We start from the raw sequence: 144,179 nt of genomic DNA on the forward strand, positions 1-144,179 counted from the left end.
ACTTGGGCACTTAACAGACTAAGCCACCGAGGCACCCCAGTATGAATATTCTTGTAATACTTTTTTTGTACTCATATACACTCATTTCTCCCGTAGCTAGGGGTATGGTGGCTGGATCATAGGGCAAGTGTACATTGAGCTTTGACCAGCACCGTCAATTTTCCAAAGTGGCTGTACCGGTTTATACTGCTATCTGAATTATATGAAAACGACAGTGCTGCACGTGCTCATCAAACTGTGGTATCATCAGTCTCTTGTTTTCACCATGTTGGTGGCTATAGAGTGCTCTTTGTGGTTTTAATTAGCATTTCCAACATGCAGAGTAATGTTGAGCATGTTTTCATTTGCTTATGGGCATTTCAGATCCCTTCTTTTGTGAAATAAATACCCTTTCAAGTCTTTTACCCAGTTTAAAATTAGTTCGTCTTTTATTATTATTATTATTATTATTATTATTATTATTGATTTGGTAGATTTTTATTTAAAAAATTTTTTTTTAACGTTTATTTATTTTTGAGACAGAGAGAGACAGAGCATGAACGGGGGAGGGTCAGAGAGAGGGAGACACAGAATCTGAAACAGGCTCCGGGTTCTGAGCTGTCAGCACAGAGCCCGACGCGGGGCTCGAACTCACGGACCGTGAGATCATGACCTGAGCCAAAGTCGGCCGCTTAACCGACTGAGCCACCCAGGCACCCCGATTTGGTAGATTTTTAATGTATATTTTGTATTTGACTCCTTCAATGGATCTATATGTTGCAAACATCTTCTCTTAGTCTGAGACTGGTCCTTTCACTCTCTTAATAGTATCCTTTGATGAACAGATACTCTTCCTTCTTGGTCTGGCTTATTAATATTCTCTGCTGTATTTAGTGCTTTTGTCTTCCATTTAAAAACCCTTTGCCTGACCCAGTTCGTGAAGATATTCTCCTGTGTGTTCGTTGAGTTTTATCATTACCTTTCACATGTAAGTCCTGTTGCCTCTCAACCAATTGCCGAGTCAAGTGTGAAGGAGTGGCCAGCAGCTTATTAAAATTTTCTCTTTGTGTGCCATTTTTAAACCACCATTGTGAAATGTCTGGAGCAGGAGTTCCTGACAGCATGACCTTATAGGTCCATCTTTACTGAAAGTTCACTGTAGTGTTTTGAGGAACAGTTTGGTATCCCATTAAAGATAGCACGCTCTCTAATTAGTTTTTAAAGCAGCCAGCGTCACCCTTAGCCTCAGGCAAGAGGAGTCCCTGCTCTGGGACCCATAGTATGTAGAGTCTCTCCTGTCATAAACACGCAAAAGCAGAGTGGGGGAGGGGACTCTCTGTCTCTAGTCACTTGCTCTGAGCCCTTAGACCGGGCCACTGTGTAAACCTAGACATTCATCCTTTCATCTAACCTAACCATCTCAAACCCTAAGGAGACTCACTTCCCTGCCTTTCTTGTCCCAGATCCTCAAGCAGAAGGCGCCTGCGTCACAATACTGAGAAATCTTCTGTGTGAGAGAGACACAGTGTGGAAATGCAAGTAGGATCTGAGTGGCAGAAATGCTTAGGTAAGAGGAAAGACAAATTAACTTGTCAAAGCCGCCTTCTTAGTGTGAATGCAAAAGGCTCTTGCATACAAAGTATTGTTTCCCAGAGTGCCAAGCGGCCCTTGTCTTCCTTCCCTTTGTCCTCCAGTTCATGCTTCTGAAGATCCTCATCACTTAGCACGGTGTTCCCTCACGCTGCGGTGTCTGAGGAACATTTGGTAATATTACACAAGTTTTTACCCTCATATGGGTACGGGGTAAACATTACGTATGGGAAGCATGGCAAGTTTTTTCTTTGGCAAATAGGTGAACATTCGATGCGTACACTGTGAACAGTTTTATAACATTATTTAAGACTTCGCTGAACTTTCTAAAAAGCCAATAAAACCTGTAGCTTATTTTCATACCTTTGACTAGAAATTTGATAGCGATTATAACTTCATCTTGCCTTTTAGCTTTGGTAGGTCATTTTGAATATTTTAGAAGATAGCATTTTTTTTAAGTGAAAAATAATTTAAAAATATTTTTTTACGTGTATTGTCATTCACATTTTTGAGAGAAAATACATTCAAAATTTGTACACTTTAATTTTTTTTAATGTTTACTTATTTTTGAGAGGGGGGCTGGGGAGGGGCAGAGAAGAGGGGGATAGAGGATCTGAAGGGGGGTCTGAGCCAACAGCAGCGAGCCTGATGCGGGGTTCAAACTCACGAACCGTGAGATCATGACCTGAGCCAAAGTTGGCCGCTCAACCAACTGAGCCACCCAGGCGCCCCCAAATTTGTGCACTTTAAATACAATTACATTTTGACTTATGTACATGTATTACTTTGAATTAAAAATTAAATGAAAAAAGACAAAGAAAAAAAAGAAAGTCCATAAAAAATAAAAATAACTTTTTCTGGCAAATGGTGAGTATTCAGTAAACATTAGGGGTTCCCTCTTGCCACCCCATCTTCCTTCTCTTGCTTTTAACTTGACATCAGATTAAAAATCATTTTGCTTTCTCTTTTTCCCCCCTCTATCCTCCAAATACAAACATACATATCCTGTTAGGAATTCAGTTCCTTCATGGAAATAGGTCTAGAATTTGAGAGACAGCAGAATTGACAGGCAACATTGGAATCTAGCTGTGGCCCAAAGAGAAAAATTAGATAAAATTCAATCATTTACGATGGCCAATACTTTTTAGTAGAATTCTGACATATAGCCTATGTCAGGCATATCTTGGCCTAACGAGAAGTCGGGGACATCTCAGAAATGTGGGTGTGGTTAAAGGGAATGTAACTGGCTCTTTTATTTATTTTTTTTTTTATTTAAAAAAAAATTTTTTTTTCAACGTTTATTTATTTTTGGGACAGAGAGAGACAGAGCATGAACGGGGGAGGGGCAGAGAGAGAGAGGGAGACACAGAATCGGAAACAGGCTCCAGGCTCTGAGTCATCAGCCCAGAGCCCGACGCGGGGCTCGAACTCACGGACCGCGAGATCGTGACCTGGCTGAAGTCGGACGCTTAACCGACTGCGCCACCCAGGCGCCCCTAACTGGCTCTTTTAAAAAAAAATTTTTTTAATGTTTGTTTATTTTCGACACAGGGACAGAGCGTGAGCAGGGGAGGGGCAGAGAGAGGGGGAGACACAGAATCAGAAGCAGGCTCCAGGCTCCGAGCGGTCAGCCAGAGCCCGACGTGGGGCTCGAACTCACGGACCTCGAGATCATGACCTAAGCCAAAGTCGGACGCTCAACTGACTGAGCCACCCAGGCGCCCCTCTTGCCAGCAGTTTGACTTACAGGTTAGGCTGCCAGCCCTTGGCAAAACCAAATGGAAGTTTCAGAAAGTTCACACTACTGGCCACATCAGCATATCTTCAGACACACACCTGGGATGATTTTAACAGCTGGAATCCAATTTCTAAGGCAATTCGAGAAACTAAAATTTGTAGCATTGAATAATAAAATAAGAATAGCTAACCGTTTGGGGGTACTTACTATATCTTAGGCGCTGTGTGAAGGGCTTTTTACTTATCCTTACCTGGATGTTCTCATCCTCACCAGGATGTTCAAGTTATTAATTATCTCCATTGTAGGGATGAGGAACTTGAGCCTCAGAGAAGCTAAATAATTTGTACCCGAGTCTCTCCGGCTCTTAACAGGTAACTTTCAGCCAGTAACAAGTGTGGCTGCCATTTATGGAGAACTAAAGGCCTAAACAAGTGTTATAACTAACTTTATCTTTATAACAACTCTCATGGGGAGCACTTAGGAGTCCTGCTTATAGATGAAGGACCTTCCGCTGCAGCACCTAGAAATTACGTGTAATAGACATAGTAACTGTAATGGCTGCAGGCCTTGTCCCCCACCTCCTGATCTGAAAGCAGAAAGGAAAGTAGGCTTTCTTCTGTCAGCCTGTTGAGAATCCTGTGTCCTGTGCACAAGAGGTATTTTTCATTCTAGAGCAGCACTATTCAGTAGAACTTTCTGTGGTAATGAAAATGTGCTACCCCCGCACAGTCCAATATGGTAGCTATTGACCATGTGTGACTGTCGACATATGAAACATGGCTGGTGAGACTGATGAAGTTTTCACTTGATTAACTGATGAAATTTTAATTTTATTTCATTTTAACTAGTTTATTTCTTTTATCTTAAGTAGGCTCGACACCCAATGTGGGGCTTGAACATTGACCCCAAGATTAGGCATCCCATGTTCTACTGACTGAGCCAGCCAGGTGCCCCTTAACTAGTTTAAATTTAAACAGCACCATGGGTGGGCCTGGGTGGCTCAGTCAGGTAAGTGTCTGACTTTTGATTTTGGCTCAGGTCATGATCTCATGGTTTGTGGGATCGAGCCCCACAAACCTGCTCTAATAGCACAGGGCCTACTTGGGATTCTCTCTCTCCCTCTCTCTCCACCCCTCCCTCACTTCTGTGCTCTTTCTCAAAATAAATACATAAATTAAAAAAAAAAAAAAGTTAAACAGCACACATGGCTAGTGGCTACCATATTGGCCAGCACAGGGTCAGACTGTTTGGTGACCAGGTTCCCAGCAGCAGAGTCTAAGAGCTTCTGATATTATATTCTCCTTTCTCTTGGTCCTACTCTTGGCCAGCTTCTGTGGAATGTATCTATAGACTAAGGCACAACTAAGAAAGAGAGAAAATATCCAGGATCTTTTTTTACTCCCTTTATCAAAAACTGAATATTTAAGTGCTCAAATACTTATTTCATTTGTTCATTTCTTTAACAAATATTTATGGAACTCTTGTTGCATGGCAGACCTATCTACTAAACGTCTATGCTTTGGCTCTGGGGCTAAAATGGTAAGCAAGACAGAAATGGAGAGACAGACATGAATTAAATGATCACACAGAGACATCGTTAGAAACTTGAAGAAAGGAAAAGCATAAGGAGTTGGGAAGGTGTTTGCAAGGAGGAGGATTCATGCGAGGTCTCTGGAAACACCTTTTTTTTTTTTTAATTTTTTTTTTCAACGTTTATTTATTTTTGGGACAGAGAGAGACAGAGCATGAACGGGGGAGGGGCAGAGAGAGAGGGAGACACAGAATCAGAAACAGGCTCCAGGCTCTGAACCATCAGCCCAGAGCCCGACGCGGGGCTCGAACTCACGGACCGCGAGATCGTGACCTGGCTGAAGTCGGATGCTTAGCCGACTGCGCCACCCAGGCGCCCCTGGAAACACCTTTCTGATCATTCTCAAGTTCAGCTTGTAGAAGTGATGTTTCAGCTGAGAAATGAAGAATGAGCTAAATTAGTGCCAGCAGAGGGAAAAGCATTCCAGCTTGAGGGAATAGCATGTACAGGCCTGAGGTGGGCAGAGCATGGACACGTTTGAGGAACTTTAAAGAAAAGGAAAGTGGAGAGCGAGAGGTGAGGCTGAAAATCAGGCTCTAAAGAGCCTCATCTGCCGTATCAGGGCTTTTGACCTTTATCCTAGAAGCAGTGACCAGCTACTAAAAGATTTTAAGCAGAGGAGTGACATGATTGGAAAATAAACTTAAAAACCAAAACCAAACAGCAACAAAAAACTTGGCTTTTAACAAGGGCTTCATTGTTCCCCGTTCCTTCCTTCCTTCCTTCCTTCTGCAGCAGTCAGGCAGGTGACTTCCCCAGATACAGGGCTGCAGCTGGCTCTAGAAGCAAATCCTCAGAACAGACTGGAAGTGCTTGGTCCGGGGCCCAGAGGATGAATGGAGCTAAGCTGTGTTCTCTCCTCTAATGCTCTGTGTGTTCTCTCTGTGTGTTTCTACCATTAAATAAATACTGGGGTATTTATAAAAACTTCAGCAAACCACCCACTCCATTTTCTCTGCCACAGGCCCAGAAGCCCTCAACTGTAACAAGCTGTCCCAGAATGTCTGTGATATCCAAAGAGACAGCTCCTCAAGGACCAGTAAATATAGCTCTCTTCCACACAGGCTGGTGCCTGCTGCCTCAACTTTTACAATAATGGTTGTGGAACATCTAGGAAACGAATTTGACAGGGTTAAGCCGAACAAGGGCAGGCCCCTAGAGAGCTTGGCTTTCAGTATTTTCTAGTCTGGCCATCTTTCTGTTGAGCCACATGGAATCGTTTGACCTTCAGTTGGGAGAATGACAAACCAAAGAATTCACTCCGGTGGGAAGAAGGCAAGAAAGGAAGAGTGAATATGAGACAAAAGACTTGTGAATGTATTTGAACTTCAGAAGTTTCAAACCGGAATCCAACTCCTTAAGCAACGTGAATCACTGAATGTCTCCTTCTTCCAAAATGAACTGACTTTACCTCTGCCCCTGGCATGATAGAAACATCACCCATTTTGCTGGTCAACACTCTTGAACTTGATTGTCAACTCTGTCACTTACCTCAAGCAAGTTAACTCACCTTCCAGAGCTTGGGGTTTTTGTTTGTAAAATAGGTTAATAGTGTCTGCAGCATTGTATGGATGTAAGAAAATGTGGATGAAATACTTAGAAATAGTCCCTGCGCTGGGGTGCCTGGGTGGCTCAGCTGGGTAAACATCTGGGTCTTGATTTCAGCTCAGCTCATGTTCTCACAGTTCATGAGTTTGAACTCCGTGTCAGGCTGCACACCGACAGTGCGGAGCCTGCTTGGGTTTCTCTCTCTCCCTCTTTCTCTGATCCTCTCCTGTTCTCTCTCTCTCCCTGTCTCTCTGTCCCTCCCCCACTCACCCTTCCTCCCCTCTCTCTCAAAAATAAACTTAAAAAAAAGAACAGAAATAGTTCCCTCACTGACGTTGCTGTTATCCATTACTGCATCTGTGTGTCTACCCTCATTACACTGAACTCCTTAAGCACAGACACCTGCCGTTGGCCTTTATGCAGATCTAGTGCCTATTCCTGTAGGTGTTCAGTAGATAAAATGAATAATCGCTACAGCCGTCTTATAATAAAGGGATTCTCCTCCCGTGTGGTCAGACTTCCCAACATAATCTATCTTCTATTTTCCCATAACCTCTACTGTTTGTCTGTTTTAGACATGAGTTTGGAAAATAAAATTATGGGCTACATTTGCAGAAAGACATTTTGCTAGAGTGTTTTTACTTCCACCCACATATTATTTTATTAGTAAACTTATATTTGAGCATTTGGGGGATTACAGAAAACCTGAGCAGAAAGTAGATTTCCCATATGCACCTCACTCCCTTCCCTCCATATTGTTAACATCTTGCATTAGGGTGATACATCTGTTATAATTGGTGAGCCAATATTGATGCATTATTATGAACGAAACCCATTGTTTACATTAAAATTCATTCTTTGCATTGTACGCTCTATAAGTTTTGACAAATGTATAATAACTTGTATCCACCATTACAATATCACTCGGAATAGTTTTACTGCTCTAAAAATCTCTTGTGCTCCATCCATTCATCCCTCTCTCCTCCCAGCTCCTTGATCCTTTTATTATCTCCATCATTTTGCCTTTTCTAGAATGTCATGTAGCTAGAGTCATAGGATAGGTAGCCTTTTCACATCTGCTTCTTCCACTTAGTCATATGCTCTGGGGATTTGTCTAGGTCTTTTCTTTGCCTGATAGATCATTTCTCTCCATCACTGAATACTATTCCACTGCATGGATGTACCACAGTTTATTTATCCATTCACCACTGAAGGACATCTTGGTGGCTTTCAAGTTTTGGCAATTATGAAGGCTGCTGGAAGCATTCATGTGCAGGTTTTTTTTTTGTTTGTTTTTGTGTATGTAAAGTTTCAACTCATTTGAGTAAATACCTAGGAGTGTAACTGCTAGATCGTACAGTAAATATATTTTTAGTTTTATAAGAAACTGCAAAACTGTCTTCCAAAGTGACTGTACTGTTTTAAATTCCCACCAGCAAGAAATGAGAGTTCCTGCTACTCTACACCATCTCCCCTCTCTCGCTTGCTCTCCCTCTCGCTCTCCCTCTCTCTCTTTGATAGAAGAGAGGTCTATCAGTGTTTGGATTTCAGCCATTCTAATAGGTGTGTACTGACAGCTCATTGTTTCCATTTGTAATTCTCTAATGACACACAGGTATTAAACACCATTTCCTATGCTTATTTGCCATTTGTGTATTTTCTTTGGTGAAGGATCCGTTCAGATCTTATGCCCATTTTTAAATCCAGTTGTTTCATTTTTTTATTGTGGAGTTTCGAGAGTTCTTTGCATATTTTGAATACCAGTCATTTGTCAAATATGTGTTTTACAAGTATTTTCTCCCAAATTGTGGTTTGTCTTCCCATTCTGGTAGTGTATTTTGCAGATCACTTGTTAATTTCAGTGACGTTCAACTTATCAATTTTTCTTGCATGGATTGAGGTTTTCATATCTAAAAAGTCATCGCCAAACCCAACGTTACTAGATTTTCTCCTATGTTATTTTTTGGGATTTTATACCTTTCTGCTTTAAATTGAGGTGTCTGAACCACTTTGAGTTAATTTCGTGTAAAGTGTTAGATCTGTGTCTCAATTTTTTTTGTTTAGTTTTGTGTTTGAGGATGTCCAGATGTTCCAGCACCATTTGTTGAAAAGATTACCCTTTCTCCATTGAATCGCCTTTGCTCCTTCATTAAAGATCAGTTGGCTATTTTGTGCAGGTTTATTTCTGGGCTCCCCATTCTGTTCCGTTGATCTCTTTGTCTATTCTTTCACCAATACCACGCGGCCTTGATTAGTGTAGCTTTAGAGTAAGTCTTGATGTTGGGTAGGGTCAGTTCTCCAGCTTTGTTCTATCCTGTGTTGGCTATTTATGTGTTTAAAAGTAGTTTTGTTGTTTTCAGAAAAATTATGCATGTTTATTAAGAAAAATTTAAACCACATAGAAAAGTAATGTATATATTAAAAGTTTACTATTACAGAAGATTGATTTTTAATCAGTCAGTGAGAAAAATATTAATAATGCAAGAGGGGAGAAAGTATCTGAATCATTAGTTTCAAAGAAAAAGTTTAGGGCCCTACAAATATGTATAAAAACATCAACCTTTCTCTTAATTTAAAATGAAAAGAAATATTAGTAAGGTCCCATTTTGGGGGGCGCTTGGGTGGCTCATCGGTTAAGCCACAGACTCTTGATTTCAGCTCAGCTCATGATCTTGTTGTTCATGAGTTCAAGCCCTGTGTCTGGCTCTGTGCTGACAGTGCAGGACCTGTTTGGGATTCTCAGTCTCCCTCTCTCTCTGCCTTTCCCCTGCTTGTGCTGTCTCTATCTCTCTAAAAACAAACAAACAAACAAACAAACAAACAAATAAATACACATTAAAAAAAACTCCAATTTTTCTCTTTTGTGCCCATTCTTAATCAGAATAGAGGAAATAAAACTCAGAAAAATGGTACAAATTGGTATAAAATGTGTAGATGGCTATTTGGCAATATTTGGAATATACGTTCCTTGTAGGAAGAAATTTGTTTTCCTCATATGGTATCCCCAGGCTAAAAATAGTGCCTGACACATAGTATATCTTCAATAAAGGGTTGTTACATAAATTTGGAAAATTCAAAATGTACTTAGTCACTAATAGAGGAATGCTACTACCTGGAATTTACCAAACGAGTATATGTCCAGGATTTTTTTGGTGCAGCATTGTTTGCAAAGGCAAGTGTTATTACCAGACTCAGTGTTCATCAATACAGAAAACATTAAATCCCTTTTTGTACAATCATAGAATAGAATATTATGTAGCTATTAAAAAAGAATAAGGTAGATCTATATGAACTGATATGGAACAGGGTCAACAATATTACTGCTAAGTGAAAAAGCCAAGTATAGAACAGTAGATCTATAATACGAGAATATAAAACATACAACCAACTTGTTTTCTGACCCATACTGGAAGCATTCATGCTGTCCAGGGAGTCTCTCTTTGGTTGATGGATCAAGGAAGGAAGAAAAGAACACTTTGACTTGAGAATCCACTTACTAGCTTACATTTTACACTGTAATAAGAAGCAAGTTCAAGCTTTATAATTGCTTTTCTTTTAAATACATTTTTTAAAAGATTTTATTTTTAAGTTATCTCTACACCCAATGTGGGGCTTCAACTCACAACCTTGAGATCAAGAGTCATATATTCTACCAACTAAGTCAGCCAGGAGCCCCAAATTTATTTACTTGTTTGTTTGTTTATTGTTTAAGTATGATTTATTTTTTTAATAAAAATGTATGAAGTTTTTACGTAAAAATATAAAAAGGGAAGATTTATTTATTTGAAAGTACCATAATTATTTAGGGAAAATGATATATGTTCATTTAAAAATTTATATAAAATCATGGGGTGCCTGAGTGGCTAAGTCGATTAAGTGGCCAACTTTGGCTCAGGTCATGATCTCATGGCTTGTGGGTTCGAGTCCCGCATTGGGCTCTGTGCTGACAGCTCAGAGCCTGGAGCCTGCTTTGGGTTCTGGTCTCCCTCTCTCTGTGCCCTTCCTCTGCTCTCTCTCTCTCAAAAAATAAACACTAAAAAATAAAAATAAAAATAAATAAAAATCTATATAAATTGACAAAAATAAAAAAGTAAAAATCTCTTCCAAAGATAACACTAATATCAGTTTGGTAAACATCTTTCTAGCTATTTCTTTATGCATCTGTACAATTTTACAAAAATGAGCTCACCCTACTTATGCTGCTATGTAGTCTCCTTTTAATCAAACGATATTCACTGGACTTTTTCTAAATAAATCAGTTTGTTTGTATAAGCTTTATAGTATGCCACTGTATTGACAAGTCATTTAGCAAACTAATCACCTATTTTTAAGCACTATAAACAATGCTGCCTCATTCATTTTTAAAAGAATGAATAAGCACACATATAAAAAATAAAATAAAATAATAAATAGGCATAAAGTAACATTTTAAGCGTGTATGTAAAATAAAATAGCAATACTATGAAGAATAATCACCTAGTCAGACTTTCTGTGGTTTGAACATTCAACAAGCACCAACACGTGCAGCAAGACTGTAAATGTGCTCATACTCATTGCAGGTTTGCTCATTATAGCAAAAATAGTTACATTATTATAGGTAATAGTTAAATAATGTTACATTTTTACATTTATCATAGAACATAATACAGCAGTTAAAAAGAATAGGGCAAGTTGGTGGGGGCTCCTGACTGGCTCAGTTGGTAGAGCATGTGACTCTTGATATCTGGGTCATGAGTTCAAGTCCCATGCTGGGCACGGAGCCCACTTTAAAAAAAGAAAAAGAAAAAGGAAATCATAAAACAAACAGGGTAAGTTGATAGCTACCAACTTGAAAAGTCCCCATCCCATACTAGGTAGTGAAAGAAAGCATTTACAGAATAATTTTGTGGTTATGTTACTCAGTTATTTCTAAAAATACAGGAAACTTGATTTAATGGAACCTACAAGTGTATTCCCATATAAAAATTCATCATGCTGTACATTTAGAATTTGTGCCATTGATAATATGTAAATTAAAGCTAAACTTAAAAAATAGGTTGTGTAGGGGCACCTGCGTGGCTCATTTTGTTAAGCATCAGACTCTCAGCTTCAGCTCAGGTCATGATCTCACAGTCCACGAGTTCAGGCCCCACATCAGGCTCTGCACTGATAGTGTGGAGCCTGCTTGGGATTCTCTCTCTCTTTCTCCCTCTCTCTCTCTCTCTCTCGTGCTCTCTCTCTCTCCCCCCCTCTTTGTCCCTCTTCTGTTCACACTGTCTCTCTCTCTCTCAAAAGTAAATAAATAAATGTTTCTTTTTTTTTTTAATGTTTTTTTTAACCTTTATTTATTTTTGAGACAGAGAGAGACAGAGCATGAATGGGGGAGGGGCAGAGAGAGAGGGAGACACAGAATCGGAAGCAGGCTCCAGGCTCTGAGCCATCAGCCCAGAGCCTGACGTGGGGCTCGAACTCACGGACCGCGAGATCGTGACCTGAGCTGAAGTCGGACGCTTAACCGACTGAGCCACCCAGGCGCCCCTCAAAAGTAAATAAATAGAGGGGCGCCTGGGTGGCTCAGTCAGTTGAGCATCTGACTTCAGCTCAGGTCATGATCTCAGTTTGTGAGTTCAAGCCCCATGTCGGGCTCTCTGCTGACCCCTTGGAGCCTGGAACCTGCTTTGGATTCTGTGTCTCCCTCTCTCTCTGCCCCTCCTCTGCTCATGTGCTGTTTCTGTCTCTCAGTAAGAAATAAACATTAAAAAAAATAATAAAAATAAACAAATAAAGAATCTTAGTTCATGTCCCACTTAGAATTGGTTTAAAAAAAAAAAAAGTAAATAAATAGACCTAAAATTTTTTAAAAAAATAGGTTGTGTCCACCCCACACTGGGGGTAGAGTTTACTTAAAAAAATAGGTTGTGGGGTGCCTTGGTAGCTCAGTCAGTTAAGCATCAGACCCTTGATCCTGGCTCAGGTCATGATCTCACAGTTTGCGAAGGCTGCTTGGGATTCTCTCTCTCCCTCTCTCTGCCCCTGCCCTGCTCACACACTCTCTCTCTCTCTTTCTCAAAATAAGTGACTAGACATTAAGAAAATAGGTTGTGTCTATATTTATATGTATATATGTAAACACATAGAAACTGTCTGGAACAACATACACCTGATTTTTGGCAATGGTTACCTTTAGAAAAGTAGACCTCTGCTTTTCCTCTATATACTTCTGTATGGTTTGAATATATTAAAAAGGAGAATGCATTAATTGGGTATCCAATCTATCAATAAATATAAATACAACATGTTTATATTTAAGTTAATAAAATAACATAAATGAAATAATCACTTAATAGATAAAATTAACAGACCACAAATAGATTTTGGAAGAAAACAAGCTGCTGAGAACCTACGTAGAAATACACCCATCTTCTTCCTTGGGAAGTATTTTAGGACAATGTTTTCTCTATCTTAGCCTCTCTGGAAAGAAGTTCACATTAAGTCACCAGCTAACTTGTTCAAGTACCCTAATCCCCGCCTGACCTGATGTGGAGGTGAGATGGGAATACTGCAGCCACCCTGCAAGGTGCCTGACCCTACCCCAGGGAGCAAGAGCCTATAGGAGACTCGCTACTTGCTTAAGAAACACACCTCACTCCTTTCCACACTTGTGGTGGTGGGGGGATGATACAACTGATGGAAATGAACACGTAGGACTGGCATGCATGGTATGAATTAAAAAAGTAATTGAATAGGGGCACCTGGGTGGCTCAGTAGGTTAAGCATCTAACTTTGGCTCAGATCATGATCTTGTGGTTCATGAGTTTGAGCCCCGCATCAAGCTCTCTGCTGTCACCACAGAGTCCGCCTGAGATCCTCTGCCCCTCCCCTGCTTCTCTCTCTCTCTCTCCCTCAAAAATAAAAAAAAATTTTTTAATTAAAATATTTTTTTAAAAAGTAGTTGAATAATAAGAAATTCAGATTAAAACAATCAAATGCCCTGTCCTACCAAACTGGCGAGGATTTAATGGCGCTACCCCATATTGGCATGGGATGAGGCAATGATGAGAGGGAAGCTAGATAAATTAGCAGAGGTCAAAGGAAGGAAGGAGAGCATTGTCAAACACATTAAGTTTATCCCAGGAATCAGGACAAGCCAGTAACAAGCCTTAGACAGTTGGATCGCCTGCTCTGAGGAGAATACATTGAGAAGCAACCAGACTGGACGTGGGTAGAGCACCTAAGAGGCCAGTGAAGTAATCCCGGCAAAATATTTTTGTATCCTAGAACAGTGGGAAAGGAAACAAGTGGATGAGTAGAGGGATATATTGAAGAGAGAGGTCTGACAGATCTTGGTGATTGATTGCATCCATCCATCCAGAAAGAGAGAACAGGGTGCTGGTGGTGGTAATGGCAGAGGTATCTATAGCATCTAGGGTTCAATCAGTAAAAGCTGAACCCTAGGACTCATGGAATAAGAAAATCATTGCTGAAATTAGACCTTGCACAGTCTGTGGAAGCAACTGAACATCTGGGAAGGGGCGTTAAATCCCTAACCAGGCAAGCTGAGAAGCTAAAAATGTCCAGCCACTGAAGTAGGACCTCAAAGAGGAGACTGATGGAGAAGTCTTGAAGAAGCATTTGCCTTTGGAGATCTAAAGGCAGTCAGATGCTGGTGGATCTGGGGCTGCTGTTGGCCAACAAGGCCTACAGTCCAGAGGAAGAGCTGGAGTAAGAGCAAGGACAAGCTGGAACCTGTCGGGCACCTCTGCTTGCACAGGTCATCTCATTGAACTATGATGGCGTTCACAAGTGGTGCCTCCAAATTCCTTTCTTGGCCCACTCTAACCTGGAACTGCACAGGGAAAGGGACTCTGCAAAAACAGTTGCCAGCTTCACCAAGTTACTGGTGGGAGATTCTGGAGGAAATGCATTGAGTTCCGTTTTAGACACGTTAACGATCAGTTGATTGTAATACGTCCCCACGGAGATGCCCCGTAAGCTCCTGTCTTGTCCAAATTTCATCACTACGCAAACATATTGCTCTAGTTCTCATCCATCCTGGGGTGAGAGAGTGGAATGCAGCTTTGGATTATGAACCTAGGAATGAAAGATATTGGTCAGGAGTGAAGACAGTCTCAGGAAACAAAAAGACGGTTCAAACAAGTCTATAACTTTCAGGCAGTGACTTGGGGCAGCGAGATGGAGTGTGCAGACCCTACAGGGCAGGTGGGAGGTGGTGTCCTGGAGAGATGGCCTGAGAAACCTTACCTCTGACTGAGGAGAGAATTGGTCTATACATTAGGGATAGCCTCTCAAATCAGAATTTTGAAAGTCTCATGACTTGTAAGACAAAAACTTACTTGACAGTTACTCCTCTTATTTTTTAATCCTCTTATGGAGGCACAAGACAGTATGTTTAATGAATGATTCTTCTTTTCAGAAACTTCAAAGACAAGTTTGTTAATACAGTTTGTGACCCTCCTGCTTCAAAGTCCTTCAGCATCATAAAGAGAGTTCTGACTGAGGTTCCAGGTGATGTAATAAACATTCCACACAGAGAGGTGTAGTATCACATCCGTGGAACCCCCACCACTGCCCCCACACCACCACCATTGCTGCCACCACCTCAACCACCTCCACTATTGCTGTCAACATCATTATCCAAACTGGAGGCACAGAGGCTGGGGAAAGGCAGTAAAGAGAGAGCAAAGGGAGGTAACAATTCCAAATAAGTATGGAAATTAATAGCGCTTTCAGGTAAATCTTTTTCATTTCTAGTGGACAACAAATGTAGTCAACTAACATTTTTTTAAAAATTCCAGTGTAATTAACGTACAGTGTGATATTCGTTTTAGGTGTACAAGATAGTGATTCAATAATTCTACATATTACTCAGTGTTCATCATGATAAATGTACTTTTTTTAAAATATGAAATTTATTGTCAAATTGGTTTCCATACAACACCCAGTGCTCATCCCAACAGGTGCCCTCCTCAATACTCCTCACCCACCCTCCCCACCCTCCCACTCCCCATCAACCCTCAGTTTGTTCTCAGTTTTTAAGAGTCTCTTATGTTTTGGCTCCCTCCCTCTCTAACCTTTTTTTTTTTCCTTCCCTCCCCCCCCCCCACCATGGTCTTCTGTTAAGTCTCTCAGGATCCACATAAGAGGGAAAACATATGGTATCTGTCTAAGCTTCTGCACTGCAAAGGAAACAATCAACAAAACTAAAAGGCAACCAACAGAATGTGAAAAGATATTTGCAAATGACCTATCAGACAAAGGGCTAGTATCCAAAATCTATAAAGAACTCACCAAACTCCACACCCGAAAAAACAAATAATCCAGTGAAGAAATGGGCAGAAAACATGAATAGACACTTCTCTAAAGAAGACAGGCAGATGGCCAACAGGCACATGAAAAGATGGCCAATGTTGCTCCTCATCAGGGAAATACAAATCAAAACCACACTCAGATAAATGTACTCTTAATCTCCTTCACCTGTTTCACCCATCCCTCCACTCACCTCCTCTTGAGTAACCATCAGTTTATTCTCTATAGTTAAGAGTCTGTTTTTTGGTTTGTCTTTTTTTTCCTTTGTTAGTTTTTTTTTTTTTTTAAGTAGTCTTTACACCCAGTGCATAGCCCAACGTGGGGCTTGTACTCATGACCCTGCAATCAAGACCTAAGTTGAGGTCAAGAGTCGGACGCTCAACTGACTGAAACATCCAGGTGCCTCTCATTTGTTTCATTTCTTAAATTCCATATGAGTGAAATCATATGGTATTTGTCTTTCTCTGACTGACTTGATTTAGCATAATACCCTTTAGATTCCATCGATGTTGATGCAAATGGCAAGATTTCATTCATTTTTTTTTATGGCTGAATAATATCATCTCTTTTTTATCCACTCATCTATTGATGGGTATTGGGCTGCTTTCATAATTTGGCTATTGTAAATAATGCTGCAAAAACCATAGGGGCGCATGTATCCCTTTGAATTAGTGTTTTTGTATTCTTTGGGTAAAATACCCAGTAGTATGATTACTGGACCATAGGGTAGTTCTAATTTTTTGAGGAAGCTCCACACTGTTTTCCACTGAGGCCGCACCAGTTTGCATTCCCACCAACAGTGCACAAGAGTTCCTATTTCTCCACATCCTCACCAACACTTGTTTCTTGTTCTGTTGATTTTAGACATTCTGACAGCTGTGAGGTGGTATCTCACTGTGGTTTTGATTTGCATTTCCATGATGAGTGATGTTGAGCATCTTTTCATGTGTCTGTTGGCCATCTGTAAGTCAATGAACAGTTTTATCTGCAGTATTCTTTTTCCTCCACTCTCTTAGTTATCAAATGAAATCTTGGCGTCCTGTTAGACTATGTACAGGGGCAAATGATATATTATTCTGACTACCTTTTACAAAGGAGGGCTTCAATCCCTCTCTATGCTCTTATTCTGCTGTATTTTTCATGTTAGTACTTACCCCTATCTGGGAATATATGTTTACATGCTTCCTTTATTTATTGTCTGCCTTTGTGTCAGTATAAGCTTCATCACAGACCATGCCTGTTTTCTTCACTGCTGTATTCCAGCAAATAAAACAGTACTTAGCATATTTCAGACACTCAAGTATTTGTTGAAAACTGAATGACACATTACATTCTAAGAATGACTCCAAGTGAGAGGTGAGAGAGAACTGTATTACGGCTAGTGCCTATATACAGAAAAATAAACTTCTGGTGTAAAGGGTTGACTCTATGTCAAATCACAGTCATAGGGTGCCTTATATATTGTCCCAACAATTCATTAAGCCTCAGAAAAACTATACCCTTTACATGAACATTACCAAATAATAGCAATTAAAAATCTTGGCTCTACATTTTGGCCAGAAGAGCTTAATAGCTTTGCCAGTACAGTATAACCTTGGATTGTGAATGACTTGTTCTGCAAGTGTTCCACAAGAGGAGCAAACATTTCTACCCAATTTTAACTTGATAAACGAACGATGTCTTGCAATATGAGTGGGACTTGACGCCGAATGTCACATGATCACAACTGAGCCAAAGGTTCTTGAAATTTGCTTTGATATACACGTGCTTTGGATTACCTGCATGTTTCTGGAATGAATTATGCTCTCAAACCAATGTTTTCTTGTACTCATTTTCTCCACCTACTTCTTTGCTTTTGCATCCTATTTCCTTTGGTGGGTCCTCTTCCTCCTTCCTGCTAACTGGTCATTCCCTTGGATTTGCCTTGGACCTTGGACCTTGGACCTTGTTCATATCTCTCACCTGTGAGTTTTTCTAGGTCAGCTTCTCAGATGTCATGATGCCATTCCTAGCCAGATGAGGGGTTAGGTCCCTGGTTGGGTACTGTCCTGGGCTTCATCTGACCTGTTTAATTCTTTGTATGAAGGTATGAGTGGCACTGTGAACTCCTCCCCTGGAAGCTTCAAGCCTTTTTTGTCTGTGCATCTTCAGCACCATGCACACTAGTTGGCCTGTTGTAGGTATTGAAGAAGTGATTGGATGCTGACCAAATTTGTTGATGAGATTAAAGTATTTACCAGTGAAATTTATATAATTTTGGGATTTGCTCTAAAATATTCTAATAGACGGGTGCCTGGGTGGCTCATTGGTTAAGCTTCCGACTTTGGCTCAGGTCAAGATGTCGCGGTGCATGGGTTTGAGCCCTGCATTGGACTCGGTGCTGACAGCTCAGAGCCTGGAGCCTGCTTCAGATTCTGTATCTCCCTCTCTCTCTGACCCTCCCCCCACTTGTGCTCTGTCTCTCTCTCTCTCTTAAAAATAAATAGACACTGGGGCATGTGAGTGGCTCAGTCGGTGAAGCATCTGACCCTTGATTTCAGCTCAGGTCATGATCTCACAGTTCTTGAGTTCAAGCCCCGCATCTGGCTCTGTGCTGTCAGATTCTCTCTCTGTGCTTGGGATTCTCTCTCTGCCCCTCCCCCACTTGCTCTCTATCTTTTGGTCAAAATAAATAAAAATAAACTTAAAAAAAAATATATATATATATAATAAATAAATAAACATTAAAAAGATAAAATATTCCAATAGAAATACATAAAATGAAACTAAAAAATAAAATGGTTGAAGACAAAGATGAAACAAGAATGCAAAAGTGTTGGTAATGGTTGAAGCTGGCGATGGTTATATGGGGGCTCATTATACTCTTCTATTTTTGTGTATTTTCAAATTTTTTTGTTAATAAATAAAACACAAAAATTTGTTGTTGAGGCAAAGCTAGGAAGGTCTACTAATATGCTAAGAGTTCTAGAAACATTTATGAAGGGCAAATTTGTAAATAAAATTTTACTATACAGTTGTGCCCTTCAGGGAATTAAATACAAATAAGGAAAGCAGCAAAACATTTCAAACTTTTCAGAGCTCTGCTTGTTTCTTTAATTTTTCATATTACCATGTGCAAACCATATATGAAAGTTACTAAAACCCCTTGCCTATCACATAGTACACCATCTTATTTATCATTTATCACAGAAAATTTTCCTTCCTAGAAATAAGATTTTTGCATAGCATATAGAATAAAAATTCTAATGGGAAGAATCTTAAAGATATTTGCCTATTTTCTAGAGCTATCGTATTACTTTATTTATGCATTCATTTCTCATTTACATACATTTCTCAAAATTAGGCTCTATTTTTTTTTATGTTTTTATTTATTTAAGTAATCCCCACACCCAACATGGGGCTTGAACTCATGACCCCAAGATCAAGAGTCAAATACTCCCCCAATTTAGCCAGCCAGGTGCCCATAAATTGTGTTCTATCTTGTAAGTCCAGTTTATTTTTATTATTATTTGTTAAACTAACATAATTGTAGCCAAGCAATGATATATACGACTTACCACAACATATTGATAAATACACATCAAGGAATTCTGAAACATTCAGATTCAGTTTCTGCTATTAACAACATCCTCTCCCTGGGTGCCTGTTTGGCTCAGTCAGTACAGCATGTGACTGTTCATCTCGAGGTTGTAAGTTCAAGTGTCATATTGGGTATAAAGATTACTTAAAAAAAAATCCTCTCCCATTGAGTTACTAATTTTTTCCCTTAAATTAGTTTTATATAGAATACATTTCCCCCTAAGCATTGCAATTTCACGTCTTTATGTCATATGTTTTCATTTGGTATGGTTCTCAGTGTCCTTTTTGCTTAGGGTAGAAGGAGCAGGCACTTTCTGAGTGTCCCCTGTTGCCAATTGCTTCTCCATTGATCTCATTTGATGCTAAAAATAATCCTGTTCATTTACAGAAAGAAAGCAGATGGTCAGAGAAGCTCAATAACTTGACTAAGGCCATATAGTTTGTAAGTGAAGACAGATTTTCTCTTTTTTTTTAAAATTTTTTTTTAATGTTTATTTATTTTTGAGACAGAGAGAGACAGAGCATGAACGGGGGAGGGTCAGAGAGAGAGGGAGACACAGAACCTGAAGCAGGCTCCAGGCTCCGAGCTGTCAGCACAGAGCCCGACGCGGGGCTTGAACTCACGGACCGTGAGATCATGACCTGAGCCAAAGTCGGACACTTAACCGACTGAGCCACCCAGGCGCCCCAAGACAGATTTCCTTTTAATCCAGAGTCTACATTGTTTACAGTAGATTGTTTTGTCTCTCCATATTCAAACTTTCAATATGAGGCCATGACTTAGTATTGAGTGATAATGGCAGATTCTAGGACGGCATGCAAAATGTGACCCTACTTACATTTCAGAAAAGATGACATATTTATATTATATATGTAAATATATTTATGGAATTAATGTAACATTAATATATCATATCATTATATATTTAATGATATACACACACACATGCATACACACATATTTGGAAAGATAGATAACAGGCGGTTAACTGAGTCTGGGATTTGGGAGTTAGGGGTGGGGCTGGGGAGACAAGCAGAACACGCTTTCATTTCTAGTTTGTATCTTTCTGTCATGAACTTAAAAATGATTATGCATTGTTTTTATGTAAAACATATTATTATTTTGTCATTAGTACTAAATGGGCTCATTTCTTATTTTGACAACTGTCAGCATTCTTGAATACCTGTTACTATGCATATTATTGTAGGTGCATCTACTATATTAAATGTACTCACATCACATACAATTATATGAGTTGAGTTGAAGTTAACGGGATGTCGCATGTCATAAACATTTAAAGCTACTAACTTTGATTTTTCAGGTTTTAAAATATTCTTTAACTAAAGCAGTTTTTTCAGATCTCCAACATTTCCCTGGGCCTCATGAATTGTGCTTATGTGGATAAAATTTGCCCTATGTGCTGAGTACTGTTCTAGATGCTTCTGGGAAGTAGTATAAGAAAGGATGCCTGCCGTCCAGATATTCATTGTTCAGCTCCACAGCTTTTCTTTCCTTTCCTCAGCCTACACCCCTTTCCCACGTAGTCCTAAAAAATTCTGTCCTATAGTTCTTTTTATTAGTCTGCTTGGTTTGGGCATGTCCTATGCATTTTGTTGCAAATTCTTCAAATAGAACAAAACAAGATTTTCAGCAAGATAAAATGGAGTACAAAAATATTCATGCTCGTGGCACCTGGGTGGCTCAGCCAGTTAAGGTCTGACTCTTGATTTCAGCTCAGGTCATGATCTCACGGTTCGTGAGATGGAGACCCCAGTCGGGCTCTCTGCTGACAGCATGTAGCCTGCTTGGATTCTCTCTCTCTCCCTGTCTCTCTGCCCCTCCCCCATGCTCTCTCTCTCTCAAAGTAAATAAATCAACTTAAAAAAAAATAATCATGCCCAATTTTAAATCAAAAACCTAGGTCTCAGCATATACCTTCAAATGGCTGGGATACAATCTTGTGTTGATTTCTCGGAGTATTTGTTCTTAGATTCCTAGTTGACTCTGTAGAGACTTTGCCTAATTTTATTCAGGCACACACAGTTCAGTCACCAATTTTTTGAGTCCCACTTTTGTGGTCTTTTGGGAACGACAGAAAGATGCATCAGAATATTCAGTGGTAGGCCCACACAAAACTGGGAGGAACTAAAGCAAATCGCAAAGATCAAGGTCTGCCTGACAAGACTTTCTCTGTCATTCCTAGCGCGTAAATATCTTTTATCCTGTTTGCAGAGTGTTTTGGAAATCAAGGGAATGGAAGGTGAGAAAGTCGACATTTAATTCAGACCAGGAAATACCACTTTCATTGAGAAGAAGGTATTTTAAGAGGAAGAAAAAGGGCAGACCATCCAGAGACTCTGAAGAGTATGATAAGCAACAGGTCGGTGATCACATGATAACATTTCCCTGTTCCATATGCAAGCACGAAATTGACGTACGTGAAATTTTCCTCCATAAAAAGCAACATGTGGCTTGGGCCACCCTGGGGTTTCAGTGGATGCGTGGAAAGAAACCAGGGCCCTCAGTGATTGCCATTCAGAGACAGCTCATAATCGCCAAACTATTGTCATCTTCTAGATTCACTGAAAAAATCCTACAGAGCATTAACAATGCTTTTGAGCTACTTTGGAAGAAACAAATACCAGCATACTATAAGATTGTTGACAGCATTCATAGGAGTTCCACACATCCTCAAACTATCTGTCATCTATTGATTAAAGGTGTCGCCATTTGTGAAGATAGAAATTCTACATGGAGAGCTGACATGAATGATAAATTCACTGTAGTGAACAATTTTGGCAATAAACACAATGTGTGTTTCTTTGGTTTGTTTGATGGACATCATGGTGTCTCAGCAGCAGAGCTGACATCAGTTGAACTCCCAGTTTTACTTCTCCATCAACTTTCCAGATTCGATCCTTCCTACCAAATGACCCCTGAAGAGCAAAACATAATCGAATCCTTTCACACAGTGTTTAGAGAAGAATACATAGCTATAGAAGAACTTTTCTCCTCCATAACGAAAAAGACAAAAACATTGAAATGTGAGTATGAGAACATACACAAAGCCTTTGCAAAAGCATTTTGGAGAATGGACAGGCTTTTACGTCTTGGAAGGAAAGAAGTATCCAGGGTTCGATGGAGTGGCTGTTCTGCAGTTACTTGTATACTGGAAGGCAACATTAAAAATCCCTATGCTGAGAAGAGAATCCATAAGCGTGTCAGTGTGGCCGAGAGTTTCCCTTCCCAGATGATGCCACAGATAATTTCTGGAGTATTGCATATTGCAAACACTGGTATGTACATTGAGTTGTGCACACTATACCTTACATTTATTTTTTATTCCTGGCAGCAAAACTTCTCTTGCTTCCAGAAATACTTAGTGACCTATAACGTAGTGACTTATTAATGCCTAGAAATTCCATTGGCTAATTTAAGAAAAGATCAATAACCACAGATTAAATGCAGATTGCAGGCACAAAAACAGTTGTAATTTTGGAGGAACATATACATAATGATGTGACCAAAATGTTAAATTTCCTAAATGGGGTAGCAATACAGCTGTTGATAAAGGAAAAGCACATTTGCTTAGATCTGAATGAAACAAAAAAACATTTCCCATACTTCCCTTTTCCAGGAGAATGGAAAGTTCTTTGGGGATTGTTACAGTCTGAACTGGTTATTCCGATAACACAATTGCAATAGGTCATGTGTGCTTATCGGTCAACTAGCATCAATTTGATTTTAGAGAAATAATACTTTATGCCTCAATTTTATAGGCATATGTTCTCTTCTCCAAAAGAGAATTTTATTTCAAGAAACAATTCTTTTCACTTTAAGTGTTAAAGTTCTAGCTTAGGAGCTTGCCAAAATGGAAAGCACATAGGTTAAACAGTTTTAGAAAAGTTAAGCTGAGTTCCATGAGATGCTTAATTAGGTTTCCACTACCCCTTTCATGAACAGAGTTATTTGTTGTTGTTATTGTTTTTTTAAGTAAACCCTACCCTCAGTGCAGGGCTCGAACTCATGACTCCGAGATCAAGAATCGCATGGGCTACCAACTGAGCCAGTCAGGTGCCCCTGGATAGAGTTATTATTATTATTTTTAATATGAGATTTATTGTCAAATTGGTTTCCATACAACACCCAGTGCTCATCCCAACAGGTGCCCTCCTCAAGGCCCATCACCCACTTTCCCCTCCCTCCCACCCCCCATCAACCCTCAGTTTGTTCTCAGTTTTTAAGAGTTGGATAGAGTTATTATTAATAATTGCATTCACTTATTGAATATTGAAGATAGCCTAATTTCTCATTTAGTTTTACAAGAACCCTGATATCTAAAGATATATTCTAAGTATTATTTTTTTAAATGTATTTGACATATGACCTTGTGCAAGTTTAAAGTATGTTAATATGATACATTTATATATTATAATATGATTGCTGTTCAGGTGACAATTAGCACCTCTATCATGTTACATAATTACCATTTCTTTTTAGTGGTTGAAACAATTAAGTTCTAGTCTTAGCAACTTTGATGACTATCATACAGTATTGTTCTTTTTTTTTTTTTTTTTTTTAATTTTTTTTAACATTTATTTATTTTTGAGACAGGGAGAGACAGAGCATGAACAGGGGAGGGTCAGAGAGAGGGAGACACAGAATCTGAAACAGGCTCCAGGCTCTGAGCTGTCAGCACAGAGCCCGACGCGGGGCTCGAACTCACAGAGTGCAAGATCGTGACCTGAGCCGAAGTCGGCCGCTTAACCGACTGAGCCACCCAGGCGCCCCCATACAGTATTGTTCTTGATATTCCCTATATTGTGCATTAGATCTCTGGGACTTATTACTTGCTGCAAGTTTGGACCCTTAAACTATCCATACCCCTGCCCTAGTATCTGTTGTTACCTCAATTTTCTATTTTTTTTAACGTTTATTTTATTTTTGAGAGAGAGAAAGAGCACGAGTGGGAGAGGGGCAGAGAGAGGGAGATACAGAATCCGAAGTAGGCTCCAGGCTCTGAGCTGTCAGCACAGAGCCTGATGCAGGCTCGAACTCATAAACCATGAAATCATGACCTGAGCTGAAGTTGGATGCTTAACCGACTGAGCCACCCAGGTGCCCCTACCCCAGTTTTCTAGATGAGAAAACAGAAACTGGGAGAGGTGAGATAATTTGTTCAAGGTCTCAGCGGTAATAGGAATTGGAGCTGGAAATTAACCCCGCTATGTCATACTGCATCTGAAGGCGATTGCTTCCAAAGCTTGAGGAGGCTGGCCCTCAGAGAGTGGGACATTGTGATCAAGATGGCTCTGAACAAAAACCAGACAATCACGAAGACCACTATAATGTCAAGGTCCCTGGAAGTCAGCCTGTTTCTGCTCTAGCTCTGGTTCTGAGCCCAAGATGAGTAAATCCCATTAAGCAATGCCAAGTGCAATGCCAGTTAGTTCCCTCAGAATTTTCATCATTTCTCAGGCTTTATGCTGAGGTTCCAGATGGCTTCAGAGCAGGTCTACTTCATACACAGACAGTTTTCAGATTTCAGATCAATCTGGGAACTGACCCATATTCTTGGACTTGGGACCTCCATTAGAAAATGTCATTACACATTAAGGTTCTTGTAAAATTAAAGGAAGAATTATGAGATAGTGAATAACTAGACACTATCATTAAATGTCTAATTTACTATGATTCACTACTTCCAGAATCACTGCCGTTTGGCTGGTTCTAATCTCCAGGTCAGACTTTTGTTGGATCTAATCTCCAGGCTACATAATTACGTTAAACTGTTTTCATTTAGGCATCCTTCATTTTAATAAAAACAAATAGGTAGGGGAAAAAATCCAGCTTGTGAAAAGGAGGTTGTGATTAATGACAAAAGAGTGCTCCTGGAAGAAAGCAATTTAAATGGGTTACAAAAAAATGTTCACAGAAATTCACCAAGAGCATGTTTTGTATTTTATGATACAAGACCTCTAATTATAGCAAGGGTATTTTTTTTTCTTATTTGAAGTTTGTAAAATACCAGTGCCATCACAACTCTGAAATTAAACAAAAGAAAAACAAAAAACTTGCTTTATAATGAAACATGAGTGCAATAATGAAGCCACTGAATAAATGTTGAATGTGTGCATGTGGAAACAGACACTTCCAAACCAACATTCTTGAGTTTTTATTCTTAGCACATCTCATTTAGAGTGCATTTTATAATTTCTCTTGGTGCTCTCGTATTTTACTTCAATTAGTCCTCACAGAATTAAAACACTAACAAATGTATTTACACAGAATACATAATTACACATTTTCCCTAACATCAAATAAACCACAAGTTTTACATTTCTAATTAACCACACTAGTTCCTTATAAACAGAATGGATTCTTATTTGAGCCTTAATTTTCCCCAGTGCTTTTATTTTTAATAGCTTTATTGAGATGTAATTCACAAAGCATACAATTCACCCGTGTACAGTTCTGTGGTTTTTAGTACATTCCATTTACAGATACGTGCAACCATCACCATATTCAATTTTTGAAAATTTTTGTCTTCTTACAAAGAAGCTCAGTACGCTTTAGCAATCAGCTCCCTAACCTGACATTTCTCCAGGTCCAAAAAGCCACTGATCTACATTCTGTCTCCATACAGTTCCCTCTTATGGGTACTTCATAGAAACGTAATCATATGACTTGTGTTCTTTTGTGACTACCTACTTTCACTTTGCACGTTTTGAAGGTTCACCCAATGTTGTAACCTGCATCGGCACTTCTTTCCTTTCGGTTGCTGCATAATATTTCACCGTATAGTTGTGCCACATGTTGTTTATCCATTTATCAGTTGAAAAACATTTGCGTTGTTTCCAATTTTTGGCCGTTACGAATAATGTGGGCATGAACCTTGTGGATAAGTCTATGTGTGGACATGTTTTCAGTTGCTTGGGTACATACCAGGAGTGGAATTGCTGGGTTGTAAGATAAGTCGACAGTTAACCATTAGAGGAACTGCCACACCATTTTCCAGAGTGGCCACACCATTTCACTATCCTGCCATGGAAGTCTGAGGGCTCTAATATTTACACATTTTCCCAGTGCTGTCTTTCTGATTCTAGCCATCTTAGTGGGCATGAAGTGGTACTGATTTGCACTTTTCTTTGTTGACTATGTTGACTATTGACTACCTCTTTATGTGATTATTAATCATTTCACTATCTTCCTCTGAGAAATGTCTACTCAAATCTTTTGTCCATTTTTTTTTAATTGGGTTGTCTATTGAGTTGCAAGGTTTTTTAGTATTCTGTACACAGAATCAGATATATGATTAGGAAATATTTTAATTACATGGGTTTCTTCTCTTTCTTGTTGTGTTCTGGAGCAAAAACACCTGAATTTTGATAAAATCCAATTTATCAACTTTGTTGTTTGGATGCTTGTACTTTTGGTGTCAAATCTGAGACCATTGCCTAATTCAAGGCTGCAGGAACTTACACCAGTGTTTTGTTCTAAGAGATTTATAGTTTTATCTCTTACATTCACATCTATGATCCATTTTGATCATGATGAGGGGTCCAACTTCCCTCCTTTCTGTGTGGATATACAGTTGTATATTGTTATCTCTTTTACTACTTTCCTTTGAATTGATTTCTTTATCCTATCTATCTCCTTTGTTGGGTAGTTAGCTATAACTCTTTGTTATTTTAGAAGTTTACAGTATACATCTTTAGTTTCTCACAGTCTACCTTCAAATATTATATCATTTTACATATGGAATAAGATTCTTACAACAGCATACTTTTATTTCTTCCTTCCCAGACTATATATATATATATATATCATATATAAGGTGTAAGAATCTTATTCCCTATGTATATGATATATATATGTGATATATATGATATATATGATATATATGGTATATATGTGATATATATGTTATAAAATGGTATATATATATATGACATACATATGATATATATATATATATATGACATATATATGAGTTTGTTTATATGTATAAAATATCTATTTTTTAAACTTGTCTATTTTTATACAAGCATATCTAGGAGGTATTTTGGGTTTGGTTCCAGACCACCACATAAAGAAAATATTGTGACAAAGCGAGAGAAAAGAATTTTTGTTTGTTTCCCAGTGTCCATATGTGATGATCACACTATACTGTAGTCTACTAAGTGTACAATAGTGTTATGGCTAAAAAGCCACAGTGCATATCTTAATTAAAAATACTTCATTGCTAAAAAATAGTATCATCTGAGGTCTTAATAATGTAATCTTTTTGCTGGTGGTGGGTGTTGCCTCCTTGTTGAAGGCTGATCAGGGTGGTGGTTGCTAAAGGCTGGGGAGATTGTGACAATTTCTTAAAATAAGACAACAATAAAGTTTGCCACATCGATTGACTCTTCCTTTCATGAACTATTTCTCTGTAGTTTGTAATGCTGTTTGATAGTATATTACTAACAGAAGAACTTCTTGCAAAATTGAAGTCAATCATCTCAAACCTTTCTGCTGCTTTATCAACTTGAGTGCATGTGATATTCTAAATTCTTTGTTGTCATTTCAATGATCTGCACCGTATCTTCTTTGCCAGGAGTAGATTCCATTTCAGGAAACCACTTTCTTTGCTCATCCCTAAGAAGCAAGTCCTCATCCGTTGGTTTTATCATGAGATTGCAGCCATTCAGTCACAGCTTCAGGCTCCACTTGTCATTCTAGTTCTCTTGAATTTCTGCCACATCTACACTGACTTCCTCCACTGGTCTTGAACCCCTCAAAGTCATCCATAAGTGCTGGAATCTGCTTCTAAACTCCTGTTGATGACAATATGTTGACCTCTTCCCATGAATCATGAATGTTCAGAAGATTTCAATTTTCTTTGCCCAGATCTATCAGAGGAATAATTATCTATGCTGGCTATAACTTCATAAAACTCTTTCTGAAGTTACAACTTGAAAGTCAAAATGACTCCTTGATCCATGGGCTGCAGAATGGATGTTGTGTTAGCAGGCATGAAAACAACATTACTCTTTTTGCACATCACCAGAGCTCTTGGGTGACTTGATCAGCTGCATTGTCAATGAACAGTAATATTTGGATCTTTTTTTTCCTGAGCAGTAGGTCTTAAGAGTAGGCTTAAAATACTCAGTAAATCGTATTATAAATAGTTGCACTGTCATCTAGGCTTTGTTGTTCCATTTACAGAGCACAGGCAGAGTATATTTCTCAAGACCATACTTAAGGGCCCTAGGATTTCTGGAATGGTAAATGGGCATTGGTAAAGTAGTGACTTAGTGTATCGATTCCAATATCTTTATGTCTAGATTATAAATATTTGTTCTTAAAATTCCTTTTAATGAGGCCCCAGAAACTACTTTTGTACTAGTGATGCAACCTTAATATAACTGGTGAGGTTCATTCTTCTTACGTATTAATATGTGATTACCCTTACCTCAAGAGGCTGTGAGGATTAAAGGAATCACTTGGTAACCTTGAGAAGGAAAGGACTGGGGCTTGAGGTGTCCCAACAATTAAGGAATTGTGAATAAAAGGAAAGTATTTGGTAAAGCTATGATTGGTCTCTGGATCTACAATGAACTCATGGGACAGAAAACTGGGTCACTTAGGAAACAAAAGTAGTTTCTGGTAATTATTTCCAGCCCTATCCTTTTTCTGTAAAACCTAATTCAATTTCAGAATCACCTTATTTTACGCAGGGAAGAAACCATATTCTTAAATAACACTGACCTTTTACGTGCCTCTTCCTCCCTCTCCCTTTCTTGGGGTATGTTGGTGGTGATACAAACCTGATTCTGAAAATAGATTCAACAAATACTTGACAGAGAGTTGAGGCTGACGTGTAAAGTGTTGTTAGGCTCCAGATGTACAACGGTGAACATGAGTTTCATGCTCATACATCCTACATAACGAACAAAGGGATCTTTTGAATAACCAATGAAAACTAGCTCCACATCAGCAAGACTCTCATGCTAATCGTCAGTTGGAAGATGTAAACCTAGTGTTCACGCATACAAACAAATTCAGCCTTTTCTGCAAAATGAAAGTCCTGTAGACAAACTGGATATAGATTGTTTCCCTAACCTCATTTACATGCATTTCTGTTATGATTCCATTTTAGGTATACCTCACTCATGTTTCAATTTCACATTTGTTCATGCTCCTTTTCAATTGCTTTTTCTTTCTCCACTAACTTTCTCAAATAATTCATTTCCCAAGCTCCAAGTTACTGCTCCTTACTTCCTTAAGCCTATAAATCTACTTCATAAGAATTTTCTTAAAACTTTTTTCCCCCCCAGGGGCACCTGAGTGGCTCATTTGGTTAAGTGCCTGATTCTTGATTTTGGCTCAGGTCATGATCTCACCCTTCGTGGGTTTAAGCCCACGTTGGGCTCTGTGCTGGCAGTGCACAGCCTGCTTGGGATTCTTTCTTGCTCTGCCTCTCTGCCCCTCCTCCACCCGCTCTACCTCTCTCTCAAAATAAACTTGAGAGAGAGCAGGGAAGATCATGTGAAATCATGACCCGAGCCTAAACCAAGAGTCGGACACTTAACCGATTGAGCCACCTAGGCGTCCCAAATTTTCTTGAAAGTTTTTTATAAGTGGGTCTGAAATGAAACCTTTATAGTTTTGTCTGTATCTTTTTTAAATTTTTTTTTTTTAACGTTTATTTATTTTTGAGACAGAGAGAGACAGAGCATGAACAGGGGAGGGGCAGAGAGAGAGGGAGACACAGAATCTGAAACAGGCTCCAGGCTCTGAGCTGTCAGCACAGAGCCCGACGCGGGGCTCGAACTCACGGACCTTGAGATCATGACCTGAGCCGAAGTCGGCCGCTTAACCAACCAAGCCACCCAGGCGCCCCTGTCTCTATCTTTTGTGGATAGCCTCTCTTCTGGTTTCCCCTTCTTGGAACACAAAGGAAAACCACCTTTATCAAGTTTCTACTTATTGAATTACTTTCTTAAATCTCCACAATAACCTTGACAAAAAATAACATTGCAGGTGGAAAACTGTAACTCAGGGAAATAAAGTGGCTAAATGAAGATCAAACACAAAGTTGGAATTTATTAAAGCCCAAGTGTGTCAGATTCCCAAGTGTTCTGTTTCTTCCAAACCAAGGCAACATTTTTTTTTTCCTGGGCACTCCTGCACCCTAAGTATGTTTCCTTTCCTTCCACCATATACAATTTCTCTTCCTTTTCCCTCCAGTTCTAAAACTTTCCTGTTCTCTTCAATAGTAAGTGGCTTTATCTGAAAAAATATCCTGATCTTGCTCATTCACATCTAGAATTCCCTGTTTGGGATTCTAAGGTCACTCTGATGTTTACAGGGATACTCTTCATTTTCATAAGTTGGAGATAACCCAGCAATTGCAGGAGGCAGCTACACCATTGCTCCCTGCATAAGGGAACGCTTTGCCTGACTATATACGTGCCATCTTGAAAAAGCTTGAGTATCATCTCAAAGCACTTTTTCTAATCCCCATATAATTAATGTCCTCTTCCAGTAACCCTGTTCCACTTTTTTTTTCTAAATCAGATTGCATTTGTTGTTGTTGTTCCACTTTTTTTCTGATAACATTTTCTGAACAGCACAATCTCTCCAAACTACTGAAGTAACTTTGCCTAGGAATTTGAATTATTTATGCCCAGATTCACAGAAACTTTTGTGGGTTTTCAAATCAGTCCACTGCCTAGTTATTCTCATCCCCTCCAAATAGATGTTCCAAGAACCTTTCTTTAAAGCCAATCTGTCCTCCCTTTTAAAGTGTCATAATCTGTTCCTCTTTCAGTTCTCCACACACTTGGACATACAGTATTATTAAAAAATTTTTTTTAACGTTTATTTATTATTGAGAGACAGAGCGTGAACAGGGAAGGGGCAGAGAGAGAGGGAGACACAGAATCGGAAGCAAGCTCCAGGCTCTGAGCTGTCAGCACAGAACCCAACTCGGGGCTCAAACTCACAAACCGCAAGATAATGACCTGAGCTGAAGTCGGACGCTTAACCGGCTGAGCCACCCAGGCGCCCCAATACAGTATTATTTAAATCTTCTAATTTCCCATCTTCCTGGGGCCTTTTTGTTCACTAGTCTATCCTAGCTTTCAGCTTAATGTAGCCAAACTGCTTATAACAACCTCATTTACAGCTGACAGCACATGCAACCTATGCAAAGGATATAAATGAACTCTGCACATAAAATTTTTCTTATTTCCTCCAACGGTACTCTTCTAGGGCCTGAATCTTATGTATCCTCTACTTCCTGGGTAATGTATGAATAGCTGAGATACAGTGGGTATCCCCCCCCCTTCACTTTTTCCTTCATGAACCATTCACATACGTAAGGATACAAGTTATTCAGAAGGCACTATTTCCCTTTTTATCAGGGTGAGCAAACTATCAGCTAACTCAAAGTCAGACAGCAAGTAAGTTGTAGAGCAAAAAGTGCAGCCAGAACTTAATATACCTTCTTCTAGAAAGTTCTATTATGTTGACCCAGAGGGATGTTCACAATAGTAAAATAAACACAGCAACTGGGGGTGGGGGTGGGGGAAGGCAAATAGTTTAAGGCTATGCTTACCAACCTCTGCAAAGGCAACTTACATAAAAATACCAGTTTACCACCTTTCCGTTGTAGCAACATAATTACTGTATTAAGTTCTTTTCAAATCATGCAACAGAGAAAAGTATTTTTTCTTGTTGCTAAAAGGGCTTTGGCCTGCCACATGCAAATTATCATTTAGGAAGTCAGTGGATTTGACCATTCTGAGCCAAATGATGTCCCCTGTGTTTTCAGAGCATGTATATGTACACACATAAAGAAATTTCCTAATTTAAAAGAGGTATTGAATCCTGTCTTCTGAATACAACAATTCAGTTTACCCAGGTGACGTGTTCACTATTATTCCATGCTTTGCTGGTACAGAAACAATTTACAGTTTAGCAAAAGTCAAGGATTATTTTACTGATTCACCTTCTGTAGAGTGTTTAGAATGACTAGCAAAAAAGACAAGTCAATGCAAAGTATTAATAACCAAACCAGAGATGTAAAAGAGGTAATGTAGTTTTTGTCACTATTCTCTGGTTTTAAAAACATTTTCCACATACATCATCTTTAGAATTCCCATTACACAAATGAGCCAATAGGGCTCAGCCTATCACTGACTAATGCTTCATCACCAACTTAGGCCCTTTCTGTCCAACCATACTAGTTGTATAGACTTTAGTCTTCTGAAATCTCAATTTCTTTGCCTCAAAACCCGAGGTGGGGAGGTTAGAATTGAACCCCTGTAGCAGCAAAATTCAGATTTCAGGTATAGCATTATGCTTGAAACCAGAATATCCTAATGTAAATTCTGCATGATCTCAGGAATTTTAATTCTCAAAGGTACTATAATATTCAAACATCATTGGGCCGCCTGGGTGGCTCAGTCGGTTGAGCGTCTGACTTCGGCTCAGGTCATGATCTCCCGGTTTGAGTTTAAGCCCCAGGTTGGGCTCGTTGCTGACAGCTCAGAGCCTGGAGCCCACTTCAGATTCTGTGTCTCTCTCTTTGCCCCTCCCCCACTCACACTCTGTCTTCAAAAATAAACATTAAAAAAAAAATCCAAACATTAACCCCATCTCAGATTAGTATAACCTTTTATAAATGATAAATGATTCCATATCAAGAAAAACTATTGCCTATGTTAGAATATATAATCCTATTCCTAAAAATTTGGGAAAATAATGTTTCTAAGAAATTAAAACAAATTTTGTATATCTTTTTAATAAACCAAAGAAAGTTTTGGTAATACGACCGTCCCTTAATCTGTTCAGAGCATTGTTTAGATTTTAAGATTTCAATGAAGCACACATCACAGGTTCATCTGAACCATGAACAAACTATGATCTACTTTTAAGATGTCAGTTTTCAATCGAAGAGTTTAATTTAATGTTGACTATTATCAATGTAATACATTAACAATACATATTATTTTTGCTTTACTAGGGCTAATTGACTTAAATTTCTTTTTAACTACACAACATGTAACTAGTAATATCAACATTAACAGTGGTATTCTGTTTACATCACCCAAACCTACAATATGTTCAAGATCGAACTCCACTCTTAAAAAAAAAACCCAAAACAAACAAAAAAATACCTGTTTTTAATTAGGAAGGCATTTATCTGAACATGTAAAAAATGTCTGCTCTGTGGAATATATATTGGTTATAAAAAATTTCAACTGTTGGCTCTTTAAAATAAATATTCAGAAGCTGGTTCATAAAAAACTTGGTTATTTTTATTGTCTGTAGCTTTAGTTATTTTAGTATTAAGTGCAGTATTTTAAACACTAGGTTGCTTAAAAATGAGGGATAAACTGGCCTTCCAGTTTCAGATCTTAATGGCCATAAATCGTTCAGTCATATCATTACTTCACACATGTAAAAAATATTTTTAAATTTCTTGCTTTCTGTTTATGCACTGAAACATAGAATTAATAAAGTCAACAGCATACTTTGATACGATTAGTTTAGGATCAATTTTTCAAATAATCTTCTAGGTAATGTACACGCAGTCTTATGCAGAAATGGAAAAGGCTTCTGCATAACCAAAGAACACACCACGCGAAACATAACCGAAAGAAGAAGGTTACTTCAGAATGGAGCGATGATTAGTTCAAATGAACCACATGGGCTCCTAGAAGGGCAAATAAAAACCACACGAGGACTTGGGTTTCATGGAAATCTCAAACTGAAAAAATCCATTATTCCAGCACCTCATACTATCTCTGTCCCTATAGATGACTTATGCCAATTCCTTATTTTAGCTACTCATGGACTCTGGGAAGTTCTGGATACAAAGGAAGTCACTGCACTGGCAATGACCATGTTTCAAGTGTATAAAGAAACCTACTGTTTTGTCAAGCAAAACAAATCTTTACCATCCAAAGAGCCTCTGCTTTTCCCAATCAACGAACCAAGTAATACTAAATCAGAAAGTAGTATCCATATGCTATTTCAGTATAAACCTGAATCTACAAAATGTGTGTCAACTACAAATTCAAAAGAAAATGTATCTGATTCAAAATGTTCTAATTCTAAAAATGCACAAACATTTCCACCAGAAAAGACTAATCACGATCTTTGCAGTGAGAAAGAAACCAAAGGACCAACCAGTGTAAATGATGTGCCCAAAGATTCAAGTGAAAAAGAAAAAGAATCATGCACTAAAAATTTCTATGAAGGTGCAGCCAAGTATATTAGCCATGAACTTGTGAACGCTGCTTTAGTGGCTGGCTCCAGAGACAACATTACAGTCACGGTAATACTTCTCAATGGAAGTGAGTATCAGTTTTTGACATAACAGTTGAAGTTCCGATTATCCAGAATATAAAAACGTAAAGACAATTCTTCAAGACCCAGATATTAGAATCATACATCAATACCATGCAAATCATTTTTACAAATGTATTAAAGAAACTATAAAAGCATATTTTAGGTTACATCGTACCATTTATATATGTTCACTGTTCCATGTCAAAAAAAGAGAAAAACCAGTACTTGCTTTTTATACCACTTTATTCCAACCTGAGCACCTCAATATAAAACTAAACACTGGTGAACTGTTTTCCTTACTAATTCTGAATTACTGTAAATGTACAAGTTCTGCTAGCAGTTCAACACTTAAATAGATTAAATCATCTCTGACACATGGTAGATTTCATATAATGAAAATACCTAAAACAATTAGTGCAATATACTGAACTGATCAAAATAAAATGAACTTTGGAAAACAAGGCTGCAAGATTGTTACTAACATACGGCAATATTTATGTTACAAATTACTGGTACATTGTTTATTATGGTTCTAGCCATGTAGGAACAACTGGAGCCCCTTCCTTTCAAAGGGAGAGAAAAGGTAAAATTAGCTGTTTTAGTAACTGTACATTTTGTATACTTTTAAGCAACTCTTAAATATTACAGAAAAAGTAATAAACATATATGGAGACTACAGTGCAGTACCCTATTTACAGTACAGCTGAGGATCAAATTTAAAATAATCAAGTTTGAATGTACATAATTGTTAGTGCATTGACTATATTACGTCCAAAGGGAACGAAAGCCCCCTCCCTGCCCCCAAACAACAAAACCTATGTAATGGCCAGCAGTGATTGAACAGAAATCACAGACACCTGGTTTGTTTCATTTCTGTTGAAGAGCTCACATGTTTGAAGGGAACACTATCCATTAAGATCAGTTTTCATATTCCTAAAACAAGAGATTATATTTGACTTTTTTTTACCCCACTAAAAATACCAGGACAGCTATAATTTAGATGCCACTCATGTTCATTTTTTTCACCCTTTCACTAAAGATGTGGCACTGTTTTCTTGTGGTTAATTTGTTAAAACGTGGAATGTACATTTTAAATATGCATACTAAGAGAAATTACCAGTTGCCTGAACACCATAGCTAAGCATAAATATCCTTAGAATCTCCTTCTAAAAAAAGAATGTTTTCTGAAAAGCCCAAATTAATAAGTTCCAAATTTTTTTCATAGAAGTGGCTGGTTAACTGTGGGTTTTCGTCATCATTTGTCTCTATCCCTGGTGATGAGAAATGATTCCCCCTAACCGTCCAAGGAAACAAGCATACACACACAGCTCTCATTCCCCCTTTCTACTTCTGAAACGTTAGTCAGAGGGTCACATGCATGTTATTAAAAATTAAGTTCAAAACACTTAAAATAATTCTGTATTAGAAACTTGACTCTATCATAAGTCTCTTCTTTTTGGAAGTCATACTGGGCTGGTTAAATGCTCCAATTCCACTGTCATTAACATCGAGGAAGCAGAAGAGTATTCCAGCAAGTTCAAACTGGAGGTTTAGTTACTACAACACTGACTCCTGGTTGGCTGCGTGGGTTCAGTAAGGTCTACTCCTCTTCCTCTGGCAGAATTTGCTCCTGGATTCTGTGGTTCATTCTTTGGCAACTTTTTAGCTGAGAGACAAATTGTCAAAATACACACAATTAGAACATTCATATTAGAATTACTTTCATCTACTTAAAATCTTTTTTTTTTTTTCCAGCTAGGTTAACCCAAAGAATCACACAGCAGTATGTTCATTCTTTTCAAATGTTTACTGAGTACCTACCAAATACTATGGACTGGTCAGTCCTTAGGTCAGTGGAGTTACACACATAAAATTAAAACTTAATTTACTAGAGCTATATTTAATCCTTTATATATTTTCAGTTAATAATACCAGAAAAGTTATACTTTATTTGATAATCATTAATACTTCTATTGTTTAAGAAAATCTAAGTTAATAATGATGGCCAGCCAGTAAGTTTATAAAGAATCTTAGCTTTTACCAATATTCTCTAGACTGCCATAAATACTTTTCTGGAACAATTTGGGATTATAAACAAGTACCATCACCATCATCCCGTAAGAACCTGTCCTCTTACTGTGCTACCTAATTATCATCCCAAATTCTGGCAGGTCACATCTCCTATTTTCTTCCTGGTTACACAGACTTTACCCTTCAAACATCTACCGCTTTCCTCTTTTATGTCTGATCAAGAACCCTAATCCGATTCACCAGTAGCTCTGCCTAGTTATGAGTTGCCTTGATTCTGAAGGCTCTATCTCAAAAAGCTGTTTCCCAATTTTGAGTCAGGTGATCTTGGCTTGCCACATTTGGATGAAGCCCTCAACCAGCAATCAGGGTTTTAGTTCTGCTAAACTCCATACAGCTAATGGCTGTTCTCTGGAGCCTGGATCTCTCTGATTTAAAAATTCACCTGTTACATACACTCTGCTTAGATCCCAAAGATCCTTGATGTGGGTTCACTAAATATTAACTAACTCTAAGAGTATGGATTATAAAGGTGACTAGATACATTGGTCTCTATCAACCTTGGAGAGGGACGACTATGGCTGAGTTCTAGCTTTACCTTAGCCTTGGCTCAGGTTAAACAAAAGTTAAACATGTTCTACTTCAGTATCTGAATGCCATGAGCATTAATCATCTTTAGAATCCCCAACAATTTAGAATCCCATTCCACCTCAATGGAAGTGAGAACCAGGAACACTGAAGTTTGGGAAGAAAAGCCTTCACCTTGGTCCACTTCTCTAGAAATGGCTCTATGGATCGTAGGGTAAATGGTAATAAAATGGCAAATTTCCAGTCAAATGTATTTTCAAACAAAGCCTTGTAGGGACAAAGAGTAGGCTAGCATTTATAAACTTTATTGTAATACTAAGTTAGGTTTTGGACTGAGTGATCATTTCTTCCCTTTAGTATACTCCATGGGCTTTCTGTAATTAGATCTGAATAAAATTAGGAGGTTGCAGGAAATAAATTGGAATGAGGAATTTTGGCTTCTATCGGTTTACTGTGCAAAGATTAAACACAACTCTGAGAAGCAGTCTCCTGTCTCCTATCGTATTAAGCATTACCAAAGTGAAGCTGATACTATTTGTTTGGTATATGGATAATTGGAGTTTACCAATTTGCCCCTGAATTAGGATTGTTAACAGGCTAAAATCCTGGATCAAGCTAATGAAGATGTGCAACGAAGAAGCTATGCAATCATGATCTTATCAAATTGAAAGAGGATGACAAGTTTATTGTAGATTTTCTCCCACTAAGTAACTATTCCCTAAGTCAGTAAGAGTGAAAATATGAGTGCACTGCGTGATCTAAGTTACTAACCTGGTAAGAGAAATAGGCCACAAATCAGTTTATGCTTGGTATTTCTTTCAAGGGAAGGAACACTGCAATTTCAGGAAAAAAACTGGCAATTCTAATATGTAGGCTACTCTCTGACTGGAAAAAAACATTATTATTAGCACATCTGAATAAAAGGTACAAATTAAATAAAGCCCATTTGGGGGCAACTGGCTGGCTCAGTCCGTAGAGCATGTGACTCTTGATCTTAGGGTTGTGAGTTCAAGCCCCACAGCGGGCACAGAGATTTCCTTGATTTGTCACTAGCTTTTTAGATATGGTTCTGGGTATAATCTATTCTATTAATAAAAAGAGCGTATTATTGCCCAATCCTTCACAACTATGTCCCTAATAAACTTCAAACCTGAGTTTTGCAGTAAATTATTTTATACAACAGTAAGGTTTTTTCCTAATGAGCCACCATTAAACTCTCTTGCCTAGTGAAAGATATTCTGACAGTACTTGCAGCATTTACTCGTTCTTTAGCCTCTGAATCAGCTGTTAATTGGTTAATTTGTATGACTTCAATAAAAAAAGAATATTTCTTATTTGGGGATAAGTTTATGGGCACCCCAGTTAAAAATCATTGCCATATAATAAAAATGTTTGGGAATGAGAAGGGCTTGGTGCACGAATAGTGCAGAGAGAATGAAATGCGAGAGCCACCAAAGTAGACCATTCTCACAGAATCTACATCTTAAAGTTACTGGAAGGAGGTTGGGGGGCCTGGGCAGCTCAGTCAGTCAGGAATCCAACTTCTGCTCAGGTCATGATCTCTTGTGCTCTGTGCTGACAGCTCAGAGCCTGGAGCCTGCTTCGGATTCTGTGTCTCCCTCTCTCTGCCCCTTCCCCTGATTGTGCTCTCTCTCTCAAAGAATAAATAAACATTAAAAAAAAAAAAATTACTGGAAGGAGGTTAAGGTCAATAGAAATACTTATATTTTTGTTACAGAAAATAGAAAGCATCCTTATTAGTACGCTAACTTCATTGCTTTATAATCAACAAATGTGGAATCACAATCATTACCAGTTAAAATTACCTTAAAGGAAAAAGTAAGAGCACTAGGTAGGTCAAATGACCACCGAGCTACTATAAAGCATGTTATTTATATATTTAAAAAAAATTTTTTTTAATGTTAATTTTTGGAGAGAGACATAGCGTGAGCAGGGGAGAGGCAGAGTGAGAGGGAGACAGAGAATCTGAAGCTGGTTCCAGACTCTGAGCTGCCAGCACAGAGCCCAACGCAGGGCTCGACCCCATGTATTGTGAGATCATAACTTGAGCCAAAGTCGGATGGATGCTTAACCAACTGGCCCACCCAGGAGCCCCAAGTGTGTTGTTTATATTGTTCAGAGCACCTCTGTGCCTCAGTGCTTTGAAACTTTCTCCATTAAAATATTTGATTACAATAATTTGCATACTTACATAACATGTGCATACTTGAGTTATATTTGTCAATCAGTGCTTTGAAAAGAACGTGAGAAAGAAAAATAGCCCTTGTTCAGGGCAAAGTGCACATGAAAACAGTCAATCATCAGTGAGAAAGAAATCTCTTTATGCCCATATTTTGCCCTGATAAATATTTAAAATTTTTTTTTTAAGTTTGTTTATTTTTGCAGAGAGAGAGAGAGACAAAGAGAGGATGAGTGGGAGAGGGGCAGAGAGAGAGGGAGACACAGAATCCGAAACAGGCTCCAGGCTCTGAGCCGTCAGCACAGAGCCCGACGCGGGGCTTGAACTCACGGACAGCGAGATCATGACCTGAGCTGAAGTCGGACACTCAACCGACTGAGCCACCCAGGTGCCCCTGCCCTGATAAATATTGCTCTGAGCTTATTTTCCTTTTCTATAAAAAGTATAATCTAATAGAAAAACATACTTATCCAAACTTCTCATTGAAATCTTTAGACATATATCTGCTTGAACTATTAGCTCAAAGTCCGGGCTTTCAACTCACCTAGAAGAAATTTAACTAAACTGAAAAGTACTACAACCTAATAAATAGATAATAGTCTTTCAAATTTAACAATATTACTAACAAAATAATTCTTGGAATGGATCTAGAAGAGAAGAATCATTTAAAAAAAAAAATCAAGAATTTTTAAAAAGATTGGGCACCTGGGTGGCTCAGTCAGTTAAGTGTCTGGCTCTTGCTTTAAGCTCAGGTCATGGTCTCATGGTTTATGGGATCAAGCCCCACTTCTGGCTCTGCACTAACAGCGTGGAGCCAGCTTGGGATTCTCTATCTCCCTCTCGGCCCCTTGCCTGCTTGTGCTTGCATGCTTAGTGCTCTCTCAAAACAAATAAATAAATAAATTTTAAAAAGACAAACCAAATATGCCCCAGTGTAATTTGTTTTGCCTACATTTACTGTTTGAAAACTTACCTATTGCCATGAATATTTCATTTACATTCATTGATGTTTTAGCTGATGTCTCCATGAATAATAAACTGTTGTCATCTGCATAGGACTGTGCTTCCTGTTTATAGAACAAAAAAATGAGATAAATACTTTGCACATACTATACCTGCCTTATTTTTGTTATAGAAAAAGAGGCTTATTACTACTCCAACTTGACTACCTATAATCAGCAACTGGGTAATAAGCAATTACTACTAAAGGTAATAGGGAGATAACAGCACTCTTGTAGGATACCTTTTCAAATTTCTTTTTGCCTTAACTTCTTGCACTATTCCATTCTGATTCATGTGATCTGACATTAAAATTTGATTTCAAATAGTGAGTTCCAGAGGGTGGAAAATTCTCCTATTCTAAATATAAAAGTCTCTTAGATCTCTATAGCAAATTTTATTTATGCTCATTACTCACAATGAAGACAAAGGGAATCCTAGTATCTAATACTGGCTTCAAACACTAAATGGCTAACAATATTTTGAGTATGTCATGAACCATTCCTTTAAAAATTACTATATTTTTGTCATGCTTTACATTTTACATATATTATTGCCTTTAAGCCTCACAGTTGTGAAGAGCAACCAATTATCTTTCCAACTTAAAGGAAAAAAAATGAGGTTCCTTTGAATTGTGTGAGAGGGCCACTTTTGACTATAACTTAACTGCTCTATCTCCCACACTCTATGCTGGGGACGAACCATCTCAGGGTAATAGATATTATACCTCATAGGACTGTAACCAGAATTAAATAAAATCACAATTGCAATGGTAGCAATATGCTCAGCTTACTACCTAATGGTGCAAGAAATAGTAGTTCCCTTTCAGTCCATGTACTCCACCAACAGCCATCATCAAAGACAATTATGCCACCACTGATACTATATGTATATAGTACACACTATATATATATATAGTATATACACATACACACACTATATATATACAGTATAGTATGCAGTGTACAGTTTCTACTATATACCATATATAGTAGAGAAACTAAAGAGGGAGAGAAGAGGGAAAGTTTAAAAATGTCTAACTAGGGACATTTGTTTTAAATAATTTTACTTTAGGGGTGCATGGGTGGCTCATTGGTTGGGTGTATGACTTTGGCTCAGGTCATGATCTCATGATCTGTGAGTTTAAGCCCCACATTGGACTCGCTGCTGTCAGAGCAGAATGCACTTGAGATTCTCCGTCCCCTTCTCTCTCTGTCCCTTCCCTACTCATGCTCTTTCTCAAAAATAAACACAGGTAAGTAAATAAATAATTGTGCTTTATTTTGCAGAAGGGAACATTCTTAGTTAGCTAGAATAAATAACCTATAAGTGGATTTTTGAGCCTTCATTTTTGAAGGCCTTTTAAGAACCACGTAGTATAAGCTGTATGTGTATATATGTATGTATGCTAATATAAACATTGGCAGATAAATAAAAAAGGTTAGGAAGGATACTAAAGTATGTGTGGGGGTGGAGGGATTAGGGTAGGAGGCAGTCAGTAATCTTTTGCTTTATAGATTTCTGCACTATTTGTGAAAAATCACTTCTTTTGTAATTGTTTAGATCAACAAAATCTTTGAGAGTATTTATATATTACAATTATGTGAAGATATTTAAAAATTCAGATTTGTCATGAGAAGCATTTTATTACATACAGTAGATCAACATTTCCTTAAAAAACTGATATTTTCTATTATTTGCATGGCTTTAAAATAACTAATTCAAGTGTAGATACAGAAGGAAAATTTACAATACATATGTGCCTTCAAACATACCTGGAAATCGACAGCTCTTTTATTTGCAAGGTCAGCCTTGTTTCCTGATAAAGCTATTACAATGTTAGGACTGGCTTGCCTCTGAAGTTCTTTAACCCAGTTTTTGGCTCTGGCAAAGGACTCCTGGGAAACAAAGAAACAGCTATTTGGCACAGGGTCAAAAAATGGTTAGGGAGAGTCTCTGTAAGTAAGACAAAGCTACAAACTCTTCAATGTAACTCGGAAAGAAGTGCTTAGGATTATTGTATTATTTGAGACAATTTCATCTTTTTTTTTTTTAATCAGTTCTTCCATCTCATGAAAGCTTTGGCAGAAATGTCATGGTTGGGTATCGAAAAAAAAAAGTTAAAAAAAAACTTTTCTCTAATTGAAATTCTGAATACAAGAAATGTATAGTCAAAGTAGTTTCAGTGTAGAATACATTTCTACTTACCTCATTTGTGATATCATATACAACTATGGCTGCTTGTGCTCCTCTGTAGTACATTGGTGCTAGGCTATGGTATCGTTCTTGACCAGCTGTATCCCATATTTCAAACTTTACTGTTGTGTCATCAAGACACACAGTTTGGGTTAGGAAAGCAGCTGAAAGAAGAAAATGTCTGCAATAAGTTTAGCATCATTTCCCCCCTAATATTTTCACAGTATAGAAACCACCTGGACATAGGATACACTGTACATGCACAGTTAATAGTGGCTTTAGACACCTGAGAGGTCTGTGCTTCAAAGCTTGATATACATACATGCTTGTTAGACCTTCATAGTAAAATCAGATTCAAAGATTTTTCTATATTCTTAAAAAGTTTATTGTAACACTAAATAGGTTTAGTAATATTTCTTAAATCGCTCTACACATTACAAATTTAAGAATTTTTTAATTTTAAAACAGTTCAAGAAATATACACTGATATTCTTGAAAAATTGCAAGGGGCGGGGAGCTGATAGAGAGGACGGGCATACCTATTACTACACCACCTACATTGTCAACCCCACGCCCCCTGCCCCATTCTCCTGGTATTTATTGGCATAGTCTGGTGATTTAGTTCCAGTCCTTTATGACTAAGTATTTTTTGTTATGATGTTTTTCCTTCAAAACATGATAAAACTTTAATTTTCATAATCGTTATGAACTCAACCTAAACTTAATTTGTTAAATTCAGATTCAATATTAACTCCTGTTTCAGTCCTTGCCATAAGGACTTTTTGCATATGTGCTCTTTCATCAGTTCTTTTCTTAGATTTTAACAAGAAAGTATCCTTTTTTTAAAAAAGTAATTTCTACACCAAACATCAGGCTCAAACTCATGACCAAGAGTTGCAAGCTCTACTGACTGAGCCAAGTAAAGTATTATTTTATGGAGATATTTTTGCTTTTAAGGTTAAGAAGTTCGCTGTCCAATCTTGCAAATTACATATCATTTATTTTCTGAACTGCTTCTTGAGAATAGGAAGTAAAATTTCCATCATAATCCTCTTAGCTCTAGAAATAAACATCAGGAAAAACACTGTAATGGATACTTTAAAAAAATGAAAAGAAATTGATTCATAAAAGGTAGTTTATAATCAAGTGAATTGAACTTTAAAATATCAGTTGTTAGGGGGTGCCTGGGTGGCTCAGTTGGCTAAGCATCCAACTCCTGATTCCAGCTCAGGTCATGATCTTATGGTTCCTGAGAGAGAGCCCTGCATTGGGCTCTGTGCTGACAGTGCAGAGCCTGCTTGGAATTCTCTCTTCCTCTCTGCCCTTCCCCCACTCATTCTTTCTCTCACTCTCAAAATAAACTAAAAATTGTTAGAGTAAGTTTCTAAGTGTAGCTAGCTGCACTAAAATAAAGATACTTAGAACCAGACCTACACTTAGCCATTTTTTAGCAGCATGCTGACATCTTACAGTTGTTTTCCTTCATTAACTTTGGTAATTAATCCTCTGCTACTCTATCATTCATTATAAATTAGTATGCCCTCCCCTTTTACTTTCAGCTCAAGGGGTGATTATTCAACTTTCTCCCAAACTAGCACAGAATTAAGTTATAAAATTTTCTAAAACTCTGGGGTGCCTGGGTGGCTCAGTCCATTGAATGTCAGACTTTGGTTCAGGTCATGATCTCACAGTTCATGAGTTCAAGCCCCGCCATCAGGCTCTGTGATGACAGCTTGGAGCCTGGAGCCTGGAGCCTGCTTCACATTCTGTGACTCCCTCTCTCTCTGCTCTTCCCCTGTTCACACACTGTCTCTCTCTCAAATATAAATAAAGGTTAAAAAATTTTTTTTTCTAAAACCCTGTCCTATCATGCAAGAGAATTATGATCCATTTCTGTAAACTGTAGTTTATCTAGTGATGTCAATTTTTCATAAGTGATTCACTAGTTAATATCACATGTGCTGAATAAGCCAAGTCTAATTAGATATTTTATTTTACCTTAAATATAGTATTTATTTTTCACTGTATTTTTTATAAGGTCAACTGGTTGCTGGCTTTATATTAGCAACTATAACCTTCTCAGTTTTATAAATGTCATAATTGGAAATATCTTTATCTTAAGCAGATTCTAATGAATAGTTCTGTGAATTCTCAGAAGTAGCTAATCATAATTAAAATATGTTCTAATTCATTGACCTTAACATACAAAATTAGCAAAAATATTCCATTTACTTAAATCCTGTATATATGGTAAAGGACACCAAAAAAAGCACCATGTCACTTTTTCAGTCATGAAAAGTTCTTCTGTAGAATAAAAAAATATTTTTAAACACTTAAGCCTCAAAAACAATACTCCTTTTTTTCATAAAATGAAAAAAGGAAAAAGATGCATCACAAACTATAGGCTATTTCTCAAACTATACTGTTTGATGCAACTTGGAAAAAAAAACTGGATAATTTGCATTCAGACTGTTTTCTCTTTTCTATGTTCACAAATACACTGGGAGTAAAAACATTCATTTACACTTCCATAAATCAACTCTAGGCTCAGAGACATAATTAATAGTTATGCTGCCTTAAAGGAAATATAATCTGAATCTCAAACCAGTTAAAGATATTACAAAAGGCTACCAATCTTTTTTTAATAAATGCATGTACAAAAATGACAAATAAAATACAGGCAAGGAAATTTCAACAAATACATTAAAACAACAATAACCCATAACTGTAGATTCACAATCACAAAGCACTCACACCAGCAGGCTAAAAAAGAAAAACCATGTATTTAAATAAATGACAAAAGGGCATTTGAGGCAATATCCATTCCTAATATACATGTAGGAATCTTCCTTAAAGTTTATCAAGTGTCTATTGTAAGCCTGAAATTAGCATTTTGCTTAATAGGAAAGCACTTAAACAGTCTCTCTAAATCTAGAAACCAAACAAGAATGTCCACCATCACCATTATTTATTAACATTTCAAATATCCTTATAATAAAATAGATTATTGTGGGGTGCCTGGGTGGTTCAGTTGGTTAAGCGTCCGACTTCAGCTCAAGGACTCAGGTCATGATCTCGCAGTTCTCGTGGGTTCGAGCCCCGCATCGGGCTCTGTGCTGACAGCTCAGAGCCTGGAGCCTGCTTCAGATTGTGTCTCCCTCTCTCTCTCTGCCCCTCCCCCACTTGTGCTCTGTCTCTGTCTCTCAAAAATAAATAAATGTAAAAATAAAAAAATTAAAAAAGATTATTGAAAAGAGATTATTTTTAAGAGGCATGACTGACAAGGAAATCCAAAGGCATTAACTAAAAAAGAACAGATAAAATAATGAGTTCTTTAAATGGGCCAGAACAGATCAAAGTCAACAGCCTTACAACACACTGGCAATAACCAGGGTTTTAGTTGTTATGCTTGGAGGAAAATGGATCCCAATTATATTAACAAAGAACAAGAACAATCAATTCACTTAACTCCTCTTAGCATCCTTCATCACACCCTATTTAATAGCCCCCAACTCTGTGCCATGAACATTTTCACATTTTTTATAAACACTGATTTATGTAATCTTTTTCTTCTAGACTAGGAGTCTCTTGGGAAATTACTGTTAGCTATTATTCTCCATACCCAATAATAAAAATCCCAGTTCATATAAATATTCAAAATGTTTGCTAAAAGAAGTTCATAAAAGATATGTCTATTTTGGGGGTATCTTTGATAACATCTGAATAGACAAATAGTTCCCAAATGGGGAAAAAAAATAGACATTTCAAAAGGCCTCTCTTTACCCAAGTTATTATATAACTAACACAGTATCAAACAAAATACCATCAAGATCTCTTTAACTTGGTTAACACCATACTGTTATTCATGTGCTATGATAGAGCATAATGATGGGGGTGGAAAAAAAGTAACAGTATTAAGAGGCCAGGGGGATGGGGTTTTAGGGTACATCAAAACCACATTAAAACAATTAAAAGTGCTGTAGTGCCACAAGAACAGAAATATTATGTTATGGGACAATTCAGCGTTATTGAAACATTACATATTGCAAGGCCATCATGATTCCCTAATGTTCGCAAATTTTCAAATACCTCCCCCATAAAACTTAACTTCCCCCATAAAACTCAGTGAAGTACAGCTGACATCTTCAAATCCTTAATGCTTCTAAAATCACATTGCTAATCATTTATAAAGTTATAAAAATAAATTCTGACACTCAAAATATACACTACTACATCGATACTGTAGCAACATTAACCACCACCAACTTACCTTAATCTGCACAACCACTTTAATTTATCCAAAACGTCTATTTTCTGGCTAAGAACCATCACTTTCTTAGACCTCTTCATTTTCTCTTCACTTCATCACCAGCACTAGCAGTTGGTTTTCTTTTCGGGCCCATATTTCACAAAGAAACAGCTTTTATCACTTCGAGAGTTACTGTGTACGCGACGACAAGTAGAGAAAAACAAAGCTGTGTTGAGATGTGGGTGCTGGCCTGTCTAAAAGGCTCCCTCTTTGAGCTACAAGATCAGTTCCTATTGGTAAGCCTGGCAGCAAGCAAGTAACATTTCAGTTTCAGCAACACTACAAATTAGCAAATCACAGACCTTGCAGTCAGCTGAGATAGCTGAAACTGTAAATGTTAAATCTGCAAATACCAAAGGCCTATAATGTGCAAGACCTTCATAAATAATAAGCAAGGAAGAGACACTGCAATACAATGAGCCAGGGGAAAAATATCCAAAGCATTATCCGGATAATAGCATTATCCAAAGGTTAATAAATCAGAGTTTAATCTAACAACTAAAATGATTCTACATGAATTGAACAGAAGGGCATAATAGAGAAAAACCAAGGAACCAATACCACCCCAACCCTCAACTTTGTATCAAATCTGATAGAAAAGGATTATGTTATTAGAATTGACCAAAAATCCTATATGACTATCAGTTTGATTACATAAAAAAATGAGATTTTATCTGCCAACATGTATCATACACCCATAACACAGGGATGAACACATTTTTGGAAAATTTCTACAGTGAATATTAAAGGATTAAATTTTAATATGTAGATAGCTCATATAAATCTTCAGCAAAACTCCCAAAGCATCAAGGATAAATGTGTAAAGAAAATTCACAAAAGGAATATAACCTAAGGAAAAAAAAGTCAACATCACTAGTAACAAAATCATCCTTACAGCAAAAAGTCAAAAGAAAAGTTATTTTACTTCCTTATGAAAAAAAAACCTTGAAAAAGTGTGGCAAAAACTCACATTGCTGGTGATATAACTGTTTTGAAAATAATTTTGCCAACATGTAGCAAAATAATGAAAATGCTGACACTTGTTAATCTAGTACCTCATGGAATCTCCAAAAGATGGTATGGGGAGCAGGAGAATAGGAAGAAGAAACCTTTAGAAAGAAAGAATTTTGTACTTAACAATTAGAAACAACCGAAATGTATAAATGCAAAGGTACTGGTGACTTCGTAGGTATTAAATAGCAATTACATTAAAAATGGTTATAAAATAACCTTTAATTGCCAAAAAGTAAAAAAAATATATATATATATATATAAATTCCTGGTAGGTATATGGTACATCTATGTAGGAACATGACCAGAAGTGCACAGAAAAAATTAAAATAACAGTAGTCTCCTCACAGTAGAATCATGACTGAATGTTCTCCCTTATACGTAGTGGATTTGAGGCCTTTCAAAACTGAAAGGTAAGGAATAGAATTGCTAGAGAGAAGGGTCTTGGTTGAGGTTCTCAGAAGCAGATCATAAAATCCAAGTTAGAGACTGTTTGGGAGTGATTTGCAGAAGCAAAGTTTTTTAGAGGCAAGGAATTTAATAAATGAGTTCAATGGATCTGAATCAAACTCCAAGATGAATATCCAATCAGGGAGAAGGATGGCAGGAATTGACCAAGCAGCATCAAGATTTTAATATGTAGATTAAAGCAGGTACCAAAATTATCAGGGTAGAAACTGGCTTGTTGGGAAGAGTATCAATAGCAGTAATTGAGTATAATGGATTTTCTCAGATAAGCACTGACTTCAGATAATAAAATTGTACACAGAGAAGAATATACGGAAGTCTAAAGCTAACAGCAGGCAAAATAAAAAAACTAAGCCTATTATTATTTCCCATTAAAATCATATGTGCATTGTGAAGAGTACCCAGTGGATTATGACAGCAAAAACCACGTATTCAGGAAAGAGTTACATTTCAGTTAATGTAAGAAACAGAAGGAGGATAAAAAAAGACTAGGGCAGACAGGAAACATACAGTAACTAAACCCAAAAAGAAAATACTCCAAAAGCCTGGCAACAAGGTAAAAAAAAAAAAAAAAATTTTTTTAATGTTTATTTATTTTTGAGAGAGAGACACAGCATGAATAGGGGAGGGGTCAGAGAGAGAGGGAAACACAGAATCTAAAGCAGGCTCCAGGCTCTGAGCTGTCAGCACAGAGCCCAACATGGGGCTTGAACTCACAAACTATGAGATCATGACCTGAGCTGAAGTCAGACGTTTAACTGACTTAACTTTACCTAGGTGCCCCAAGCTAAAAAAAATTTTTACTAGACGGGTACTATGTAAAAAGATGGCAATATTTCTAAAAGCAAATCCATCTTACGAGATGATCTATAAATCACTAATCACATAAGATTCATTCTTAATCAATGAGCATCTAATAAGAGATTGATATTCAGAATACATAAAGAAATCCTACAATTCAACAACACAAAACCCCAAACATCTAATTAAGAATTGGGCAAAGAAATACACATTTGTCCAAAGAAGATATGCAAATGACCAAGAAGCTAATGAAAATGCTTAACATCACTAGTAGGAAAATGAAAATCAATACCACAATGAGACACTAGTTCACACCCATTAGGACAGCTATGATCAAAACAACAGAAATCAAAGAGCTGGCAAGGATATGGAAAAATTAGAACTCTTGTGCACTGATGGGAATATAAAATGGGGCACTACTGTGGAAAATGACAGATTCTTCAAAAATATTAAGCAGAATCACCAGATGATCCAGCAATTCCACTTGAGTATACACCCAAAAGATGTGAAAGCAAGGACTTCAACAGATACTTGTATACCAATGTTCACAGCAGTATTTATTCACAATACCCAGAAGGTGGAAGAAAACCCAAAATCCACAATGAAGGATCAATGGAAGATAAGCAGAATGTGGTCTTTATTATACATATGGTGGAACATTATTCCGTTGTAAAAAGGAAATTCTGACACATGAGAATATGGATGAACCTTAATGACATCTTAAGTGAAATAAGCCAATGACAAAAAGACAAATATTGTATAATTCCCCTTATATGAGATTCCTACACAGTGAAATTCTTAGAGGGAAAATAGAATGGTTATTTGCTACGGATAAAGGTGGGGGAGAATGGGAAGTTATTGCCTAATAAACAGAGTGTCAGTTGGGGAAGATGAAAAAGTTCTGAAGATGTTCAGTCCTGATGGCTGCACGTTAATGTACTGAATGTTCCAGAACTGTTACTTACTTTTGTTACTTTCATTATTATTAACGCTTATTCATTTTTGAGAGAGAGAGAGAGAGAGAGAGAAAGAGTGTGTGTGTGTGTGTGTGTGTGTGAGCGGGGGAAGGGCAGAGAGAGACAGGGAGACACAGAATCTGAAGCAGGCTCCAGGCTCTGAGTGGTCAGCATGGAGCCTGATGCGGGGCTCAAACTCACAGACGGAGAGATCATGATCTGAGCCGAAGATGGATGCTTAACCGACTGAGCCACCTAGGTGCTCCTATTTTTATTTTTTTTAAATGTTTAAACTATAAACTTTATGTCATGCATATTTTACAACAAAAAACATCCAACAACACCTAAAGGCAACTGCTGCTAAATGAATTGCAATCTTGGAAAATATTTAAGGATACCTAACTCTCTTAAAGGAATCTACTAATCAGGACATAAGCTAGTCACATGTTACCTGCTGAACATTACCACGGTAGTATTTCTGATACCAAACTATGAATATTGTTTTTAAATTAGTCTTAAGAATTTGAGTTTGGTTAGTATTAAGTTAGGGCCCCAAACCTGAACACTCTATGATGGGACTGATAAAATCAGTAAATGAACCTTCAAGGCTAAGAATCTGTGCTTATCCCACCACAAGTCCAAAACTTATAAAGTCTTTTCTCACCAGATTGGATTTATATAACAAGGATGTATCAAATAATAAACTGGGAAGCAGAATGAACACATTACAAAGAGGAAAGGTGAAGAAAGGGGAGAGGTTGTGAGAAGTTACTAACTAGTTTTCAGACAAATGTTCTCCAAGGAACATCAATACAGAAAAAGTTAATGAAATTAACTTAGCTTTAAGGGATGTGTGTCTTTGAAAGACATTTTATCTGTGGACAATAGGTACTGTATTAAATGGTTTAAACAGTACTTTATTAAATTCCCGTAATATGCAAGGAAAAGACACTTCTGGCTTCCAGGTCTGCATGTATGGTGCTTAGAAGTAGCCACACCATCCTAACAAGTAAAAAGATGAACTGAAAAATTGTCAACTCTTCTTTGATCTGTAAGAAAATTGAGGGGAGAAGGCAATATGCTACTCCCAAAATTGTACAGAAAGGTGGATATGGTAAGGATAACCTCAGAGCAGAAGGATGAGCAAACCAGCTCAGGTAGAAAAACCTAAGCTGTAATTGACAAATTGCTAGAAATTAAGTGTGGCCAAGTCAGAGTTAAAAACTCCAGAGGCAAAAATAAACAATCCAGACTACATCAAACTAAAAAGCTTTTGTACTTTATTTTTTTTTAGTATTTTTTTAATGTTTGTTTATTTTTGAGACAGAGGGAGACAGAGCGCCAGTGGGGGAGCGGCAGAGAAAGAGGGAGACACAGAATCTGAAACAGGCTCTAGGCTCTGAGCTGTCAGCACAGAGCCCCATTCGGGGCTCAAACCCACGAACCCTGAGATCATTACCTGAGCCGAAGTCGGATGCCTAACCGACTGAGCCACCCAGGTGCCCCAAAGCTTTTGTACTTTAAAGGAAATCATCAACGAAGTGAAAAGGTAACCTGCTGAACAGGAGAAAATATTTGCAAATGATGTATCCAATAAGGGGTTAATATGCAAAATACGTAACAAACTCCTACAACTCAAAACACCCAAGTCTGATTAAAAAATGGGCAGAGGACCTAAATACTTTTTTCCAAAGACATACAGATGGCCAACAGACATACGAAAAGATGCTCAACGTCACTAATCATCAGGGAAATGTAATTCAAAACCACAGTGAAATATCACCTCCCATCAGTCAGAGTGACCAGTTAAAAAAAAACAGAAATAACAAGTGCTGACAAGGATGTGGGGAAAAGGCAACCCTAGTGCACTGTTGGTGGGAATGTAAACTGATAAAGACACTATGGAAAACATTAAACATTAAAAAATATTAAAAATAGTAATACACAATCCAGGATTCTCACCTCTAGGTATTTACCTAAAAGGATATGAAAATGCTTATTTGGAAAGGGGGAAGCTTCTTTTTTTCCCCCTTCTCTTTAGTGATACACCTTCTGCATTGGGTTTAAGAACCTAGCACTTAATGCTTCCCCAACCTCAAGGGAACCTCTCAGATCATTAAAGTATTACTGTCTTGAAGTGACTCTTTAATGCTTAGCAATAAACCTATCCACTAAGGAAGCTTAAAAGTTCTAATATTTGTGAATTTTACAACACAGGAATGGAAAAGGACAACTTAAAGAAGGGAGAAAAGACAAGGAAGATTTTAACTCCCAGAGTTAACACTTACAAGAAACTTGTAATCTTAAAACATATTTAAGTTGAGCAATGACAAAAAAAAAAAAAAAACAACTGGAAGTATCTCCAAGGGAGGAAAAAATTGATGAAAAGACTGGAATCCTTTTGATCCCATAATCATTAGATAAAATTATTTTTGGTTCAGTAACTACATCTAGAACTCTATCTTACAGAATTAACTCCAGAGAGAAAAAAAATATTCCAAGAAAATGTCCACAATTAGAGGATTACTTAAAACAGCAATCAAAAATACAAATATTAAATGTCCAACAATAAGAATATGGTAAAAAAATGTGATATTACCAGTTACTAAAATAAATATGAATAAAACAGAGATACTGAGAAATTAACATTAATAAATGAAATAAAATAGAATAGCATCTATTAAAAATGAATTCACATAAAAATATCATGAAGTTATAGTTAACAGAAACACAATGGGCTCTAAAAATATGAAAAGATTCTTGATCTTCCTCATAATATGGCAAAATGGCAAAATCTACAAGTCTCTTTTGAGTTAATATACAGTAACAGGCACATTCTGTACATTGTTGTTGAAGGGCTGTCAGAAAATTATATCAGAACTACAAATGTATGTAACCTTTTATATAGGCAATCAACTTCTAGGAATTTATACCATAGAGATACTTGGGATACATCTGAAAGTACTATGAATTATTTACTGCAATACTACATTATATTAAATTAAATTATATTAACAGCCAAAAATCTAAAACAATGTGCAAATTCAAAACTAGAGAAGTGACTTAAATATACATTGATATGATCCATGCAATGGAATACTGTTCCACCTAAGAAAAATGACGATGCTCTTCATAAAATGATATGGATAGATCTTTGACAGAATGTGTTCTCCAAGATGGCCTCAACAAGATCTCCCACGCCACATTCTTCTTACATGATGCTGACATCCCTCCTTTGAATCTGTGAGTCTGTAACTAGAACATGATTGATGCTATCTATGTAACTTCTGGGGCAAGGTCATGAAAGGCCACCCAGCTTCACCTGGTACTTTTTGGGACACTCATTCTTGAACCAACCCATCAAGCTGTGAGGAAACTCAAGACAGGTGTTCTGGCTGAGGCTCCAACCAATAGCTAGCAGCAGTTGAGATTGAGGGCTCCAACCAATAGCTAGCAGCAGTTGAGATTGAGTCTATCTAGCCCCAGCACTGATAGCAACCCATGAATGATCAGAAAACCATCTACAAAGCCCACTCGATTCCCAGAACCATGAGAGGATGAAATGATTTTGCTCTAAATCATCAAGTTTTGTGGTTGTTTCTAAGAAAAAAAAAAAAGTCACGTGACTATTAAAGTGAAAAATATAAGCTACATTATAGTAGCCCTGATATGTTTCAAATTGTATTAAATGGGGAAGAGACTATATAGATTAAAAGTAATAGTAACTTCCCAAGGGCATATAACAAATTTACATTGTCTTGGGTGGGGGACGGAGAGAACCCAGTGGGTTAGGAGAATATAGGAAAGAGAATTTTTAGTGTAACCTCATATAACCGTAGTAAGGTCCTAGTAAAATGCTGAGAAATGCTAAAGGTACCCAATAATTAATATAGTGACTTGAGTCCCATATCATCAGATTATCCTCTTCTTTTTGAGTCCAAAAGCACTTGCTATCCTCAAGGATAGAAACCATGAATAACTGGCTCCTCATCCTGCTTCTACTTTCCACATCTGTATTACCTTGAAAAGAGGGTGAATGCTGTTTATCAACTTATTTCAAATATTGTTTTATAAAACTTGTAAAGCACTAAGGATATTCATTTCCAAAATCCAATATGTAGCTTCAGTAACACTTTCATCCTGAGAAATTTAATAATTTGCTAGCTAGTTCGTATTTATATCAAGCTAGCCAATGATCAAACTCCCAAAACCTCTTGAAATTATTTCCTATTGCTTTTCTCATTCTTACACATTCTTATTCTCTCCACCAAGAGGTCTGTAATAAAAGCTCTCAATGATGACTCCAAATTAGCTTATCCTATGTTAAATTCAGTACGCATCACAAGATTGTATATAAGTAACAGCTGATTATTATAGTGTAAGATGCAAAAGGAGAAAAGAAACATTTTTCAAAAACAATGTTTTCTCTATTTTTATCAAGTCAGAATTCTTATTCTATTAACGAAGTTCTTAAAAAGCTGCCCATTCTCTCTCTCCCTCCCCTGCTTTCACCCTCTCTCCCAAAATAAATAAACCTTAAGTAAAAATAAATAAATAAAAATAAAGTTTCCCAACCCACCACATCAAATCACTCAAACCAAGTATCTTATGTGCCTCTGCTGTCTACCGAAGGTCAATTATCCACAAACCTTAAATGTTCAGAACAGAGTCAACAACAGAAAGGTAGCAACAATAGTCCGAATGCAGCCAAAATAGATGTCATGAAGTCCAAGCACCAAAGTTTACGCAAATTTACATATTTCTTCAGTATGTAACTGAGAATATACTTCCTTTATATATATGTATGTATCCTTTTTTGGGATATATATATATATATATATATATATATATATATATATATATATATATATATCTAATAAATAAAAAAGATCAGTCAGAAATTTAGGCCTAATTTAAATAGTGGTATGTAATACCACTTTTCATACCTTATGTGTACTCAATCTGTCTCCCATCCTAAACTGTAAGATTTGATTTCTAGTATTTAGCACAATGTTAGGAGCTTGGTAAATTTGTTGAATAAATGAATTTTAAAGAAGTCTGACAATCTTACTTCCCAGTCTGTAAGAGAATAAAAGCAGCAAATTAATCAACAGAGGCTGTTCGCTATAGTTAGAGCTAACTGGCAAAAATCATTCTACCAAATAGCTTTGAACACTTAAGCAGCACCAGAGGGCAATCAATGAATCAAGTAAGACAGGACAAAAACTGATGTTCAAAAACTGAAATTATGAAATAAATTTTAAGAGGAGGAAAAGATTAAAATGTACTGATTATACTGTTTAATGTGGAAAGTACACACTAAAAAAAAAAGCCTGCTCTAGAAGAATTCTTACTTACAATCCTCTCATTTTACAAATGTTCGAACAGGGCTCACAAAGTGTCCATAAAAGGTTGCCAAGACTAAAAACAAGATTACAGACTCCTAAGTGGCAGCAACGTTTAAATACTCCTGTATAACATTCTGAAGTAGGATACTAGAAAAAAAATTAGTTAATTCTATTAAAAAATCATTTTTTAGGACAAAACTCGTATAAACTGATATAAAGTAGCCAATCTCTACCAACTTCTCTCAGTAATACAACCTATCTCAGATACTGAATACATACTTTCTAGAAGGAAATAGTACCATGCATAAAGATAATATTCTTTCACTTGAAACCAATGATTAACTTCCACAAATTTTAATTCTCACTGTATTAGAAAGAACAATGAACATTTCAAACACCATTTTTCTAATGAGTCAAAAACCATATGCTTATGGTCTGTCTCTATCTAGGTCTTCCATCCTTTCTCAAAAGTACTTTTAATTGAGAGCAATGTGATGAAAAAAGATAAAGGTAATAAATGTAAGGGTTACAATTACAGACCTTTCTCAAGTCACAATGGGGTTAATACTGATAAACCCATCACGTTGAGAATTTGGTAAAAATGAAAAATTAATTTAATACACCTAACCTACCTTTGCTCAAATGTACTCAGAACACTTATGCTAACCTTCAACTGGGCAAAATCATCTAACACAAAACCCATTTTATAATGAACGGTTGAATATCTCATGTAATTTTTTTTTTTAATTTTTTTTTCAACGTTTTTATTTATTTTTGGGACAGAGAGAGACAGAGCATGAACGGGGGAGGGGCAGAGAGAGAGGGAGACACAGAATCGGAAACAGGCTCCAGGCTCTGAGCCATCAGCCCAGAGCCCGACGCGGGGCTCGAACTCGCGGACCGCGAGATCGTGACCTGGCTGAAGTCGGACGCTTAACCGACTGCGCCACCCAGGCGCCCCTCATGTAATTTTTTGAATACTGTACTAAACATGAAAAATGGAATGGCTGTTACCGGTACAGAATGGTTGTGACTGTATCGGTTATTTGCCCTTGTGATCACGTGGCTGACTGGGAGCTAGAACTCACTGCCATTTCCAAGCATCACAAGAGTATTGTACCAAATACTGCCGGCTTGGAAGAAAATCAAAATTCAAAGTATGGTTTCTACTGTCTGTATTGCTTTTACACCATCATGAAGTTGAACTAAGTAGAACCACTGTAAACTGGGGATCATTTGTATACAAATCAGTCTTTCTGAAGGCTAACAAGTGAAGGGCAACAGTAGAAAGTTTACTACTACAGGAAGAACGTAAGTTATTCAGATTTAAATTTTCTGGCTGGCTTTTCTTTCTCAGTTTAGGAGACAAGTTTAATATCTGAATACATTTAGTATTCTATTTAACAGTGTAATTTTCCCCTGTGAGAAAACTTCCACAAATAGCTTAGTTCATGTGGGTGGCATGCATTTAATGTAATATACACGACTAACTAGTTTTGTGAAAACCAATAAATGGAGAGGGAAAAATTAGTAAGAATTTACCAAGCAGAATTTTAAGAAACTTAGTTGTACATGCTTATACTATCCACTTGAATGAATCTGCAAAAACTTCATTTTTAGGATGGCTCAAATTTAGTTAAGTACTTGCTTTTATAAAGTTTTTAAAGTCTTATTTGTTCCTATAAATTTTATCTTCCAGGGGTGCCTAGGTGGCTCAGTCAGTTAAGCATCCAACTTTGGCTCAGGTCATGATCTCACAGCTCATGAGTTAGAACCCAGCATCAGGCTTTGTGCTGACAGCTCAAGAACCTGGAGCCTGTTTAAGATTCTGTGTCTCTCTCTTTCTCTGCCCCTCCCCCACTCGCGCTGTCTCCTTCTCTCCCTCTCGAAAATAAACATTAAAAATTAAAAAAAAAGTTTCATCTTCCAACAAAGAAAATCTAACCATAAAAAACTTATTACTGTCATATCCTAAATCAAATGCCATGCACTATATGGAATAGTCATAATTCCAAAGTAATGTCATGCTGTAGCAATATAACAATGATAAAAATGACTCAGCAAAAAGTAATGGTGATGGTAGTGGTAACAGCTAACATTTAATAAGCATTTTACTCTGTATTACGCACTGTGCCAAGAAATTTATATGTACTTTCATTTCACCCTTACTAAAAACTTTTCTAGTTAGATACATTATTTCCATTTCATGTGAGAGCTGAGTCTGACTTACCTATGATCAAGCAGCTAATATGTGCCATGTGCTGGAACTACAATTTAAAAAGGCACTTGTTTCTTTAATTAACTTAGTGTATAATCAGTCCTTGATTACTTTTGGCAATAAAGGAGAACAGCACTGGTACAGATAACTGAAAACTATACAAAGTCCCTTAGTAAAGAGAGACAAAGCAGAGCAACCCTGATGGGACAGAGAAGGGGCCATACTCTCTTAAAGGGCCTACCAGGTTAACAGAGTTGAGGGAAGGGGTTCCCATACAAAGAGATACAAGTCATGTGTGATGTTACCAGGACACAATACTTGTAATCCTCAAACTGGAGTAGCTGAACAAACAACATGTTTTCAAAAACCCTACTCAAACCGCAGTTTAACAAAAAGCAATTATTCCAAAAACTTTAGTGTAAATGTAATACTCAGAACACAAAAAGCAGTGGTTCTCAAACTTCAGTATGCAACAGAATCACCTGGGAGACTTGTTAACATTTAAGATTACTGGTCCCACTTCAGTGTTTTGGTTCAATATAGGACACAGGAATTTGCATTTTTAACAAGTTCCCAGGTAATGCAGATGCTTCTGGATTACGGAACATTCTGAGAACCAGTGCGCTAAACCAAACCTCAAAAATAACAGTTACCTGCAGGAGGAATGTTAATATTCTCCCGTACAGTTCTGTAACCTAAACTTGTCTGACATTCCTTTGATGATCAGTGCATTCAAAATTAAACTCTGGTATCAAACATTTACCTTTCAAAAGAAAAGGAGTTGAATGACTGCATCTTATTTCATTGCATATTAAAAAAAAAAAAAGGTTTATTTACTTATTTTGGGAGTGGGCAGAGGGCGAGAGAGAATCCCAAGCATTCCCTGCAATGTCAGTGCAGAGCCTGACACAGGACTCAATCTCACAACCCTGGGATCACGATCTGAGCTGAAATCAAGAGGTGGACGCTGAACCCACTGAGCCACACAGATGCCCCTTCACTGCATATTTTAACCTTGCTCTGACTTACGTTGAAGATCCACTTGTTTATAAATAGCATTTAAATGTATTTAAACAATATTTTTTTTGACAGGAGTAACTCACTTGAAACCTTTAAAGTCTTACAGTACTCAAGGTGTTAAGTGAAAGATGAACAGCCCTATCCAACAGATATTTACTGAGGAGATACTGAGGAACACAACCATATGAACCAAATGCTCCTTGCTAACCTTCTGGGCTCTTTTTTTTTCTTTTTAGAGAAAGAGAGGGAGAGACAGTGTGTGTGTGTGAGGGTGGGGGAAAGGGCAGTGGGAGCCTGACGCGGGGCTTGATTCCACGACTCTGGGATCGTGACCTGAGCTGAAATCAAGAGTTGGATGTTCAACCAACAGAGCCACCCAGGCGCCCCTGGGTTCGTCTTAAACAATAAGAACATAAATGTCCTGCAGACTTTAAATCCCTACAAATAAGCTAGAACTCCCCGAAGTATTAAACCCAACACCTAACTACTTAACTTTATTATGAGTGCTATAGGGCAAAGGGGCAATTGTATAGGATGCAGTGAGACAACATTGATTCTTAAATCGAGCTATCATGTTTAGAACTGCATAAACTACCCTGATATTCTTGATGAAGGTAAGGCCCTAGAATACACAAACTCAAGAGAATAGCATATGATTTCAAACATGAAAATTTTAAGTTAGCTCTTCAGACCATACCTAATGTTAGTAGGTATAAACCATCAAAAAATAAAATGCAAACATTTGGCTAAGTTCATTTGTTAGGTAAGTCTTACCACACATCAGCCAAAACAAAAATATATATTACTTACAAGTTATGGACTTGGGGTGTTGATAATTAAATAGCTCAAACCATGAAATCCTTACAACAGAATACTAGTATTGTCCCTAAGGGCGAAGAGCTGTTATCAAAGAGCATAAAACAGCACTATTAAAACATATCTAATCAATGTCTTAAACCTTAAGCTTACACTATGTCAACTATGTCTCAAAACAAAAACAAAAACCCAGTGCTCACAGCTATAATCATAATGGCACTGTCAGACTTCCTAAAAATTGGTCATCTATAACATAAACTGTCCAACAACCGTTAACAGAGAAATTTGGATATAAATCCCTTCTAAAGTTGGTTTTAAAAGTCAATTTGCACAAGTAGAAAATATTAAGGAAGCTTTAGATATAGGAACAAAACACTTGAAAAATCCATAAATGTAGATCACCTGATTTGTGTTAAATGGAAATGCAGATTACATATACGCATACAGCATTTATCAGATCTGTATATTTACAACTCACTGACAGGGTTCAATTTTTCTTACAAATGTCCTTCTTTAAATATCATTAGGACAAAGTACATTTGGATGACCATAATATCCAAAACAAAAACAAAGATTCTAGTCTTACCCTCCTGAGGCTCTTGCAGTTCCCCAGGAATTAAGTTCTTTACTATATAGTGCTTCAGTGTTGTTAATGGACTATGCACTGTGAAGAGGGGGAGGGTGGCACAGAGCCAGTCCCAAACCTATCTGGCCCAGGTATTTAGCCTAGAATGCATATGAACTTTGGGAAATGCTGCCACTGACAATTACTTGACAAGCGATACTACCTTGAGAGATATTTCATTCCTAAACCAAATGTGTGTGTGTGTGTAAATGTTCTAACAAAAAAATCACAAAGAATGTATGTTGTTCATTACATTTTTAACTCAAAAGCTCAATGATGTGGACTACATTTTTGAAGGTCACCCATTATAAAAAACATAAAACACTGAAACAATATAACACTGTGTAACTTGATAAATACACAAATGAAAGCAGATGACAAACACATTGCTACATCTATTAAAGTGGAAATACCACCTATGTACTGTATTTTCTGTACGCAGGGAAGTCAGGAGGTAGTACAGTTTCACAAACTATTTCATTAGAAAGGTCTGAACTATGAATAAAATTATCAAGTGTACCTGAGAACATACACTAAATGCACAACATAAAGTTATATTCCTAAAACACAGATCTAAAGTTGCTACATATTAGCTGGGTCACATATTTCAGAAGTTTGACTTTTCAAAATCTATTTACGTATACCTTTAAAAATATAGTACTGCTTAATTACACACACCTTGCAAAATATTGTGAATCTTAGAGCTGTGTGGTTCCTCTGATATTACCTAATTCAAAAGCTTCATTTGACAGATGAAACTGAGGCACTGAAAAAAGTTTTGCTCCAATGCTATATAGCTGTGAATCTGATTAATTCAATCACCAATCTCCTGTCTTTATCCACAACACTGCACTATTAGTTGTCTCCTTTGTCCTGCCTCTTACCTTCCCCTCATCCCCTCTCAACCCTACCAAAACCACTGTATCCATGGCTTACTCTACCTCTTCCTCATCTTTGATCTCTCTCTCCAGGTCCCATTTCCCTTTCATGTCCCTTTCCATTGACCACTGACTTTTTCTCTTCAAGTTTAATAAAATTTAATTAATTTTACTAATCAGTGTTAATATACAAATAGTCTAGTTATTTAGAATTAGGATTTTAAGGTTAATCTTCACTATTTATTATTTTCATTATTCATTCTAAAGCCAATATTATTCAGCACAAACGTATTAATTCGAAGAAGCTTCTAATCATTATCAAGAAACAGGTATCGGATCAAATTTAATTACTTGGGACACTGACTCTGTTCATGCTTGTATCTGTAGTCCAGCTTTTACACAATCATCTTGGGGATAACCAGGAAATCAAAACGTAGAAAGATACTACCTAAACAAAAATCAAGATAAGTTTTAAAGCTTGAGGTCTGCTGAATGGTTTTCTTCACTGTGTGACCTATTTAGGTATTCATCATCACACAACTGGAACTGCAAAATCTTTTTTGCCAATGTATGATTCAATTAAATGAAGGGAAAAAAGAAAATCTCACCCCCTATGGTACTCTCTTGAAATTCATGAAACTGGCCCTTCACAAAACGAAGCACTAGGCTTGATTTGCCAACAGCAGACTCTCCCAGAAGTACTAGTTTGAACTGGCATATTTTATTTCCAGTATTTGGCCCGTTGGGTCTTGTTGCTCCTCGATTAGCCATGTCCAAATTTGAAAGAAGTCCCTAATTTCAGTCTTTTAAATGAACTTCCAGGATGCAAGGTGTCAAATTTTTTTCTTTCTGGATGTAGAGAAACCTGTAAAGAAACAAATATTGTATTATTAAACACACAAATCAGTAAACAAATCTAATGTTAATCACTTCAGTAATTTTGCCTATCACATATGATAATTGTAACCTCTACAGGACACCGATTCCCATGTATTTAAATTCACCACCTTTGTACTGAAATAATGTAAAAGTATGAGACTTAAGCCTAAAATCCTGCTATAATTTTCAGATCAAAAAAAGATTTAAAGCTAATCTTTATTTAAGACTCAACTTTGTACCACGTAGTTAAGTACTTAACATACTCATTCAACAATCCTAGACTGTTACAATCCTTAAAAATGAGGAAACAGGCACAGAGAGGTTAAGTAACTTGACTGAGGTCACATAGTTACTGTGACAGAGCCATGACAGAGTCACAACATAGCTGTGTTTCAAACCCAGTCAACCTGAGAGGTGACTTAAGAGTTCAGGTTTTGGAGCCAGACTAGATGGGTTAAAACAGTTTTGGGGAAAATTCAGTTCATAAATGGGAAGTTCTTACAACAGATCCTAGAACATAGTAAGAACTCAATAAATGTTGGCTATTATTATTTGAAGGCCCCTATTAAATTGTACAGTTTTTGATTAATGGTAATGTCAAAGTAACAAATATTTTGTTTGTGTGTCTAGTAGCTAAAAGACTTAAAACTGTTTCCTCATGTGCTCAAATACATCATACATGGAAGTGTTAACAGTGGTTTTCTATGTGGTTAGCTTATTGGTGTCTTATTTACTTACACTCTTCTGTAGTTTCGGGGCTAATAATTAAGTCGTTATTTTCCATTTAACACATTTAGAAAAAACTGGCCTAAATGGCAACTTCTGTCTCTTTTCTTAATAACTACTGCTAATTTTCAATCTGAAAGGAATAAGGGAACATTAAAAAGGACTCTCTTCCGGGGCGCCTGGGTGGCGCAGTCGGTTAAGCGTCCGACTTCAGCCAGGTCACGATCTCGCGGTCCGTGAGTTCGAGCCCCGCGTCAGGCTCTGGGCTGATGGCTCAGAGCCTGGAGCCTGTTTCCGATTCTGTGTCTCCCTCTCTCTCTGCCCCTCCCCCGTTCATGCTCTGTCTCTCTCTGTCCCAAAAATAAATAAACGTTGAAAAAAAAAAAAATTAAAAAAAAAAAAAAAAGGACTCTCTTCCAATCTACTCAAAAATCACAGTTTTCTTATCTTTAGTCAAAATCTGATTATGTGCTTACTAGTAATACTAAACCTGATGATTCCTCCCCCTAAAAAATCACTGTTATATTTGGGTACCTCATATAAGAAATTTGCTTTCCCCATGAAATGAGGTTATATAAAACTCCCTCTCGACAATGGATTAATAAATACCAATGAGACCTTATATTTGAGACAATAAAATCACCACTGCCTTATCTCAACAGCAGCTTTGCAGAGTTCTTTTAGTAACACATACTGAACTATTTAAACGTGAAATGGTATGTCTAAGTTGTTTCTAAACAGTAGGGATATAAATAAAACACTACTGGCCATAGATAATTTAAAGCAGGTGATGGGTTCATTCTACTATTCTCCCCCTCTTTTGTGTACTTTAACATTTTTCTGTAATAAAAAAATGCCCCAATCTCCACACTGACTCCTCACCACATTAAAAAAATATTGGATTTGGTGATGTAATCTTGACTGGGTATACTGAAGTCTCCCATTTCCAAAATACCTAACTAACTTACATAGCTGCTGAATTAAATGAGACAATATATGTTAAAAAAAAAAAGTCTCTAATACAGTGGCCAACACATAACAGGGACTGAAAAAAGGCAATTAGAGTGGCTCTCTGATAAAAAGAACATCATGCAGACTAAACATGTGAACACACCTTTAGATATTTCAATACCAATTGAAATATTTCCCAGTTGTCTCACTACCCACAAAACAGCAAATTGAAATACTCGTCAGGGACAACATGCTCCAAATTTTCAAGGCCCAAAATTTCAGGGAAAACATGAGACTCCCATTAAAAAAATTAAATTTTTTTTTTTGCTGTGCCTTTTAAGGGTTAAAGCTGTTGGAACAGATCTCTCTCCAACACTCTAGAGCAGGAAATAAATGTATAAAGTTAGCACAGTAAGGTTAAAAATCATGGGCATTCATTTTTATTTGCTACCGAAACTTTTGTTTTGCAAAACGAAGATTCTGCATAAAATGCATTTTAAAATCTTTTGAGAACAACCGGTATCCTATGAAGTCCTCTAGGAGCTCGTTAATAAAGACAGCATCAATAACAGCAGCTAACATTTACCAGACCCTTATTTTGTGCCAACCATTATTCCATGAATTTTGCTTACGGCAACCCTATGAGCTCCTGTTATCCCAATTTTGCATTAAAAATAAAGTTTCTGAGCTCTCTTGACTTAAAACAGGGCGGTCCACGTTTCTTTTTTTTAACCAGTTATCTGAAAGGCATCCGAATCAGCACTGAGACCAAACCCCAACTATGTGAATTGCGACGTTTAGAGCTTACAGTCTGAAAATCTCACGGGGGTAACCAGCTCCCAGGGAGGAGAACAGCAGACAGGTTTAATAAGGTCTCTACCCACTGTGCGGGTGCAGCGGCCCAGCTGTCTTGAGTTCTTTTAAGCTGCGGTTCACCACCCTTCTTAGACCAGACAGTCCCTAGGCATAGCATGTTGACGCGCCTCCCCCCTCCATTACCCGTCTTTGGAAGTCGCAGGTAGGCGGAGCTCCCCCCCATTCACACCTGCTGTAGGCCCCGGTTCCTCCTTGGAGAGTACCTGAGTAACTGATACCAAACTCCCAACGGCCTGAACAAGCAGGACCCGCCAGGCCCCTTGGCCCTCTTTCCCATCCTGCTTCCCCCAACCTGGCCTGGCTCGGGCTGGGACCACCCCCTCCGGGACTGCCAGGACAGGGGCCAGACGGAACCGCGGCCTCCGGCACTCTTTCACGGCGCCATCTTGAGAAGGGAAGAGGGTGACACCCGTCGCTCCCTCAGCCAGTCTGCAAATCCTGGTCTCCAGAGCTGTTTGAGGAATGAATCACCAGGGCCGGCAGGACGAGACGCCAGGCTCGATAGCTCTGGGTACTGGCGCCGGGCGGGGAAGAATGGGCGGGGGACTCCGTGCCGGCAGGGCCGCGGAGAGACCGAGGACAGCGTATAACCTGGGGTCCCGGCCGGCGCCGGGCAGGGGAGGGACGGTTTGGTTACCTGAGACCGCAGCACGCGGAGCCGCGGGGCTGAAGCCTCCCAGCAGCAGGTCCCAGGCGTGGCCCGAGGAGAGGGTGAGGCTGTGGCTTAGACGGCGGCGGCGCGTCTCCTCCTCAGGCCGCTCCCCTCAGACTGGACGGTGCCGGGATCGTGCCGTGGTGCCGCCCCCGTCCGGCTCCGTCTCCGCCTCTCTCCGCTCCGCCTTCCTCTTTTCCTTTCTCCTCCTCCGCCACCGCCGGCGCTCGAGTTCCGACTAATTCTTCCTCCTCCTCCCTCCTCTGCCTCCTCCCCTCAGACCAGCCGGCGACTCCGTCGCGAACCAAAACACAAACACTCAAGTCCCAGCGCGGGAGCCACTTCCGCCGCCAGGCGCCGGCCTCGCCGCCACGTCGCTGCACGTAGCGAACTACGCCTCTTCGTCACTTCCGCCGTCGCCAGTGCGTTCTCTCCGTCTGCTCCCCCGCCCCTTGTCGAAGCCCTGGCGGCCGGGCCTGGTTTTCGGGGCCGGGTGGGCCGTGTCACGTGACCTCGGCGAGAGGCCGCGTCGGATTCAGCCACCTCCCACCTCCCTCCCACATCCCAGGCAAGCACGGCCCCGCCCTTGTCGGCGCCATTGTTATCTCGGTGGCGGTCTCGGTCTCCCGGCGGCCGGCGTGGGGGTGGGGTGGGGTGGGGGTGGAGGTGGGGGGGGGGTTACTCCTTTACTCCCTGGCTTTCGGGGAAGCGTGAGAAAACTGGGGTTTGTTGCTCCCCGCCATGGGGGGCGGTGAAGTTCCCGCTGAATATTTGCACACAGTCCCAGTTATTCTACCCTGCAACACCCCAACCCTGGCAACTTGGCTAAGGGGAATGGGTGGGTGGGTGGGGGAAGGGGTGTACTTTTCTAGCACGGGAGAGCCCCCGAACGTGTCCTGCGGGGGGTGGGGGTGGGGGGGATGGGTGTGTTGTAAAGGTGTGGTTATTTACCCAGGGAAGAGGATTAGACCCCGTACCAGAAGTTGTCTCTAGGCGAGGAAATCTTAATAACTTGCTTTTGTTCATTCAGTGTACCTATTTTTGATGGTGGTGGTGGGGAGCAAATCTTAAAATAATAGCTCGCTTTTATTCGGGGCTTTCCTTTGCGAATTGCTGTACGAAACGCTTTAGAGGAGTTTTTCCATTTTACTCTTATACTAGAAGGTTTCACTCTGAAACTAGTATCTGAAACTAAATGCCTTCCTACATTAGAATATTAACTCCCCAAAGTGGTCCTCAATGCTGTCTCGCATAGTGCCTGCCAGCTCAGAATCTTCAGTCAAGTGTGGAATTAATGAATGAGGCGTGCCTTTTTTAAAGGTAAAGAATTTGAGGCAGAGAGATTGTGTAACTTGTCCAAAATCCCCACTGCGCTGGTGATGAATTGTATTCTAACCTGAAGGCTGGCTCCACAGCCTGAGTTTAAGCAGGATTCCAGTACAACTTAAACTTTCATTACCATCCACTGCAGACCTACATACACACCTTGCTTTGTTAAAGTTCATAGAGTAGTTTCTGGCCAGGTATCTGAAACAAAACAAAATTCATTCTGTAATTTGGTGGAATGTTAAATTGACTTTCCCTCAGGATAAGGACTACTTTTCAGTTTGCAGTTTACCATTGATAAGCTTCATTTTGAGAACATCGATATTGATTGTCTAGGATGTGTACTAGGGAAGGTATCCTGAGGGTTCTCAGTCAACGTTATGCAATGAAGATGATTTGAATCCTTGAACAGCCAGTCTTCTAGATCAACTCCCCAGTTACTAACCAGAAGAGCATAATGTGTCATACCTAAATGGTATCTGTGGCACTTTATCCCAAGAGGTTGTTCCAATATAGTGTGTTAGTCACGTTAATACCTCTTGGACAATCCAAGGAAGAATCAGGAAATAGGATATGTCACATCAGTTTTGACATGTCAACAGTATGTAAACCAAACCTATTCCACCCCAAACCTGCTTCTGCTTTGTTGACTGGTATTAACAGCCTCCCAGTCACCTGAACATGAAAGGCCAGAATCATCTTCACTCTTCCTGTTTTCCCTCATAAACCATTGTCCATTCTAATACCAAAAAATTCTCTAATCCCCAAATCTGTGATCTAATCCCAACACCCAGGCTGTGGTAGTATTAATATAAACAGGAATTAATGCACACACCTGTCTTCAATCATTCTGTACGCTTCAGCCAGTCATTCTCCTCAGAAATGCTCAAGGATATCTCATTTGCAAAATAGAGTCCAAACTTCTGTAGTCCTGTCCCACATTTCTTTCATTCTGTTTCTATGGTCTCCCTCTCCCCAAACACTTGCTTTGTATCCTAATCACACTGGTCTATTCTGTTCCCAGAATGTTGTTGGTATGTTATCATCTTGGCATTTTTGATCATTTTGTTCTCTCCCTCCCAGAACACTGTTACCACCCATCACTGCAGGTTTCACTTTGGCCAGGACACCAACTCCTCTGGATGGCATCTGAAGATACAGTGGACCCTTGAATAATGCAGGGGTTAGGGGCACTGACCCCACACAATTGAAAGTCTGCATGTAATGTTTGGCTCCCCCAAAACTTGAGTACTAATAACCCAGTATTGACCAGAAGCCTTACCAATAACATGTTGTATGTTAAATGTATTACATACTGCACTCTTACAATAATACCTTTCACTTAATTTTTTTGGTATTTCTAGGCTATGCCATTTGCAAATGTTTTCAAAATTTTGCAGATCTCCAAAAAATTTTCTGATATATTTATTTAAAAAAAAATCTGCGTATAAATGAATTCACACAGTTCAAATCTGTGTTGTTCAAGGGTTAACTGTACTTTTACTGGATTTAGTTATTTTTTTCCTGTAGTTTCACGCTACTTCACTTTACTCTCTGTAGTGGTTCTAATACCTATCTGCCTTATTTTACAGTGCCTACACTTTTCTCCTCAGGTTTTTGTTCCCATTAGGGAAGCTAAAATCTCATTAGGATTTTAAAGTTCTAAAGGACCAAGACCGTTATTTATTCATCATTTCAATTCCTCACAAAGCATCTTTGAGATAACAAGGGCCTCAAAAATATTTGTGAACCTAATTATATTTAGAGTGGTGAGCATTTGATTGGAGAAGACCTCACAAATAACACAGGGACGCGGAAATTTATAAATTGCTAGGAACTCCCCATTTCATTGTTCTAGGATATTGCTTCCTCATTTATTTTCTTCTACTAATTTGGTCTTTTAATTCACCTCCTTCATGAATACATTCCACAATATTTTGTAGTTTAGTCATAATGTTTGTCTTAAAGAGTACTGTGCCAGTGGCTAAGCACTTTTAAGATCTGCTGCCAGAGACTGAAATGCCACAGTAAAGCTTTTCTCTTGCTGCTGCCACTCACAATATGCCTGTGTTTTTTTCCTAGCCCCAGTTAACTGAGGAGGACTGACAAGTGCATATATTTTAGTGTCAAATGTGGAGTCCTACTAATTGACAGATTTTGTTAAGGAAGCTACAAAGTGGACAGACCCTAAATAAAGTTATAGACTTGAACACAGCCCTTAGTGCTTCCTTTGCTCTCAAATCTATAAACATCCACTCACAAATTCTCAGCACTTTACGTCTCTCTGTCACCCCTGGCACTCTTACCCTATATATTCTACCTTCTCTTCCAGGACGTCTTTCCCCCATTGTGTAGTTGAAGAATGAATCATAGATAGTAACGACTGGTAACATTTTGTTTTAACTGGGACTACCTGGAGGCAAACCTAAAGGTAATTCTAACATAAGGAAACGTGGGCATGATGGCAAGGCAATGAGAAAAAAATTATGGGAACTTGAGCTAGTCATGTTTAAAAAGTTTGTGTCTTTGCCCGGCTAAATGCAAGCCTTGGTTCAATTGTCATGTACCTAAGGAACTTCTAAGCCCACCAATTCTAAAGTAGCATCTCTTTATATCAAAGTATTGTTTTCTTTGTAACATTTATCACTATGTGAAATGATCTTAATTATTGGTTTACTTGATGGTTATTTATCCCCACTAGAATATAAATTCCAAGAGAGAGGGATTGGCTTATATTTCACTATATTCCCATCATAGACACAAAGTAGGTACTCAATAGTTATTTGTAAAAATGAAAGAATTGAATGAACGCTTATACATACAGACATCCCTTCATTTACATGCTTTCAAGTCATTTAAAGTGCTTGGGGGAGAAGAATATTTATAATAACTATATGAAAATTACAGTACACAATTTGTTCAAATGTGAAATGTTTCTTAAGCATTTGTTTTTTTTAGTTTTTCATTTACAAGTTTTTCATAGTTTCTAAAAGACTGGAATCCTATAAATTCCATTCAGATTCTAAGCTAGGTGCTCTGTATCCCCTGTATGTGTAAAACATGACAAATATTTACTAAATACACTTTCATTAAAACCTGACAAAGTTGTAGCCCCAATTTAAAGAAAATCTCATGCTTACATATCCCGAGTTTGAGTTACACAATATTTTAAGAAGTTGATATGCATTATTGTATAACACCCCTCAAACTTTAACATATTTAAATACTATTTAAAGCCTATTTATTAAAATGTAAATGTTCTCAAAGACTTTAAGTAGTTTCTGTAACACAGTTACCAAATAACTTCACAGAATTTAAAGTAGTTCTTTAGGCTGAAAGAACTACGTGCACTGTGCTTGTACACGCACAAGGAAGGACCTAAATTAATGGTCACAACCAGAGAAGTGGTTACTTTTATCCTGATTGCCATAAAATTAGTAGGCCAATGGCCAGGAGGAGGAAGCCCACGGTTGAACCCATCCTGAGGGGACTGCTTTGCTAGAGAAACCGAAGAGAAGTTAGTGAACATTTTCTCCAGTGCCCAAAACCACATCCTCCTTGTTTTCTTGCCCTCCAGATTTGGTCAAGAAGGAGGAAAAGAGAGGAGAGAGGGAGGGAAGGAGAAAAAGAAGAAGGGGGAGAGAGAGAGGGAGAGAAACTAACTGGAGAAAGTCGGGGAGAAATGGGCGGGATCCTGCCCCGAGAAACAATTGCGCGTTAAGCCACGCCCCTGTTTCCTAGGTAACCGGGTAAACAGACCTTAGTCTCCTTTCTGCTAGGTGTTATTTCGTAGGCAGGAAGCTGTGGGCAGGGAGTCTGAGTTGAGATGTGTTCTTTCGTGAGAGTGGGGTCCCCCAAAGGTTTGGGGCACCCCAAGGGATTAGGAACTTTCCTTGAGCCAGGTATAGACTTCCCCTTTGAGATGAGTGCTGTTGGAGGAATGGGGGTGTCTGAGAGGAAATCTCCCCAGAGCATAGAGGTTGGGCTCACTCACGAAGGGAAGGATGATTTAGGAGAGAGGGGGGTCGTCATGGGAACAAAATCTCCCACAGAGTTAGGGTTGAGAGTGGGATTAAGAAAACAAGATTCCCCATGTAGGGAGAACCTCTTGGTTAGTAATCAATTTGAGAGGAATGCATCACCAGAAACAAAATCTCTGTTGAGCAAGGAGCTTGAAATGAAATTAAAAAGACAGAATACGTCTAGGACCCTCACGGAGAGGAGTAATTTAGGAGTCTATGGGGTCTCAGCCTCACGGGAAACAAAACCTCTGGGCACGGTGCCAGGAGGAGGGGGTTTAGAAAATGAGTGTCTTCTGGCAGGGTGTTCTGGAAGGATAATACAGCCTCCCTTAGGCATGGTAGGCGAAAGTCCACAGGCTCTAGGGAGCAGGAGAGGCTCTGCAGCTGGTTCCCCTAAAGCGTTAGGGGCTTCAGTAGGGAAACAGCCTGCTTTGGATATGGATCCTAGACAGGAACTGGGAAGAGGTACCTGTGTGGTAATGGAGCCCAGTGCAGAGGTGAAGCCTCCTGCAGTGGTAGACACTGGTCTAGAAGAGCCAGATGAAACAGGCCCCCAAATGGGCTTGGTGATAGAACCTTCTGAGTGCCAGTTTGCCCAACAACCAGAAGAGAGAAAAGAGACTGAAAACAATGAACCTGGAGTAGAACCTCCAGATTGCATCAGACCTATATACTCTGGGAAATTTTTTGATCGGATGCCTTGCTGGCCAAGTGTAAGTTTTTTTTTCTAGTTCTTTTCCTAGGAACTGTGGAATGTCCTGTCTTTACCAGGATGACAAACTGATGAGACTTGTTTGGGTTCGTGGAGTCAAACTGCAAAGATTTCATTGGGATTCTGATATTCCTTGTCCTGTTGGATTCTTTCCAGCTTTCACTTTGATCTCCTCTCATGCTCTGCCTCTCTCCCTAGATGTCAGCACACCAGTGTTTTCTGTGCACACCAGTGATTCCTCTTGATTTCTCCTGCCTTTCTCCTTTGACTTTCATTCTATTTCTCAATCTGCATTTTCTCAGCCCTTTCACTGAGATACATGTTGTATCCTCCTAGTCATGTAATGAAGGGAAAGAAAAACACATTTTCTCCTATTCATTATTTATTCTGTGAGTTATTCATTCTTTCAGCAAAGACTTGCGGTGGCCATTTTGCTGGATGCAGGAAAATATAAAATAAAAAATACATGATCTCTACAATCTACATTTAGGCACTCGTTTCAATGTTGGAGACAGCTAACAAGTATTATATAGATGTCCAAATGAATGCAAAACAAATGTGATTCTTCCTTAATAGAGATATACTCTAAGCACAGAGTTCCGTGGAGAAGTTGGACAGCTCTGAAGGAGATGGGAAATAATTTGCCTAGCAAGTAATATTTGAGCAAATTTAGACATATCAGATGGAAAACAAGGTTGGAGCATTTTTGGCAAAGAAAGGCATAAAGCATGACCAAAGTTTCTTGTGTTTGGGAAATATAAGCAATTCTTTTTATCCAGCATGGTGTTGAGAGATACAGATGAAAAAGAAATATGTGGATGGGGGTGCCTGGGTGGCTTAGTCGGTTAAGCATCCGATGTCGGCTAAGGTCATGATCTCGCGGTTTGTGAGCTTGAGCTCCATGTAGGGCTCAGTGCTGACAGAGCCTGCAGTCTGCTTCTGATTCTGTGTCTCCTTCTCTCTGCTCACACTCTATCTCTCTCAAAAATAAATAAACAACAACAACAAAAGAAATCTGTGGACAAAATCTAAATGTCCAGAATGCAGGGGTAAAACATACGGATACAAAGCAATGGTGGATAAAAATTGTCTTTTGGAAAGATAATTCTGACATCAGTAGTAATGATGAACTGGAAGGGGGAGATAATGGATGACAGGAAACAGAAGGCTTTATGAAAGTAATTATGGACTGAAATTAATGTAGAGTTAGAATAGAGAGGAGAGTGCAGTTTTGAAAGCTTTTTAGGAGATGATATTGTTAAGAATTGCTATCCATTTGTTCATCTATGTGGTGAAAGACAGGAAAGTTGATGCATGACTTAAAAGTTTCTAGGTTGATAATGATCTCTTCTGGTTTGGTGGCAAATGAGTGTCTGGTGTTGGCCGTCCTGAGTTTGAAATATCTACAAGTATCAGATGAAGAAGCCAGGGAGCCCATTGGTAATGTGAGACAGTTGGAGCCATGAGTAGCATAGAAGTGTCTAGGTAAGAACCTTGGGAAACACATTAATGTGGTGGTCAGAGAAAGAAATATGAATTGGGTGAGCTTTTGAGAAGGACTTTTACCTTATTTATTGTGCAGCTTCGTGGCATATCACAATGCCTGGCTTATGGTGATCATTTGTAAATCTACGATAAATGGAAGGAAGGCTGGATTAATAAATGGGAGAATGAACAGTTAGAGAAGAAAGAGGTGAGTCTGAGAGGGTGGTATTGAGTTACATAAAAAAAGCATCCTTAAGATATTCTGAGAATAAAAGACTCCACACACTGAGATTTGACAATACAATTCTGCTGAAGTGGTCACGGGGATTCTGCAGATTTTCTTCTGCAACTGCACTTTTTTGTTCCCCTTGGGATTCAGGGTGTTCTTTTGTCTTTGACCCACTTTGCTTTCTGGTTCCATTATTGGATTTCCCCAGCCAAGCGCTTTCACTTGACCACACCTGCTTCTCCTTTCTGGCTGGATTGGTTCTACAGTCTATGGCTTCAGACCTGATCTCAGACACAGGCTACCAGCTTTCAGTTTCCAACAGAGACAATTCTAAAACCTGTGCTTCCTCCTCCTCTCACTAGGTGTGATAGGACAGTAAAGAGAGTTTCAAGGAGAAAGTGACTAGAAGTGTTAAAACACCTGTGATCGGGTAAATAGGATATACATTAATTAGTTTTGAATGTTAAGGAAATTAACAACATTGTTAGAATGGCATAACGGAAAGAGAATTCAGATTCCAATATACCCAAGAGTGAATGGGAAATTCAAATTGAAGAAAGTTATTGTGAATTTTTTTTTCCTTAGGAAGTGTGACAGTGAAGAGAGTAAAGATTACAGTTAGGAATCTATTTATTTAGTGAATCATTAGAGGAGTTTGAGATAACAGAAAAGAGATAATGGATGGAACCAGGTCCTAGATAAACAGGAGGGAGTGGAATTAGAATATAGGCAAGAGAAGAGATTAGCATGAATTAGAAATAGTATTTTTTAATATTAAAATATGCATTTTTACTGTAAAACAAAAGTAATATCATAGAAAGTTTAGAAAATGGGAATGAAAACACTCAGAATCTTATCTCCCTAATACAATGCCTACTAGCACTCTGCTGCATTCACATTAATGTTTATTAGCAGCTTACCATATCAACATCACAGCTCATGGAGCTTTGCAGGTATTAACTCATTTGCTGTCATAACTCTATGAGACAGCTGCTATTATTTTTTAAAATTTATTTATTTAAATTCGAGTTAGTTAAATACGGTGTAGTATTGGTTTCAGGAGTAGAACCTAGTGATTCATCACTTACGTATAACACCCAGTGCTCATCCCAACAAGTGCCCTCCTTAATGCCCATCACCCATTTAGCACATCCCCCACTGACCTCCCCTCCACCAACGCTCAGTTGCTTCTCTTTATTTAAGAGTCTCTTATGGTTTGCCTCCCCCCGTTTTTATCTTATTTTTCTTTCTCTTCCCCTATGTTCACCTGTTTTGTTTCTTAAATTCCACATATGAGGGAAATCATATATTTGTCTTTCTCTGATTGACTTATTTCATAGCATAATACACTCTAGTTCTATCCATGTTGCAAATGGCAAGACTTCATTCTCTTTGATTGCCGAGTACTGTTCCATATATACACCACATCTTATTTATCCATTTATCAGTTGATGGACATTTGAGCTCTTTCCATAATTTGGCTATTATTGAGAGTGCTGCTATAAACATTGGTGTGCATGTGCCCCGTCGAAGCAGCATTTTATATCCTTTGGATAAATACCCTGTAGTGGAATTGCTGGTTATAGAGTAGTTCTGTGTTTTTAAATGTTTGTTTATTCTTTTGAGAGAGAATGACAGAGTGAGAGCAAGGGGCAGAGAGAGAGGGAGACACAGAATCTGAAGCAGGCTCCAGGCTCTGCACTGTCAGCAAGAGCCCAACATAGGGCTTGGACTTGAAAACTGCGAGATCATGACCTTAGCTGAAGTCAGCCGCTTAACCAACTGAGCTGCCCAGGTGCCCCTAGAGTAGTTCTATGTCTAATTTTTGGAGGAACCTCCACACTATTTCCCAGAGTGGCTGCACCAGTTTGCATTCCCACCAACAGTGCAACAGTGTTCCCCTTTCTCCACATCCTTGCCAACATCTGTTGTTTCCTGAGTTAATTTTAGCCTTTCTGACAGATGTGAGGGGTATCTCATTGTGGTTTGGGTTTGTATTTCTCTGATAATGAGTGATGTTGAGCATCTTTTCCTGTGTCTCTTAGCCATCTGGATGTCTTCTTTGGAAAAAGGAACAGCTGCTATTATTAAATTCCGTTTTATAGGTGAGAAACTGAGGCAAATCAGGGAATTTGACCAAAGTTATATTACTAGGAGGTGTTAGCCTCCGGATTTGAAGTCACAACTTCAGAGTCAAGAGTTTGTATCGTTGACTATACGACATTTCTTGTGACACTTTTCTCCAAATGCATTTTAATGTAGTTGTTACACTAAACATAGTTTTTCTTGATTTTTCACTAATTATCATTTAATAATATTTCAGTGTTATTACAGAGACCTTCAAAGATCTCTTACTGATAAAAAAAAATCAATATTGGGGCACCTGAGTGGCTCAGTCGGTTAAGCATCTGACTCTTGATTTTGGCTCATGATCTCGTAGTCATGAGATCGAGTCCCATATTGGGGTCTGTGCTGAATGTGGAACATGCCTGGGATTCTCTCTCTCCCTCTCTCTCTCCCTCTCTCTCTCTGCCCCTCCCTGCCCCCCTCCTTCAAAATAAATAAAATTAAAAAAATATATTTCTTTAAGCCAATATATGATTTTTTAGCTAATTCATTCTCTCTCTTGTTGGACATTAGATTTTTTTCCCCAGATTTTTCTGTTTTCTATGAAAGTAGTCTGTGAACATCTTTATATATCTTGGAATATTTCCTTAGGATAGAGTTATAGCAGAAGCCAACAAATGGATCTTTTTCTAGTTACTGTTGCCAAATCCCTTCCTAAAAGATTGTACCACTGAATTTTAAAAATTAATAATGGTTTGTAGGGCATTGTTTTAATTCACATTTATTGGTTATGTGATGAGATTGAAAATTGTTTCATATGTTTCTTTTCATTGTTTTTCTTTTTTTTTTTTTTCTTATTAGAGAGCATGGAGGAGAGGGACAGAGAGAGAGAGAAAGAGAATTACAAGCAGTCTCCACACTCAGTGTGGAGCCTGATGTGGGGCTTGATCCCATGACTTTGGGATCGTGACCTGAGACAAAATCAAGAGTCAGAGGCTCAACCAACTAAGCCACCCCAGCACTCCTGTTTCATTGTTTTTCTTATTCTTATATCTGGTTATCTTGGTGAGCTCCTATTATCTTTTTTTTTTTTTTTTTTTCAACGTTTATTTATTTTTGGGACAGAGAGAGACAGAGCATGAACGGGGGAGGGGCAGAGAGAGAGGGAGACACAGAATCGGAAACAGGCTCCAGGCTCTGAGCCATCAGCCCAGAGCCCGACGCGGGGCTCAAACTCACGGACCGCGAGATCGTGACCTGGCTGAAGTCGGACGCCTAACCGACTGCGCCACCCAGGCGCCCCAAGCTCCTATTATCTTAATTGCTTATCATTATATAGGTTTGCCACTTGGGGTGCATCATGTTGAGCACAATCCAAGGAAATGTTGAAAGCAAAGAGCTTTTTATTGTTATAAGTAAGAAGACAGGGAGATAGCTTTCAAAGCACTGTCTCCCAGCGTTTTGGAGGAGGGGGCATGGAGCTTGCATATGCACTTTTGGTTCAACTGCTCATGCCTAGCATGTCAACATGCTAGTACATACATTGTATGTTCAAAAAAATGATGGAAAACTCTGCTCATAGGAGGAGAGCTTAGTATTCTAATGAGCTAAAGGTGACTTGAAGACACGTTGGGACCTCCTCTGTAGGTCCTTAATGCCTATTCAGCTTAAACTGGCTCAAGTAAGGGGTCACCAAGTGAGACACACCTGTCAAAGGGCTATTGGCTGAAACACCTAGTTGGGCATCTCCTTGGCTGGAACTGTTGGTTCTGTGAAGCAAAACACATTCTTTCCCTGCTTTTGTCCCTTCCTGTCCTCCATTCTGTGATAGTTTTCAGTCCCCTTATTTAAGCAACTTCCCATTGCATCCTAGCTAACAATTATTTCTTTTGGATTTTCTAGGTAGGCATATTGATACTTTGCCTTTCCTTCTTCAGTATGGATACCTGGTATCTTTATTTTCTGTTTCTCTGTATTGCTTATGATCAATAATACAATATTGAAAGTAAGGTCTCTTTTCAAAATTTAATGGGAAGAATTCCTGTGTTTCACTATCAAGTATTATTTTTGGTGGAGATTTCTGATATATGAAATTAAGGATATTTATATTCCTTCCCAGTTTGCTCAAAATGTTTAAAAATCAGGAATAGAGTTTGAACCTTAAGAGCTTTCCTCCACATTTGTTGAAATACGTATTTTCCAAATTGAAACCATTAATTTTCTAATAGCAAACCATCGTTATATTTTGAGCTAAACCCTACCTGGTTGTCATATATTATAATTATAACATATTCCTGGATTTATGCTAGTATTTTACTAGCATATTTGCATCTATGATCCCATGTAAGATCAGACACTAGTGTTTATTTTTGTGCCATTTTTCTCTGAGTTTGGTATGGGAGTAATGCTGGTATAAAAAGAATTCCTTCCACATTCCCATTCTTTATGCTTTCATCAGTTTATCCATTATGTGTATTACCTATTTCTTGGTAGGCTTGGTAGAATTCACATAGCTAAAAGAGGAAAGACAGGCGATCCCTCATCATTGTCACCAAGGAATATAATGGTAACGTATTTGATGCTCCTGAGGTCATCCAATCTTACAGGAGGAAGGGAGTGCATTTGGGTGAGTTAAAACCTAGTGTCAAGCATATGGCTGTGAGGTGAGTTCAGATGGAAATCCCTATTGTGAAGAGCCTGCTAAAATCAATCCTTGAGGACAATTGCTTTGCATCAGGGTACATCCAGGGAATTGGGGAGCTCATCTCAATCAGAGCCGTTTCCAGTTGGGGGAAGGGGAGTAAATACTTCTCAAGGTAAAGACACTCATCCTGTTGTCACATGAAGTTGCTGCCCAAAGTTGGTGTTGATCTTTATGTGAAGGTCTGCTCTGATGGATTTATGAGACTCCATTAGGCCTTTTAGTCCTTCTTGTAAAAGGCATTGGTATAGCAGCAAGGAATGTCTTCAGGAAAGTTTGCAGGAAATGGTGGCCTACAAAGAGAGACTTTTAGAGTGTCCCTCAAGAATTAAAAGGATTCTGGTAAAAAGAGGTCTTCTATATGTAGCCCATAAAAGGGCTGTTGGCTCTTAGAAAGCACTCTGTTAGAGATCAAAATCTCTGTAATGGTTATTTCTCCAAGACATCCTCAGACTGTCCCTTGATCACCACTAATATACTGACTATGGCAGAAACGCTGGGTTATTAGACAAAAAACTGAGTCTTACAAAGTACATAGTGTTGAGCCCTGATGTAGAAAGAGGAAGAAGGAAGTACAGGTTCAAATAAAGGTTAAAAAAATTATAGTGTCTCTAATGACTAGGGGCACCTGGGTGGCTCATTTGGTTGAGTGTCTGACTTTCCATTTCCACTCAGGTTATGATCCCAAGGTCATGGGATTGAGCCCTGTGTCAGCTCTGAGCATGGAGCCTGCTTAAGATTCTTTCCCTCCCCCTCTGCCCCCTTCCCCACTTGCACATGCTCTCTCTCTCTCAAACTATAAATAAATAAATAAATAAGTAAAAATAGTATCTACAATGATTAGACAGTATGTTAGGCATTGGTGCTACAAGGATGCCTACTTTCAAGGACTTTAGAGTCTATAGACTGGACACCAATAGACAAATGATTTTATAATACAGTAAATGTCATGTAATGGGGATGCCTTATTATTTTTTTCATTCATAAGAGTAGCTGATAGCTATTTGGGGAAAAGATTCATTTTGTCAGAATTTGCAAAGAACCAATCTCTGCAGAATTCTGAGAACTGAGTGGTTTCATTTGCATAATGGGTTCAGGGCCTTTTGGGTAGAAAGAAATTGATGTTATCACTCCTGTTTCTCTGAGATATTCAGAGTTAAGGATATCTATGGGTAAAACAGAGTGATCTTGACCAACGCCCCGTGGGAGAGATGAGACTATTGTGGTAGCCCACACTGAGTTTGGAGGGGGGAAAGTGGCATATGATGATGGGTCAATGGGTCTTTAGCAGCTAGAAATGATCTTTTTTTTTTTTTTTTTTTTTTTTGAAGCAGGGACCCAAGTTGGAAGGAAGAGTCTCTTTAACTCTTTATTATTTTTTTTTTAAAGTTTATTATTTATTTTGTGTGTGAGAGAGAATCCCAGTGCAGGGCTCGAGCTCACAAACCATGAGCCAAAATCAAGAGTCAGATGTTCAACTGAGCCACCCAGGTGCCCCTAAAAATGGTCTTGTATCAACCTTCCTGAGTGGACTTGAATCTTGGGAACCAATCATAGACATGGTCATTGAAAGCTGTAATAGTGGGAACTGACTGAGGAGGTGGCCAAATGAGGCAGAACAGCTGTGATTAGGAACTGAGAAAGGGGTGGTTGAGTAAGGATGTGGTCAGTACAGTTGGGAGTTTGATTACATACAGAGGGCCTGAGAAGATGAGTGGATATAGTGAGGAAAATAGCCAAGTTTCTCACTGGTAGAGAAAAAAGTTACCAATATGAAAAGGAAAAGGATAGAAGGAATCCTGCTTGGTTGGATTTTAATTGGTGGACACTCATGGTATATCTATATCTATGTCCATGTCTGAATCCATGTCTATGTATCTGCATGCATTTTATAAAACAGAGTATTATAAAATTGATATAGATGCTAGTATGGGGGTGTGTGTATACATACATAAATACATACATACATACATACATACATACCTTACCTCTATTCTCTAAGAGGATCTAGAAGCAATGTTTATCTGGTAACAAATGAACATACCAAAAACCAGACCTTCATTTCTGAATATCATTCTGTATTAAAAGGAATAAGGACTGTGGAAGAATGGCTGACTCTAGGGCTGGTGCAGTACAGTATGAACTTGGAACACTTTTGGGAGCCAAAAAGTAAGAAAATTCTCAAAGAATAATGCAGATGTGTCAAGGGGCACAGAAACAAGCTTGAAGGAGCTCTTAGTGAACCAAACTGTTGGGTTTGGGGCATTGAGTAAAATAGAAATCCATGAACTCAGACTTATGTAAATACATGAAAAATTGAACAGCCAGCAAGAAAAGAAAGCTTCCTTGCAGTATAATGCCAATTAATAAGTATGGATGGAATGATGGAATTAGAAAGTCACCATTTGGCAACCATCATGATAGTAATGATTTAGGCAAAAATCATCAATGGATCTTAAACAGTAAGGGAAAGTTTGGTATGGAACTGGATATTTACATAGAATAATTATTAATTGCAAAGGAAAAATAACTTTATGGTAGAGAAATGTAGTAGATATCACCTTCATTCAGTGACTGAAGTTAACACTGTCAGTAATCGGACAGATTGACAGTGTGTGCTCCCTGACAGAAGAACACAGCATTGTTTCTGTGACACCCCTGACAAAAACGTATAACTTTAATCATAAGAAAACACTAGTCAAACCTAAACCGAAGGACGACATTTTATAAAATAACTGGCCTGTTCTCCAAAAATGTCAAGGTCATGAAAGACAAGGAAATATTAGGAACCTGGGATAATCCCTGAGAAGCCCAGCCCTTGGGAGAAAGTGTAATAAAGTTTGGATCTGAAAATCAAAAGATCAGTTGTAAGTTGATATTCAGCACAGTTGGGCTTCTGGTTCCACTTCTTTATCCTATGCTAGCCTGACTCCCTACCTCTCTGCACCAGCTCCCACTCCCTTCCACCAAATCTGGATTTATTTTCCCAAAGCAGATTTTAGAGTAAAAAATGCCAAGGCCAAGATAAGGTAGGGATGTAGCTCCATGCTGAAAATGGGTCATTAATAAAGAAAAATATACTTTCTGTAATGCAGGTTCCCTGGCTTTCTCTCTCAGAGGATGAAATCAAAGATATTTCCCAGACATTAAAACAATGCTTAGAAATATTCAAATACATCTTAAAAAATACTTTTTAAGTTTATTTATTTATTTTGAGAGAAACAGAGACAGTGTGAGTGGGGGAGGGGCAGATGGAGAGAGAGAGAGAGAGAGAGAGAGAGAGAGAGAGAATCCCAAGCAGGCTCCATGTTGCCAGCACAGAGCCTGATGCAGGGCTCAAAACCAGGAAACTGTGAGATCATGACCTGAGCCAAAACCAAGAGTCATAGGCTTAACCAACTGAGCCACCCAGGCACCCCACAAATATTCAGATACATTTTGATGGGTTTTTGGAGTGGTCATGGGGATTCAGAGCTGACAGCCAAGAAAGAATTCTTGAAGAAGTCTTTGGTGCAAAAAGGTGATTTTATTAAAGCAAGGAGACAGGATGCATGGGCAGAAAGAGCTGCACTGGGGTTGTGCAGAGTGACTGGTTACATACTGTGGAGCTGGGGGAGGTAGATTCAAGAAGTTTCTTAAAGGGATTTCCATATGCTAAAGAAGACTCACAGATTACTGGAGGCCTAGCTATTGTCTGGCTAGAGTTGTTTTTCCCTCTAGCAAAACACTATCATTAAGACGGTAGGAAAACAGAAAAAGAGTAGAGAGTTCCTGGAGATTAGGCTATTGATAAGATCCCCCTTTTCTTCTAATTGTACTAAGATATTTGTAAACTGGTAGAGACTTATTTCCTGCCCAACTGTGACCTCTATCAGTTAACTGTTGGTTTTCTTTCCCTTTCCTATGTTCTTGGGCAACCAGAAGTGCCTGAGGAATATCACACATATCCCCCCTGGAGGGAAGGGGGTTGTGCTAGCTTGTGCTTGGCCCTCAGCTTGCCTTATGGTCTCTCATCATATTTGATTTAATAGTAGGGCCAGAAAGAGAGAATAGGTAAAATGAGGTAGAGAAAATTATCAAAAAATACAGCCACATTTCTTTGATTTTAGGATACAAATCAAGATTGCAAGGAGTTGGGGTGCCTGGGTGGCTCAGTCAGTTAAGTGTCCGACTCTTGATTTCGGCTCAGGTCATGATGTCATGGTTGGTGAGATGGAGACTCCAGTTGGGCTCTGAGCTCGGCTCAGAGTCTGCTTGAGATTCTGTCTCTCCCTCTGCCCCTCCTGTGCAAGCATTCTCTCAAAAATAAATAAATGTTTAAAAAAGTTTGCAAGTAGTTAATTGAGGATCAAGCCAAATGAAGGAAAGAATACCCATACCATGGATCATTACTATGAAATTTCTGAAAACTAGGGATATAGAGATGATTCTAAATACATCCATAGAGGGGAAAAATCACATATAATGGAAAAATTCAGAACTATATTAGACATCTAATTAGCAAGATCACTTCTTTTTTTTTTTTTTAAGTAATCTCTTTGCCCACCAAGGGGGTTTAATGCACTACCCCAAGATCAAGAGTTGCATGCTCCACTGACTAAGCCCATTAGGTACCCTAGACAGCCTCTTTTTTTTTTTTTTTTTAATATTTTAAAGTTTATTTATTTTGAGAGCACAAGTGGGGGAGGGGCAGAGAGAGGGAGAGAGAATCCCAAGCAGGCTCCATACTGTCAGCACAGAACCCAACTGTCAGCATAGAGCCGAAAGGCCAACTGTGGGGCTCAAACTCAAACTGTGAGATCATGACCTAAACTGAAGTTGGATGCTTAACCTGATTGAGCCATCCAGGTGCCCCACCTTAGATCACCTCTTAAAGGACATTGGCATAATGCTTTCAGAATTGAGAGAGAAATTATTTGCTACCTTGTATTTTATACCTAGCCAAACCACTAATCAAATGTAAAGAGTAGCATAAAGATATTTTCAGGAACCTGTTAAAAAAAAAAATTCAACTGAGTAAATTTGAAGATCTAATGGACTTTTTTCTAACAGCTCATGAATCAGGCAGCATCCCGTTTAGTAAGTGGAAAAGAGCTATGAGGAGCTGTTCAAAATGTAACTCTTTTATAAGCAGAAGGGACAGGGATAAGGAAGTCATTAATAAAAAGAAAGGATTACTTCAGGCAAGGTCACCTTTCTTTTGGTAAGGGTGGGGTCTACTAAGCAGATGACCTCACAAGGGTTGATCAGGAAATTCCAGACTGATTGATTTAAAATTCCACTCCTGGGAAAGGCTGAAACTGCAATTAGGTTATATATTAAGTCCTAGTTTGCTAACATGGGGCTTAGCATAAATGGCTCCATTTTAAGCCTGTTTGTTTTTTGTTTTTTGTTTTTAACATGCAAGGAATCAAAAGTTGATTTTTATTCTTTTTTAGGAAAATACTAAAGAATTTACTTCAGTGAAATGGGGATAGATGGGGTTTAGGGAATAGGCAAACCTAACTCTGAAGCATGGCAAAGGAAAAATTCCCAGGACAAGAGCTCTGCACAGACTTAAGAGCAACCAGCTGAGATTAAAGCAAGAAGACAAAGTGCTATAGGAGAGCTTATTTAAAAAACAAACAAACAAATACACCCTAGAAATTTGACAGTTTGGTTGGAGTACTTGGAAAAATTTAGAAATAGGCATATTAAAAAACACAAAAAGCAAAGGCAAAAGCAACGATTAGGAAAAAATAATGTAACATAACGTAACATGACAATATATAATATACTTACTTATTTCAGCCGTGAACAATAATCTAATTATCATAATGTAAACACCATTGACTTTATCAAAAAGTATGATGTAACCATACTGAGAGGTATAAGAGCTCCAGCCTTCTCCATCATAAAAGGGTACCAGTAGATGATGTCTAAGACTAATCAGTATGTATCAGTATAAGGGTTAGGAACATGCAGATAAATACCAGAAGTGGCTGAAAGTGTAGAAGACAGTTGGTAGGACTAGATGCAAGTGGGGTGGGGAAATGCTGTTTTTTATTACAACCCTTTGATTTTTGAACAGAGTACATGTATTATTTAGACAAAGTTAATTTTGAAAAAGAGAGAGAAAATAACATTCATTCTTCTAAGTCTTTTGAACCAGACCAGATGGCAATCTTGACACATCTGTATGGTGTACATACATGTTTGACTTGAACTTGGGGGTGCATAGGCTTGTCCTTCTGGATGATAGGTGCTAAAATAAGTGATAAATGATGAGTGATAAATCAGGTAGGGAATCCTTGCTATAGAAACTGCAAAGATGTAGATGAATATACCTTATAAAATAGATTATTTGGTTTCATTTTTATTCCCTGGGTTTGAGACTTTATCTTCCTCTCTCTCCTTTGAAAAATCTACTAGTATTTATTAAAGTGTTTATTCCAGGCTGGCCTTAATCATATTATGGGGAATAAGTTTGAAACCAAGAATTAAAAGGGCAGTACCTCTTCCTCTGAAACCAATCTGTGGTTGAGAGATAGTAGTTGGGAAGAAATCTTTAAGAGAAAGGAGGCAAGATTTATGTTATTAAAAACCCACTGTCTTACCTATATGGAGATTTTTTTCTTCGATTACCAACCTTGGAAATAGCCTTTTATTTTATAAATGAAGTCAGTGGTAGAAACACTTGAAGAAATGAAACTCCAAGTAGGGGTTCCTATATATGGCTTTTCATACAAGGCTAATTTAGTGACACAAATAAAACCTCCGAGGTCAAATTAATGGTAGAGCACTAAATGATCCTTCCTTTGGAGATTTAAAATGTACCTTAGTATAATAAAGATCCATCATTTCCCAAGTTTTTGCCAGCATAATTTTATTTTCATTTTTTTTTAAAGTTTATTTATTTTCAGAGAGAGTGCAAGTGGAGGAGGGGCAGAGACAGAGAGAGAGGGAAGAGAGAGAGAATCCCAAGCAGGCTCTGCTCTGTTAGCCCAGAGTCCCATTCAGGCTTCAAACCCATGAAACTGTGAGATCATGACTTGAGCTGAAGTCAAGAGTTGTCCGATGCTTAACCGACTAAGCCACCCAGGCGCCCCTGCCAGCATAATTTTAAAAATACATACATTAACTATAGGTGTTCATGTGACTAAAGTTTGAGGAACAGGGCTAAGGAACTCTACCCATCCCTGGTGGTGCAAGAAGTCCCTCCTAGGAGTTCACAGTCCTGGAGAGTGTGTTTTATGGTGTGTTGGGGGATAGGGTTATACTTAATGTTTGTTTATATTTCTTGGCTGGATCCTGACACCAAAGCTCCCTGAGTCAACAGAAAATCTTCAGGAAGATCATTGCTCTCTTCCTCAGGTTAGGAAGGTCATTAGGACTCCCCTAGGCTACCTTTTAGAGTTCGGGAAGTAGACTCAAGGTGGCCATTAAAGCTGCTTCTAAATTCTGTCTTGGGCCTGCGTATACTTGATTATTATTCTTAGTTTCTGGTGCTCTTGTTGCCGTTTGCCTTCTATTTGATGTTGTTTGTAGGCTTTTTGATAACCTTTTATTGCTTTCTTTTGCTTTATAAAGCAATATATAGTAGTAAAATATTAAGAAGAATAGTATAAAGAAGAAAGTAAGTCACTTATAATCTCACCACTCAAACAGAATCACAACTAGCAACTTTTTGTCTATGTGTTCTGCGTGTACTGCTGCGTATAGAGATGTGATTCTGTGTATTTTGGTTTTTTGTTTGTTTGTTTTCTTTTTGGTGCAGAAAAGGTGGTTTTATTAAAGCATGGGGACAGGACCTGTGGGCAGAAAGAGCTGCCTGTGTGTATCCGTATGATACAAATTTACATCTTTGTTTTAATTCACATTATGTCATGAACATTTTTATACTATTCAAAATTATTTATATCCATCATTTTAAATGATTATACAATAGTATATTATTTTTTTAAATGTTTTATTTATTTTTGAGAAAGAGAGAGAGAGAAAAAAAACACTCCAGCAGGGGAGGGGCAGACAGGGTGGAATCAGGCTCTGTGCTGACAGCAGACAGTCCATTGGGGGTCTTGAACTCTCAAACTGCAAGATCATGACCTGAGCCTAAGTCAGGTGCTTAACCGACTGAGCCACCCAGGTGCCCCACAATAGTATGTCATTTGAAGATACCATAATTTATTGAACCATTTGCCTGTGTTTACATATTTAGTGTGTTTACGTTTATATAATTTTTTTAAATGTTTATTTTTGAGAGTGAGAGACAGAGTGTGAGCAGGGGAGGGGTAGAGAGAGAAGGAGACACAGAACCTAAAACAGAACCTGAACCAGGCTCCAGGCTCCGAGCTTGTTTATGTCTATGTAAATAAAACACTATTGTCTTAAACACCATCTTAAGTTAAAAACAAAAGAAAGGTGTTGGGACAAAGGGAAGTCCGGTTGTGGGAGGTTGCCAAGAAAAGTAGAGTAAACAAGGGTTAGGTTTGTCATGCAGATTTAAGTCAGTGTTTCCCTGTTGATAAGAGTGGAGTCTTACAGCCATCCTTTTCTTCCTGGTTCTGGGAGGGAGACACATTTACAAATGATTTCCTTTGTAAAACATAAATATCCCTTATGAAAGGGTCACTTCTATTCTTGTTTGCAGAGCTTCTTTCTCATCTGCTGTTTCTTAGAATGGTCAGCTCAGAATAATCTTTTTTCTGCTACCTTTCATACCTCAAAGCGATGGACAGACATCCTTGAGAACAACTGAAGTAAAAAGAGAGATCCATGACTGAAATGGGGTGGAGGAGACTTGTCAGACATATTATATGACACTAGATAGAAATCAGACATAATGGCTTCCATTTTTGTGTCCCCAGTCAAATGGCATGAGGACATCAACCTACTCATAGCTACTGATCTGCAATCAAATTGCTTTTCATGTAGGCAACTCTATGAGGAATCCCAAGGGCATTTCTGCCCACAAAATGTTTACAATGATGAAAACCTAGAATATCTACCGTCAAACACTTGGAAGGGAAGCCGGGATGAAGGACAGGTAGAATTCTGTATGAGGCCATGGGCTGATTGATCCATCAATCAATCCATCCTTGCTTCTATCTCTGTAACTATCACCCACATAATTAGCTGCGTGAGTATTCCCATATTCTTCAGCCTCATGAGGCTATCTTTCCATTGAATATTTAAAAGAATGGCTGGAGCACCTATAACAGGTATAGCAGGAGAGACTTTATGTTCCTTGATATCTCTGAGGTTTCTTACAATTCTTTAGCTGAATTAAAAATCACTTGTATGTGTCCTCCCTTTTCTGTATGCTGCTTTAGCCCAATTTACAACACAGTCTCTTTCCCTTTTTTCACACAGTGATCTCACATAATGTAGTTGTATGAATATAATTTACTTGGAATGACTGGGTGGCTCAGTCTGTTGAACGTCCTTTTCTTGATTTCGGCTCAGGTCATGATCTTAGAGTCGTGAGATGGAGCCCTGCTTAAGATTCTCTCTCTCTCTCTCTGCCCTTCTCCCCCCTCATGCTCTATCTCTCAAATAAATAAATAAATAAATAAATGAATGAATGAATGAATGAATAAATAAATAAGCATGTGTTAAAGACTTTTAAAAAATTGAATTTACTTAAGATTTGGCATTAAAGCTTCTCACTGGCCAATTTCTTGTATTGGTCCTCCTGGCCTCTCACTTGTTGAAGGCCTTTCCCACCTTCTCCTCAATATTGTCATTTCCTTTAATCCTTCCTTAGTCTAGCCCATCAATAGTTCATATTTTTTCACATTAATTTTTTTTTTATTTTATTTTAGAGAATGAGCAGGGGAAGGACAGAGGGGGGAGAGAGAGAGAGAGAGAGAGAATATCTCAAGCAGGCTCCATGCTCAGCATGGAGCTTGACATGGGGCTCAATCCCACCACTCTGGGATCATGACCTGAGCCCAAATCAAGAGTTAGATATGCAACCGACTGAGACACCCAAGCGCCACTCTCCTGTTTTTTAGCAAAGCAATTAAATTCTCTGTCTGCCCATGTCTGTGGGCTTCCTCTTTTATACCCAGAGATGTTGTCAAGATACTGTTTTAAATCTTGCTGGTTCTCCTCCTAAGAGGAATTCTGTACTCAACACTTAACATAATAAAAAGCTTTCACATACCCATCTATACCCATGTATCTATTTATACTTTTATCCAGCTATCCATTTATTTAATCTATCTATCCCCCAACATCTACACATTTATCCATCCACCCAAGTCTCAATCTATCTGCTTTTCTCCATTCTGATTACTCCATGACCCTCCAAAGACCCAGAACACTCTTTATGGGAAGTTTCTTTCTCTAATTTTTTTTAAAAAGAAACTTATTCTTTGCACAAATAACTATCAGCTGCCTTGAAATGACAAAGGAGAAATAGATAAAAAGTGTATTTCTGGGAATAAATAATTATAATCTTTGTCTTGGGCAAAGAAGAACAGGTAAGAACCAAGTTAGAATTAAGTGAACAAAACCAAGTGCATTGGGGCCATTCACTGAAGGAGCTTGGCCAGGAATGACATAGTTGCATATGCCAAAAGTTGGGTGTTGGTAGAAATACACTCAAATGCAAACATACCACACACATTCAGAAGTACCTAATACTTTTTCTTGAGCTTAGTTTGAATGCAGCTGTACTCTCATTGTACTGATTATATCATGCAACTGATAAACATTATTTCTAAAAGTTGAATCCCTCAGCATATTCACAGAGATCCCATAACTGGACGGTCACTGACAATACTACCACTATATATATGTGTGTGTGTGTGTGTGTGTGTGTGTGTGTGTGTGTGTGTGTGTGTGTGTGTGTGTGTATGTATATATAAAACTATATGTGGGTATAATATATATAGTGGTATATTTAGAAATTAATATTTATTATGTTTTATATCAGGATTACTGTAGATTTGCTATATTTCTTACTTTTTTTTCTTAATTGTGTTAAATAGTTGAAAGTAACTTTGTAGCATTAGAAGCATAGCCCAAATTTGAAATAAATGCCATTGTTTAAAATGCTCCACCTCTACACTGACATGGCCAACTATTTATTTTCTTTTTCCCCTTAGGCAGGGAAAGTTATTCCTATTGGAGACAGAGTTGCAACCTGTTTGACTGAAAAACTTCCCAGGGTGAGCATTTTCAATATGGATTTTTGTGAGCATTAGACAACTCCCAACATTTCTTATGAAAGTTGTATAAACTTAATGTGGTCAATTTTGATTATTTACTGTATTTTGAGTCCTTTTATTGATTTTGTCCAAGGAAGTAAAAATGCAGGCTTAAAATTTCCAGCTCTACAAAAACTATTGAAAATACCGTTTATTTCTATAGAAAATAGTCATTTACGTTATGCTTTCTAACCTGAATACTTCCTGGTTGTTTTCTAATATAAATTTTAAAATATGATGTTTATTTCTATAAAACAAACACATGTTAGGAAGTTTCATTATTTGGGTCTATAGTTCCTCATGTACTTACTCTACTCATGCAATGAAGGGGGCGTGTTCACTGATTGGTATAGATTAATCTTGCTAATATTTTCAAAACTACTTAGTTTCATTTTCTTGTCTCACTGTAGCTAATTACTCCGCCTGAGGCAAAAAAATTTTTCAACTATAGATATCCACCTGCTGGAGCTGAAAGAGTATTTTATGGCAGAGCAAATGATCCCCAAATCGCACCTTATTTGACACATGGAATAAGATCTAAAACTTCAATACCGGTAACGTCTTTTCCTTTTTTCCCTGTATGTTATTAACTTCCCAAAGTGAAATTGCACAAATGAGGTATTAATGAAATCATCAGTTCCAGTTTCCTTCCCTCTCATACTCTTGAGTAGTGAAAAAATCCAAGCAGCAACAGCCAAGACACAAGATATTAAAGGTCTGAGCCACAAACTACACATTCTCCCCTCAGGTAATTAAGAGCCAAGTTGCTCTCCATTCTCTCCGAGTAGAGAGAAATGCTGTTGGGCTTTGTTAGAACACAGAGAGGATGAAGGCTGGGTGATACCACGTTGAGGCACTACATGGTGCTTGTGTGTACTTTGCAGGGAGCAGGCTGAATGTTGACTGGGCAGTCCAGATTCAGAACACCTCATCTATATATCTGGAGAGAGCCTGTGGCAGCCTCGTGGCTCTCGCACTTGTCGTTCCCACACTTGTAGACTCTGAGTCAAGTAACCACGGAGCTCTCTTCATAAACCTTAGAGCTTCCTTGAAGGTTCATGTGTAGGCATGGTTCAGCTTCATAGCTCCAATTCTGACAGTTCATTTGAAGATGAGCAAAGGCAAGGACAATGAAATGTTTTTCCATAATCATATTCTCTTCTTCCCAGTTATTGATTAGTTTCAGTTTTCAGATTTTTGCTTTTGGTGGTTGTTACATCTGTGCTTTATATATTTCTTTAGGCAAAGGTATTGATAAATCCACAGCCCATTACAACATTTCAACAGAAAATTAAAGATAAAAAGGAATCAGTATATTTAAGCAATCAAAGGGCACCATTAGGAAAATCTCATGATCAAACGCCAGGATTACCTAAAGGCCTGGATGTACTCCATACGACATTTGGGACAGCAGTCGTCAGAGGTAATAAAAAAAAAAATGGTGGGGAGCTGGATGATAAAATGAGTCTTCTAAAAAAAAAAAGAAAGAAAAAGAATTCTTAGAAAGTGGAATTGAATATCTTGTTGACATGGCATTTGGTGGTGGTACAAATAAATGATGATTCAGAATGAAAGATGGGATCATAGCAAGAAAATTAGTCTCAGACCCAGAATCCCCCGTAGAGTTTATGTGTACCAAGCAGTAAAATTTCAGGTTTTGGAGGCAGATTCAGCGAGAGATGATATAAAAACAGGAGAGAGATTCAAGAAAGTTAATATTGGAGCCAGCTATGAAGTCTGCAATCCCGTCTCTATGGACATCCATTTGTGTGTTTTATTTCCACCGATGCTTCTGATGTGCTCATAACTCTTAACTTTTTATGAAACAGACCACAGAACAAGTAAGTTTGACCAGTGCTGTGTACCACACTCCATCCATGCAGATCCACAGTGTCAACTGTGTATTAACCAAATGTAGGCAGTGTGTAGAGCAGAACTTCACTCTTCTTTGGAGAGGAGCGGAGCACATCTTTCAACAAACAATAAGTTAAAATGGAATTGGTCACAGGTCATTGTTTCTTCTGAAGCCCCAGCCTCCTGCCATGTTGTTGGGTGCTTTTCCTTACACCCATTTCACATTTATTCCCTCCTCTCCTTTTCAGGTCTCTTCTCCTCTTTCTCCAGGAATCTTACCACAGGAGACCTCAAATTACATTTTTCTTTATCCTGCAAAAAGTTTGGTTCTCTTTGTTTTTCTGCACCCATTAAGGCTCTATCTCAGGAACCCTACCTTTGTTTTCACCCAAAGGGCCAATAGATTATTTTCCTTAACATAGTAACACCCACTCTGGAAATAAATTATGCCTCTCTCTTGGGATGAAAAATCTGCAAAATCTACACTTCATCATGTCAGATCTAAAGTTAAAATTAGGCAAAATTTGAGGCTTGAAAAAAATGTATTTTAGGATAGATTATCTTTTTCCTTTATACTAGTATTTAAAAATTGTATTTATGTAGGCATGGCATTACAACATTATAATTATTATATCATAACTGCTATCTAGGATTACACCATTCAATGTGAAAGTACTGTCAAGGTATACCACATTTAAATACATAATAGAATGTTCTAAAATGTGCATATGTCTATTCATAGCTGTAATAATTCATCTATGAGACAAAAAGTACTGCCTTACAGGATTATTCTGAGTTGACCCGCTTTCTGGTATTCTTCACTATTTGTGTATAGGCTGTGCCCTGTCTTTCTTGCTAAATCTTCATTTGTGTTCTCTCAGAGTGCCCATGTAGCCTATGCCATTGGCATACCTCATTTGTCATTTGTTCTAGTCAATTTAAATATGTTATAAATAGATGGAAATTACCTTAAACCTGATTTCATCAATTCTTCCTTTAGAATTATCTGCTAGAGATGTAGTGAATCCACCAAAACCCTATGAAGAAGTATGTAAAGAAGGAAAAGAAGGACATGATCTGTATGTTGTTTCTCACAATGATTATTATGTGGGTAAGTGCCCTCCAGTGTAAAATAGGCCTGAGCATATAGGATTCTCAGATTTGTGGAGAGGAATAAAGATTATGTGTATAAGCTTAAATGCCTGGCATATAATAAGTGATCAGTAAATAATAACTTATTAATCTTAAGGTCATAACCCCTGATAGCTAGGTACACATATACTTATGCATTTTGTATATTAAATGTAGAAATGTATGTATTATTAAAAGGAAAAAAACATCTTAGAAAGGTTACATGGTAGTTTTAGGTTTAAAAAAATACTGTTCTTATTCAAAGGTCAGGATTATTCTAAGTACTAAGATTGGGTAATGGTCAAGTGCACAGTTTTTTGAATCAGATAGCACAGGTTCAAGTGCTAGCTTATCTATTTACTGTCTCTAAATCTTGGATATTTTAATTATCCTACCGTTGTCTATTCTAATCTCTTAAATGGAGATGATAATATTGTGAGGATTAGGGGAGTGCCTGCAAAATGCTTAGCATAGTGCCTGGAACATAGAAGGGGCTCAATTACTACTCCTACTCCTACTCCGACTTCTACTCCCACGCCTATTCCCACTCCTACTCCTATTATGATGTAATCTTGTCTGATGTAGCATATCACTAGAACTAGTCTATAGCACAACTAAAAGGCATTAGATATTTAGAGTGCTGTGAAATACAGCTTAATTGTTGGCATGTTGGTGCTAAGTGGATTCTTGATGAAATTAATAGAAGACAGAATCAGACTCCGATATATGTCCCGAGAAAGCTGATGGATTATATGTGATTGATTGATGAACTGAGTCTTCATTAGCTAGAAGCAAGGCTTGCTCTTTACTGCAGCGCAAGGCCCCTCTCTCCCTTGCTTTCTCTTATTTCTTTACTTTTTCTCCTCTACCACCCTCTCATACCATAGTCCCTCTCTGTGCTCTTCCTCATAATTCTGTTGGTAGCTGGGCCTGTTTCCTATTCTCATTGCTCCACTGTCTGGAATCTGTCATTCTCTTCTTTCATGGCCAATCTCTGCTGATTCCCTACACTTTAACACATCCAGTCCTGAGATGATTTCTGCCTTCCCACTCTCACGCCACTGCTTCCCTCACTCGGTCGTGGGTACCCCTTCTACTTCCCTGGCTCTCTCCCTCCCTCCCTTTCTTCCTCTCCTCCCTCCAGTCCTCCCTCCTCTTATTCCTCCTTCCCTTTCCCCCTTTTTGTGAAAATACTGTATTCATTTTTTGAAAAAGCTGAGCATGTATTGCACAATAAAATCCAGCACTTTTAATTGTCATCAAACATATATACATGTATATATGTACAACATAATACAGACAACTTGTAACTAGATACCTTATATATATTTAGCAATTAGAGGAAAATGAGCATAGATTTTTTTTTATATTTAGAAGAGCTCTAATGGACTATAAAATGACTGACATTACTTTCATTTGATGATTTAAAAATTTTTTTAATTTAATTTTTTTGAGGGGGGTGAGGTGGAGAGAGTGGGAGAAAGAGAGAGAGCGAGAGAGAGAAAGAGAGAGAGAATCTTAAGCAGGTTCCATACCCAGTGTGGAGCCCGAGGTGGAGCTTGATCTCAGGACCATGAGATCGTGACCTGAGTCGAAATTGAGAGTCAGACGCTTAACCAACCAAGCTACCTGGGTGCCCCCATGTGCTGTTTTTTATGGAAGTTTCATTGGCCTCTTGAAAAGGTGTAAAATCCAGGGTGCCTGGGTAACTCAGGATGGTTCGTGAGATTGAGCCCCATGTCGGGCTCTGTGCTGACAGCACAGAGCCTACTTGGGATTCTCTCTCTTCCTCTCTCTCTACCCCTTCCCTGATGGCAGATACACATATGCTCTCTCTCTCAAAATAAATAAACATTAAAAAATAAAAAAAATATATAATAATTGTAGAGAATTTAAAAATCTCAAAAAATGGGGGGCACCTGGCTGGCTCAGTTGGTAGAACATGTGACACCTGATCTTGGGGTTTTAAGTTTGAGCCCCACACTGGGTATAGAGATTACTATAAAAAAAATTAAATCTTTGGGGTGCCTGGCTGGCTTGATTGGAAAAACATGTGAATCTTGATCTCAGGGTCATGAGTTTGCACCCAACACTGGGGGGGGGTACATATTGCATAAATAAATATTAAAACAAATACATACATACATACATACATACCTAAATATCTCAAAAAAATTGGAAGAGAAAGTAAATGTAACCTTGAAATCCCATTAGCCAGAGATAACCACAGTTTATATCTTGAACATCTTTTTAACCTGCATGCACTAAGCCATCTATCTTTAGTTAAACGGCGTAATATTCTCCATGCTTTTGGGGAACTTTAATGTATATACATTAAACATTTTTTACTTAAAATAATATGTCAAAAAAAAAAAAATGGAGTGCCTGGGTGGCTCAGTCAGTTAAGCATCTGACTTGATTTCGGCTCAGGTCATAATCTTATGGTTTATGAGTTTGAGCCCTGAGTCACAGAGCCCCTTAGGATTCTCTGTCTCCCTCTCTCTCTCCCCTTCCCCCATTTGCACACATGCACCCTCTCTCTCTTTCTCTCTCAAAAATAAATAAATATTTAAAAAATAATATGTGAAGGGCACCATTCAATAACAATAAATATATAACATCTTTCAAATACACTTAATTTTAGTCATTACTGTAATAATACATATTTCTTTTATAAAATACAAAGAAAATCTCCCACAATTCCCAGTCTTTCACAGATGATACTTTCATAGATGCTTTTTTTTGTGCATTCACATAGGAGTATATATGTGTGTTTTGTTTCCCCACTATATATGCTTTTTTCTACTTGCTTCCCCCCCATTTAATGTAACACTGTAGTTGTTTTTCCATATCAGTATCTATATTGTATTTTTCAGTATCACAAAATATATTGCTTATATATCTTTGTGAATGTGATGTTTTTAGGATATATTCCTAGATTTATGAACATTTGAAATACTAACTCTGAAAGCCAAAACATACACCAAAATAGGTGCCCCAGTTTGCCCGCACACCCATAGTGTATTAGAGTTTCCACTTCCCATCCTCCTTAACAGTGAGCATTGCCAATCTTCTTTATTTTTACCTGAGAGACAAATTATGATTTCACATTATTGTTTTTATTTACATTGTTTGGATTACTGGTGAGGCTGAATCTCCATCCTTTTTTTAACCTTTTAGCTGATCTCTAGTTTTATCTAGAAAGACTAACACCTTATCTAGAAGACTTTTATCTAGAAGACTAACTCCACATTATGACATGAAAAAAGTACAGTATTAGATGTTAATTATAAAAAGCTCCCTGTTGGGTTCTCAGGCTTCAGTTTCTAATATGAGATAAGTGAATACAATGAAATGGGAGGGTTGCAATGTTCTGATGGTCTCATCAAATCAGCAAGTACAAAACACCAGGCTCTCAAATCTTAGCACAGTGGAAAGGGAATCTTGGGATCCCAAAGCACGGCAGTACCTCCCCTGATCTTTAAGATTTCTGCAACGTTAATGGGGCCTGGATTTTTCATCATCCATATGTCTTTCTCCTACATCATTTCTGTACTTACTTTCCAGATATGAAGACAAGGGACTCTTGTTCCACCAGTCTCCCAGCTCATGTGGGAGGATGCTTGTCCTCCGTTGCCAAATCTGTGCAATCCTGGCACTGTTACAATTCCATTTGGTTCCCACTCTCATTTTCATTGTCAGTGAGAGCATAATGTGCTTCTTGCAAGATAAGGTTATTTGTGTTGCTTCCTCTTTTTTATCATAGGAGAAGCAAAGAACCGAAAGTATAACCCATCAAGTTTCCATAGGTTTAACTTGTATGGGGTCCCAACACCACATTTTAATGATGGACAAGCCATGGCAAAAACTTTATATTGGCTCCATGAACTACAAATGTAAGTTTAATTATATTGTATCCTGAAACAGGTGTTAAATATCATGGAACATGTACTTAAAGAATAGTATGTTGATTAAATTTATTTTTTGAAGAGGTGCAATGCATTGATATTGTTCAAACATAAAATTAATAGAAAAAGATATGCAGTGGTATGTCTTCCAAACTTCCCAGTTCTCCCAGAGATAACCATGATACTGTATGTGTGTGTGTATGTGTATCATTCTATGGTTATTTCATGCCTTTGCAAGCAAATCTGAAGACGTATTTTTAATCTATAGAATCAACCCTATTCATGTTTCTTAAAGATGTGGGCTTTCATATCTCTATAAGATGGTCGTATCATATATAACTGAATTGTTATTTATCATTCAGTTTTGTTTCATAGTTATTTGGGCACCTGAGTATCTGACTTAATTCTTGCAAACTGTGACCTTTTTATGCCTGAATTCTAGATAGGACTACTTGCCTAGAAAATTAAAGTTCCTTAATTTTTCATTTTCTGTGTTATGTTTTATATATAGGTTAACACTTAAGCATTGGGAGATTACTGATAATAATTCATATTTCCTCCTATGCTTAAAAAACCATAAGATTGGAAATACTGATATAGTGGCTTGAATGGTGGCCCCTCAAAAAGATGTTGTTCATATTCTAATTCCTAGAACCTATGAGTGTTACCTTATGTGAGAAAAGGGTCTTTGGAAGTGTAATTAAGTTAAGGATCTTGAGATGAAGAGGTCATTTTTGGATTATCTGGGTGGTTCCTAAATCCAATGACAAGTGTCCTTATAAGGGAAGGCAGAGGGAGATTTGAGACAGAAGAGGACAAGACACATAGAGAAGAGGTGATGTGAAGATGGGGGAGATTGGAGTGATGTGGCCTCCAGCCAAGAAAGGCCAAAGAATGATATTTGCCTCCAGATGTTGGAAGAGGCAATGAATAGATTCTCCCCTAGAGCCTTTGGAGAGAATGTAGCTTTGCTGACACCTTGGTTTCTAACTTTTGGCCTCCTGGAATTGTGGGAGAATGTTCTTGTCATTTAAGGCCACCAGTGTATGGGAATTTGTTACAGCAACCACAGGAACCCAGTACATCGTGCCTGTACTTCTGCGCACCAGTTGTGGAAGTAGATTTGTTTTGCCCTCTGCCCTCTTTAAATTTTTTTTTTTTTTTCAACGTTTATTTATTTTTTGGGACAGAGAGAGACAGAGCATGAACGGGGGAGGGGCAGAGAGACAGGGAGACACAGAATCAGAAACATGCTCCAGGCTCTGAGCCATCAGCCCAGAGCCCGACGCGGGGCTCGAACTCACGGACCGCGAGATCGTGACCTGGCTGAAGTCGGAGGCTTAACCGACTGCGCCACCCAGGCGCCCCGCCCTCTGCCCTCTTTAAAGGAGACACTGGCCATCCAAGTCTCCATGGGCCTCAGTGTGCATACGAAGTTTGCATGCCCACAGATACTCAACCTGCCTGGCTCATTCGTCTGTGTGGCCCCTGTGATAGCAGCTCCCCATGTTAGAGGCAAGGTGCTAAATACTTTACATGTTATTAATTTAATTTTTCCAACAACTCTTTGAGGTAGCTGTGTTATAATTTTTATCCTTTCAATTTCGCAGATGAAGAATCTGTGGTACAAAGAAGTTAAATCGTGTACCCAATATCATGCAGCTAAAAAGTACTAGGGGTAGAAATGAAACCCAGGCAGCGTGGCTCCAGAGGCTGCCTCTAACCCCCAGACCAGGTTTATCGGCACTGGACTCTGTGATCACAGGCCTGAAATACTGATTTCCATTCCTCGTCTACTTTTTTATTATGAGTTTCTGATACTTGAATTATTCAAAGCAATAATGGTAAAACATAAACCCAAAACAAATTCTTGTAATATTATATACTAAACCCATATGAAATAGTTTTCTTTAGAGTATGGAAGAAGAACCCATATAGCAAACATTTGTTAACTTGTTAATATTAAAGTAGTTAAACCATTATTTAAGGATTATTAAGGATTATAGATATATGAATTAAATATAGAAATTAATGCCTAAAGGGAGATAACAAAATGTGGTTTATCCATTTTTGAAAGCTTAGAAATGTAAAGCTGTTATCAATTTATAAAAGATCTAAAATAAACACAACGGCAATGTGGTCCTTAAGAATGTCCTAGAGCAGAGCCTTTAGGTTATTAACAAGGACATATTTATCAATGATTTGGTGGGATAGTCATAGAAATATACACTGAATACAACCAAAATGAATGCAGTGTTATGTGTCAATTATATCTAAATTAAAAAAACAAACAAACAAACACTGAATTTGTAAAAGCAGGTAACATGCAGGGATCGTTTTCCTCCAACTTGTCTCTACCCCCAAGGAGACATCATTGATGGAACAATGCTTTATTTGATCATATTTCTTGTATTTTGAAACTTAATTATTGCAAAAGCAATAGAGAGATTCTTCATTGCTTTGGTTTGCTGGATTTTTAAAAGTTTATTTTAATATATAAATCAGAGAGAGAGGGGGTGAGAGTAGGGGAGGGGCAGAGAGAGGGAGAGAGAATCCCAAGCAAGCTCCACACTGTTAGTGCAGAGCCTGATGCGGGGACTTGAACTCACAAACCATGAGATCATGACCTGAGCCAAAGTAGGACAGTTAACCAACTGAGGCACCCAGGTGCCCCTGGTTTGCTGGATTTTAAAAAGAACTCACCTCTTCATTCTACAGTGTGATGTCTATTATAATTTTGGAGTTAAGCGTGTTTACAATTTAAGGTATCTCAGTTTTATATTTTAATGTAAATTTGGTTTACGCTCAGCTTTTAAGGGATGTATTTCCTCTGTAAAGCTACCTCTATCTATATTCTGTTTACGATCTTTGGTTTGAAGAATCAGAATCTTCAGATGATGGGAGTGTGTGTGTGTGTGTGTGTGTGTGTGTGTGTGTGTGAAAATTCACACAGAGGCCTTTATTCTGAGTTGTTTAGTGAATGCTGTGAGGTTGTGCAATGATGCTGAAGTTAAGGATATTCCGACAGACATGGCTGCTAACAGATACTTCATAGTTCTCCCAGAAACATAATCTAGGCACTTTTAGGGTGAAAGGAGTAAGCTCCGTGATTTATAATCCTTACCCACTTCATTCCTACATGTTCCTAATTATGCCCTTTGGAGGTGGTTTTTAGAATGTCAACCTTATTTGTTCAAATTATGGCCCTTAAACTGCCATTGATTTATTCTGACTTTACCCATATTGTTCTTTTTTCCCCCTTTTTGAACCAAGGGGAAGTTAATGGAGATATAAGAGATGAATTACTTTATATTTCATCTATTGTTTCTCCACAGAGTGTCACTCTTCTCCAGAAATTTATACGGCTCGGTGTTTCTATAGTACAGGAAACAGTTTTAAAAGCAAATGGAGTTTAAGAATTTAATGTTTATTGTTTTTAGTCTTAGCAAAACAATAATTTATTAATTTTAATGTTATTAAATAGTAGTGTTATACTTTACAGTTCTCAAAAGAAACCTTGTTCATTTAATCACAGTGATAGAAGTAATGAAATTATATTACAGAAAATTGGCAAAATAAAATCAGCCATAATCCTGTCACCAAAATTCAACCATTATTATCTTTTCAATGTATTTCTTTCTAGTGTAGCTTCCTGTGTAAATGTTGACATAGCTTTAATCACCATGCGATCCTATTTTATACCCTGCTTTCTCACTTAACATAAAATAATTTTATATTGCTGTATATTCTTAATAACCAACATCTAAAATGCATGCAGAGTGTATTCTTGTTATTGTGACATAATTTAATCACCCTCCATGACTAAACATTTATCTCCTTTTTTTTCATTTGTAGTCAATGAGCTACAAATATATATATATATATACATACACATATATATATGTATATGTATGTATTTTAAGTTGTTATGTGGATTATCTTCTTATGATTGGCTCCCAGATATAGATAAAAGGGAATGACCGTTTTTGTGCTTTTTGGGTCATATTACCAAATTATTTCCAAAAAGATTACAGTAATTTGCATTTACCAAGTGTTTTACTGCAAGTTGTACCAATGTTAGGTATTCTGTCTGTCTGTCTCTATATTTGCTTATGTACTATGTTAAAAGTGCCACTTTGTTATTCTTTTATTATACATTTGTTACTGGAGAGTATCATAATTTCTCCATATATTTGCTTACTAGATGTGAGTTATCTATTTATATTCTTTGGTTATTTATTTGTTGCTTAAACTTAGAAATTTTAGGAGTTGCATTTGTGATAATGATATTAACACCTTGGTTGTGTTTACTGAAAAAAATGTTAAATCTGCTTGTCTTATTCTTTACACAAAATTTTATATTCTACTATAAACTTATCTTTATAATAGAATATAAATGATAGAAGAATGAACATATACAGATTTTTTTAGCATACAGCTTTTTTTTGAAACTGGATGTATGTTTTGATGACTCAAATGATACTATGGTATTCCTCACCATATGTGTATTTGGCAACCAAGAATACTTAGGTTGACAGTTTTCTAATTTTATAGGAAAAGAGGAGCTAAGGTTGTATCTAAGAGAGTTGATGATTTCAAAGAAAAGTTTCAACATCAACTTGGAAGAGTTTTAGATCCGTAAGTTAATAATTAACTTTGAATTGATAGTGTCTTTGGATGGAATTTAAACAGTGCTCTTGTGGTAAATGTTGGTTTGTTTTCTGTTAGGTGCTATCCATTAATTTAAAAAGTCATCTTTCGTATTAATCAGGGAACTTTACTCTACTCCGTAGAGCCTGGGGTTCAAGGAAAGTGCTGAGTCCTCTGAAATGAAGAGGGCATTTGGAGAAAAGGGAGGGAGAATTTTGTGTAAAGCTTTATTTCTGGGATATTAGAAATTTAATTTATCATGTTACATTTTCTCTCTCTCTTCCCTGTGTCTGTCTGTCTGCCTGTTTGTCTCTATTTCCGTATTCTGCTTTGAGTCTGTTCTTAATTTTCTTCTTAACTCTGGGCTTCTGAAGGCCAGGGAAAGCATATATAGCCATTGCTAATGCAAGCGGGAGGTTGGACAGGAGATCTTTTGGAGAACTTCTGTTTGATCTTCATAGTTGGTTATAGGAGAAATATAGGCTATTAAAAACATATGGCAAGTTTATTCTAAATTCCAGAGATGCCATGTGCTGAGTGTTTTAACTAAAGGATTTGTTTTCTTTGATAGCATTGCAGAAACAATGAATGTTCCCCCAGACCACACGTTTGGATCTTGTCTCCGTGCCGAGGAGTATGGTAAATATACAAACTTTCCCCTTAAAAAACAAACAGCAACATCCCCACAAAGTTATGCTGTTAAGTTCACCATCTCCTTCCCTCAAAGCTTCTAATTTTAAAGGCTTAAAACATTACATTAACATTAATGAGAACAATTTGTAGCACAGGAGAGAAAAAAATGTTCATATTATGTTTGAAATATGTACAGTTTAAAGCCTTTGTGAATGAATACCTTAAGTGTAGTCAAGCCTCAGAACTTTATTTAGAAAATAAATATGGCCTGTATTAAATACACGAAAGTGAGCGAAGCAGCTTTTTGGTGAATTCAAACGTTGGACGAGGCTCTTGTTACTCAATGTGGTATGCAGACTGGCAATGTTGGTGTCCCCTGAGAGTTTCTAAGCCATACAGAGTCCCAGGCTCCACCCCAGACCTACTGAATCTGAAACTGCATTTTGAAATATTCCCAGATGAATTGTAGGCACATTCAAGTTTGAGAAACCCCTCTACTCTACAATCACATAATTAAGAACCACTCTCTTCCCACTAGCCAATCAATCGATTAATCCATAAAGTGGCAGAAGAAACTTGCCAGGATTTTGTCTTTCTTTCTGAGCCATCTGTACGGTAGATATCCAAAGGCAAGACTAGGCTAAGGCTTGTCAGGATTAGGCCGTGTATCAGTGGTTTTCAAAGAGTCTGCAGTCTACCTGCATTAAAATCACCCAGGGAATTTATGAAATATGCAGGTTCCTGGAACCTGTGCCCAGACGTGCTGATCAAGCAGGCTCTTATGTATGCTTAAACTCAAGTTGAAGAACGGCTGTTGAAAAGGCTTTAGCTAAAGCCCACTCACTGACAAGATGTATATTTATTGAGCTTATGCAATAGTGTTTTCGACCAACATTAATCACATTAATTAGGAGATTGTTTTTGGGTCTGTTTTTTAGATGAATTGTTGCATGTTTAATGTATGCCTAACTGTCTTAGAGGCTCTTCTTGCCTGTAAGAGTGGTTAAGAGATGATTTAGGAAATGCATCAATGAGCCTGAAAAGTAAATAGGTAATCATGGTAAATTCTGCTTACTTGAGGGTAGGCTTCATGCTGGTGGGTGCTTCATCTTGCTATCTGTTGGATCCCCGGGGTCTAGCATACAGTACATTTTTCACAAATATTTATAGCATGAATTGGTGAATCCAAAACATAGTTTATCATTTTGACAGTTTGACAGCACTGACAAATTTCCTAATAGTTGATCGAAGTTATCCTTACAAATTGAATAAGATAGTGTTACAAAATGAAAAGGAAGAACACTGACATTAATAATTTTAAAAAGATGTAAGTATCAGTACCAGCATTGGTGCTGCATAGTTGAACTGTGAAAGGGGACTGATAAGTCCTCTCTGGACTTTTTCTGGAGTTTATGGATGGAGACAGATTAACTGTACGTTCTCACCTTTTGTGACCATTGTTGGGGTCAATGAATAGCATTTATTCTGCAGGAAGCTCCTGCTTCTAGGGACTTACCGATTTCTTTACTGGGCCTTTACACTTACTTATGGAAATAAAGGCAGCTGTGCAAAGAATGTCTCATCCTTAAGGCCTGGAGTTACTGGGTATGTTAAGATGCCTCCAGGAAGCGTGTAAGGGTTGTGCCCAGCTCCGAGTATGCACCAGAACCAAGACCAGTGGACAGTGCTGCATCATGGAAATTGGTTGCAGGCAGAGTACAATTAAAGAGCTTGCTTGGCTTTTCTGACGGCCGTGGAATGGTAGCCAGGTCACGGTCTCTCGGGGCCGGAACTCTACTCCTGATTTCAGCTCTTTAGAGATGACTCTTGAGTAATTGCAAGTGATTTGACATGAGCTTCATAAAATATTCTTTCAGGGCCAGGCCAGGAGAAGATACCAGCATATATATCACTCACCAGGGGTTATACCTAGTGAAGAGTATAGTGGCAAAACCAGGTGGAGTTGAAAAAAACCATCATTCAAATGTTCCTTTTGGATGTTAATGGAGAGGGAAGGCCTCTGAAGGTAAAAACTCAATCAAGAGCCATCTTATGGAGGAATGAGGACCTCTGTTTTACAGAAGAGCCACCCACAGGGTTTATGTTAGGGGGAAGGAATGTGGAGGAACAGAAGAAGCCATGCTTATCTGTCAAAAATCACTTTCACTGTCATGATTTCCTCTCATGAAGCCACTTATGCTTTGCCCACTTCAGGGTGGTCCGATGATAGCTGATTCCACTTCAGATGACTTTGTTCTGAGGCACTTGCCAAGTTCCTGGAGCCAGCCTTAGTTGTAGGCTTCTCACCCATATCTACCCGTAAAAACATGACTTTTATCAGAATAGGTGGGATTAGCGCCTGATTTTATAGTAAGTAAGAATCTCAGAGGTGCAATGAGCACCTATTAAAAGAGACCCTTGACAGAGCCTAATGTAGGGACTTACACAGAGCAGGTATAAATACTAGTTGCTGCAAACTGCACCAATGTAGTGATTTAAATGATTCCATCTAGGATATGACAGTCAACTGCCAACATGACCCTGCCCCCAAGAAAGCAGGAAGGAAGGGCATTGGCATGAATTGAGGCAAAAGGTTCCTTCTGGTGACATCCACCAAGCCACCGCATCTGAAGCAATGGGGTCAACTCTACTCTGATCTCTGTCACCATTAACATCCAAGGAATCCGTTTTCTGACAAGGAATGGGGCTTAGAGGCAGAGTGTATGTTTGTACTTTCTTTGTGTCATAATCTGGGGAAGTTCGTTTAAGTCATGAAGGATAAGTGGAAGCAAGGTCCAGGTCTAGGGGGCATGTAGTAGGTAGACTGGAGACTTTATTACTTCCAGATAACTGAAGGGATTGTGGGTCAGGACTCAATTAATGGAACTGTGATGAGGGCTGGTCTCCTGTGTAGGTGGTTGTACTGGGGAAGCGGGGCTGAGAAATGGAAACTTGATATGCAGAATGAAGGCAGACTGGAAATTCATATTAGAAGGGAGTAGGTAATTTGAGTTCCATTTTTACAAGGGATCCCAGAGGTTTATTAACTTCAAGGCATATAGAGTGGTCCCTTATGGACTCTGCCCCACTTTCAGATCTTCAGCATTGTAGACAAAGGTTTGCTAAGAGGCAGATAGGCAAGGGCTTCACCATCTTAGGAAAGACAGCCTAGGAGGGCTGATGAATCCCCTCCCCCCACATTCATTTTGTCAGAAGTATTAAGTTTTATCAGTTATTTTATGTTCTTTTTTATATACAAGGATTTTTAAAAGTTTATTTATGTATTTTTAAATTTACACCCAAGTTAGTTAGCATATAGTGCAATAATGATTTCCGGAATAGATTCCCGCGATTCATCCCCTATGTATAACACCCAGTGCTCATCCTAACAAGTGTCTTCCTTAATGCCCCTTACCCATTTAGCCCATCCGCCCACCCACAACCACTCCAGCAACCCTCAGTTTGTTCTCTGTATTTAAGAGTCTCATGTTTTGTCCCCCTCATATACAAGGTTTTTGTTTTTGTTTTTGTTTTTAACACACTGCATAATAGAATCAGAGTTAGGCATGAGATTTTTTCATTCAAAGAAGTTGCTAGATCATTCTCTCTTTTAGGATGGGAATAATATTGACAGACTTTATCTGAATTCAGATGAAAGACTTTTTCTCTCCCTCTTTAATAGGAGCTGGTGATCTCATCCATAACAGACTTCCGGGTGAGTATCTTCGAGGCAAGGATAGACAGAGAGCCCTGATTGCAGCAGTGCGACACCACTTGAAGAAAGTTAACTACCAGAACTTTGACACTTTGCTGGCAGCCTTCAGGCACTATGACAAGGTCAGTAGTTGAACAGAACTTTTGGGACTATGCATGGGCTTACAGATTCTGGCAGGTTGGTGTAGATCAGGGGTCAGCAGATTAAGGCCCATGGGTCAAATCCAGTCCACCACCTGTTTTCGTAAATAGTTTTATAGGCCAATTTATTTTGAATATTTTCTATGGCTGCTTTTGCACTATAGATGCCGAATAGGGCATCAGAGACTGAATAGCTTGCAAAACCTAAAATACTTGCTTTTTGGCTCTTGACGGTAAAAGTTTGCTGACCCCTGGAGTAGATCAGTGGTTACCAAAGTGTGGTTCTTTTATCACTGTCAGGGTCACTTGGGAACCTGTTAGAAATGCACAATCTAAGGCCCACCCCAGACCTACTGTATTGGGGAACATGGGGTTGGGGCCTAGCGACAGTGTTTTAACAAGCCCTGCAGGTTGATACACATTCAATTTGATTAACAAGCCCTGCAGCCCTGATACACATTCAATTTGAGAACCGCTGAGGCAGATTTAACTGTACTGTGCTGGGAGCAAGGGGAGGGGGTGGCACCCTAGGTCCCCAGGGAAGACTTCCTGGGTCTAGGTCATTTATACCTAAAGCTGAGTATGTACACGTAGTGCTGTCAAGGTCCAAGTCAGACTTAGAACGTCTCTCCCCTGGGGGAGTGGTTGTGGTTTCAGTTCTGAGAGTGTAAAATCATTCAGTTTTCAAGCTACTCTAAATTGTAACCTTTGAAAAAGTCAGATAAAGCTAGGGCTGCGTAATAACCTCACACCATTTTAGGCCATCACAGGATTGTTTTTACCGAGCTGCACTGCCTTTGGCTTATACTAAGGTGCACTATTGTGCAAATCTCTTGTGAAATATGGCACAATTTTATTAGTATGCCGATGAGGCTGTTATTTATTTTTGTCACATGCATCCTCTTTATATAGAGAAACCCATTCTTTCTAAAGGAAATAATTGTGTTTCATTTAAGTATCTGGTTTGTTTTTACCTCATGAGTAGCATGGATTTTGTACTGATTGTGAATACCTTTTTGAATTGGCCTCCAGGAAGCTCAGAGCCAATTCAACAACACACATCTAGTTTTGTGAACATGATCTTACAGCATACATTTTGTGTACTCTTTTTATTCCAGTTTCTTCTTATTTTAGTCCATCTTTATTTTCTCTTTGCTCTGATTTCCTCACTTTTCGGGCTCTGTTTCATTGTACTCATTTTTCTAGGCAGCCTCAAACTATTTTAGAATGAGTCCAATATAAACAAATAAAAGCTCCTAAATAAACCTGTAATGATGCAGCGCATCATAATTTTGATTTGAGAAGAAAAAACCCTGAGCAGAATGATTTTAGTTTATTTCAAAGAGAAAAGATAATGTTTATATCTCCCTTCCAATGTTGAGCACAGTTTTGGAAAAGTTACACTTCACATTTTTTATCTTAAAAAAAAATCTTGATTACTCATTGGCTTATTCAGTTTAATCCATTCATTTTCTTTGTTTTTTTAGATTAGGGGTCTGTGTGCCTGTGTTGTACTGATGAATAAAAAGTGGGTTAACTGTCTCATTTATATTTGTACCAATTATGCAGGGACAAACACCAATCAGTCACCCACTGCATTTCTTGCAAAGTTGTGTTTAAAGAAAATGTAAGCATTCAACTGTTTCTCTGGTTTCTAACAGAGACAAATTCTATTTACAGGTAATTTAAAAATGAATCTTCAGACTTAAAATATGTAAGCTAAAATAAGTACATTTTAAACTTGACTCAAATACAAGTATCTTACAAAGATCATAGTGGGGTAAATTTATTTATTTATTTATTTATTAAAAAAATTTTTTTTAACATTTATTTATTTTTGAGACAGAGAGAGAGCATGAACAGGGGAGGGTCAGAGAGAGAGAGGGAGACACAGAATCCGAAACAGGCTCCAGGCTCTGAGCTGTCAGCACCGTGCCCGATGCGGGGCTTGAACTCACAGACCGCGAGATCATGACCTGAGCCGAAGTCGGACGCTTAACCGACTGAGCCACCCAGGCGCCCCATGTGTGATAAATTTAGATAGCACTGATACAAATAAGAGAATCTACCACAATACATGGTGCTCTGCTTTTTAAAAATTCTTTATTTAAAATGTAATTATAGGCAAGACGATCATCTTAATAGCTGTTGATTATCTTAGTGAACCACCAGGCACATTCTTCATGATAAAATTAAATTAAGCAGAGAGGAAATTACTGAGAATTATTTAATTTTGATATACCTTTTAAATAGTTAACTTTTAATATGTACAATGTAGTGCTCAGTGTCCTCGAGGAGCTTTTTTTCTGAGAGGGTAATAAGATGTGGGTCTTCCTGGTACAGCTGTAGGATAATTTTTTATTATTTGAATCTTATATGATTGGATGCCCAGATTTAGTTTAATGAAAAACACAAAGCGAAACAATAAACAAGCCATGATTTCCTGAATGAATCTTCTTAGCTTAGAGGATTAATTCTTTATTTTATTGAACTCTCATTGTACATCAGACATTGTTCCAGATTATGTGTAGACTTTTGACTTCAGAAATTTAAAATCTAGAAGGGAAATAAAAAGACTCATCATGGTCACAGCAGAGTCCCAAATTTTCAAAATAGGTCTATATCATTCCAAATCCTTTTATTCTAAGTACTACCCAGGAAGTAGCTGAGATGACATTATTCCTTTTAAGGCCAGCAGTATTCAGTGATGAGACCCATTGGATATGAGCCAGAAGCTGGTGAGGTAGACAGACAATTTTTGGGAAGGTTATTCCAAAGCTCAGTCCTACCAGATGGCTATGGATGGTTGGGTGTAGGAAAGGTTCACTGAATACCTTGACCAATAGCTCATTGTTGAGTAACACTTTTGCTATAAGACACACCATTGTCAGGCTGAAAATGGCCCAGAAAGCAAAACACAAGACTCAGATTAGTTTCATGGGCCATCGTCTTGTGCCTGGAGCTGGCTGATTAAACTGGAATAGCAACTCCATAGCTTGAAAATGTGTCAACAGTGTGATGCACCACTAATAGCTCTGAGAGGGGACACAGGTTCCATGTAGACAGATTGGCCAACTTTTGGCAGGAGTCAAAGTAAGGCATGTGGTGTGGTAGCCTCTGCCTCAGAGACGTGGAGTGGTTTTCTTTGTAATGATTGGTGTGTCGCCGTGTCTGGTACAACAACGGATCCAGGCAGCAATGGTGGCACTGTGGATGATTTACGCTCAGTCAGAAGCTTGATTTCAGTCTGAGAATGGGCAGAGAAGGGACCCTTATCATAGGCATCTTTATGACTTACTCACATGGTTCAGTCAGGAGCTATGATTTGTTACCATAGTTTTCAGACTCAAAAAGAAGTGTTTTTAATCTTCCAGTCTGTAGTTTTCCAAATGGCAAACCAAACAAGCAGGCCATTGGCAATAGTCCAAGAGTCAGTAAAAATATAACAGGTTCATCAAGGGGAATATTGGCCACAGCAATGAGAGTAGCCTTGAGTTCTGCCCACTGAGTAGATTGACTGTCCATTTTTGATCCTCCATAGCTCTCATTGAGGTTAAAAACCACAGCATGTTAGTAAACCAGACCCAGAGACTCTAAGTGTCAAAATCATTAGTCACAGAGACTTGTAACTCAAAGGGGTCATTAGGGTTGTGTGACCCCAAAGGTACTAGCATCCTCTACTTGTGGCTCATTCATAATACAAACATGTAAAGCATCAGTACCAGTTATACATTCAGTAGTGGAATAATATATTCTGCTACAGAAATAATATATTGCTAGTTTTCCTTCTCCACTTTGAGCAAACCCTGCCCACACCCCACTAGCTGAATCTAGACATCTCCTCCCCATAGAGACTGAGTAGGATGATCAATTTGGCACTCATATCCAAAGAGGCCATAAAAGTACGTGACTTCGCCCCTCTGAAGTTAGGCAGTTTACTTGAACAGATGAATGTGGCATTTGATCTCCCTTGGGGACAGGGAGACCTTGGTCCCACATCTAGTCATCTTTCTCCTTAGAGTAGTTGAGGTTGGCGCATGGAGGAGGGAGGAATCAAGGGTGCAGAGGGAGAGAGTGACTCACTACCTGGTGAATAAGAAACATTCACTTTGAGTTTTGAGTGGTATGTAGCTCAATGAAACAAACCACCAAAGTTTTCATTCCACGCAAATCCCTATATTGGGCATTGAAGTCATCACTGTTGGCACCATCTGTTTCAGTTTTGATTTAACAGCCATATCCTACATAGCTTTTCAGCTAGGGCTATGGGGTTCACATTTTTGTTTGACTTGGGCTTGCAGCAGAGATTTTTATAAAGTAGTCTACATTAGTCCAGGGAATTTGCAGCCCCCCTGTTGAGATAATATGTTTTAAATTCTCATTCTCTTTCAACACAGGCATCAGGGATGTTTTCCAGGACTAGGGATCTGACTGCAGGAATTTATCTAGAGTTTATTGGTCAGTTCCTCATTCTCCAGGGATCACCTTCATCAGCACTGTAAACCCAGTCCTGAGTGTAAGAGCTTGGGAGTTTGTCTCAGGGAAATTTCTCTGAGAGGGCCAAAGCTCCCTTATAGCAGCTAGGACGCACTGCAAAAATACTCAGACCTTTTACTCTCCTCTCCAAATGGACTTAAGGGTTGATAGACTCCAGGAGGAGTCTCCAGAGTGGTAAGACGTCTCAGCTCTTGCCCTTCCTCCTTAACAAGCATTACGTGTACTGCCCCTTTAGTTCCCAAGGGAAACCAGCTGGTTCCTGCCCATAGCCTTCATAAATTTCCCTCCTTCCACACACAGTGTAGGTACTCCTTTAGCTGTTGTCTGGAAGAAGGTGGAAATTCTCCTGCTTCCCCTACCAGGATGAATCTTAGTGCTAATTGTTACAATGGGCCAGATTGGTAGCATGTCCCTCTTGCCTATAGGAATGTTAACAACAAGCAGGCAACTGTCTGCTGTACCTCCGTGCACTTGGCCTACAATTACTTCCCCAATTTCCCCTCATTACCAGAGAGTGGAGTGGAGGGCCATTTAGTGCTGTTTGAGCACCAGAGGTGTTAAAAACTTTGAAAGTATGGGAAATGGTAGAAAGCTGTCAAAAGCACAAGATGTTGGTTAAATGAAATGTCAAGCACAAATCATGGTTACACCTGCCCTACCACAACGTGATTTAAAGAAAAAAAGTATTTGGAAAAAAATTATTAAAATAGAATGAACAAAGATTCTGAGCCACACCCTGCTCCAACCAGGGTTGGAATTACTGTGCGGATGTTAGGATGACACAATGAAGACTTACCTTAATAACTGCCTGCTCTTTTGTAAAAAAATAAGATAAATTCATTGAATTTATGTGATCTCTTTTTTTTTCTTAAATGAAATAATAGATGTTGCATACTCTGCTCTTAAAGATGATGCTTGCTTCATCTTTTTCTGCTTTGTGTCTAACAGAATGGAGATGGGGTGATAGATAAAGCTGAGCTTCGGGAGGCTTGTGATCAGGTCAGCTTGCACTTAGATGAGACGCTCCTGGCCCAGCTATTTGACTACTGTGATGTGGTTAAAGATGGACTGATTAACTACCTAGAGTTTGCAAATTTTCTTAACTGGAAAGATAAAATGCCTCTGAAAGAGTATGAAGAGAGGGTCATTATTAAAGGTATTTAATTTTTGAAGATTTGCTAACTTCTTCAAGGGACTTTTATATTTTTACTTTTCTAGAAGCTTGACTCTTGTCAACTTTAATATATAATATTAAATATGCACATACATATATTATTTGCTTGTTTATCCATAGAATACCTGTGGAAGGACAGGAAAGAGTTTGATGACATTTAAGGGGAACCAGGTAGCTAAAGGACACGGTGGCAGCAAGACTCACATTTTAATCTAGGTGTTTGTATCTCTTGAATTTGGAACTATGTACTCCTCATTCAAAAGAAAAAAATTAAAAGCAAAACAGTTTACACAGAGACCTAAAACACTAAAGACAGTTCCTCAGAAAACTGTTTGAAAACCATTGTCTTAATTAGCTCCCCTCCCCCAGGAAAAGTCAACAGTAAAATAGAATTTGACGTAAGAACACTTCTTCTATTACATTTTCTTACATTGACTTCCTACATCACTAACCATATATTGATAGACATATATACTATGTATATGGACATGTGTGTATATTTTAAATGTAGCTAAAATCATAGTGAATGTACCATTTTTATTTGACTTTTTAAACTTTAGCTTTCAAATTTCTATGGAATTAAGAAATAGTTTTATGGTAAACTTTTCTGTAAATTTCATTTTCAGTTCCCTCATGCTGATATATTATGAATTACTAAGCCATTTCCTTACTCTTTGAAATTTAGGTTGTTTCCAGATATTTTGAAAGTAATATTGATAACACTCAAAAAGCTTTGTTTCTAATTATATTTCATTTCTTATGAATGTTATTGTCCCAGAAGAACTCTGTATTTTCATTTTGCTTTTCTAAATGATTGTAGCAGTCTGTGATTGTATCAGCAAAATCTTTGAGGTTTGACCCTAACTTTGCTACCACTGAGTATTATTTCAAACATTCTTGTAATTTAGTTGTTATGATACCTTGTTTGCTTTAATGTTCAAATCTTGATTATTAAGGAAGATTAACTTTTTTAAAAGACTGTTTACGTTTTTTATCTCCTCTTGGAATATTTTTCTCTAAAAAGTGAAGTTATTACTGTTTTTACTTTTATTTCTGGGTCATGCCTTCCTGCAAGGTCAAAACCAAATTTGGGGCTTTATTGATGATGTGTGACCCCTTATGGGTTTCTGAGATGGCCTTTCTTTTCTAACCACAAGGAAAGCAGGAAGTTCTTCTCTGCCTAATGAAGATTTTATGGAAAACATTTCTACCCTCGTCCTCTCAGAAATACAAAGGGGTGATAGATTTATTTTCTTCTTGGTACAACTCATGGAATAGTGGCCAAGGGCTGAAGCTGGTTTGAAACCAGATTTTCAAATTGTTCTTGGTTTTTGGGTTCTGACTTCATCAGCCATTTTCAATGGAGTCCTTGAAATTTTTCACCTTCTCAGAATCTTCTAAGATAGTGGCCAGTGGTTTAGTCAGGAAGGGCTCAGGAATGTTTCACCAGGAATTTTTTTTTTTTTTAATTTTTTGGAGAGAGAGTGTGAGCACAGGTGAGTAGGGGTTGGCGGGGAGAGGGACACAGGGAGAGGGAGAGAGAATCTTAAGCAGGTTCCATGCTTAGTGCAGAGCCTGACGTGGGGCTCGATCCCACAACCCTGGGATCACCATCTGAACTGAAATCAAAAGTTTCAACTGAATTTCAACTGATTGAGCCACCCAGGTGCCCCTGACAGGAATTTTCTTATATCAAATTCTATATTACTGTTGACTTCTAGAGGAAAAGAGGTAAGTGTTCTAAGGTAGTGGCTTGCTTTCTTTCTTCCTTTCTTTGTTTTTCTTTTCTTTCTTTTCTTTTTTCTTTTCTTTTCTTTCCTTTTCTTTTCTTTCCTTTTCTTTTCTTTCCTTCATTTCTTTCTTTCAAGTTACTGTTTTTTATTATTTTTTTACTTTTGAAATTAAAAAAAAATTCCAGTTAGTTAATAAGGAAGTAGCTTTCTAACAGTTTTCTGAGAAACTGTTTCTCATACTTTGTCCAGATTTCTGCCTTTTGAGGGGTGCAGGGACAGCATTAGAGGTTTTGGAACACAAGGTCTGAAAGTGTTCATGGCAACAATTGGCAGGAGCTGAATAGGGGCTGCAGACTTTAGATAGGCATGTCTTTTCTGGTTTGCCATGGTTCTCACCCCAATCTGATACTGGGGTTCCATTTGCCTTTGCAACCCTTGCTTGGGCTTTCCCAGAACCCTGAGAGTTCTTCTAGAAATTGAAAGACCACAGCGCCCTCTAGTGCTGGCTGTGTAGCTACCAGGTCTGTGAAAAAGCTGTGTCAGGAATTCAGTCCTAAATTTCGGAATGACTCAGTAAAGTAAATCTTCAAAAAGACAGAGTCTTAGAATTGGAGTTTTACCTCAGGGTTTTCTTTTATATACCGATTCGAGGAGGTATATAACCTAACCCTATATGATTTATATAATCGGTTCTTGAGCTCACGCTGTGTTCTCACTGTCAGTCCAAATGTTGCAATAAATGGGGTTCCCTGCCACCATCAGGCATGGGTGGAATTTACAACCCCGATATGTCTTCTCCCTCCCTCCTTGGGGGAGAACTCTGGAAACAACTCTGGTAATCCTGTAGTTCAAGTTAAATATGAAAATAAATTCTAATTTTTTTTTTTTTTTTAAGGAGAAATAGGTTCCATGGTTTCATTTGGTCTCTCAGATTTAAAAGCTTTATTTTAGAGTAAAGCGAGTGGAGTGGCAAGAAGAAACCTTAGGCTACATTGGGATTCCCATATATGTCATTAGCCTGCCCTTGCTCTCCCACAGTGGGACGCTGGCTTCAGTGGAGGGTTTCCATCAGCCCAGTCTCTGTCTCCACCAGCAAGGAGGGACTAACCAGGAAAATGGATTTTGCTGTAGAGCAGTAAGCACCAAGTAGTAATTTCTTCCTGTACTTCCCCCCCCCCCCCCCGACTCCCCCGCCTTTCCCTCTTTGCTTGAAGGTAGAAAACCAGATTGTGCAAACCCTGTGGAGGCTAATATTGAAGAATCTGAACCAACTCTCCTGATAAAGCCAGAAGATACTGTCTTAAAAGAACCAGGGAGCTCAGAAAAGACTCTCCGGACACTTCTGAGGCCAAGTGATAAAGTTTCTAATCACTATAAGACAACTTCTTCTGAGATCAATGCGGTTGTAGGAGCTGTTCCTTCTCTTTGTGAGTATGTCACGTTATTTGCTGAGTTCTAAAAGGATCAGCAAACATAGAAGTGTTCTTTGTCCTTGTATTATCCCCAGTCTCTTATCTTCATTAGGCTGTTTCTCAAAGCCTAGGACCTTTCATTCAGTTCTGTATTTGAAGCAACCAGGGGGGTCTCAGTAAATGTAGGGAGAACTGAACTATTGTTAATGATGACCCAAGTAATATGATTCTCTCAACACTAATGAATTTTTTTTTTTCAACGTTTATTTATTTTTGGGACAGAGAGAGACAGAGCATGAATGGGGGAGGGGCATAGGGAGAGGGAGACACAGAACCGGAAACAGGCTCCAGGCTCTGAGCCATCAGCCCAGAGCCTGACGCGGGGCTCGAACTCACGGACGGCGAGATCGTGACCTGGCTGAAGTCGGACGCTTAACCGACTGCGCCACCCAGGCGCCCCATCTCTCAACACTAATGAAATTGATCTATGATGAGCAGAATATTGAATATTACGCAGACTTCACCAACTGTTAGGAGACTTATAAACCATGTGATTCTTAGCTACAAACAGATTTGCCTTCAAATATTTGAAGAGCTGTCACAAAACTCTTCTCTGTATCTTCATTCTCCTTCTGCTAGTTTGCTAGGGCTGCCATAACAAGTACTGCAAACTGGATGGCTCGAACAACAGATATTTATCATCTTATGGTTCTGGAGGCTGAAAGTCTGAGGCCAGGGTATTGATGGGAGTTGGTTCCTTCCAGAGCTGTGAGGGAGAATCTGTTCCAGTCTCCTCTCCTAGATTTTGACAATTTTTGGTGTTCCTTGGCTTCTGCTGTATCACCCTGATACCTGCCTTCACCCTCACATGGTGTTCTCCTGTGTGAGATGCCCCCTTTTGTAAGGACCCCACTCACATTGGATGCGTGGCCTACTCTACTCCAGTATGACCTCATCTTAATTAATCACAAATACAATGACTATTTTTTTAATGATATATTTATTTTCTTTTTTTTAATGTTTATTTTTGAGAGAGAGAGAGAAAGACAGAGCATGAGCAGGGGAGGGGCAGAGAGAGAGAGGGAGACAGAATCGGAAACAGGCTCCAGGCTCCAAGCAGTCAGCATAGAGCATGATGTGGGGCTCAAACCCACAAACCGTGAGATCATGACCTGAGCTGAAGTTGGATGCTTAACCAACTGAGCCACCCAGGCACCCCGCAATTACTCTGTTTTTAAATAAGGTCACATTCTGAGGTACTGGTGGTCAGGATTTTAACATATAAATCTGGGGAGAATATAGTTCAACTCATAACACCTCATTATCTTAATATTGAGCATGATGATTCTTGGTTAGTTAGAAAGATTATTTTATGTTGGTCAAGATCACTTCCTGAGACTAAGGACATGACTAAGGATTTGCATGTTTTTCTTAACTGGATTTTTTAGATATGCCATATATTCTGGTGTAATGAGCTTCTACTCCCATTAGAATAGTACTGTCCAATAAAAATATAATTGGAGTTATATGTATTTAAAAAATTTTAGTAGCCACATTAAGAAAAAGAAACAGGGAGGGGCGCCTGGGTAGCTCAGTCGTTGAGTATACAACTTTGGCTCAGGTCATGATCACAGTTTGTGAGTTTAAGCCCCATGTTGGGCTCACTGTTCTCAGTGCAGAGCCCGCTTTGGATCCTCTGTCCTCTCTCTCTCTGCCCCTTCCTGCTTGCACTCTCTCTCTCTCACAAAAAAAAGAAAGAAAAAGAAACAGGTGAAATCAATTTTAATAGTATATACACTTTATATATAATACATAGATCTTCCAAATACCTTTTCAACAAGTAATCAATACAATATGATTAAATATTTCACTTTTTTGGGAGTACTAAATCTTTGAAATTCAGTGTGTATTTTACCCTTACATTACATCTCAACTTGGACTAGCCCATTTCTTTTTCTTTTTTTTAAAATATTTCTTTTTTATTTTTTGAGAGAGAGTGAGTGCATGCATGCAAGCAAGGCAGGGGCAGAGGGAGAGGTAGGGAGAGAATCTCAAGCATGCAGAGTCCAATGCAGGGCCCAATCTCATAATGTGAAATCATGACGCAAGCCGAAATCAAGAGTCAGATTCTTAACGGACTGAGCCACCGAGGCACCCCCGACTAGCCCCATTTCAAGTGTGTACTCAATAGTGACAGGTGACTGGTAGCTACTGTATTGTATAGCTCAGTTGTAGAATGTCTGTTTTCCTCTCTCACTGATGTCCTAGGTTATCCCATCTATGGTGTTCCAACCATTCGGTCTGATATCCCTGCCCCCCGAATTCGTCGCATCAGTGATAGAACTAATTATGGTGAAGAGGGCAATGCCTATTCATTACTACATCCTACCATCTTTGGCCAGAAAGGAGTGTTTGAAAGAGACTTCTTCAAGACAAGATCTAAAAAAGAGGTAGAGTGTATTATTTCAAAAGAGTTGAAAGACATGTCAACTTTGCATAAACACACAAAGATGAAAATGCTTATTTATCAACAACTATTTAATTTTAGACTTTTAAAAAGTTGAGCTTTTATGTTACAAGAGTCATCAGGATCCCCAAATAGAGGATTCTTAAGGATACTATTGTTTGGTTGTGACATTTTGGTACAATTCTTGGAGCAGAGTTTCCTCTGTGATAGGAAACATTACTCTCATATGATACATCCACTAGGACCTATGTATAAAAAGAAATGTTTTCCTAAGGAACTCAATCAAAAGGGATCACTCCTTTCCTTGTGTAAGTATCTCATGGTTTTATATCTCCAAAACCAAAGAGTAGGCATGAGAAGGGCCACTCTGCCACCCTCCTTATATACTGCTATCTGATTTAAAATATTCCATCCTGTTGCCACGTCCTTTGTCAGCCCATGTATCTTGTTTCTGTTTTGTTTGTTAGAAAACATGGTCCTCATATTCCAGGTGATTTTCTTCCTAGGTGGGTTAGAAAACAGGAGTGACCAGCTACATCAGAATAGCCACTAGGGTTCTTAGGGCCAAGGATTAATAGCAATGCATGGTCAGCCTGCTTGATCTGCACTCGTGGAAGGCAGCGTGTAATCTAGGACACAACTGCTGCTTCAGAACTCTCATATCCAGAGCTAGGAATGATATGAGGAGACATGTAGACATATGATGGTTTCTGAGACTTCAGATGAAGAGTTGATTACTTGAAAATTTACTAACTCCTACCTTAATTATAACAGATTCATTCTAACAATTCATCCCCACTGAGGTAGGGGACAGAGGAAGGGAGAAACTCAGAGGAGAGGCCTTTTGCCTGGCCTTTGGGACCACCCCAGGGGATCAGAGAAGGGACACCCCAGACTGTGTTTTCACATCCCTTAATTACTCTAACGGCCATATGAAATAGAAGTTCAGGGTTGCCAAAAGAAACAAAAATCTCCTGCTTGTTGCATGTTGCCTAAAATTCTTTTAACTAGGAAGTCATCCTTTGTCTCACACATCTGGAAAAAAAAAGAACCCAGATGAGTGGTTGGAATGAGAATGGACGGGTTTCTGGAAAGATCAGCTAATCTGTGTATTACAATGGAATGGGGACCTAAGGGAGGGATGCCTCCTGAGGAGGGGGAAAGGAAGTGGAGGAGGAGGCCACTTCAGGAGTTGACTCTGTGGGGACACTCCTACCCTGTCGCTGTGGGTGGGGCAGCAGGAAAACGCTGTTCTGCACAGGGGCACTGAGGTGTTTTGCTGTACAACTGCAGCTTCAGGCAGCTCTTCTGAATTTCAAGTGTAGTTGATCATACGGTTAATTTCCCAGGAGGGCACATCATTTCTCCAGGATCCTTAAATTGTTAAGATTCCACTTAATAGATGTATTCTGCAACTCTTCTATTTCTTTGGCTTTCCTATTCACTGTCTAACCTTTCTTTCTATTTCCCTCTGCTTTTTTTTTTTTCTGTGTGCTTCATAATAAATGTTTTTCCTCCTTTAAATTTAATTTTTTTTCAAATCTTTTATTTCCTCTACTCACTCTAACATTTCTTTCCATGTCTATGTCTTATCTTTCCTTCCTTATGTTTTCCCTTAATAATTATCATTGCAGAGAGGTTGCTAACCAAAGTTTGCTGGCTTTCAGTATGTTCAGATTTTAGTTTGCTCAGTTGTTCATGCATGCTTTATCTCTCTGGCATTTGCACATTCACAACTGTAAAGTTTATATCGGGCCAGTTAGGGACATTTTATAAATGATCCTATTTTAGAGAAGGGAATTTTCAAGGGGTTTACATGACATACACAAGATCCTAGTGACAAGAAGTGAGTGAGATGGAACTTAAATCCAATGTGTCTTCTCTAACTTTTTATTCTTTCTGCTTGAATTTGGCTGCTACCTTAAAAAAAATTTTTTTTAATGTTTATTTCTGAGAGAGAGAGAGAGACAGAGTGCGAGCAGGGGAGGGGCAGAGAGAGAGGGAGACACAGAATCCGAAGCAGGCTCCAGGCTCTGAGCTGTCAGCACAGAGCCTGACATGGGGCTTGAACCCACGAACTGTGAGATCATGACCTGAGCCAAAGACGCTTAACCGACTGAGCCACTCAGGCACCAACTACCTTTTAAAATAACCAGAAACAGGGGCGCCTGGGTGGCGCAGTCGGTTAAGCGTCCGACTTCAGCCAGGTCACGATCTCGCGGTCCGTGAGTTCGAGCCCCGCGTCGGGCTCTGGGCTGATGGCTCGGAGCCTGGAGCCTGTTTCTGATTCTGTGTCTCCCTCTCTCTCTGCCCCTCCCCCGTTCATGCTCTGTCTCTCTCTGTCCCAAAAATAAATAAACGTTGAAAAAAAAAATAACCAGAAACACTTAAATAGTTGAAAGTAATTTTATATATGGGTCAGTATAGGTGAATACCCTCTTAATTGCATTAATGCTTATTTATTTATTTTGAGAGAGAGAGTTAGAGTGTGAGTGGAGGAGGGGCAGAGAGAGAGGGAGAGAGACTCTCAGTCTGTCAGCGCAGAGCCCAACATGGCTCATTAAGATCTCACTAACCATGAGATCATGACCTGAGCTGAAATCAAGAGTCAGAGACTTAACTGACTGAGCCACCCAGGCACTCTAAAAATATTAAAGACATTAAAATACAAATTTAAAAACATAGATCTCAGTCTGACTTTCAATTTTTCCCCTAGATTGCAGAGATATTATGTAACATTGGTGTCAGGCTTTCTGATGAAGAATTTGAAAATGTATGGAATCTTGCATCAAAAAAACATCACAGAGGAGAAGTTTCTGTAGAGACCATCAGAAATGTTCTGGATGAGCTACAACATGCAGACCGGATCAAGTGTAAAACAACCATGTGATATTTTTGGAGTTCATTCATTTAAAAAAAGAAATGTTAAATCTGTGTTCAACATTAGAATGTTGAGTCCACTCTGGTTTTAGATATGTTAGATGTCAGTAGTCACTGAAGTAGGACTCATATGCCTATGTGTATTGCTAATAAATTTGATTTGGGATTTTAAGATTTATTGTATTGTTTTCTGTAAAATACCAAACAACTTGATGAGCACTTAGAGTTAATCTTTCATCTCACCAAAGGCCTAGTTCAGAATGATGTAGATGTTTGTAATGAAAGCATTGTAGACAGATGCTTAAGAAGTCTATGCATTTTAGTTGGTTGAATGAAATTCAAAGTCTAGTTTGTGATACTAGGTTGACAAAATTTTGCCTTCAATCTTTTGTTATTTTTCTCTTGAGGTGTCACTATGACAGAATGTAAGCTTAGCAAGCTTTCAATCCGTGTTAGCATCTGAGGAAAACAAACACAAGGAGCAGAATTTAGAGAAGAAAAGCTGGGGTTCCAACAATGACACGATAGCCATTAGTTTTAATATATTCCTATGGCCATTTATAGCAGCATTATCCACACTAGCCAAATTATGGAAAGAGCCCAAGTGTCTATCAACTGATGAATGGGTAAGGAAGATGTGGTGTTTACACACACACACATACACATACCCCCTCCCCCACACACTAGAATATTACTCAGCCATGAAGAAGAATGAATTCTTGCCATTTGCACTGATGTGGATGGAACTAGAGTGTGTTATGCTACATGAAATAGGTCAGTCAGAGAAAGACATATCATATGATTTCACTCACATGTGGAATTTAAGAAGCAAAACAAATGAGTGAAGGGAAAAAAAAGAGGCAAACCAAGGAGCAGACTCTTAACTATAGAGAACAAACTGATAGTTACCAGAGGAAAGGTGGGTGGAGGGATGGGTTAATGGGTGATGGGGATTAAGAAGTGCACTTGTGATAAGCACCAGGTATTGTACACCTGAAATCTATGTGCACTGTATGTTAATTAACTGGAATTTAAATAAAAACTTAAAAAAAAGTCTTCCTATGGCCAGAAAAGCATATTGCCCTTAAAGTCTGTGAAGAGGACACAGCTGACCCACCATTACTTGCAGCTTTAGAGCACTCTTAGTAGCAAATTGCACACAATCATTTCCTCTCATGCCTTGGCCCTCTGATGCTCTGGCCTGATGAAGCAGGGATGGTGAGAAGGTGTGACCTCAGCATAGTGTGTTCTTCCTGTACATCAAAAGCACCAGTGTGGGTTAAAGCCACCACTGAAGCTTGATTAGTAATACAACTTGATTAATTGAATTATCAATAAAATGTATTCCGTCAATGTTTTTCTGTGACAGACTTTGAATTTTGTTGTTCACTGTCTATTAGTATGAAAAATTACTGTTTAAGATACTGTCGTTACAGTGTAGTCTACCATTACTTATAGAAGAGAGAGAGAGAGACCTAAAGTTTAAAAAACTGCCCATTCTCTAGAAAATGTAATTTTATAATTCATTTATTATATGGGTAATTTATTTAAAAAAATATTTAAGTTTATTTATTTTGAGAGAGAGACAGAGAGACAGAGACAGAGAGAGAGAATGCATGAGTGCAGGGGAGGGGCAGAGAGAGAGAGGGAGGGAGAGAGAATCCCAAGCAGGCTCCATGCCACCAGCACTGAGCCTGAGGTGGGACTGGAACCCATGAACCGTGAGATCATGACCTGAGCTGAAATCAAGAGTCAGATATGCCACCAACTGAGCCACCTAGGCGCCCCATAAAGCCACTATTTTCAAGACTAAGGGACATAACTGACTCTCGTAATACATAAAAACAAACACAGGAAGTTAGACAAGCGGCATGTGGGTGGCTCAGTTGGTTACATTTCTATTTCAGCTCAGGTTCAGCCTCACATTGGGCTCTGCACTGACAGTGGAGAGCCTGCTTGGAATTCTGTGTGCCTCTCTCTCTGCCCCTCCCTTGCTCATGTTCTCTCTCTCTCAAAAATAAATAAACTTAAAAAAAAAAAAACTAAAAAAGTAGATTAATCACTTATAAAACTGTATGGAGGTTAAAGCACAAAAGCAGTAAAATCAATTATACAAAAGTCAGTCAAGGGATTCACAAAATAAAAGGTTGCAAAGTATGACATTATGTACATAAAACATGGTTGGTGGGGAGTAAAAACTTAGTGCTTTTAGAATGGGTTCACACCCTATGTTTGACAATCAATATTGCTATGTGCATAAGATGTTATATATAAGCCTAATGATAACCACAAATCAAAAATGTATAATAGTCATGTCAGTTAAGGGTCTGACTCTTGATTTCGGCTCAGGTCACGATCTTGCAGTCATGAGATCAAGCCCCACATTGGGCTCTGTGCTGACAACATGGAGCCTGCTTGGGATTCTTGCTCTGCCCCTCCTCTGCACTCTCTTTCTCTCTCTTTCAAAATAAATAAGCTCTTTTTTAAAAAAGGAAAGGAAATAAAAGATATCTAAATTGGTAATGAAAAAGTAAGACTTTCACTAATTACGGTTGACATGATACTAAATATAGAAAACCCTAAAGACTCCACCAAAAAACTATTAGAACTGATAAATCAGTGAAGTCACAGGATATAAAATTAATATACATAAATATGTTGCATTTTTATACACTATTAATGAAGTAGCAGAAGGAGAAATTAAGAAAACAATCCCACTTAAAATTGCACCAAAAATAATAAAGTACCCAGAAATAAACAACCAAGGAGGTGAAAGATCTGTATTTTGAAAACTATATATTAATGAAAGAAATTGAAGAAATCACAAGTGGAAAGATGCTGTGCTCATGGATTGGAAGAACAAATATTGTTAATATGTCTATACTACCCAAAGCATTAAATATCCACATATTTAATGCAATATCTATTAAAATCCCAACATTTTTCACAGAACTAGAACAAATAATCCTAAAATGCATATGGAACCACAAAAGACCCTGCATCGAAAATAGACACCGTAGATCGATAGAACAGAATAAAGAGTCCAGAAATAAACCCATGCTTTTATGGTCAATTAATCTATGACAAAGGAGGCAAGAATATACAGTGGGAAAAAGACAAATGGTATTGAAAAAACTGGACAACTACATGGAAAAGAGTGAATTTGGACCACTTCCTTATACCATAAACAAAAATAAAATCAAAATGGATTAAGGACCTAAATGTGAGACCTGAAACCACAAAATTCCTAGTAGAAAACATGGGCAGTAATTTCTTTAATATCAGCTATAGATACATTTTTCTAGATATGTCTCCTCTGGCAAGAGAAACAAAAGGAAAATTAAAGTATTGGGATTACACCAAAATAAAAAGCTTTTGCATAGCAAAGGAAACCATCAATAAAACAAAAAGGCAACCTACTGAATGAGAGAAGATATTTGCAAATGATACATCAGATGAGGGGTTAATAACCAAAATATATAAAGATCTTATATAACTTAACACCAAAAAAATATTAATAATAAAAGAAATTTAAAACTACAATAAAAAATAGTCCAATTAAAAATGGGTAGAGGACCCGAATACCCATTTTTCCTAAGAAGACATTAGGATGGCCCTACAGACACATGAAAAGATGGCCAAAATCACTATCAGGGAAATGCAAATTAAAACCACAATGAGCTATCACTTTACATATGTGAGAATGGCTAACATAAAAAAACATGCAAAAAAAAAAAAAACAAGTGTTGGCAAGGATGTGGAGAAAAAGGAACCTTTGGGTGCACTGTTGGTGGGAATGCAAATTGGTGTAGTCACTCTGGAAAATAGTATAGAGGGTCCTCAAAAATTAAAAATAGAATTACCATATGGTCAGTAATTCCACTGCTGGATATTTAGCCAAAGAAAATGAAAACACTAATTCAAAAAGATATATGAACCCCTATGTTTATTGCAGCATTATTTAAAACAGCCAAGATACAGAAGCAACCCGTGTCCATCCATAGATGAATGATAAAGTAGAGGTGGTATGTGGGCATACATACATACCTATGGAATGTTATTCAGCCATGAAAAGAATGAAGTCTTGCCATTTGCAATGACATGGAGGAACCTAGTGGGTGTAATGTTAAGTGAAATAAGCCAGTCAGAGAAAGACAAATACCGTATGATTTCACTCATATGTGGAATTTAAGAAACAAAACTAATAAAGAAAGAAAGACAAAAGGACAGACTCCTTGGCAAACCATGTTGCCAAAGGGGAGGTAGGTGAGGGGACGGGTGAAAAAAAGAGGTTTACATTACACTTATCTTGATGAGCACTGAGAACTGTAGAATTGTTGAATAGTTGTATTATACCCCTGAAACTAATATAACTCTGTATGTTAATTATAATTGGGGGGTAAAAAAACCAGCCTTTAATATGTGGGCTAACCTGCCGTAAGCAGTATGCCATCTCTGACCAAGGTTCAGCAAAAAGCGGACAGCCCAACCGTGAAACCAGCTGCACTGCACCAGGTCAGCTCCTGGAATCAAACAGCTCATGGTGCTTGGGATGCTGTGAGGTGCACGATGCTGGAGATTTTCTTTTCATGCAGATGAACATCTTGTATTTGGCTATATTAAGAAAGTATGAGGAACTGTCATCTCAATCAAGTTGCATGCCTTCAATGATTTCTAATTCATCATTTAGTTTTTTTCCACTCTTTGCTAAAGTGACATCCTTTCCCCCAGATTGTGTTGCATCAGAAAAGTAGTGTTGATTTCTTGATTCCTATTTGTAAGAATTACGGTCCTGGCATGACACGGTCTTCAGGCCCTCACGCTTCACTAAATCTGGCCACATGGTGTCTTAAAATGCTTAGCAATTTTAGTTTATCAATCAGACTCTTCTTGAGGAGCAAACTGAGAGCATTTGATATGAATAACAAATCTGGATTCGTGACCTTAGGAAAGACACCTAAACTTACAAAGCTGTGGCTTTCTTATTTACAAAATGGAAATAACATAAGTCCCTTATGAACTTGTAAGGCAGCTTTGATGGCATATGTGAGCCATCATGATGATGGTTTTGTGTAAACATAACATGATGATGGCAATGGTGAGCTAGAACCATTTTAGCTCAATAAATATGAGTCAAAAGACCTGATTCAGGTCATAGCTCATCTCACCTACTTGTAAGTACTATTTTGTTCTCCATATATTAATATAATTATGTTGACTTCTTCTTCGTTTTGTCCTCATCCCCCTGATTCTTTTTCTTAAGTGTCCATCGTTGATTTTGGCAGATTGGATAATCCCCACTGACTTACTGCTCTAGGTAATTTAGAATCCACCTGGCATGTCTATCACTATGCTTTGAGCAGAGCTCCTCATTTTATTGTTTTTTAAAAAAATGTGTACACAAACAATATACTGGGATTCTTACTGTGATTGCATTGAGTGTAAAGATGAATTGGGGGGAACTGACATTTTTATAATGTTTTGACTACCAAACAATAAATATACATTCATACATTCATTGAACTTTTCTTTATCTCAGTAATTCTTCTCAATTTTCCATGTTGAGATATTGTACATTTTCTGTTAGATTTATTCCTAGGTATTTGGTATCTTGATTTTATAATACATTGTATCCATTTTCATGTTGTTATTCTATTTTTTATTTTTTTAAAGTATTTATTTTTTTAAAGTTCATTTATTTTGAGAGAGAGAGAGAGGGAGAAGGGGAGGGGCAGAGAGAGAGAGAGAGAGAGGGACAGAGGATCTAAAGTGGGCTCCACACTGACAGCAGAGAGCCCCATGTGGGGTTTGAACTCACGAACTACAAGATGATCTGAGTTGAAGTCAGACACTTAACCGACTTACCCAGGCATCAATGTATCAATTTTTAAATAGATTTATTGAGATATCATTTACATGCAGTAAGATCCACTGTCACAAACACAACATAGAACTGTTCTATCACGTCACAAAATTCTCTGGTACCCTTTTGCGGTAAACATCTCCTCTTCCACATTCTAGCCCCTCACAACCACTCATTTGTTTCTTTGTCCTGTAGTTTTCACCTTTTTGAAAATGTCATATCAATGGAATCGTGGAATATGTAGCTAGCATTTTGAGAGTGACTTCTTTCACTTAGTAATGATTTTAAGATCCATCTACGTCATTGCATGGGTCAGGAGTTCACTCTTTATTGCTGAGTAATATTCCACTGTATGGATACACCACAATTTATCTGTTTACCAGTTAGAAATCTGAGTTGTTTCCAGTCTTTACCAATTCTGAATAAAGCTGCTATGAACACTTGTGAATAGGTATTGTGTAAACATAAGTCTTCATCTCTCGGGAAAATAACTACGGGTGAGATTGCTGGGCTATATGGTAAGCATATGCTTAACTGTATAAGAAACTGAAAATCTGTTTTCAAAATGGCTCTATCATTTTGCATTTTCACTAGCAATTTATGAGAGTTCTAGTTCATCCTGGTATCGTGTTTGAAAAAATTATTTTCGTCTAATAGGTCTGAAGTAATAGCACATTGTGGTTTTAATTTACATTTTTGTAGTGACTAATGATGTTGAGCATCCTTTATGGGCTCATTGGCCATGCATATATCTTCTCTGGTAAAGTATACATTCTAACATGCTGCCTAGTTTTTTTAAAAGTTTATTTATTTTGAGAGAGGGAGAGAGAGAAAGCATGAGCAGAGTAAGGGTAGACAGAAAGGGAGAGAGAGAATCCCAAGCAGGTTCTGTGCTGTCAGCTTGGAGCCTCATGTGGGGCTTGATCTCACGAACCATGAGATCATGACCTGAGCAGAAATCGAGTCAGACGCTTAACCGACTGAGCCATGCATGTACTTCACTGCCTATTTTTTTAAAAGGTTTGTTTTCTTATTATTGAGTTTTGTGAGTTCTTTATGTATTATAGATACAAATCCTTTATCAGATATGTGTTTTGTGGATATTTTATTCTATATTTAGCTTGCCTTTTAAAAAAATTTTTTAAAATGTTTTTGAGAGAGAGAGACAGAGAGAGACAGAGTAGGGGAGGAGAGGGGGAGGGAGACACATAATCCAAAGCAGGCTCCAGGCTCTGAGCTGTCAGCACAGAGCCTGACGTGGGGCTTGAACTCACAGACCACAAGATCATGACCTGAGCTGAAGTCGGTTGCTCAATCGACTGAGCCACCCAGGTGCCCCGCCTTTTTATTTTCTTAACAGTGTCTTTCAAAGAACATAAGCTTAAAATTTTGGTGAAATATGATTTATCTATAGCAAAATTGCCAGCCCTCCTGAATTTGGTGATCATAAATTGAAAGTGAGACCAATCACTTGATTTTGTATCTTTCTTTGGTTAGTTTCTTCATATGCAACTGCTGCACTTCAGATTTGGAATAAGTGGAGATATGAATTTAGGGGTGGAATTTAACCTGGTGAATAAAATGGTGGGAGGAAGGGACCAAGGAGTTGAGTGTGTATGCAAGGAGTTGATTCCAGTGATAGAACATGGAAACTAAGATGAGTAAAGAGGAAGTTCAGAAATAAATGATAGTGAAAAATGGCAGGATTAATGGATTGGGCTATCCCAGTCAAAGAATTGTGGGAAAGTTATATATATATATATATATATATATATATATATATATATATGAAAAAGTTATATATAAAATAGGAGTTGGTGATCACAAAGTGGAATGCTCGCAAAGTGAAATTCTGTACGTGGTAGTTGTTGGTAATGACAATGTCTAGGATGTGATAATAGGATTGCATGACTTAAACAGGTGGAGAATAGGATCATTGAAGGAAAGGAGTACAAAAAGTGAGAAGTCCATTGTTAAGCAGAAGGATCACCTACCTGGATATTGATACCACCAAGAAAGACGACAGGGAAGGTAACAGAGAGAGAATGACCCTGGTTTCATATCCCTTTGAAATCATGATGAAAGACATACACTGTTATTTTAGAAAAGAACACACGCAAATATTTTTGGTCATGTAATACTCAATTCCCCTTCTTCCCCCCATAGATAGACCTCTAGACCAGGTAAACATTTAAGTAGCTAAATTTAAATTTTATCCTCAGGTGGGCTTCATATATATCCTTATTTTCTTGCCATCCATCCATCCATCCATCCATCCATCCACTTACCACGTGACTAACCATCCCGCATCTGAACTTTGGTTAAATAGCATTTTCAGGAGAATGCTGTTCTCTGAATGGAGATGCAAAGAAACATGCTTCCCCATTTACAACGGTAGGGGGCACCCTAGCATTTCCAAACTTACTGAGGAGCCTTAGCCCACATGCAGAATAGCTGCAGAGGCTCAATAATACTGAGTAAAAAGAAGACTGTTAAACTGGAGGGAGGAGACTTTTTACCACTGTACTTTGTGAAATCCAGGATGATCCATGCAGTTTCTTCTTTTATTATTTAGTGGCAGTAATTAGGCTGGAAAGGAACATTTTAAATAGTAAGCTAGAGTGGAGGCTTGTTTGGATTATAAAGTGTTATCTCTGAGTGACACAAGTAAAGCAGTGAGAAATATTCAAGTGAGACAAAAATAAATATCCAAATATATCACCACGTTCTCACCTAAATCCATATTTCTATAGTGTTCAGATAGTCTTGTTAAAGGTAAAATATATTAAACCCATGAAAACTTTAAAAAGCCAGTTTCCTAGCCCAGGCAAATAAATTTAATACATTTTCTTTACAACATAGCTAACAAAGAGAGAAACTTGTTGGAAATATTATGTGGGCCAATAAAAGGTAATTTTATTTTATATAGTCAAAATATGAAAATTCACTGTGGCTGGATGCGAAGGGCTGGGCTACTTAGAGGTTAACACACCAACCATAAACCACCAATGAGGATAGACTTGAAGGGCATTTCTTCTATTATGAAACATTTACAATAATAGCCTTGTAAAAAATAATGGGATCTATTTAAAGCTCATTTATTTCCCAGCTAAGTGGCAATTTCCTATCACTCAAAATGCTAATACTTCCTCCTGAAACCCTAGGGATAATCCAATTCATGTGTGTTCGTTGAAAAAATCTGGTTAAAATAAGCAGGTGATTCTGTTTTAATAATATCTGTCCTGCCAGCAATAAGACAGTCTCAGGTGCAAATAAATATATCAACAAACAGATTTTCTTTAAAGCACACAGGGTCTCATATCATTTCCAAATTAGCCAATTAGCATGATGCTATTGGAAGAGCTAATTAAAAAGTGCATTTAGACTCAGAAATGTTTCCTGAGAGTAATCTGGAGCTTATAGTCCTTATTCCACCTGTAATTACTCTGCCTGATTTTCTACTCTGTAGATAGAGGTGAACACACCTTCACCTGGGCAGAGGAAAAAGCCCCCCCCCCCCCCCCCCCCCCCCCCCCCGCCGTCTCTTGGAGTCAGCTCATGTATATCAATACCTTGAACTGATTAATGCATACTTAGCTTGTTAAAAAGGCACTCCCCATCCCAATTCTTTAAGTTGTTAGAAGGATGGTTAACTAGTACAGAACTTAGAGTAAGGTTAAAAATTTCTTTAGAAATTTAGTCCTGGTAGAAATATATTTACAGTTAGAATCTTTGGTAAGTTCAACAACTTTTGTAGCAAATGTGTCTATCAGAAGAACTAAATTCTTGAGATTTACCAGTAGAAGAATTTTGCTGGGGGGAGGTGAGGATTTGGTAGCCACTAAGTCAGTGCCTTTTATTTTCATTCATTCATTCATTAATTCAGGTAGGCCCAACATGGGACTTGGGCTCACAATCCTGAGATCAAGACTTTAGCAGAGGTCAAGAGTCAGATGCTTAGCATAACTGACTGAGCCACCCAGGTGCCCCTAAATTAGTACCTTTTAAAGTTTAACATCCATACAGATTACCCATAGATCTTTTTAAAATACATTTTCTTACTTGGTAGGTACCCCCTCCCCCACGCCCCCATCCCCCTCCGGGGGCTGAGATTCTGCATTTCTAAAGCTTCTGAGTGATACAGTGCGGCTGGCTAGGGATAGCACTTGTGCTCTCAGTATAGAATTAGCCATTTCTCCAAAGAATCCTAACCAGCCCTTTTAGTAGAGAATGGTATTGGAAATCAAGTTCTGAGCACTAAGTGTGCTAACTACTACTGGAGTGTCTTTGCTTCCATGCCCTCTTAGCTAATAGAGCAAGCAAATATATATGTGTATATTAGACTGTGTACCTATACATATTTACAAATATTTCTATGTGTAAACATCTATATCTACATTAACCTAACAATGAGCTTAATGATGTCCTTTCTCCCTCCCTTTCTCTTTCTTTTCTTTCCTGACATTCAAATTATGCACATTAGGCCTTTTGAAAATAAAATTGTCCCTTAGCTCTTAGATGTTTTGCTCTTTTTCTTTTTTGCCTTTTAGTTTGGGAAGTTTCTGTTGACCTATCTTCAAGCTCACTGATTTTTTTTTCTCAGCCATGTCAAGTCTACTGATGAGCCCACCCAAATCAATCTTCATTTCTGTTCCAGTGTTTTGGATTTCTATAATTTCCTTTTGATTTTTTTTTTTTTGAGTTTTCATCTATCTGCTTGTATTCCAGCTGTTCTTGCATGTTGTCTACTCTTCATATTCCTTAACATATTAAATCACAGATATTTTAAATTACTTGTCTGATAATTCCAACAGCTGTGTCATATCTGAATCTGGTTCTAATGCTTGCTCTCTTTGGAGTGTGTTTTTTCTTTCCTTTGATTTTGCCTTTGGTTGTAAGATTTAGTTGAAAGCTGGTCATGTTGTATTGGGTAATACAGGAAGTGAGTTCAATAGGATTTGGGAAAATTTATGTTAACCTGGCTAGGAGGTGGCATGCATTTCATGTTTGCTGTAGCTATAGGTACCAGAGGCTTCATATTCCTTTAATGCCCTTGATGTCTCTCTCCTGTAGATTTTGGGTTTCCCTAGAACTCTTAGAGTCTGCATGTCATAGTTCCTTCATCTGTAACCTGCTGTGATAGTGGAGGCCTGTTGGGGAGCTGGTATGGTATGGGCGAGGGGAAGCATTGTACAACTTTAAGATGAAACCTCAGTCTTTTATGTCTCAGGGCTGTGACCTTCTTAAGTGTTGATAGGGTGGAAGAGCTTTTTTTCCCTCCTGACATGAGGCCAGAGAGCTAGATGAGGTGGAGTAGGAGGAATATCCTCCGACCCCCCCACCCCCCCAGGTGGGATAAAGCTCTGCTTCATTCTTTCCCTGGGAAGTAGACCTGTGTTATAGAGAGCACTTTGGACATTTTTCATAATGATTATTCTCCTTCCTCTGCCAAATCCACCCAGTCTTTCTGTGATCTTCACCATGAGAACTTGGTAGTTTTCTTGAAGGTAAAATCCAACGGAGTGGGGGGAACCCCCCCAACAGTGTGGCCCCCAGGAGTTTCTCAGTCTCAGGCTGCTCGATTGTCAGCCTCAGCAATTTGTCACAATGATCGTTTCCTACCAGCTTCTAGTGCCAGCAGCTCCTCCTCCAGGGAAGCGGATCTCATCTGTGACTCTGGATTTTGCTGTCTCTCCAGATTTTGGATTGGCAGTTTACCCTGCAGTGTCAGTTCCCTGATGGGCCCAGGAAAAGTTGTTTTTCAGTTTGTTTTGCTTTTTTAGATTGTAAGGATGGGAGATTTGACTTCTAAGCTCTCTACATGTTGAAGAAAACTAGAAGTGTTGTATTAACTTTTCCTTGCACCTCTATCTGGGTGGAGGGAAAGACAGGGGAATACCAAAAGGAGTATATTTCATAATTTACGAACTGTAGTAAACAAGGATGAAACCAATCACTGAAATGAGTTTGAGAGTTTAGTTTGCGTGTAATTATTTCTCTGTCTCTCCTGTCATAATTAATAGAGATTAATAGAGTTCCAGGATCTTGTGGTTACCTCTGCAAGGGTCAGCACATGTATGAAACACCACCTAATGTATCAGATAAAATGTTGAAAGGAATATATCAGGGATGTGTCTTGACCATTCTTCTATTTAGTCTGTACCTTAATGACTTGAAAGGACTTCTGAATGAGCTGATTTATGCCCCGTATGTTTACAATTTCTATGCTTATCATTGCTTCTTACAACTCACTTGTTTCTGAATTTAATTTCCTTCTCTTCCTTTTTAGTAGTTCTTTCTGATATGGCTAATGATTGTTAATTTAATCTGTTGTCACTTTCATTTTCAATCACATAATGTTTTAGTTCAGTATAGTATCTTAATTGATAATTATTGTTGGCCAACATGTTGGCAATATTCACTGCATTTTAATTCACATTGTTACTTTTGAAATGAGTGATTTCTGACTGTTTCTTTGTAGGTCATATATCTTTTCTCTCTTCTTGCTTTCAAGACTTTTTCATATTTTTTATGTTCTGTAGTTCACTGACATATAGGCGTGACTCTATTTTAGTTATTTTGCTCAAGACTCATTGTACTTATATCTGGGTTCACCTTTGACAAGAGAACTAAAACAGTAAGCTAACGAATCCATGTGCTTTTTTGTCTCAAGTTAAAACTTGAGAATAAACTTAATCTTGGTGGCAATCTTTGCCAAATGGGACTGAAGTTTCCAGAGACAAGGAACAGAGTTGTAATCCAGTTTTGGGCATTTGAACTGGGCTGTTTCTCCTCCCACTACTAACACATGGGATGGGCCTGATGGATAAAATATGAGAATAGAAATACAACTAAATCATATCTCTCTAAAAAAAAAGAAAAGAAATAGAAATCCTTGAATGCTTGAAACAAAGAGGTAATTTGAAATCAGAGAAACATGTTTGTAGCATGACATCATGATAACCTGAGCCTATGCAAGGTATACATTAGAAATGAGGTTCCTGAATCAAGCTAGAGCCCTATAAGGGCTGCTGTGGCAGCTTACATTCTCCAAAGGTGGCCAAAAGAATATTTCTAAGTCCACTTGTCCTATTTGTTTATTTATTTTGAGAGAGAGACAGAACAACGGCAAGCGGGAGTGGGGCAGAGAGAGAGGGAGAGAGAATCCCAAGCAGGCTCAGCTCTGTCAGTGTAGAGCCCAATGTGGGGCTTGAACCCATGAACCATGAGATCATGACCTGAGCTGAAATCAAGAGTTAGACACTTAACTGACTGAGCCAACCTGACACCCCCACTCCACATGTTCTTATAGATACTTGCCCCACCATCAAAAGGTGGAGTCTAATTTCTCTTCTCTTAAATCTCTCATGTCTCACTTATAACCAATTAGACTGCAGAAGTGATGCAGCATGACTTCTAGGTCTAGGTCACAAAAGATGATGCATCTTTTCCTTTGTTTGTTGGAATATGTATGCTGGAGTCCTGTGCTGCCATGTAAACAGTCCAACTGCCATCATGCTATGAGGAAGCTCAAATTATCCCATGTGGAAAGCCCACATGGAGAAGCCCTGAAACTATATATATAGAGAGATGCCTGGCCAACTCCCATCTGCTCCTTCTGACCCCATTCCCCTACCTCACTTCTAGCTCCAGTCACTATGTAACTACAACCACTTGAGAAATCTTAAGCCAGAACTTCCCCAGGGAACCAGTGTCAAGTTTCTGACCCAGAGAGACCGTGAGATCATAAAATGACTTTTTTATTTTATTTTATGTCATTTTAAGCTACTTAAGTTTTATGAAAATTTGTTAATACAGCAATAGCAATTGGTACTATTATACTTTTAGTAAAAAGCAGACTAAAAGCAACCTTTCCACTGACTCACTGGAAATCATTTCTTTTGAGAAATCAAAAGCAATAGAGGGCTCTCTCCTGAGACTGTGAGCTATGAAGTCCATTTAAACATGAATTGTTGATTTTTTTTATCACATGGTAACTGTCTTTGTTTGCTTTTTTCGTTTCTTATTTCAAGTTTTTATTTAAATTCTAGTTAACATATAGTGTAATATTGGTTTCAGATATAGAATTTAGTGATTCATCACTTACATTCAACACCCAGTACTCATCACAAGTGCCCTCCTTAATGCCATCATCCATTTAGCTCATCCCCCACCCTGCTCCCTCCATTAACTCTCTTTGTTCTCTATAGTAAGGTGTCTCTTATGGTTTGCTTCTCGCTCTCTTTTTTTCTTACCCTTTTTACTATGTTCCTCTTTGTTTCTTAAATTCCACATATGCATGAAATCATATAGTATTTGTCTTTCTCTGACTGACCTGTTTAGCTTAGCAAAATAGATTCTAGCTCCTTCCATGTCATTGCAAATGGCACAATTTCATTCTTTTTAATGACTGGGTAATATTCCATCACACACACACACACACACACACACACACACACACACGCATACCACATTTTTCTTTACCCATTCATCATTTGATAGACTTTTGGGCTGTTTCCATGGTTTGGCTATTATTGATAATGGTGCTATAAACATTGGGATGCATGTGTCCCTGCAAATTAGTATTTTTGTAACCATTGGGCAAATACCTAGTAGTGCAACTGCTGGGTTGTAGTGTAGCCTATTTGTAACTTTATGAGAAACCTCCATCCTGTCTTCCAGAGTAGCCACACCAGTTTGCATTCTCACCGGCGACTTTGCTGAATTCATGTATCAGTTCTAGCAGCCTTTTGGTGGAGTCTTTCGGGTTTTCCATGTAGAGTTTCATGTAGTCTGCAAAAAGTGAAAGTTTTATTTCTTCTTTGCCAATTTTGATGCCTTTGATTTCGTTTTGTTGTCGGATTGCTGATGCTAGGACTTCTAACACTATGTTAAACAACAGTGGTGAGGGTGGACATCCCTGTTGTGTTCCTGATCTCAAGGGGAAAGCTCTCACTTTTTCCCCACTGAGGATGACATTAGTTGTGGGCTTTTCATATATGGCTTTTATGATGTTTAGGTATGTTCCTCTATCCTGACTTTCTTGATGGTTTTTATTAAGAAAGGATGCTGTATTTTGTCAAATGCTTTTTCTACATCTATTGAGAGGATCACATGGTTCTTATCCTTTCTTTTATTAATGTGATGTATCACATTGATTGATTTGTGAATATTGAACCAGCCCTGCAGCCCAGGAATGAATCCCACTTGATCATGGTGAATAATTCTTTTTATATGCTGTTGAATTCAATTTGTTAATATCTTCTTGAGGATTTTTGCATCCATGTTCATCAGGGATATTGGCCTGTAATTTTCTTTTTTTGTGGGGTCTCTGTCTGGTTTGGGAATCAAGGTAATGTTAGCTTCATAGAATGAGTCTGGTATTTTTCCTTCCGTTTCTATTTTTTGGAACAGCTTGAGAAGAATAGATATTAACTCTGTTTTAAATGTCTGGTAGAATTCCCCTGGGAAGCAATCTGGTCCTGGACTCTTTATTTGTTGGGAGATTTTTGATAACTGATTCAATTTCTTCACTACTTATGGGTCTGTTCAAATTTTCTATTTTTTCCCATTTCAGTTTTGGTAGTGTGTGGGTGTCTAAGAATTTGTCCCTTTCTTTCAGGTTGTCCAGTTTGTTGGCATATAGTTTTTCATAGTATTCTCTGATAATTGCTTGTATTTCTGAGGGATTGTTTGTGATAAATCCATTTTCATTCGTGATTTTATCTATTTGGGTCCTTTCTCTTTTCTTTTTGAGAAGTCTGGCTAGGGGGTTATCAATTTTGTTTATTTTTTCAAAAAACCAGGTCTTAGTTTCATTGATCTGTTCTACTTTGTTGTTGTTGTTGTTGCTGCTGCTGTTTTTTTGTTTGTTTTTGGATTCTATATTGTTTATTTCACCTCTGACCTTTATTATTTTTCTTCTTCTGTTGGCCTTGGGGTTTCTTTGTTGCTCTGCTTCTAGTTCCTTTAGGTGTGCTGTTAGATTTTGTATTTGGGATTTTTCTTTTTTTTTTGAGATAGGCCTGAATCACAATATATTTTCCTCTTAGGACCGCCTTTGCTGCATCCCAAAGGGTTTGGACTGTTATGTTTTCATTTTCATTTGTTTCCATATACTTTTTAATTTCTTCTTTAATTGCCTGGGTGACCCATTCATTCTTTAGTAGGATGTTCTTTAACTTCATGCATTTGGAGGTTTTCCAAACTTTTTCCTGTGGTTGATTTCAAGTTTCATAGCATTGTGATCTGAAAATGTGCATGGTATGATCTCATTTCTTTTAAATTTATTGAGGGCTGTTTTGTGACCATATGTGATGTATCTTGGAGAATGTTCTGTGTGCACTTGAGAAGAATGTGTATTCTGCTGATTTAGGATGAAAAGTTGTGAATATATCTGTCAAGTCCATCTGGTCTAGCGTATAATTCAGGGCTATTGTTTCTTTATTGATTTCCTGTCTGGACGTCCGTTGTTGTAAGTGGAGTATTAAAGTCCCCCGCAATTACCATATTCTTACCAATAAGATTGCTTATATTTGTGATTGTTTTATATATTTAGGTGTTCTTGAATTTGGTGCATAAACATTTATAATTGATAGCTCTTCTTGATGGATAGACCTCATAATTATGATATAATCTCTTGTTATAGCCTTTAGTTTAAAATCTAGTTTGTCTGATACAAGTATGGCTACTCCACCTTTCTTTTGACTTCCAGTAGTATGATAGATGGTTCTCCATCCCCTCACTTTCAATCTGAAAGTGTCCTCAGGTCTAAAATGGGTCTCTAATAGAAAATATATGCGTCTTGTTTTTTTGTTTTTTGTTTGTTTGTTTTTATCCATTAGGGTACCCTATGTCTTTTAACTGGAGCATTTAGTCTATTTACATTCAGTGTTATTATTGAAAGATGTGGATTAGAATCATTGTGTTATCTGTAGGTTTCTTACTTGTAGTGATGTCTCTGGTCCTTTGTGGTCTTTGCAACATTCCACTCACAGAGTCCCCCTTAGGATCTCTTGTAGGGCTAGTTTAGTGGTGATGAATTCCTTCAGTTTTGGTTTGTCTGGGAAAACCTTTATCTCTCCTTCTATTGTGAATCACAGACTTGCTGGATAAAGGATTCTTGGCTGCATATTTTTCCTATTCAGCACATTGAAAATTTTCTGCCATTCCTTTCTGACCTGCCAAGTTTCAGTAGATAGGTCTGCTGTCTACCCTTGTAGGTTAAGGCCCATTTGTCCCTAGCTGCTTTCAGAATTCTCTCTTTATCTTGTATTTTGCTGGTTTCACTATGATATGTCATGCAGAAGTTATGTCTGAAGGGAGTTCTCTGTGCCTCCTGGATTTCAGTGTCTGTTTCCTTCCCCCAGATTGGGGAAGTTCTCAGATATGATGTGTTCAAGTATACCTTCAGTCCCTTTCTCTCTCTCTTCTTCTTCTGGAACTCCTATCATATAGGTATGATTCCATTTATTGAAACACTTAGTATTCTAATTCTCCCTTCATGGTCTAGAATTTTTTTATCTCTCTTTTTCTCAGCTTCATCTTTTTCCATAATTTTATCTTCTATTTCACCTATTCTCTCCTCTGCCTCTTCAATCCTCACTGTCACCACTTCTAGTTTATTTTGCACCTCATTTACAGCATTTTAAATTCATCGTGACTATTTTTTAGTTCCTTGATCTCTGCAGCAATAGATTCTCTGCTGTCTTCTATGCTTTTTTCAAGCCCAGCAATTAATCTTATGACTATTATTCTAAATTCTTGTTCAGTTATATTGTTTATATCTGTTTTGATCAATTCTTTAGCTGTCATTTCTTCCTGGAATTTCTTTTGAGGAGAATTCTTCTGTTTCATCATTTTTGTCTAGTTTTTTGTCCCTTATGTGTTTTAAAAACTTGTTATGTGTCCTGCAACTGTGAGGACTACTACACAGTTTAAAATTAAAAAAAAAATTTTTTAGTGTTTTATTTATTTTTGAGAGAGAGAGAGAGACAGAGTATGAGTGGGGGAAGGGCAGAGAGAGAGAGAGACACAGAATCCAAAGAAGGCCCCAGGCTCTGAGCTGTCAGCACAAAGCCCAATGCGGGGCTCGAACTCATGAACCGTGGGATCATGACCTGAGCTGAAGTCGGACGCTTAACCGATTGAGCCACCCGGGTGCCCCTGTGAGCACTACTATATTAAAGAGGGGTCATACACTGTCCAGGGCCTGGCCCTTCAGGAGGTGTTTTTGGAGGGTGTTACTTGTTCTCTGTAGTTATGACTCTGGTTGCTTTATCTCCTCACTCGTAGTGATGTTTTGGACCCTCCACCAAGTGTGCTTTGATTTTTTTGCTGAAGTAGCCCAGGAAAAGAAAACAAGCAAACAAACCAGAAAAGAAAAAAACCCCAAAACACCAGCTACAGCAAAAACAGTGGGGCGGTGGTGTTGATGGAAGAGGCCTTATCCCATACAAAAAGAGATATGATAGGGGCGGGGAAAAAGAAAAGAAAAGAAACTTGACCAGGCAGAGAAACTCTATGGCTTAATCCAGAGAGAGAAAGGGGAAAATAAAGAAGGAGATACAGAATAGGTATAAAGAGAATAGATTAAATATGTCTGCTTAAACAAACCAACAACCAGAATAACCAGACTAGAGGGAAGAAATAAAAAGGAGAAAAGGAAGAGAAGAGGGGAAAAAAAAAAAAAAAAAATATATATATATATATATATATATATATATATATATATAAAGAACTGTCCAAGAATTAAATCAGAAAATGCAAAGTCGCTGGGTGCCTTGGAACCCGTGGCAGTGCAGGTCTGGAGGAGGGGCTGGCTGGTTCCACAGTGTCAGTCCGTCTCCAGTAGATACACAGTTACCAGGTGCAGAGGGGCGTGGTTTGGTGTGTGTGGGCCCCGCCTCCCCTGTGGGCCCACTGTCAGTTCCCTGAAGCCCCACCTTGTTGGTGACGGGGAGAAAAATGGCGGCACCCCAGTCTCTCCTCCACCCACTGGGTGTCCCAAACTACTCTGTTCAGGCTGTACTCACTGTGCTGCGGGCGCAAACGAGGGGGTTTGTCCCTCTCCGCCAACTCCCGACTCCCGGTGCCTCCCTGGTGATCAGCTGGGATTTAAACCCTGATGTCTTAAGGGGTCTGGCTCCATGTGCCATGGTTCCGGGAAAGTGCCGCTCCGCCCCGCCTATATATGGCCTCTGGCTGGTGGGTGCAGGCAGTCTTTGTCCTTTGAAAGGTTATATGCCTTCTTCCCACAGCACTCCCGGGAGGGGATTGCTTTCTCCCACTGCAGACTGTGCCTCTGAAGTAGTTACCGAGCCCGAGGCTGGCTCCCCTTCCCACCAGGTGTGTGAACTGGGCAGCGGGCCCCTGTCTGGAGTAAGCCCCACAGTTAGAGACTGCATCTTTCTCTGCCCCGGTCGGTGGTTTTTCTCTTGTCCAGATACAGTCCTATGCTTCCCCAGCCTTTCTCTTCTCTTTGTCCCTCCCCTCCATGCCCATGAGGCCCATTTTATCTCTCCCAGTTTGCAATCACGCACCTGTGGCCAGCCAGGTTATCCCCGTGGGTCCTGGAGACGTCTTTGTCACTCTGACGCCTCGACTGTTGGAATTCAAAGTCCTTTGGCCTCAATACTGCTGTGTTTGAGGGACAAGGGAACTTCGGGTCCCCCTACTCCCCCCGCCCCAACCTCTTCTTAATATAGCCATTTTTACCCCCCAGAAGCAGAAAATACAGCAGACTTTCCTAACACACAGAAGACAGAGACCTAGACAAAATGCCTAGAGGAATTCCTCCCCAAAGAAGGAACAAGAAGAGGTTGCGGCCAGGGATCTAATCACAACAGGTAATTGTCTACTCAAGTAGAGCCAAGAGATGGAGGGGGAGAGAGTGCCAAACACAGTATTTGAGCACCTGGATCCATCTATGCCTGAATTTATAATTACATGAGTCTATATATTTTGGTTTTTACTTTAGTTTGTCTGAGTTGAGTTTTTGTTAGTTCTAACTAAAGGGATCCTGATGATTACAACTCTACTATTCCAGACCAGTTTGTACTGAAAGAGATAAGAGTGGAAACAAGTTGATCTATGAGGTAGATTATTATACCATTTGCTTAAATAAACCACACCTCTGGATTCATGCTCTCTATTGTCCTCTCCCACATTGAGTGTGTGTTCAACCACATGAGTACCTTGTAAGTGTTTGCATTTTGGGGCTGCTCTTCTTGGAAGGCTTTCTCCTGGAACCAGCTTCATGGAAGTCCAGGAAACTCTGCAGCACAGAGAGGCAGAGTGTAGAATTCCTAGAAGATGAGACAGAGATAACCCATGTGAAAGAACACTGAGGCACCCCAGCCCAGCTCCTCACTGCATGTAGCCACATGCGTGATTCAGCCAACATCATGTGGAGCAGAAAAAACTGCCCAGCTGAACCTACAGTCAACCTGTAGAATCATGAGCAATAATAAATTGTTATTGTTTTAACCAACTAAGTTTGGGGGTAACTTGGTAGGTGACAAAAGGTAATTGAAGTAGCCAAGGATCAGAGCACCCAGTCAGATTTGGTCTTAAGCAGTTGCCCAAGACAGAGTGCCAGTGATACTTACTCATTTACGCATTCATTTCATTTAATGAAGCATTTAATGAATGTCTGGTAGGTACTGGTCCATAAAAAATTGTAAAGGGCCCAGGAAATGGCAAAAATGTGCACAATCACTATGTAAATAATGGATGTCACTTTAGAATTTGATGTTTATCTCTTTCAGAAGATTTTAAATGGTTTTGGCCTGTGAAGGAAATAACTTCTGACTAATCAATATTGACAACCAAATTTTCCAGCATATAAATGGAGCCAGGAGCTATGTTTTAAGGCCAGATCCTCCTAATGTGTATTACAATTGCCTGCATTTATGGACAGATGAGTTACATCAAGGTTTAAAGGAAATATATTTTCATTGCAGTGAGAAACTGTTATTTTCTGCTTTGAAATTTATTCCTTCACTGGGGGCATCTGACTACCTGGATTACACTTTTAGTTCCATCACTCGGTAGATTTATGACCTTGGGGGCAAGTATTAACCATTCCAAGCTATGATTTCTCTATTTGTTAAAAGGCTTAGGGGGCGCCTGGGTGGCGCAGTCGGTTAAGCGTCCGACTTCAGCCAGGTCACGATCTCGCGGTCCGTGAGTTCGAGCCCCGCGTCAGGCTCTGGGCTGATGGCTCGGAGCCTGGAGCCTGTTTTCCGATTCTGTGTCTCCCTCTCTCTCTGCCCCTCCCCCGTTCATGCTCTGTCTCTCTCAGTCCCAAAAATAAAAATAAAAAGGTTGAAAAAAAAAGGCTTAACAGTAGTATATACCTTATATAGTAATGCCTAAATAAATTATTATTATTATTATTATTATTATTATTATCCTAAATGATTTCTGGATCACCAACCCTATCTTAGGAAATCTATTTGGTTTTCTTTATTTGAAAGAAAATAGTGGTCATCTTTGCTTCCTAAGAAGCAAACATCAGTATTCTTTCTTAGTATTAACTAACTTCATCCTTTCTTTTCACTCCCTGCTTTGGGAAATTAAAGATTTTAGTAAAATGTTAACCTTGAGAAAATGTGTTAATGTATTAAATGATTTTTTCACCCATAAACATTACCTTATTATATGATATCTGAAGAAGTCAGTGCAATATCGGAGTATGCTTAGTTTTATAATGGAGTAGGGAAGCAGGGAAAAAGAACTGGGCTCATCTTTTCCTTTTTTTGGAATAACACATAAAGGTGTAATTGACAAAGGAGAGAGCTCTGCTTTCAAGGGATTCAGGTTTGAGGAGTAGGCAGTAAATTTTAGCCAAGCTGGGAAACTGTGGGAAGTTCTAATTTGCAGAAAGTAGAAAGCCTCCATGCGTCAAGAACATGGAAATCACGCCCCAGTTTGGTTTTGATTTTGCCACAGCTCTGCTCGGCTTTAACCTCCTGATCTGGTCAATTCATATCCTCATGTTCGAGCACCCGAGGATTTGGTATGTATTGTCATGTGATACCCTGTGCATTTGAATTATACTCTCTTTAGAATGACAATGATAATTCTAATCACAGAACTGCATCAAGTACCTTAAAGTAGGTATGAGCTAGAAAAAATATTTAAGGACTCTTTAGCATCATATTCTTCCTCATCTGCTGGATATTGAAAACTTGGCACAGGTCAGATATCTGCGGGAGGCCTTAGAAGCTTTGAATTTGAGACCTCATGCTAGGTTTTCTGCAGGGTGTTTACTTGAAGATATAGGTAATTGATGAACACACGCACACACATACTATGGTTCTGATGACTTAATTCCTTCCTTACAACTCTTTTCAATTCAATTTATAGCAACACTGATGAAACGCCTAGCTCTTAACCGAGCATAAAGCCAGGGGCACTGAGACGATTCTTCTGTGAACTGCCCTAAAATACCTATGGATATACCTAAAGCAATTCATGAAGGTTTGCCCTCCGGAGAATTTGTGGGCTGTATTGGCTGGTGGATAAGGTTTGCTGATTTTGTGGCCATGCCTCACCCACACTGCCTCCTTTCCTCACCTCTCTGGAGCGGTCACATCAAAGACAATGCGACGTTGTCTCACTGCCAGGCCACTGCTGGTTGGTAAATGGATCGTGAGAAGAGGAGGTGTTATAAATATCTTGTATAACCAAACTGGGTAGATTGGATTTCAGGGTCAGAGATATTCCTTCCATCCTCCCCCCCTCCCTCCTGGTCCCTTCCTTGCCTTCTTTATTTCCCACATATTTACTCAGCACCTCCTCCGTTTCTGACACGGTTGCTCAGCGCTTTGCATATAAAGTCGCCCTCCTTCATTAGCCGTTCGGCTTTCCGGGGTTTCGCTTCCCTGCCGCCAAGCATGGTGGGAAAGCAGGTCCTCCTCCTTCTGACGTCACAATGCCTGCGACATTCACCTCACGGCATCTCGTTACGTAGGCATTTGATGGTCTTACAATGTCACAAGAAGGGTGAGTACTGGACAGTAAGATATATTGGGAGAGAGGGAGACCCTATTTACCAAACGTTTGTTACAGTATATTTTTGTAACCGTTCTATTTTATGATTAGTTATTGTGGTTAATCTTTTACTGTCCCTAATTTATAAGTGAAACTTCGTCTCCACACTATGACTGTGTGGAGCCCGATGAGGGGCTCAAACTCACAAACCATGAAATCGTTATCTGAGCCAAAAGCAGCGGTCAGTCGCTCAACTGACTTAACCACCCAGGAGCCCTGGGAAGGTGGACATTATTAAAACAAGTAATTCCCCAGGGTGTCTGGGTGGCTCAGTTGGTTCAGCATCCAACTGTTGGTTTCAGTTCAGGTCATGATCTCATGGTTCATGGGTTCAAGCCCTGCATCTGGCTGTCTTGCTGTCAGTGCAGAGACTGCTTGGGATTCTCTCTCTGTCCCTCCCGTCGTGTGCTCTCTCCCTCTCAAAATAAATAAACTTAAAAAAAAAAAAAAAACTAACCCAAAAAACCAAGTAATTCCAATAAAGTGGGATTATCATTATGGTAAGGGATGGAGAAGTACTCTTTTTTTATTTGGCCAGAGCATTTGTGATTCTACTCTGATGGCATTTTTCACATTGTGTCCAAAGCTAGTCTCCCTTTCTGGACTGTGCTCTCTTAGAAGTTCTCATTTACCATGGTATCTCCACTCCCAGCGCAATGCCTGGCGTTTGGAGGCTAATAAGAATTTACTGAATGAATATATGCTCTATGATTATTATTGATAATTATTTTATTCAGCTTTCTCTGTCTGTAATCCTGAACATATGGTTGACACACAATAAATACTAGTCAATGAAGTGTGATAGTCATCTTTTTTTTAATATAATGTGGTTTTATTTATTTATTTTATTTTATTTTTTTAAAAATTTTTTCAACGTTTTTTATTTATTTTTGGGACAGAGAGAGACAGAGCATGAACGGGGGAGGGGCAGAGAGAGGGGGAGACACAGAATCGGAAACAGGCTCCAGGCTCTGAGCCATCAGCCCAGAGCCTGACACGGGGCTCGAACCCACGGACCGCGAGATCGTGACCTGGCTGAAGTCGGACGCTTAACCGACTGCGCCACCCAGGCGCCCCTTTATTTATTTATTTTAAAAGTAACCTCTACACCCAACGTGGGGCTTGAACTCATGACCTCGAGATCAAGAGTCACATGCTCTACTCACTGAGCCAGCCACGTGCCCCCTAGTCAATGAAATGAATGAATAGTCATGGTATTGTGAACAGCAGTTGTTGTGGAGACAAATACTGACCCTGGACTGAAGGGGAGATGGGAATTAAGACCTCTTTTTGCCATGTACTGAGCTGGAGTTACTGGAGCCAAATACAACCTTTCTCTTGGGTTCTGATTCCTCATTTGTAAATGAATGTAAGTGAATGTAACAGCACCTGCCCTGCCTCCTTCACAGATTGGTCATCAAATGCATCAAATGGCAAACTGTAGGTGAAGTGCTTGTGAAGCACTCTACACATCTCACGAATCAGCACCTGCTTGCTGCAAGAGAGGGAAGGACCTTCAGTCCAAATGAGAGACCAGCATCACTCTTCTTTGAGAAGCTCTTGGAAGGTAGAGTGCTTTCCATTTTAAATACCATGTTCCTTGCTATGTTTTTTACTGTTACAAATCCTTTCTCAGCCTCCTTCTTCCCTAACTACCAAAAGAAACAACTTCATTCTTTTATACTTTTCCCTTGGCATTTTATATTGAAAAATGTCAAACTAACAGAAAAGTTGAAAGAACATTGTAGTAAACACCTTATACCTTTTATCTAGATCACTAGTTATTCTTTTGCCACATTTGCATACCCTCTCTTCTCTCGGTCTCTGAGTATGTATGTATGTGTATCTTTATGTGTATATGAAAGTAAGTTTCACACAGCATAACATCCCTGTATAAACACAATACAATGATTACTCTCAAGAAAAGTTAGATAAATTAATTAGATATCGTATACATAATATACAGCCCATATTCAAATTTCTGCAGTTATACCAATATGTACTTTATAGCTGTTTTGTCTTTTAAACCAAGGATCATGTACTCATGCAGTGGATTTATTAGTTTTGCTCCTTAATCGCCCCCCTCCTTTTTTTTTCCTTAA

The 144,179-nt window shown here is 38.5% G+C and overlaps 3 protein-coding genes across 5 annotated transcripts; 2 read left to right on the top strand and 1 right to left on the bottom strand.

The window, feature by feature from the left end:
- Window positions 1–15,153: 15,153 nt before the first annotated feature.
- Window positions 15,154–34,708, top strand: PP2D1 (protein phosphatase 2C like domain containing 1). Its single transcript, XM_030328856.1, has 3 exons — window positions 15,154–15,176; window positions 21,565–22,628; window positions 33,906–34,708. The coding sequence occupies exons 1-3, from the start codon at window positions 15,154–15,156 to the stop codon at window positions 34,706–34,708; spliced, it is 1,890 nt and encodes a 629-aa protein (XP_030184716.1).
- Window positions 34,709–34,905: 197 nt separating this feature from the next.
- Window positions 34,906–65,599, bottom strand: RAB5A (RAB5A, member RAS oncogene family). 3 transcript variants are annotated; one of them, XR_004344079.1, is made up of 7 exons: window positions 65,211–65,588; window positions 61,750–62,006; window positions 46,962–47,132; window positions 42,704–42,855; window positions 42,271–42,393; window positions 40,470–40,563; window positions 34,906–36,346 (listed from the first exon to the last, which is right to left on the bottom strand). XR_004344079.1 is itself a non-coding variant. In XM_030328857.2 (6 exons), the coding sequence occupies exons 2-6, from the start codon at window positions 61,910–61,912 to the stop codon at window positions 36,231–36,233; spliced, it is 648 nt and encodes a 215-aa protein (XP_030184717.1). In that variant the 5' UTR covers window positions 61,913–62,006; window positions 65,211–65,599; the 3' UTR covers window positions 34,906–36,230. The 3 variants fall into 3 exon arrangements, 2 of the variants coding, with proteins under 2 accessions (XP_030184717.1, XP_030184718.1); XM_030328857.2 differs by lacking the exon at window positions 46,962–47,132 and having other exon boundaries at window positions 65,211–65,599; XM_030328858.1 differs by lacking the exon at window positions 65,211–65,588 and having other exon boundaries at window positions 42,704–42,872; window positions 61,750–61,800.
- A 4,734-nt stretch (window positions 65,600–70,333) lies between these two features.
- Window positions 70,334–119,328, top strand: EFHB (EF-hand domain family member B). The gene is made up of 13 exons (XM_030328854.1): window positions 70,334–71,286; window positions 88,861–88,923; window positions 89,373–89,516; window positions 90,205–90,385; window positions 91,817–91,927; window positions 95,714–95,843; window positions 100,410–100,493; window positions 101,077–101,144; window positions 104,821–104,975; window positions 110,439–110,646; window positions 113,612–113,824; window positions 116,078–116,259; window positions 118,993–119,328. Exons 1-13 carry the CDS (start codon window positions 70,378–70,380, stop codon window positions 119,164–119,166), a joined length of 2,622 nt encoding a protein of 873 aa, XP_030184714.1. The 5' UTR covers window positions 70,334–70,377; the 3' UTR covers window positions 119,167–119,328.
- Window positions 119,329–144,179: the final 24,851 nt, after the last annotated feature.

The sequence above is a fragment of the Lynx canadensis genome, chromosome C2 (assembly GCF_007474595.2).
Source record: "Lynx canadensis isolate LIC74 chromosome C2, mLynCan4.pri.v2, whole genome shotgun sequence".
NCBI classification, from domain to species: Eukaryota; Metazoa; Chordata; class Mammalia; order Carnivora; family Felidae; genus Lynx; species Lynx canadensis.

Bases quoted from the DNA above. Each gene is read 5' to 3' on its own strand.
- PP2D1 (XM_030328856.1), top strand. From the start codon at position 15,154: ATGGAAATTAATAGCGCTTTCAG. The intron at 15,177-21,564 runs GTAAATCTTTTT...TCCTGTTTGCAG, and splicing joins GAAATTAATAGCGCTTTCAG to AGTGTTTTGGAAATCAAGGG. The intron at 22,629-33,905 runs GTATGTACATTG...ATAATCTTCTAG, and splicing joins ATTGCATATTGCAAACACTG to GTAATGTACACGCAGTCTTA.
- EFHB (XM_030328854.1), top strand. From the start codon at position 70,378: ATGTGTTCTTTCGTGAGAGTGGGGTCCCCCAAAGGTTTGGGGCACCCC. The intron at 101,145-104,820 runs GTAAATATACAA...CCTCTTTAATAG, and splicing joins TCTCCGTGCCGAGGAGTATG to GAGCTGGTGATCTCATCCAT. The intron at 113,825-116,077 runs GTGAGTATGTCA...CTGATGTCCTAG, and splicing joins AGGAGCTGTTCCTTCTCTTT to GTTATCCCATCTATGGTGTT.
- RAB5A (XM_030328857.2), bottom strand. From the start codon at position 61,912: ATGGCTAATCGAGGAGCAACAAGACCCAACGGGCCAAATACTGGAAAT. The intron at 42,394-42,703 runs GTAAGTAGAAAT...TTTGTTTCCCAG, and splicing joins TATATGATATCACAAATGAG to GAGTCCTTTGCCAGAGCCAA. The intron at 40,564-42,270 runs GTATGTTTGAAG...TTCTATAAACAG, and splicing joins AAAGAGCTGTCGATTTCCAG to GAAGCACAGTCCTATGCAGA.